At 41.1% G+C, this 120,187-nt stretch overlaps 7 protein-coding genes across 13 annotated transcripts; 4 read left to right on the top strand and 3 right to left on the bottom strand.

The window, feature by feature from the left end:
• Positions 1-6,572: 6,572 nt before the first annotated feature.
• cspg5b (chondroitin sulfate proteoglycan 5b) lies at positions 6,573-23,377 on the top strand. 4 transcript variants are annotated; one of them, XM_026156679.2, is made up of 7 exons: positions 6,573-7,272; positions 12,876-13,656; positions 14,718-14,906; positions 15,213-15,291; positions 15,683-15,745; positions 19,195-19,359; positions 22,181-23,377. In XM_026156679.2, the coding sequence occupies exons 1-7, from the start codon at positions 7,191-7,193 to the stop codon at positions 22,790-22,792; spliced, it is 1,971 nt and encodes a 656-aa protein (XP_026012464.2). In that variant the 5' UTR covers positions 6,573-7,190; the 3' UTR covers positions 22,793-23,377. The 4 variants fall into 4 exon arrangements, with proteins under 4 accessions (XP_026012464.2, XP_026012462.2, XP_026012465.2 ...); XM_026156677.2 differs by having other exon boundaries at positions 15,213-15,375; XM_026156680.2 differs by lacking the exon at positions 15,683-15,745.
• Positions 23,378-35,587: 12,210 nt separating this feature from the next.
• Positions 35,588-46,354, bottom strand: mrpl3 (mitochondrial ribosomal protein L3). The gene is made up of 10 exons (XM_026156651.2): positions 46,076-46,354; positions 42,456-42,637; positions 42,270-42,361; positions 41,229-41,327; positions 39,284-39,383; positions 39,132-39,192; positions 38,774-38,885; positions 38,579-38,656; positions 38,375-38,452; positions 35,588-35,814 (listed from the first exon to the last, which is right to left on the bottom strand). Exons 1-10 carry the CDS (start codon positions 46,150-46,152, stop codon positions 35,665-35,667), a joined length of 1,029 nt encoding a protein of 342 aa, XP_026012436.1. The 5' UTR covers positions 46,153-46,354; the 3' UTR covers positions 35,588-35,664.
• A 1,347-nt stretch (positions 46,355-47,701) lies between these two features.
• cpne4b (copine IVb) lies at positions 47,702-76,617 on the bottom strand. 2 transcript variants are annotated; one of them, XM_026156322.2, is made up of 16 exons: positions 76,367-76,617; positions 70,512-70,702; positions 64,611-64,790; positions 60,890-60,961; positions 60,512-60,586; positions 59,858-59,941; positions 59,673-59,762; positions 57,881-57,979; positions 57,505-57,591; positions 55,796-55,855; positions 55,568-55,701; positions 55,269-55,323; positions 54,983-55,034; positions 54,266-54,399; positions 53,615-53,851; positions 47,702-48,669 (listed from the first exon to the last, which is right to left on the bottom strand). In XM_026156322.2, the coding sequence occupies exons 2-16, from the start codon at positions 70,680-70,682 to the stop codon at positions 48,538-48,540; spliced, it is 1,662 nt and encodes a 553-aa protein (XP_026012107.1). In that variant the 5' UTR covers positions 70,683-70,702; positions 76,367-76,617; the 3' UTR covers positions 47,702-48,537. The 2 variants fall into 2 exon arrangements, with proteins under 2 accessions (XP_026012107.1, XP_026012106.1); XM_026156321.2 differs by having other exon boundaries at positions 76,362-76,613.
• Positions 76,618-77,686: 1,069 nt separating this feature from the next.
• On the top strand, positions 77,687-86,365 carry dync1li1 (dynein, cytoplasmic 1, light intermediate chain 1). The gene is made up of 13 exons (XM_026156876.2): positions 77,687-77,881; positions 78,141-78,214; positions 80,170-80,286; positions 80,442-80,672; positions 80,919-81,073; positions 81,267-81,360; positions 81,901-82,036; positions 82,127-82,238; positions 82,491-82,550; positions 82,691-82,735; positions 82,861-82,948; positions 83,064-83,186; positions 85,030-86,365. Exons 1-13 carry the CDS (start codon positions 77,778-77,780, stop codon positions 85,146-85,148), a joined length of 1,458 nt encoding a protein of 485 aa, XP_026012661.1. The 5' UTR covers positions 77,687-77,777; the 3' UTR covers positions 85,149-86,365.
• A 2,028-nt stretch (positions 86,366-88,393) lies between these two features.
• Positions 88,394-99,617, top strand: LOC113014539 (catenin beta-1-like). 2 transcript variants are annotated; one of them, XM_026156140.2, is made up of 17 exons: positions 88,394-88,563; positions 89,557-89,606; positions 90,350-90,559; positions 91,178-91,428; positions 91,538-91,776; positions 93,960-94,161; positions 94,275-94,419; positions 94,578-94,681; positions 94,806-94,940; positions 95,077-95,280; positions 95,391-95,549; positions 95,666-95,785; positions 96,133-96,283; positions 96,375-96,496; positions 96,641-96,701; positions 98,347-98,542; positions 98,643-99,617. In XM_026156140.2, exons 2-16 carry the CDS (start codon positions 89,594-89,596, stop codon positions 98,535-98,537), a joined length of 2,307 nt encoding a protein of 768 aa, XP_026011925.1. In that variant the 5' UTR covers positions 88,394-88,563; positions 89,557-89,593; the 3' UTR covers positions 98,538-98,542; positions 98,643-99,617. The 2 variants fall into 2 exon arrangements, with proteins under 2 accessions (XP_026011925.1, XP_080152236.1); XM_080296110.1 differs by lacking the exon at positions 88,394-88,563 and adding an exon at positions 89,210-89,421.
• A 5,843-nt stretch (positions 99,618-105,460) lies between these two features.
• Positions 105,461-107,090, bottom strand: LOC145423511 (uncharacterized). Its single transcript, XM_080296111.1, has 3 exons — positions 106,871-107,090; positions 106,327-106,422; positions 105,461-106,238 (listed from the first exon to the last, which is right to left on the bottom strand). The coding sequence occupies exons 1-3, from the start codon at positions 107,024-107,026 to the stop codon at positions 105,612-105,614; spliced, it is 879 nt and encodes a 292-aa protein (XP_080152237.1). The 5' UTR covers positions 107,027-107,090; the 3' UTR covers positions 105,461-105,611.
• Positions 107,091-109,967: 2,877 nt separating this feature from the next.
• On the top strand, positions 109,968-112,325 carry LOC113015434 (uncharacterized). 2 transcript variants are annotated; one of them, XM_026157474.2, is made up of 5 exons: positions 109,968-110,106; positions 110,231-110,338; positions 110,879-111,107; positions 111,216-111,308; positions 111,391-112,325. In XM_026157474.2, exons 3-5 carry the CDS (start codon positions 110,913-110,915, stop codon positions 112,003-112,005), a joined length of 903 nt encoding a protein of 300 aa, XP_026013259.1. In that variant the 5' UTR covers positions 109,968-110,106; positions 110,231-110,338; positions 110,879-110,912; the 3' UTR covers positions 112,006-112,325. The 2 variants fall into 2 exon arrangements, with proteins under 2 accessions (XP_026013259.1, XP_080152522.1); XM_080296396.1 differs by lacking the exon at positions 110,231-110,338 and having other exon boundaries at positions 109,979-110,106.
• Positions 112,326-120,187: the final 7,862 nt, after the last annotated feature.

Below are 120,187 nucleotides of genomic sequence, written 5' to 3'. Positions count from 1 at the left end.
GGCAGACAGGAAAGAAAACTACAGTTTAACACCTGCATCAGGTCATCACTCTATAAAATAAGAAAATAACAACTGATCAGCAAGGTATTGGCAGAGGGAGGCTGCCCTTTGACCCCATACGAGGGTCAATGAGAAAAAACAAAAACTAAACTAAATGGTTAAAAATGTGTACAGATGTAGACTCACTCTTCATGCCTTCAGTCACCTCGCAGTAACCAAGGAAGACCAGGGAGGTTATTGCTGTTACGGCCACAGCTTCAAACGTTGGAACTGTCTCACATGCTACTTCCACAGTCATGCCTCCAAAAGTAAGAGCTATAACTGTCCAAAAATGACAACATAAAAAACAACCAAAAGATAATAATAAATTCAGACTTGCAATCCCACAAGGCAGTAAAAACAAAACATTTAAAGATTTAAGACTGTGGCAGCAGGCTATTATCCACACACAGAATAGCTTCATGTCAGTAACAATAGTGACGTAAGTGACTGAACTCTCAGCTGAATTGACTGCATTATTCTGAGAAATGTTTCAGCTGCTTGGTAGATAGCTTTGGTCATGAACTAGTGACAGTTGTAGTTTTCTTACTGCTTATTAGTCTGTAAACATATGACATATCAGGTGTCCTAATTTCATTTTAGGCTACACCTGTGTTATCCCTTTAAACTAGAAACCGAGAGCAAAGTTTCAAAAAGATCGTGTTAACAAAAACCTTTCAAATCTTTCTCATGCCTTTTTTTTTAAAATAAAATTTCATTTGAATATTTTATACAGGACAAAAATTCCAATAATAGGGAACAAGTGAACTCCACCAATGAACCCAAACTGGCCACATCAACACAAATGGCAAGCTACTAAAATCAAGATGAGCAACAACACTGCAATGTTGTATAACCGAATCTTCCTAATTAAAAGCCTCAGGATGACCTTGTACATCAGTTTCATATGTAACCCATATAATGCATAGAACCACATACTTTCAAAATCATAAACATTTACACTAAAGCGAACAAATACTTTATGTATTATTAGTAAGTAAGTAAGTAAGTAAGTAAACTTTATTTATTAAGCGCTTTTCGCAGACAGGCAATCACAAAGCGCTGTACACAAATATTAAAATATTAAAATAAACAATAAAATCAATAGACATTATATACAATGTAAAAAATCAAATGTAAATAATGTAAAAAAAAATAAAATAAAATATGTAGATCAACAAAAGGCTTGTTTGAACAGAAGAGTTTTTAACTGTTTTTTAAAAGAATCCACAGAGTCAAGCAAACGTAATTGTAGTGGTAAACTGTTCCACAGCCTTGGTGCAACAGACTGAAAGGCTCTGTCCCCTTTTGTCTTCAATCGTGTACGGGGAACAACTAAGAGACTCTGAGTCTGTGAGCGGAGATGACGAGCAGCAGTGTATTTTAAAAGAAGCTTGGATAAGTAATCTGGAGCCTGGCCATTTAGTGCTCTGTATGTTAAAACAAGAATTTTAAAGCGAATTCTAAACTCTATTGGGAGCCAATGTAAAGAATATAAGATGGGAGTAATGTGAACACGCTTGGTAGAGCGAGTTAGTAATCTGGCTGCTGCGTTTTGTATTGTCTGGAGGCGAGAGAGAGATGATTTATCCAAGCTAGTAAACAGGGAATTACAGTAATCTAAGCGTGATGACACAAATGCATGAATGAGTTTTTCCAGTTCAGCTGAGGAAACCATATGTCGCAGTTTAGATATGTTTCTTAAATGATAGAAACAGGAACGAGACAAAGATTTTACATGAGAGTCAAGGCCCAGAGAAGAGTCAAATATTACTCCAAGATTTCGAATATTTGACTTGACAGATGGACAGAAAGAGGCAAGAACCTGACTGATTTTAGAATGTAGCTCAGGAGGCGCTATGATCATGGTCTCGGTCTTGTTAGTATTTAGAACAAGGTAGTTGCTTGAAAGCCAATCAGAAACCTGGGTTAAGCACTGGACTAGGGTGGACAGCCTATCCAGCTGATGAGGCTTAAAGGACATATGGAGCTGAATGTCATCAGCATAAAAATGATAAGACAGGTTGCTAAAAGATTGAATGATACTAGCTAAAGGAAGCATATAAAAAGAAAATAGTAATGGACCTAAAACTGAGCCCTGTGGGACACCACAGGTCAGGGCAGCAGTGTTAGAGGAGAACCTATCAGTCCTAACAGAGAAGGTCCTGTCTGATAAGTAGGAAGAAAACCAGTCTAGGGCAGAGCCAGATACACCAGCCAAAACCTTCAGCCTGTTAAGTAGGATTTTGTGGTCGATGGTGTCAAAGGCTGCACTAAGATCAAGCAAAATGATCACAGAACAGTTCCCTGCGTCAGATGCCATTAACAGATCATTATAGACTCTTAAGAGAGCGGTCTCTGTAGAGTGCTGCTTTTGAAAGCCAGACTGAAAAGGGTCAAGAATCTGTAATTGACATAATAGAGACCTGAACTGATTTTCAACAATTTTTTCAAGTAATTTACTGACAAATGGCAATTTTGAAATAGGTCGGTAATTACTAGCAGAGCTAGGATCGAGATTCTGTTTTTTTAACAGAGGAGTTACCTCAGCGTATTAAATTTTGTTCTTTGAATTCTTTTACTAAATCGAGAGAACACCACTCAGTTAGTGAAAATATTTATAATTATTTTATTAAATCATCTTCCGGAAGAGATAGACATGCACAGCCCAACTGCAAATCTCTACCATTAGAAACCAAAAATGGTGTTATTTTGGTCCTTTACACATCACACATAGTTTTGATAAAAACAACTTCTTCTGGCCTGAGTTGGTGTGTGTGTGTGTGTGTGTGTGTGTGTGTGTGTGTGTGTGTGTGTGTGTGTGTGTGTGTGTGTGTGTGTGTGTGTGTGTGTGTTACTTAGTTCCGCTTTTTCTCCCTGTACTGGTTTCCTGTATTTTATGAATATGCCTCTGCATCTCTGCACTAAACTTCCTGTTTCTCAGTCTGGCTGAGCACTTGGTTTGTGAGTCACAGCTGGCCTTGCTTTATACAGGCCTTTATTATTAAAATACATAAAACAATATAATCAGAAAATAAGCACAAAGAATATATATTCATTCCGTAACAGTATCAAATAGTTTCATAAACAAAAAGATGCTGACTAAAATGATGTCCAATCATCCATCCAGTTCAAAATGGCAAGGCGGCTGTGTGTCATGCATGCACCTATTGGGTCTTTTATGAATTTTTGCCACAGCATGAAAGCTTCCTAAAAAAACGTCATCTGTTAATAATCCAACCAACATACACAATGTTTAAAAATATCAGGTAGACCACATACATGGTGACACAGCCCCAGGCATCCTGCAAATCTCTGTTTTTTTTCTCCTTCTAGGGATATGGTTCAAATCTCTGTGATGTTTGAGTTAACATTTTCTCCTTTCCTGTATAAATTCATGGCATTTGAAAGCATAAAAAGAGTTAATTCAAAAAAAAAAAATGCTGTGTATTCAAAGTGCTGGGCCAAAGGCTGGAAATCTTGAAGGGCGGAGGTACAGTACTGCAAGAATTTCACCAATGACTCACAGATGCTCTCAGAATCTGTCTGCATGAATTCTTTTACTACTGACATTACTCCAGCTTCCCCGACATAAAGCTGTGTGATGTTTGGCCTCCTGAAATCAGGGCCGCTTCTAAAAGGACAACCGGGCAGAACTGGCACCTGCACTGCATCAGCGGGAAAGAGGCCTGTGTTACTAAGTATGAGCATCAGAAGTGGTTTGTATGTATATTTTTATAGATCTTGATAAATCTATAAGGTTATAGCGGTTGTACACTGTTTATGCCATGATAGAAATCATTTTTCCAATATTATTCAAACTCATCTCTAATAAATTCTTGACAACATTGTTTAAGAAGTCGTTTAAAGCCAATCATTATGCACAGAAACCAGGTCAGTGAGTGCTTTTTTATTTACTACGCCTGTTGTTACCCTTTATTATCTCTTATCCCTTCAAACAATATTCATCACACTGTGACGGTTATGCTGGGCCACAAATTATAAGCTTTGCATACTGAGCTGTAAAATGTGTAGCTTGTTCACCTCATGTTCCTATTCCCCTTACGCTCAGCACGATGCATCAGAAGAACAATTTGTTGGAGCAAAAGGAGGGGCGCTAATGAGTTCCTGGGTATGCGACGTGATTTGATTTGGCATAAGCTGTTTCTCAAGGTAGGAGAAATAAAAAATGAAAAGCAAGCCAAAATGTAAAGTCCAGGACTCCAGCTTAGCAAGAAAGCCACCCAATTAAAGGATGTCGCTGGGCAGCCTTCACTGCCCGTTCGGTGGTATTCATGAGACACGTTTCTGTATCTCTGCATTGTTATTAGTGCATTCAGGTTACAGAGCTGGGATGTTCCAAGCAAAACAAATGAGTGCCTCCTTCCTAGCCCCTGCAGAGTCAGCTGATTTTTGTACAATAAAACAAGTGAGCCTTATACAAATGCACAACGTGTGCAAAGTTCAGGTGGGAACTGTCAGATTTTACTGATTTCGCATTGAATGACTTAGCTGGCTATCCGTGTCAAGGTCAATAAACATTGGAAATGTGGTAAAAGTTAGAGCTTTCTTCTTTTTGTGATACAATTTAATGGATTATGGATGTTACAACCCTCTGAAACCCCTATTCTCTTTGCAGTGGCAGTGCAAGAGTCTGCAGGTGTTACTGGGCTAAACTGACCACACCTGGTGTGGCGTAGATAAATGCATGTCTGAGGCTGACTTTGGAGAGGCACACCAGATTTTTTCATTATGCTCTTGTCGGTACCAACAGTTTTAGCAAATTTATTATGTAATTTAAAATAAAACCTCTTCTTTGTGAAACTTCTTTGAGCCAGATCATAACATGGATGACAAAGGTGTTGGTAATATAATGAAGGTCCCAGTTTTTTTGAATAGATGAGTTTCTATAGGACAAAAACACTGCTTCACTGAAAGGACCACACACTGTTACTTACCAAGCCCAAGGCTTTATGGGTGTGGATGCAATTCAAAAAGCAGTCTTGTCTTCGCCCTGTGTAGACTGGTTGTTGCAGCATCTACAGTGACACGCAGAATATGCACTTGGAGGGTGTTTTGGACATCCTGTTCACCCCTCACTGTTCAGCCCAGGAACAGGATGGAAAAAGCAACGTGGAGCGAACGCAACATGCACGCACAGAGCTTGGCGTCGACTAAGGTGTGTTATTCTTCCATTCTGTTTCTCAGTAAGATCCATCTGTTCACCCTGCACAGTAATACACTCCTTTCCTTTTGGTCCCCAAACAGCTCTCCCTGCAAATATCCAAACAGTCGAATGAATTCAATCACCAAAGAAAGAGGGACAACTGAAAGATGACATGCATGTGCTTGTGTACATTTATTTTGATCTATCTATCTATCTATCTATCTATCTATCTATCTATCTATCTATCTATCTATCTATCTATCTATCTATCTATCTATCTGTCTGTCTGTCTGTCTGTCTGTCTGTCTGTCTGTCTGTCTGTCTGTCTGTCTGTCTGTCTGTGTGTGTGTGTGTGTGTGTGTGTGTGTGTGTGTGTGTGTGTGTGTGTGTGTGTGTGTGTTGCAGGGGCAGTAGTTGGGTGCGGAAGCAATTTTGTTCTGCTCTGTTTGGCAGTGCATCTGTGAACATTTTTCTGTTTCTCGATTTCCACCACCAAAGGTTCACCCCTTTTCTATGCACACACATCTCTGTCCAGCCCCTGAATCCTCATGTCTCTCTCTTTCTCTGTCATCCTCTTGTGTGGCTGTCCCTCCACCCTGCTAGCACCATCTCATATAAAAAAATAAATAAATAAAAATAAATAAACAAAAAAAAACCTCTACTGTTCTGTTGTCAGGAGTGTAGACTGATTGTGTTTGGACTCTTTAGATTTTAGTGTTTTTTAGGGTAATTGATAGTGAACAGCAGGAGGGAGCGCACAGTGTTGGCTGGGATCAATTCACTCCTGATTTAATGAGTAATGAGGAAAAGTGTAATTTGTTCACTAGGAACAGAGCATTTGGTCCTAATTATTTCATAATGTATTTGACATAATCCCATTTAGGAGTAGAGCAGATACTCTGCCCTCCGCAGGCCATTTCGTGAGCTGTTGGTGACTGTAGTGCAGACACAGAGATGGGAGAAGGGATTCGTGTGACAGAGCAGTGATTACACTGTTTTAGGAAGCAACTGATTTAGGAAGATAGAGGGGGAAAGCGATACAATTGGGGAGGGATTATGAAAATCATACTTTAGGAGATCCAAAGGGGGTATGTTGGCTTGGTCAGAGTGTGTGTGTGTGTTGGGGGGGGGGGGGGGGGGGGGCTGTTCACCAGCAGCTGCTATTGTCTGGAGTCTATATCTCAATATAACACTAAGAGGATTATCTAAACGCACACTCTTAAAGAAGAGCAAACCTCTCTCCTCTGTCTGTTGGCCAAAGGCATTATGTGCCCAAATAACCCGGTGACATATAAAAACCACACGGGGAGAGAGAGAGAGAGAGAGAGAGAGAGAGAGAGAGAGAGAGACTCTTGGACCGAAGCTCACACACACATTAGCTGTGGCGTAAACTGGAGCATATTGACTTCCAGTGACAGCAGACGCTGTTTAAATCCCCCACTCACCCCCATTCTGCACGAGCGACAGCAAGCTGAGACTGGACACCGGGAGCATTTGCTCGAGTGATTGTCTGTGCGCGTGCGGCCTGGCACTCTGACACCGAGGCGCACTGTGCGCGCGCGTTCTTCGCCGGTGTAACCAAAAGCTGGGAAAAGGCGTATCAGTTCGACGACCCAGTCTCATTAGAATCTAGTCTGCAGACCCTTCGCTGGTCGCGCGCATTTTACTACTACAACTCCTCGCGGTGACGCTTCAGCTGTCGACGGAGTGGCACGCGCGCAAAAGCTGTGGAGAAGAGGGCACCCGCCCGGGACAATGGAACCGAACCCTAGCCGTTAAACAGTTGACACACACGCACGCGCGCGCACACACTGCAGCTGAGAGAGAGATCAGGCGTTTGGAAGGATAAAGGCGACATGGCGAAAACAGACAAGCTCTGAAGTTTGGAGGTTCTGCTGTGAGGATTATTGTACAGTCCACGGTCTGACCGGCGAAACGAGGACCAGAGTTTGCATCACTGTATCCAAGGGAATAAGCCCACGTTATGGCGCGCGCTGACAGCCGTTTGGGGACCTGGCAGGTGCTCCTGACCATCTCAATGGTCATCCTCCCTGTGTCTGCTCACGGTAAGTCCGCGGATCTACCGTGTCCCACCCTGTGCGTGCGTGCTGCCTGTAATTATTTCTGTAAGGAAGCACGCGCACGTGCGTGAATCCAAATCACACTTGCTTTGGCATAGATTAGAAATAATGACAAATCCAATTGTCCGTGCATGCGCCATGGAAATGTAGATGCTATTTAAAATGTGGGCACTGTTGGCATTATCCATTATGATTATTAAGCCTTTCCTCGGTAATTCTGTTTTGTGAGGACACATTTTTAATGCATTGATTAGTTTGGCCATTCGCCATTAGAAATGCCCAAATGTCCACATTTTTATAGCACGAACAAAATTGGATTCTCAGTCCAACCAATCACTACATTCTGCAGATAAACCTTATATTTTTTGTCTCTCATCCTATTGGCTGCTATATGTACTGATCACTAGTGACACTTGAACCAGTGGCTGTGGGCAGGGTTCAGCCAGTATCAGGTTCATTAAGCGTGTGAAAGGCGGGTAGGAGAGGGGGGGAACCTCCCCCTGCCTGTAATTATGTTAATTCAAAGATGTAAGATCTACTACCCGGCTTTTTTTAAATGAAAAATAATGAGATGTCTGTGGACGATCACAGCGACAGACACATTTTACAGTTCAGCACTGCAGCTGCGACCCGCCGTGCCGGTGCGTTCCCCAGACAAAGGCGGGATTAGGTGCACCGTGGCCGGGCTACAGGAGGCCCATTCATGGTGCTGAAAGGACTGAATTCCTCCAGACATTGAGGAGAAGGAGGGGTGGGGGGCGAGACGACTGGACAGGCCAACCCCGCTCCCCTCTCCTCCTTCTCGTTTACTGTCCATCCCCTGGGATTTGTGGGAACACAAATCTGACACAGACGGTTCCTGCTCTGTGCGTGTGTCTGTCTGTGTATCTGTGTGGCATAGACACGCGCCCGCGTGCTCCCCCCCGAGTGGTGGAAATGTGAAAAATCCTGGAAATATAAAAAATGAGCGCTACTGCTGTCGCTGCCCAGCAACAGGGTGGGTTGTGCACGCAGAGGGTCGTTAGGGTTCACACGAGCACGCGCATCAGCTGTATTCCCCCCCCCCCATGCAGCCTTGTCTCGCGCCCTCAGTGGATAGCGAGGCGTTAACTCTATGTCATACCCAGAGGAACCCACCCGAGGGATTAATAAAGTTCTATCTAATCTAATCTAATCTAATCTACTGACCGGTAAATATATGCCTGGCATCCTGTCCCCCATGTTTAAAGCCCGCAGACCACTTGCCAGGGGATATTTGTTTAATTAAGAGTAGCAGGGGCCTACAGGGGATTCTTATTTCACTGGCTGCCTGGGGAGATGCAAATCTTTTAGATATTTTGCTTTTCACTAAACAGTAACCTGCTCATCACATAAAACGAAGAAACAAGTAAAGTGATTCACTACTGCTTTAGTATTCCTGCAGAGTCCCTTAACATGCAGCACCTGCTGTCATAACGTCATTTTCAGCTCAAATTTAATACGTTCTTTTACTCACGCAGAGAGGTTTGCTTCAGCAGACTAATGTCTTTATAATATACGTTTTTTTTTTCATGACTGGGTAATTTGACTTCATTGGTTTTTATTTATTTAGTCTATAAAATGTTCACAAGTTCAGTGCTGCCTTTAGTCAAGGTATTTTTGTCTAACGGTGATGTGGTGGTGAGTTACCATCATAAGATACAAAGTCACACCCCAAAAAAATCTGTCACTTTTACTTGATTTTAATAAATTATCAAATATAAACTGGAGATTATTCTTGCAGTCAGCTGATTGATTAATTGGCTAATCATTTTGAGCTCAAAGCTAGTCAATCCACACACACACAAACATTCCTGCGGGAATAGATTTCTCTTGTTGGCCATGCCGGTAAAACAATGTGGACTGAATCCAGAACCCCAGCGTTCCTCCATGTGAGTATGTGTGTGCTTCTGTGTATCCAGTACATAATGTGAGGTCCATCTGCCCCGTAGCCCCAGAAAGCTCATAATATGTCAGAATACATCAGATCATCAGCATCTCCTTGATTTTCTTTCCTTCGCAGAGATGGGGAGGAGGAAAAAAATCTTGAATGCCCACGGATCAATGGGCGGAGGCTGCAGGTTTTCATCATAAATGAATGTTTGATTGTAAAATAAATCAATAAGGCTCAAGTATTAATACATTCTTACATTTGGATGTTGCAGTTTTGCTCAGTAGGCACCTTTACCTGACTGCTGACTGTGAAAATAATAGCTGTAGTCAGCATCTTTTAGGTTTATATTGGTGGTCAAAGGTGGTTACAATGTACTTGTGTGCAGGGTTCCTTCCCACTGTGCCCTGATGGTAAGGCCGCTGGGAGTCTGCACTCCAACCAATCACAGTGACCTCAGGTAAAACTTGTTACCATGGTGACATGCTCCGTGTGATGCCAGAGGTTAAGAGCCGAGCGGCAGCTAAAGGCACAAATCGCACTGTTTCTAAGACTGCTAAGCAAGCTGGGGCTCGTGCATTCAATTTGATCATCTTGCCCTTGTAATCTCTTCCTGTGCCCCTTTGCTCTTGTAATCTCCACGAAGACTGCCAGCTGCTAACAGGATACGCAGCATCCGCATCTCAACAGAGAACAAATCGGCAGACTGAACCTTTAAATGAAAGCAGAATTCATTGTAATCAGATTTAGCCGGTGGAGCCTGTCTCTCCTCCAAAGTGTGAGGCATTGCAATCCTTGCCACCTGAGTTTTCCCAGAGATGGAGCTGGCATAAAACGCAGAGTGACTGCCTGGCTGATTGATCGAAAAACAAGAGAGAGCACCAACACTAGATTCTCTGTTTCCACTGCAACTCCCTCGCTCCATTCCTCCTTTCAACCTGGCACCTCTTTACATCTCACCATGGCAACTGCACTGTGTGTGTGTGTATGTGTGTGTGAGGTGAATCTCATGGTTCCTCAGCCACCGCTAGTCTCCGTGACTCGAGGCACGTTCAGATGGTTTTTGTATTAGTCCCGAATGAAGTGCCAGACACTGAAAGCAGGGATCTCATTGGACACATTGATCTCAGGGTGCTGGTGGGAGAGAAGCTGTCCAGCCCAGCCATGTTTGGCCATTTGCAGATGTACGAGCCAGTGGAAAAGTGTGAAGAAGTGGCTTCTTGAAATATAGTGAACTGTGGGAACACTGCAGCCAGTTCTTTCTTTCTTTCTTTAATGAAAGAAATACTTTGAACCACCATCTACATTAACTTTAGTTGTGTCCAACACATATAAACTTTATATACAGGATCACCAGTAAAATCTCAGGAAAACCACTTAAAAAGTTTTTTTGCTTTACATCCAGAAAAGTGTTTTTTTTTAAATTCTGTAAAAGTTATATTTCTACATCATTAATGCTGTTGCACAATCCTCTGATATGCTTCAGGATTCGTTTAGTGCTCTTTTATGTCTGTTTAAAACTTAAAAGCTAAAGCTTTTAGTTTAACTCAGAACAAAAATGATAAACATCAGCTCACCTGTTATTGTTCAGCTGCAGAAAAAATACACATTTATGAACTCTGGGAACAAATTACGGTATCTCGTTTGTTTAATTGCAGTAAAACATATGTGTAAAAACGATATGTTGTGTTTTTTTTAAGTGCTCAAACAGTTCTTGGTCAGGTGTGTTTCCAGCAGCAATCAGCAGCGCCTCCTTGTTATGTGCTAATTTGTGAATTTCACATTTGGGGAATTTTTGCGTTTAGATGTCAGGCTTGATTTCTCTCCCTGTGCCCAAATGAATGCCAAGCTGACAACGTTACAATTTAGTATAAATAATGCTTTAAAAATGTTTCAGTTTAAACAGATATCCTTAAAATTTGGCCCGAGTGTCTTCAGTGTGGGAGGGGTATCATTTGAGTCCTGGCAAGAAAGAAAATCTAAATGTATGAACACAGCATCATATGCCAGACAGGGAGTAGCTGAGCTCACTCAGGCATGTGTGCTCCTCACCCAATCAAAAAGTGAAATTTTTTCAGCCAATGGAAAAATAGCACCGTGCTGTTTCTAATTTCTTAGCAGGAGCCAGGGAATCACTTAGAAAGAAGAAGTAGTACTGGGTAGCCTGCAACCCACCTTCCACACATCCAGTGCCCACCCTATAGTTTCACTGTGTTTTAGAAAGACAGCTCTGAAGTGGACTCCACACACAGTCATACTGCACTCTAAAAATCACTCCAACTTTTATGGAATAAAACAAATTAATCTTGTAATGTCTAAATTAAGTTTTTGTGTAATAACCTTAGTCTAGTCAGACATCATGTACAAAAAACCCCCAACCCCAAACTGAATCTCACAGGCAGGAGGAGATCCCAGCAGCTGGCCTCTAATCTTCAAACTAAAAGCCTGCTTTCCTAACCTCTGAGCTATTACTACAACTACCTTCCTTTTTACCCACTTATTATTCCTAGATGCCCAAAAGTAGGAGGCTGAAACTGCCTTTGATAGTATCCTGTTATTTCCTTATCTTGCTTAAACTATTTGCCAGATTTACTGAGGTGATATAATGCTCACGCTGGCTTAAATCACAGAGACTCTGCGTTTTATAGCTGCACCATTTCACCAAGTGGAAATTTGTCAAGATATCAAGTGCATTTTTTTTGCAGTGTTACCAAATTCTTTTGGAAATACGTGTCTCCGCTTGAATTTAAAAGAGAGTTCTGTGGGTTTTAATTATGTGTGGCTGCCGAGAATGAGCATGCAGTGAGGGGCCAATTAGCAGTCTGCTGCCTGCTGGAAGATTTTAAGACTTTTCTGGTGATATCTTCGCCTTTCTGCCTATGAGTGTGCGTCTTTCTCTGTAGACTGCTAAAAGCAAGAGAAGTTTCCAGCCAGGCGGCTTCTAACCTACAACTCTAACCCCTAATCTAATCCTCACCCGGTCTCGGTCACTAGAGCACATGACTCAGGCGCTAATCCTACATCATGCAGTCTTCAGCTCTTGTTGACATTTCTTTGACAAGTAATCAGTTGGCTTTTCAAAGGGAAAGTGGAGCCAAGTTTTTAGTAACACTTTCACTCACACTGAATAGATTTTGTATTTTTTGGTTTATAATTGAATAATATTTTAAAGCTCAGAGGAGTTAATAGTCAGGGAGATGGTGAATTCTCTTAGAAAACCAGGCTAATACAACTCTAAAGCACCTCTGCACAAGGCTGTGGTGGAGACTGCAGTGGATCTACCAAAGCCATTCACACTTTATCCTTGGGCCTCAGTCTTTATCATACAAAACTAGACTCAGCACCTTCGGACTGGTTAAATCTATCTATAAAAACCTTTGTGTGTACTTTTTGTGAAGAGTAAGACCACAGCAAATAAAAGCCAAAACAATTCAGTTTTCTGTTATTCTTTGGTGTTATGATTTGTAAATATGTCAGGGTTCCTCAGTTTCACACATCAAAGTAGGTTCACCCAATAAAAGGCTTTTAAAGCAGCTGTTTAATGTCTTCTTTGGCTGCTGCGATGGCTTGGGTCTAGAGGCTACAGATTTTAATGGAAAGCATGAACTGCATGCTTCACAGTTTCCAGAGTTAAAAGGCAAAAGTTGAGCTCTTAACCCTTGTTGTGTGTGATTGACAGGGAGGCATTCAATTGGCAAACACCACCATCATCACAACCATTCATCTGTCAACAAGGAGGCCTTGAACACCAGGATGGTGCTAAGTGATGACTCAGCAGAGAGAGACCATCTGATTGGAGCAGGCCTTGTGTTTGGTGCCAAACTCCCACTCAGCTCCGCCAAACACCACCACTCACATAAACGCGTCCACTTGGATTTTGTAGAGGAGGACCCACCTGTGGCGGAGGAGCTAACCGCAGGAGGTGGGGGTCCAGATCAGCCCGGGAACCCCTTATCCGATGACGTCATCACCGTGGAGTTTCACAGTCCTGCCCCCGACGTCGTGCCCGCCGATGCTGCTCTGGGATGGGCAAAAGCCCCCAAGCCCCAAAAGCAGAAGGCAGGCGACCCTACATCATGGACCCTTTCTGATTTTTACGACTATCTATCCCCCGATGATGACGACCCCTCGGCAGTCGATACAACCCCAGAACCCGAACCCTCCCCGTCACCTCCAGCAGAAATGGAGGATGAGAATCCGCTCCTGGCTGGTTCTCCTGCTGTTCCCGACAAGGTCAAGCCTAACGTGGACAGCAGGCCACCCTTACCAGCTCCTCCCATGTCAGGGCAAGACCAGGATCAGGGGCTAGGCTTAGGAGGTGCCATGGGGGAGGGTGGCTGCAGGCTGGGCTTTGTGCAGTCTGGGCCTGGGGTGTGTGTATCTCAGTGTGACGTCAAACCCAATTTCTGCTTCAATCAAGGGGTGTGCACCGTAGTGCCAGGAATGGGAGCCTTCTGCAGGTGAGAGCTATGCAAACACAGGATCATACAGTCTTCCTTTTTCCATCATGCATAGTAATTTAAAGGCAGGATGTGACTTTTTGGTGAGCAACTGGCATTTGTGTGTGCACATTATGTGCAAGGCAGCAGGGGTGCCCGAGAGGGTCGTTGGGTGCTAAAATATTCCCCTTTTTAATTTGTCTTCTTGGGATAATTTCCAATATGCTTGTTCTCCCACACAATTGAAAAGATGTAGCATGAACACTGGAAACACAGACACACACACGCACGCACAAACACAGAAACAGAAGGCTGGCCTGATGTGTCACAAGGGTTTGTCAAGATCACAGCAGGGTCCCCAAGAGATAATCTCAGTTTTGGGTTTTGGAGGCAGGGCGTAAAAGAGGGTGTGTGTGTTGTTAGGCTGCTGGCAGCTGACAGAGACACACAGCATGCACAAATAGAAAGTACGAGAAAGATGACAATACACTGAGGTCACACAAACTCGCGCGCTCGCACACTGCTCATGCAAATGCACAAGCATTCATTCACGCCTTGATGGCACCATCTGCCCTCTCCTGCAGCCTCTCTGTAAGCCTGGAGGCAAACTGTTGCTTATCTTATCATACCTGCTGAGTAATATGCACACACACACACACACACATGCATATGGACACACACACTTACATATGCTCAAACAGCAGTGAAAAAGTTGTAAGTAGTTTGACAGAAAAAGATCAGGAATATGGAAAACGCACGCACGCACGCACGCACGCACGCACGCACGCACGCACGCACGCACACACACACACACACACACACACACACACATGTGTTCTGATCCTTTGATCTCATTAAGGGGCTAGGCTGCAGGCCAAATCCCTGCTTTGCTGGAAAGACCTCAGGACAGCATGTCAATAGCTCTGAGTACAAGTTTACACTTACACATTGTAGGCATAATTCTGGCACACAGGCACACACCTTCTTGGGCATTTGGCTTTTTTATTTTGAGGATAGAAAGAAAGACAGAAAGTTAATAATAATAAATTAATATGGTCTCTTTATATTCCTTCTTAATCCAGGTGCAATGTGCAGGACTACGTGTGGAACAAAGGTGCGCGTTGCGACTGGGCCGTCACCGAGTTCCAGGTGCTGTGCGTGGTGGTGGGCGTGTCCTCCGTGGTCCTCCTGCTGCTTTTTATGATCATCGTATTCTTTGCCAAGAGGCTGCACCACCTCAAGAACGAGAACAAGCGCCTTCGCAAACGCAGGTGTGTGCGTTTGACCGGGAAGTGAGAAAATATTTTTGAAAAGAGAGCTGTGACTCACAGTTTGGTCGGTGCAAAGCGAGGTGACAACCTTATTACAAGCACATGGCAGTCAAAGCAGAGCACATGTGAAAGGAAGTCTATAGTCAGTCTGCTAAATTATTTGGTTTTCACAGAAGTGACATGTGTTTTGTGCGAGCTGGTATACGTAGTGGAGAAAAAATGCAGCTCTTAAAGATATGAATGCAAAAAACAACCATATTACTCCAAATATTTACCACACAAATCTCTCTCTCTGCCATCCTGCAGTAAGTACCGCCCACAGAGCAGCGAGCCACAGACGGACGGCCTCTCAGTTTCCACAACAGCTGACGGCTCACAGCCAAACGTAAGGAAACTGTGTGACACCCCTCCGCCCGCTCCCCAAGCTCATACTCACAACCTGGCGTACTATGACAACATTATCTGTCAGGTATGCCCAGCTCTCCTCATGTTTGGCCCCTTTCCCCCCTTTTTCTTAGGTTTTATTTCATTTTTCTATATATTTTTCCCCCTTCCCACCTCATTGTGTTCTCTCCTGTGTTGTCTCCCTGCCAGCTTCGCTTGATGATTCAGTCTACTGTATGTTTCTGCTGCACTGTTCTTGTTATTAAACTGCCATCTGAAGTTTGCAGGCACACCAAAACACACCATAATGTTGTCCTGTTATATCAAGACATAGATGAAAATGTAGCGTATGTCTGTGTTTAATGTTTTTCACCCTGACCAATTCCCCTCAGAGGCCATCAACAGCCAGCTTTACCTGGGACTATAAACCCAGAAATTCTTATAATCAGCTCCAGGTAAGCACAAAGGAGATGCCCACATTGCCTACATTAGTCTTCCTCCCTGGCTTTGCTTTAAAGTCCCCAACTGTGAAACTGCTAGAAACTTACAGTATTGTGCAAAAATCTCGAACCACCCATTACTCCTTTATATTTTGTTTCAAGTAGCCAGACATTCCCATGTGTTTTAAAGTTTTCTTGAACAATAGTTCCTCAGGCTTTGTGAGGGTCATTCAGAGTTTTTCCATTTGGCTGCGTTTTCACCCATTTTCAGTCCAGTCCTTGGATCTGACCATTTTCAGAGGCATTCAAGTGTAAAAAAGACACCTGATTCAACACATAGACAATTAGCAAAGAACCAGTTTTAAATTGTATCTGTATGAGCACTTTGTTACTAGCAGCCTGTCACAAAACCCATCATGTTGGATCAATTGCATTTTTTGGGGGGTTCAAACCTTCATCAGCATGTACAGAGTAGGTCAGGAGAGAGGTACAACAATGTCTACAGCCATCTGTAAATCATGGTGGAGGCTCCGTCAGGGGTTGCATATTAATTTCAGCCAGTGGTGTTGGAATTGTTGTCAAAACTGATGAAATTCCAAACACAGAATTCATCATGCAAAACCACCTGGAAAGCATTAGATCGGCAACAGCTTCATTTTTTTTTTTTTTACCATGACAATGACCACACTTCCAATGCAGTAAATGCCTGAAATAGACAAACACACGGTGAAGAACTATCAGTCATGGATTGGCCTCCCTAAATAACTCTCTTCCAAAGAAAAGCTTTGAATGTCCTTCAAGAAACCTAGAGAACTATTTCTGAAGATTAGTTAAAGAAATTACAAGAACGCTTGACTAAAAGAGTTCAGGCTGTGTTGAACAATAAAGGTGGATTAAAGGTAGAATTATACAAACTCCTTTTTTTGCCTTATATGCATGAATACTTGCACATTTTAATAAATCGCCACATCTATTTCTCATTATCTCAGCAAAATATCAAGAAAAGAGATGCGGCTCAAGACTTTTGCACAGTACTGTAAATCTTTTGCACTTTATACGCTGCAAGCTGTCACTTCCACGACCTCTTCCCGCACCTGATCTCGTATCAGCTGAATTCCATGTAGCTGTAATGATTAATCACACCCTGCCAGGCGTCCTGCAGCCAGTTGTTCAGATATGTAGGCATCGCTGTGTGGAGAAACAGCGAGTTCATACATTTGCTGCCTCTCCTACCTGCGCCTCTGCAGCTTCCTGAGAAGCTCGCTGAGGAAATTGAGCCACCATTTTGTCTCAGCTGCTTGCTCTTCATGCAGCTCAAACAGCCATTTTGGGTCCCCCTGCAGCAGGTTTCCTCTTTTCTCCCCAGTACCCCTCCACAGGTTGTGCATTCTGTAGCATGCAGTAATGCATTCATTTCTGTCCACAATTCTTTTGTGTGTGTGTGTGTGTGTGTGTGCGTGTGTGTTGTGGGGGTGTTGTGTTTGCAGGAAGATGTGTTTGTTCCCCTGTTTACATCCATCAATCGCCTGCTGGGTTACTAAGGCAATAGAGAAGGTTACTGATGCATGAGTAAATTCATACTTAAAATTCAGTGTGGATTCTTGTGAATAAAGACGGATATAATAGGAGAATAACTTAAACGGCGTAGGGGGTGTAGGAGATCAACAGCAACAGCACGACTTTAAATTTTCGGAACCTGTTTTGATGTGAAAGGGCGTTCGGCGAATTGCGTACAACAGTAGCCAGTGAAACTGATCGATTGTGCCCTACTTACCGCCTGATGTGACTTTGACCTTCAGATGTTAGTGAAAAGCCAATCAATGGATAGCTTGAACAATTACGAGCCTGACACACGGACACGAAACACAATGGATTTGCATCTTACAAAAACAAGTCTCTGGGACTGACTTCACATTTGATCTGCAGAAATGAATTCTGATTCTCAGTCCATTAGCGACACTTAGCTGAACTACCTGAAGTGATCAAATTAGGATTTTTTTTTTAAAAAATAAGCTGCTGCTCTGAGAGCGGTGCTGGCATTTCAGTGTAGTGATTATAGCTACTTTTCGGTATCTTCCGGATCCTCTAAATGTCGGGTCGGGGGGTTAAAAAGCCCCTGCAGGTACATGTCCTGTATTGCAATTTCTTTTAAATGTCATAGGTCCAACAGGTTTTTTTTTTTTATGCTGCGGTATGATTAGCTGATTAGATAAAGGCCTGGATGTGAAGGTGGTGGTGGTGGTGGTTTTTCCGTGACTTTCAAGAATGATTATCTTGAGCAAGCAAGAGGGGAAGGGTTTTCTGGAAGGGTTTTTTGTGTGTTTTTTGTTTTAACCAGTTATAAATGTCATCTTTAAGTTCAGTTAGGCCAGTTACTCTGCGATATCTGTCTCTCCTAGTCTGGCAGTGTATTTCTGCCAGTTCAGATTAAGTTGTCTCTGCAAAATCGTAATGCACAGCGATGCGCCACTATATTAGATCTTTCCCCAGCACACACTAAGCAGTTTTTCCCTGTTAAATGACTGCCTGAGCAAGTGATTGCACACTCTTGCAAACAACAGTACAGTAAAAGTTCAGTTCTGTAATTAAAGGTGCAATCTTACACAAAATAGACCCCCCTGAGGATGATTATTAGACCTCAACATAACTTTACCTTCGCCAGGGGAAAAAGTGTACACATATCTATATTCCCAAGCAGTAAAAGATGCATATCTGCACAGCTAAGAGAGTAAAAAGAGTAATTTAAAAAGGAAATCTCACTATTATTATTTTACAAGAATTCTGTTTAGCTGGATTTACTGACCAAAATAGTTTTTTAAAAAATGTACTTGAGTATGTTTGTGATTTTTCAACAAAATACTGTGCACTCAAAAAAATGTATCTACATAAGACAAGTATTTCACAAGCAAATGACTCAGATAAACTTAAACAGTTTCTTAGGAGCTACCTAAAAGAGTTGTATGGAACCACTTGACATAACTTTTTTAAAAGCAAATCTTCCAAAATTGTTCAAATGTTTCACCAAATTCCCCCCAAAATAAAAAGAACTTGTAGATTTTTAAGGTTCCACTAATTACTTGATGATTTAAGTTAGATAAAACACATTTACTACATTCTGGTAAGTCTCTCTGTGCATGTCTTGCATATTAGCTGCACACTGGTGTAAAGGTTTTCTCTTACAGCAAAGAAAAAGTCTGGTTTGGAAGTTTCCAGAGGCTTTTGTTCTCACCTTGCATGCTGGATTGTCCTCCCACAGTCCAAATACATGTGCGTCAGGTTAATTGGGGATTTTAAGGTGCCTGTAGGTGCAGATGTGAGATGGATAAAGCTTTGAGTTGTAAGTTGTAAGACTGGCACCATGGAAGTGTTGTTGTATTTCCCAGAATAGTTTTGTACCTCGTCATTAAAATTTCGTTTTCTCTGCATATGAAGCATCTGTGAAGCGTAACCAACTTTCTCTGCAGGATGAGCCGCAGAAGCAGGAGAACCAAGCCAAGTCCCCGCAGCCCAAGGAGGAGGGGTCTATGAACATCCTCAACTCTCACTCCCCAAAGCACGAGAACAACCGCCCGGCCTCCGCCGTCCACGACCACGGCCTCACTCCTAACAACACGGAGGAAAAAGCCGAGGTAAACATGCTCCAGAACAACCTGGTATAAAGCTTCACCTTCTGTTAAAGTGTGCACACACACTCACACACACACACACAAACGACATAGCGCCGAGGCTAACATCGTTTACACCATGCAAAGTGCATACTGTGCATTTCTAGCAGTCTGATGAGACCTAATGTAAAAAGTAAGCACAACATGAATTAAAGATACAACTTGAAAAGCACAATAGTCTTGTTTACAAGGCTACCATGCCAACACTGATCACATAGTGGTGCCGCCTCCTCCTTCCTTTCATATCCGCCCCTTATGCTGGACTAAAACCTCTGGCTTGGACCAACTATTGACTGACTTTCCTTTCTGCTGATGCCCTGCCTTGGTCTTTGGCCAATGAAATCCTTTGCTGTCTTTTCTCACATTTCCCCAGCCCCTCCTTCCCCTTACCTCTGCTTGCCCCGCCTTACTGTCGCTCTCTGCCCGCATGCATTGGTGTTATCAATGAAAAGTGTCTGAAAACATAATATTTGCAACAAAAAATAAAATAAAAAGAAGTACGTGGAAATTAAGTGGATCTGTATTTGCGAAATATTAATGTTTGCTAATAAGTGGATATGTCTAGATTACATGAGGTCAAAGTAACTGCTCGGAGTTGATATACTATATACAATAGATATATTACACACGCTGTGTCTTGATTTTCAGTGTGATTTATAATGCTTTAATGTACCTTGCTATTCTTTTGTACTTTTTTTGGTATACATGGAGGATTGCAGTTCACGGTTGTTGGAATAAATCTTTTTAATTTACCCAGCTTGTCCCCGTGTGTTGTTGTGAGCTTTCCTCCAGACTGTATCTCTCTGTCCAGCTCTTTCTTTTTCTTTTCTTTCTTTCTTTCTTTCTCTGCATGTCTGCCTATGATGAAGCTAACTACTGCCCAGCTGCTCTCCTGCTAATAATAACTGAATGCTCGGCTGACCCTGCTTTTGTGCTACAGTAGGCTCCTCACAGATTGCACCGTCTGCACACACAATAGTGATTGCCCATTCAGAACCATGGACAGCTCCCTCAAATGAATAGAAACCGCAATAAAAGGTTCAAATGAAACATGTTTTGTTCAATATGAAGAAATTTAACGCAGGCTTTTTAACCAGACTGGCAGAGGGAAACAGGATTTCTGAGTTTTCTTTTGTTTTTTTAATTTTTGATGTAGTATGCTCCTTTATCTGTACTTTCCATGTATTAAGAAGTACACATGTTCCTGTTTGAATACCCCCCAAATTCCAACTTCCACTCTGTACTTACACTGATGAGAATGTAATTCGCCATAGTTATTTTTATTCATCTACGCTAAACACCTCTTCTGACAGCAGTGTTTTTAAGTATCATATACACTCATCTGACAGTTTTTTAGGTACACCTTGCTAGTGCCAGGTTGGAGCCCCTGCTTTAATTCTTCGTCGTATAGATTCAACGAGGTGCTGAAACATTTCTCAGAGATTTTGGTCCATATTGAAATGACAGCATCCCTAAGGTGCTCTGTTGTATTCAGATCTGGTGACTGTGGCAACTATTTGCGAACTCATGTCATGTTCAAGAAACCAGTTAGAGATGATTGAGCTTTGTGACATGGTGTGTTACACTTCAGGATAACAAGGATGGACATGGTCAGCAACCAAAAGTAAATCTCCCACACTGTTACAGCACCACCACCAGCCTCAGCTATTGATTCAAGGCAGGATAGAGCAATGCTTTCATGTTGATTACACAAAATTTTGACCCTCTAATCTGAATGTCGCACCAGAAAGACTCATCAGACAACGCTGGTCTAATCTTCTGTTGTCCAATAATGGTGAGCTCTTTGAATTGTAGCTTCAGTATCCTGTTCTTAGGTGACAGGAGTGGCACCCAGTGTGGTCTTCTGCTGACCCACCTGCTTCAAGCTTTAACATAAAGTTCAGAGATAATGGGTGGTAACGGGTGGTTATTTGAATTACTTTTATCTTCATGTAAGTTCAAAGCGGTGTCGCAATTCTCCTCCAACATCCGAGAACATCAACAAGGATGGTTGTATGTGAAAATCCCAGCAAATCATCAGTTTGTAAAAGAGTCAGACCAGTTCACCAACAAACAATGCCACATTCAAAGTCACTTAAACTTCTGTTCATCCCCATTCTGATGCTCTGTTTGAAACTCAGCAGACCTTGTCTTCATGCATAAATGCACTGAGCTGCTGCAGTGTACCTGTATAAAGTGGCCAGTGAGTATATATGTCATCATTATGAAAAAGAATATTGATATTCAGAACAGTTTAAAATAAATTCTCAACATTTATAGCCACTTAGTCCCAAATTTTATTACAGTTTAAGCTATAATCATTATATTTCTATTATGTATCTAATGGAAATTATTACCTAACTGTGCAGTTTCCCTTAACTCCACGAAGCTCAAAGCGTCTCTCAGCTCGCTGCTTAGCTAGCTAGTCTGTAACTCTTTGGAGCTACTGCCTCTTACATCCTTCTTCAGCAAACAGACACTGATCTTATTCTGGAGTTATCGAGAACAAGAGCCACAGGAGTTTGAGAGTGAATATTAATTGAATGTTGCTCTGTAGTTGCCGGACATGTAAATCAGCACAGTATTTGTTATTTGGTATTTCTCATCATTTTCCCCCAAAAGCTAATTACACCAAGAATCTAAAAATCAATACTGTAGCTTTCAGCTATCCCAGGGGCCCACTGTCACCCCTGTGCTTGTCAATGTAATTTGATTTCGTGTTTTTGCCTTCATGACTCTTCCTGCATTGTTGCAATCTTCTCCACTTACCATATTTCAACATCAGGATGGAGTGACTATTGGCCTGGAAGTGCTTCTCCCCAAAGAGGCCAAGCTTCACCCAGAGAACAACCCGCCCCTTCAGTATGATGTCTTCCTCTACAAGATTGCCAACAATGGAGACCCTACCTCTCCCAGCCAAGGCCTCACCTCTCACTCATCCAGTTCTTACCCCACCACTCATCCCATTCCCAGATCACCCAATACACCTAAGACATCCAAGGTTCCTAAGTCAAACAAATCCCCCAAACAGACCAAGGAACCGCTGAGAGGGAGGCACTCTTCACCTGGCCGGCACCGCTCACCCGGTCGCCATCCATCACCAAGTCGCCACTCAGCTCCCGGGTGTTATTCTTCCCCTATCTGCCGTATGTCTTCCCACCACTCTCCCTCTCATTTCCGGTGCATGCCCACCTGCTCACCCACTCCCCCTCAGCTACGCAGGCCCAGAGGTCGGTCTCAGGATCCGGAAGCTGAGGCCTCAGAGACTGGGCGAGAGTACTATGGAGGACACATCCGCCCATTCCCATCATCACCACATCTTACCCAGCCTCCTCCATCACCATCCAGGGGGAAGTACTGCCCGGTCAGTACCCGATCCCTGCCACCACTCTCCTGACCAGGCCTTTGCTCAGTCCAGCCCTTTAAACGCACAAACATCTGTCATGATTTACTCTGTCCAGTGATCTGTGTCCATCATGTCTCTAACTTTTTTTTTTTAAATTAGCTATTTATAGTTTTTTCATCCACCTGTCCATCTTTGCACCCTGTTTCCCCACTTTTATACCCTTAGGATAAGGAAGGCACCTAAACCTGTTCTAGGAAACTAAATAACTGGGACAACCCTGCACAGACCACATTCACTGAAATTGAAACATGGATGGACCAAAAATACACCAATAAATCACTGCATGGTTGCTGCAGCTGCATATTCACACCTCTCTGTAAAAAAAAAAGGCCCAACATCTCAAGGCTCAGGTTTCTGCTCACAGAATAAACTCTTATATGTGAACAACACTATCTTAGCATGGTGCCAACATCAGCGACAGCTGACGATATTGTCAATAAAAGGTTTCATAGCCTTAGTGTTATCAGCGGTTTATACAAATCTTTTGCTATTCGATGTGTATTTTTTCATGTTTTCATAGGTGTTTTGAGTGTCTTTTTCAGTGTTTCTAATCCTTAATAAATAGGATACAACAAATCATGCAGTACTGTTTTCTGAAGATGGAGAAACTTTCTGTGTGGTGGCTGTTCATGAAATATGAGGTACTCTGCTGCCCCCTTGTGGACAATGCAAACATTGCAACGAATGGTCTTTGGGAGTGGTTAGATAGATCCTTATACTGAGACACTGCCACATGTTTTACATAAACAACAAAAATAAAATAAAAATAAAACGAGGTTATTCAAAGAGTAAGACCGATATTGTGCATTATAATAGTGCAGTTTGCATTATTAAATAATATGCACATTATAAATGTGAGAAAAAGCTCTAAGAAGGTATAATACAGAAATATTTGTTTGAGAATTAAAATGATCCTGTCAGGGAAATCTCATGTTTTTGAATGAACCCCAGAAAAATTACAATTTCTTTGATGTATAAAAATATTTCAAATTATTTGAAATTGTTTGAAATATTCAAAATATTACTTTTTAAACATTATTTTAAATGAAACCGGGGTGAGAGAGGATATATAGTTCTCTGAAGTGGTGTGTTGGTGTCCATGCTCATAAAGAGAGCATATAACTGGAAATTTATATGACACCAGTTAAGCTTCCTGATATTTAAGGTGCTGCATGAGTAGAAAGTTAGTAGATAGTTTGCAAACCAGTACATAGCCTTAGTAGCATTTGTACCACTGGATGGTTACTGTTATCACTCTTGATATTATACATTTACATAAGGAGACTCGTGCTGTGAATAAAGTTCTGGTTGTTTTTGTTGTTTTTTAATAAAAATAATACAAACTAAAGTCAATACATATGGCAGATATAAAGGGTAATGACACTGCCTTTTTTATGCATTAAGAACAGCTTATGTCAGGATTAGGAGAAAAACATAAATGAACAGTTTGTTTAAATGACAACAAAAAAAGACAAAAGAAAAAAGATGTGTTTAACCAGAGTATTAAAATGCATCTAAATATGCATTAAAACCAGCTCATATTTGTGATTTAGACTACAGTTATGTATATAGTGAAAAAAAGCACTTAAATAGCAGTTTAAAGACTTTTATTCTGTCTATATCATTTTCAAAACAAACACAGAACGAGAGAGTGTGATGTTCCCCTTAAAATTTAGAAATTTATTTAGTATTGCACTTTTTCCGGCTGGGACAGGCTTCAGCTGTTTAAGTGAACAACCCTGTAATGTTCAGGATGCAAGCCCAATCATCTCCAGTAGCAGTACTTTTGTTTCTTCGGGTGATTCAGATTACAATTTCCCACAATGTGACCTCTTCTGCAGCAGCAGTTAACAGCTGCAGGCTGCAGCGACTCAGCTTTACTCTACTCTGATGTTTCTCAAGGATGAAGACCACCTTCTGGTTCCAGATGGAGAAGGTGAAAGAGAAGTTATTCTTCCTTCTTTTTCTATTTGTCAGAAATGGGCACAGAATGAATAATTTTCAGAAGCCTCCAAGGTGCCCACAGTGTGTCCTTTGTACGTCCTCGGTTTCCACTTTTTAATTTGCTCTTGAAGTATTTAGGATTTTCTGAGAGTTTTTCCTACAAGGACACTTAAAAGGTGAGAGTGTGAAAATACAATAAGAAGAATTTCTCTTACCAAGGAAACCTTCAATGTTTTTCTACACTAATACAAAAAAATCACATAAACCATGGACAGAAAAGCATTTTGCTATGGTGAAATACCTCAGGTGGATGGTTGAAAGTAACTGACTACATGGTCATATTCACATGTTCCTCCCTGTCTTTAATGCAGTCTTTTACTCCAAAGAGTCTGACCTCCACAAACCGCCAGACAGCTGTTATTACAAGCTGCATTTCAGCTTTAAAGTAGAGTGACCTTAACCATCCACATGTGCTTTTAAGAATATCAGCAGCTGCCCTTACATTTAGATATGATGAAAACTCTACAGAAAAATTCAAATGAACCCTTGCTGAATAGCTTTCTGTTGCGCCTAAATGCAGCTGAACTCCAGGAATAAATTAAAGCTAAAGGATGTGAAAGTGGAACTTCAAAGTAGTTCCAAACAAGGCTCGAACTGTCAGCTAGGTTTCACCTCTGCTCATTTGTGGTGTTTGGAACATTTTTAACTGAATAATTTGACAAATAATTTGCATTGCTGTGAGGTACAGATGGTCCAAGAGGTCTGTGCTGCAGTGATGGTGAGTAAAATTCTACTTTTTCACATAGCAGCTCTAATTAGCAGGCGTCTGCATCTGTGCAATGTATCCATACACTCCACATGCAGCCACATAGATGGACTTGCTCATCAAGCTTGCCAGCATTAGTTGAAAACTAGCAACCACTTGCCCAAATATGCTTACTTAAGGCTCCAAAAGTGAACAAACTGGGCCAAAATGTTAATGCTGAAGGTTCAAAGTTAGCGCCACATAAAACACCGAGTGGCTAATTCTTCATCCTTAAAAGTGAATACAGTCAGATACATTGATCTGGACCATATTTCAGAACATGGGTCATTTAAACACAGAATGAGTGAAAGAATTAAAAAACTGATATTATGGTTTTATTTGGAGTTGATAGAACTTTAAAGTTACAGTGTGTTAAATATCTAGATGTCAGTAAGTTTTGCAGACAACTGAGGTCTTTTTCCTTACCCCTTTCAATTCTAGTGCATAATCCTAGCTACAGTGGCTGTAGGAAAAACATATTTTAGTCAGCCAGGAGATATCAAAACATTAAATTTAGATAGGATATTTCTACTGCTGTTTGTGTTAAGAAAAACAACCCAGCACCCCGCCACACACACACATTATATTTTAACACATAAGTCTATCGACACTTAGCAATCAATCAGGAATAAAACACAGATCTATATCAATTAAATATTTCGGCGCATTTTATGTGTTTACCCCAGAGTCGCCTTAAAAACACCGGTCACGGGTCTGAAAAGTACTCAGATAGCAAAGTGACGGAAGTGGCCCTGGAGAGTTTTGCTATCTGTACAGACTGTCAGTCCACTGTTTATCTTAGCTGTCAATATGCCAGGTGAGAAGCATCCACCTTTATTTACTTTGAAGGAGGCTGTAAAAGACTGAAAACAGTCTGATATGAGTCGATGAGTCACTGAAGCTCACTTCTGATCGGTGACACCAATACTGAGTTGTTGAGGATATCCTAAACTTTTCTGTGGCTAAGCACTGCTGTTAGCCCCGTTAGGTGCTGTTAGCTGCTGTTTGCTAGCGTTAGTGAAATTTACTTTGAAGTGGAACTGAAATTGCTGAACTTAGTGAATAAACTCTCATATATTGTGATGTTTGATGTGATGAATGAATTCAAACTGTTTAACGGAGAGAAAGTGTGATATTTTTTAAGACATTCACGCTTAACATTAGTTACATTAGCATAATGTTAGCTTAGAAACTTTTGTTTAGCCAGTTCACTGTCAGCTGTCCAAAAATGAGATGGTCACGTCTAATGTCCTGACAATAAGTCATTCTGACAATATCAGGAAGAAATAAACATGTTTATGCACGTTTCTGTATGTTAGACCCCTGACTTAAGTTCAGGAAATAAGGGGTCGCAATGAGGAGGAAGAAGATTCAATTTCATCCAGATGCCAGTCGCGCTCTCTTTTGTTTTGACGTTTTTGCTCCCTTGGTGAAGAGGACCCCATCTCTGCTGATAAAACATGTATGATCCTTCATATCTTGAGTCTGAAGATGCAGGGAGTTCTCTTCTCCATCGCCTTTGGCGTATTATGTTTGTAATTCTAAGTTTATGAGAATGCATTAATTTATTGGAAGACGTATTTACACATTAATCAATGTGTGATTATGAGTACAATACTATTTTTTTTCTATTTAATGACTTCAAAAAACGTCTGTACCTTTGAACCTAGCACAAGCTCACAAGTTTTTGCTGACCTCTAGTGGAGACACCAGGCCTCACTGTATGGTCTGTACCGGGCATGGTCACAGTTGTGGTAGAACCCACCCAAGCACTAACAGGCTTAAACATATGAGGTCAGATAGCGCTGCGTTTCAGGTCAAGTTAACTTTCTTATTTTACTGTTATTTTCCTTAATGTTTAATTTAAGCTGCATTGCTTCTATAAGATGATTTATTAAGAAATGAGAGTTAGGGAAGTAATGACCCCAGAATCAGACACTACAGGATAATAAAGTGAAGCTATTAAAGGTACAAGTGCAGGAGACAGTCCTCCTGCCACTGTGTGAGTTATTCACACCGCAAATCTCCCACCTCAGAGGAGAATCCTGGGTTCATTTCTAATCCAGCAATACACTTAAGTATCTGGCTGGCTGCAAACACTTATTCTATTATCTTAGCAGGGTGTACAGTTGAAGGTCAGCCTGGTAATGATTTCTCTGCATGACTTGATTAGAGTGCAGGTCAAAAGAGTGATCAGAGACCTTTTTCCACTATACAGTTTTTGTCCTATTAAAAGGTCAGCTGTCAAAGCCAGATGTGGGAGCATTACAATCTGCTTGAACAGACTGAAAAGACTCCTTTAAAATAACCTCTCAAGCTTGCTCTGTGTCTTACAGAGAGGGTCCATAAAATATTTACAACAGGCCCTTCATGAGCGCTCCCCAGTTTTTCTTTTGTAACAAGCTGAGCTGAGAGTTTGATTTCATGTTTTCCGTCCACAACCTACGACTACACACACACACACACACACACACACACAAAAGAAACGTCAGCATTTCGTGTTTAGAAAAATAGCACTGGGGTTGTACTTGAGGGACCCATCTCATCTCATCTCTGTACAGTTAACTCCTCTGAGATTTTACCTTGCACAACCTCCTCAACCAGCACGCCCCACTTCTCTGCGTGCACGCAGCTCCTGCTCGATCCACCGAGCGGCAGCCTTGCCCCGCAATCCGACGCGCTCCGCCGCCACCGAAGACCCGCTGGCACTTTGAAACCGCTGATCTGCATCTCCATTTGCATTCACTCTGTGTCGAGCGAAGGAATGTGTGCTGATTCAACACGATGCTGTGATAATTGATTCTTGTTATCGTGTAGATTTTGGGGCGATATCTGATGATCTCCGGCTTTGCAAAGAGAGGAGATGAGGGCCAGGATAGTGCACAGGTGTGTGTGTGTCCGGGTGTGTGCAGGATAGGATACTTTGCAGTTAATGCTGTGCGGGGCCGATCAGTTGATATGTCAGCACACTGGGAGGGTGGATTGTGTGTTTTTGTGTGCGGGGGTGTGTGTGGGTGAACCACTTGGATGTATTGCTTTTTGGCAGCATCATCACTGCCTCTTTAAGTAGGGCTATAAAGTATTTTTGCTGACCCAAAACAGATGTAAGTCCCTCTGTCTTACTCCCACTCTGCTCATCCCTCTGCATGTAATGTACACACTCACTAACACACACACAGGTCTCCTGAGATGCCTCCACTGCAGATGAAGGTTTTTATAATTAGAGGAGTACAATGCAGTGACTGTATTTTCACAGAAAACTGACGCACATTAATAATCACAAATCTGGACAAAGACACAGAGTTATTGCATGTGTTGTCCGTCCACAACAGAAGCGGCGCACGTCTGTTTTTAAAGTTTCTAAAATGATGCCTTCTAATGTGTTAAGCTTCCACTGTATTATGAGACCCCCTACTCGCAGTCTTTCTCCCGCTCGCTTTGTGCCATTGCTTTTGTGTCCTTCGGCTTCTTGTGAGTCAGGTTAAATGGCTTTCTATTCAGGAGTAAGAAATGTCATCACTTTGTGTGCACTCGTGGGTGTGCGCGAGAGAAGAAGTGCGTACTCTCCGAGAAACGACCACATAAAGGGTAATTGCATCCAAATTGTAAAAAAATAAAAAAGTTCCCATTTAAACTATCCATGTGGTGTCCAGCCATGCAGTTCATTTGATGCTCTGAGCAACACACACACACACACACACACACACACACACACACACACACACACACACACACACACACACACACACACACACACACACACACATGAAATCCTCTTCATCTCCACACTGTTAGGGGGTGATGACAGAAATCTGAGCAGCACAAACTGCCAAATTATTTTTATTGGCACAAACTGCCAATAAAATTATGTTTTCGTGTTCTTTGCGTGAGGACAAGCCAAACACGCGCACACAGCTGATGAGTTTCATTGTTACGCTGGGTGACAGTCGTTCATTACAGTTAAATCCTGACGGCATGAAGTATCATCAAATGGATGAAAGTGACTATTAAAATATGGTGGTGCTTTTCTGGGGGGGCAGTTTTAATGCAATTTATACAACAGATAACAGGAGTTTTTGTGTGGTGAACTGTAACAAACCCTCCAAGAAGTCAGTGCTCAGTTTTGTTTTGTTTTTGTTTTCATTACTTTATGTTGGCAGTGACTCGCTAGTCTGTGTATCTGTACATGCACCACTGCAGTCTATGGATGCACACAGGTAATGCTGCATGGACTGTATATTTAAAAAAAAATGCACATAGCCAACACAGCATCCCTCATTTGTCTGTTTTTAAAGCTCTAGCTGAGCGGGTTGGCCATCGGCATCTTGATGTTTTGAAACCGCTCCTCACAAGCAGTGGAGTGGATCTGACTGATGAACTGAGAGCAGACCGTGTGGTGGTGACTTTGCAAGTCAGACCCGCACTAATGCATACCCTGTTATGTCATCTGTTTTCACTCTAATGACATCACCTTGTTTGAAATTAACACACACATCATCCATTCATTTAGAATCACTAGTTAACCTATATGCATGTCTTTGGACAAAAATGTGTATAAAACCAGGACTTTCCTGCTGTGCTAACCACCGCACCACCATATCAGTAAATTGGTAACTTAAGTCATAAATCATAGGACTTGGAACCAGAGAAAATATCCCTGCCAGCTGTTGGGAAGAATGGCTGTTTAAGGCACTTCCACCATAGCTTAAAAGGCTTTTCAGACCCCGAAGCTACATCCATCTTTTATATACAGGCTATAGTTAGCTGTTAACTTAACGCTCAACCCTCTCTCTGTGAATATGCTTACTTTTGTTTTCAGAAAAAAAACAAGATGCCAAAGGCCATGAAGCTAAAATGAAGGATTGAAAGTGTGCATCCACAGACCGACTAATGCGTGACATCACAGTAGCTACATCCACCTTTTATATACAGTCTATTATACTCACAATGTACAAAATGTTCCCAGAAAATAGTCCCCAGAGAAAATAGTCTGACATATTGCTGGGTTTGTTTGCTTTTCATGGGATAACAAAGTCGTGAGTTATCAGCAGCCTTGTCCTTTAGGGCACTTACACATCTACACACCTACACGCACAGTATAATGTCACAGATTAACCTCAAAGTCAGGAAAGAAGTTAAATTAACCTCTGAAAATCAACTTTCACTTCCTTCATCAGTCTCCGCTTCCCCTTCTCATTTTCTTTGGTTTTGCAGTGATAATTTTGCAGTAACGTCCCTCCCCCCGCTCTCAGCCCTCTCCCTCGGCTTTCATATTGATTTACTCGACATCCCGTGGTCACATTCTTGTGGCGAAGGTTTCCGGCTGAAAACCGCTGACATTTACCTCCCAGTCTCAACATGGCTCATTTAAGCCCCACAGAAGTGCACACATTTAGGGTACCTGCAGTGGCTGTGAAATGTACAGGATGATGTCAGACATTTTAACAGGGAATGGGCTAACGAACCACTTACCTATATGTGAAAAGCGAGGCAAAAGGCTGAATGCTTTGACGATAAGTCATCTCCTGTATCCGGGCAACCACTCACAGTTTGTGACCCTAATGTTGGAGTTTAGATTTTCACTTTGCTGTAAAAGGAAGAACCGGATGGGTGAAGCATAATTTTTTTCCCCCAATTGTATATTTGGACATTTGATGTTTTTTGAATGCAGCTTATATTTTTTGAATACCATGTATATAGTATAGTATAGTATAGTATAATATAGTATATAGTAGTAATATATATATAGTACTGCAGAACTGTGCAACCCCCCCCCCTTTTCTTTTCCCACATGTCTCTGTAAATCTCTTTCCTGTGATCTGTGGATATTGATGTTTCATCAAAAGTTTCCACTTAAGTTAAAACTACTGCATCTTCTTGTTCTGCGTTTATCTCAGTCCTTGAGACGCAGCAAGACATTTTGCCGTTTCAGAACTGTAGACGAGCTGTAAATGTAAATATTTATTTAATGAACACTAACAAAATCAGCATAAAGGAGAATCTAATTAATAATTAAATTCAAAGTTTTACTTTTATGTAACTGGTTTCTCAACTTAAACTTTCTTAGGATACTGCATTTTGAGTGGTCGAGCACACTGCTAAGGTTTTAACCGATGGCCCACAAAATGCTGAGGCTGTCGGCGTATTCCCTTTGCTACATGTTGACACAGAGTACCAAAATCTCTCTTCACTCTTCCCTTCTGTCTCCATCATTCCTCCATGAATCCTTAAAAAGAATTGAGGGAAACTAAGCAAGGAATGGTGAAAGGCAGTTATAACACTGCTTTGTGGGATCATAACTGCAACACACACACACACACACACACACACACGATCACATCTAAAAGCAGGATAGGAACACCTGTGAAGAGGGAAGGCGGGGATACAAAGGATGCACCCTGCTCTCACCCAGTGGTGCTGGAAGGAAGGAACCCAAATTTACCTACACGGGTGGGAATCATCACACACACACACCCCTGAGACCCAGGTGTGCACAACTGGGAGGGGCCCGCACCAGCAGGACCACCAGCAGAGCGGCTTAAAGGGATGTGCGGCGATAATTGTGCATGTGAAATTAATAGCAGGGTGCGTCTCTCTTTCCACATTTAGCCATCAATTCTTATTGGATCAAATTATAATTAACAACACATATACAAATATTTATATTTAGAAGTTCTGCACGACGCTGCCAAATGTAGGCTGAGCAACTGGTGCAGTTTTCTCTCAGTAAATGTGCCAAGGCGTCCATGATACATTGCTCAGATGATTTCCTCTGTAAAGTTCAAATGTCATTTAGATGCATGTATTTGCAGACTAGGATGGTAGCTAGACTATTAGAAAATGATTTTACTGCTCCGTTTCTGTTTAAAAGATTCATTTGTTTTATCCCTGACGCGAGAGCTTATATAAACACTTTTATAATTGCCTGCTGATACAAGCCGGTGTGAAATTGCATTAGCATTCTTTCTTTCCCCTCTTCACTTCTGTTTAGTGACTCTTCACTGCTGTCACTGTAGACTGCTGTAACTGGCTGTCTAACTGAGGCACTTAATGTGCTCAAGAGCCAGCTGTCCCTCAAATAACACACTCAATAATTCATATTGCGCGGCGCACGCCACCACACACATGCGCCTTTGTGCGTGCGTGTTGTTAAGATGCAGGTCAGACCCGGAGTTTGTGTGTAAACTCGGCAAGGAGGCAACAACATAAGTGCTGACCAGTCTAGGAGAGGGAATCTTTGCTCGCTAAGGAGGCATTAAAAGTGTGTGTTTGTGTGTGTGTTTGTGCAAAAGAGATAGTGATGGTCACTTTAGGTGTGTATACAAGGAGAGGCTGTGTGTGTATGTGCGTGTGCCCTCTTTACTAATGGAAATCAGATCTCTCATGTGTTGAGCCAGCAGAAGTAGAGCAGGAGATCCATCATGTCAGACCCGGGTCAAAGTAGCAGGCCAAACCTCTCACACACTCTCCAAGTAATTTCCCCGAAATGTTTAGATTCAGCCAAAACTCAGCTCTTTAATTAACTAATAGATTTGCATTTTGAGATCAGATTCAGGATTGTTACACAGGCAAGAAAACTGGTGAGCGTGGCTGGTCAGAGCACTTAAATATCTACATTTGCAAACTTGCGCTTTTCTCCCCAGCGATAGCTACACTCCTGTACGCTGTTTTAAGAGAGTCGTTGAATAATAAGTCTTGAATCGAGTCCAAATAAAGGCAAAAGTCCTGATTAGCAAAGTGGAATTGAGCACAATTTCTTCATTAGTCAAAGTTACATGCACGGTCAACGACTCTTTCAGAAACTATTCTGATTTGAATGAATTACTATTTTTGGTCCCAAGTGATTTTTGGTTATGCATGCCCTCTCAAAACCTAACAGTGCAACTTTCCCACAGTTTTCTGGGATGAATCAAACAAACTTGTAGAAATATCACTCGTGGAATTATTTCGCTGCAGCCCGAGGCCAATCGCATTATTTACTGACAAGTTTTCAGGGCTTGGCTGTCTTTTTTTCTGTCTTTTTTTAAGGTCACATTTTCTACTCATAAGCTAAGTCGTAGTTTAGCAGTAAATCTCAATAAATTCAGGTCCAAGTCATTTTTAAAGTGCTTTCTTGTGAGTGAGAATTCTTGAGAATGATCTATGAAAGAGAAAATACCCATCGAGTGGCAGATGCCCTCTTAATATCAGGAGTCAGAGGAGAATGGCCAGATTACCTCAAGCAGATTGGAACTAAAATAACCACTTGTTACAGCCAAAGTACGTCTCTGGATGCACAACACATCGACTTGAAGATGACAGGTTACGGCAGCAGAAGATCACACTGGGTGTCACTCCTGTCACCTTAGAACAAGAAACTGAACCTACAATACACACGGGCTCACCAGAACTTAACAGGAGACTGGAAAACCATTGTTTGGTCTGATGAGTCTCGATTTCTGCTGAAATGTTCAGATGTTAGGGTCAGAGCATGGATGAAAGCATGGATCCATCCCGCCTCGTATGACTGGTTCAGGCTGGAGTTGGTGTAATAGTGTGGATGTTATTTTTTTTGCAACACAGTCCGGGCATATTTATTGACTATTCAAAATACATAATCATATACTGGAGGTCTTTTTTAATACATAAATTCTAATATAGTTTTAATAGGGTTGCTGACTTATTGGACTGCTTACCATGTGAAAAACAGCCTGGTCTTGTTTCACAGGCAAAGCTCTGCATAAACAAGCAGTTTACAGTCCAGCACACCTCCTCAGGTGAAGGAAGAGTCTTGTGAAAGTCAGGGGAGACCGCGGCTTCCCAATCCTGGCCGGACTTCATAGTCTTCTCTTTCTGCTCTGCTGCTTTGACAGGCAAAGACCACCCCACCCTTTTTCTTTCCCTCCCCGCTCTGCTCTCCTCTTGTCCACCCCCACAAAAGCCAGATGATGTGCAGGCTCCACAGAGCAGGACTTTCAAACGATATCATTACCATTTCAAAGAACCTGCCGCTGTCTTACAGACCTACAAGCCGTGGTATGCTATAGCTATTGCCACAAACTGCGTCATCACTTTGTACTGTTTTATAGCTAAATGATGGCCAGCCCCTGCATGTTGCACATGTCAGACAGTGGGAGGGCAGTGCAGCGTTGCAATTAGGAAAAAGAAATCGATGCTGTGCGCATCCGCAATTGTTGCAGCGGATCCTGTGAAGCATCGCTGCTTCTTGTCAGTGTTTCAAACAAAAGCCTGTTTTGGTTTTTTTCTGCTGTTGTCAATTACATGGCAGATATGGAGCAGAGAAGGACTACAGGCCTCTGAAGATACACACTAAACAACAGTCAAACAGTTAGGAGGACATGATTTTCATCTGATAACTTGCTACCCACAAAAAGAGGCGTCCACACTGTGCCTAAGGAGCTCCGTTAACCCACAAACAGTCTGCCTCATTTAAATACTGCTGAACACAAACACACAAGCACAGGCTTAAGCACCCAGCAGTTCCTCCTGCAACATTAATGTCCTCATTTATCCTCTTATGCACAAATGTCAACCTTTGTTAGCCTTCATCCCTGCCTCTCCCTCTCTGCCACCTTTAGCTGCCCTCCACTCCTTCACTGGCTCATCCCCACCTAAAAAAAACAAAACAAAAATAAAACTCCTTTGTATTTGCTTCCCTGCTTTATACCCAATTCATTACTTCTCCCATACCAGCCTATTCCTTGCCTCCCGTCTGTATTCCCCTCACTGTTTCACACACTCATTTCCATCCCTCCCTCCTCCTCTGCATAGATATTGCACAGTTCTCCAGCAGGCCTGCCTCACTTCTCCCTTGTTTTTGTTTCATTGTCTTTTTTTCCTCCCCATTTCTCTTCCTCTCTCTACTTGGGGATCCTCTAGTGACATCATCACTCCTACAGTTACCATGGTTTCTGAGAGGAGAAAAAAACCAAGAGAGATGTAATAACTGTTTGGATCAGACAGACATTCTTTGTGCCAGCGCATCTCTCTCTCTCACACACACTCACACACACACACAAAGACAAGGCTGGAGAGAATACAAGGAAATACTCTTTTATTACAGGATCAAGGTACAGTTAGCAGGTTTGTGTGAAACAGTTGTGTGTGTGAGAGGTCAGGTCAGTGTTAACGATGGCTCTGTGTGAACGAACAAGTCTTCGTCGTACAGGTCTTCGTCCAGGTCACCGTCCTCTTCTGTGAAGTAGGTCGGAAAAGGAGGGTTGAGCAGGGTGGACCTTCTGCTCGGTAGCACAGTGTCTCTTACCTGGAACACATAGAAACACCGCTACTTAATTTTCTTAGTGACTAAAAACTTATTTATGAAGCAAAAATATAAATATATATAAAAAAGCAAAAGTCAGGCTACTGAAGATAACGTTACACGTGCAGTGAGGTGTTTTGTTTTGTGAGCGATCGAGCAGCTTTTTAGTGTGATGGACGAGCTGCACGACGGTATCTGATACGTGATTTAGAGTCTCTTATCTTCTCCTCCAGCCTCCTGAAACCGTGCAAAGACAGACTGGACAAATGCCTCGCGTGGGCTGTCTGCTCCTTGATCTTTAACTGAAACCAACATGGCAGCTTCTCCCGAAACTTTCAAAACTAGTCCCGTAAAATGAAAGCATTTGAGGAGAGTAATAAGCCATGTAGTTATCGAATGGGTCTCCATTCTAGATCAATAATCGCTAGTTTCAAAGTCTCTTCCTCGTTTTTAAAGATGGCCAGTTATTTTGTATCCTCCTGGTTTTTTTTACTTTATGCAAGTAAACACCACGCTACCAGAATGCACGAGCTTTCACAGATGATCATCGAAACATCAGTAACTCATACACAAACGCCATCATCTCAGCTCATGGCAGTGTCCTTCCATGCTTTTTTACTCTGAAAATATCGGGGCGAATGTATTACTAGCTTTAAATTCATTGTTGTTCCTCAGAACATAACTTTTCTCCCCTGGCTCTTCAACCTTTTTTTTTTTTAATTTCACCTAGACTGGAGCTAATACACCGCCGTACAAATTACCTCCTTTAGTCATTTATAATTGGCGGTCGGTCGTGTACTCTGCTTGAAAACAATTTGCTCCACGAGGAGCATTAAATAAATCACGCTTGGAATTATTTCTGACTGACTAGTTGTTCTATTTAGTGTTTACCATCAGTCTCACTGAACCCTGAAACACAGTGTGTATACAGATGTACGAATTGCAATCACAGACTTCGGCACCTGTGCCCATAAAAATCAAAAACTATGCCTTGATCTCCCCTTTAAGATCACGTCATTGTGCACCTTCACATCACTTCTAGTCGCATTCCAACTGCATCCATCCATCAAGAAACCCACTCTTCCTCCGTCACCTCTTCCATCTCATCTGGTGGTACAGTGAGTGATTTCCAAGCCAGCTGAGAAATAAAATCTCTCCAGTGTGTCCTGCGTTTGCCACAAAACTCCCTCCCTGTAGTACAAGCCCGAAATACCTCGTTTAGGAGGCATTCAGGAAGTATTCTAGTAAGATCCCTGAATCACCTCCACTGGCTCAATATCGGCTCTTCAAAGCAACCCTTTGAAGGAAACTTGTTTTTATCGCTTGTATTCGTGATCTCATTCTTTCTGTCACTAACTAGAGGTCACGGCGTTTGGTGAGAGTGGAGACACAGACTGACCGGTAAATCACAGCTTCACTTTTGAGCTCAGCTGTCTTCACCACCACAGACCAGCAGACATTTGCATCACAGCTGGCGATGCACCAAAACATTTGTCAGTCTCCTACTCCACATTCACCTGTGCATGGTTTTTACACACTGGATCTCCCTTAAGTGTGTTACATAAAAGTTTCACTTTAAAACTGTTTTGGTAAAAAGGACAATCATGGGGATCCAGATCTACAAAGTACAGTAGGTGGTGAGCACTGATTGTGCAGATGTGGACAAAAACTTTTCAATGCAATGTGAATGGGCAGATGTTGTCCTCACACACCCCAGCTTGGAAGTCTGCATTGATAGTCTGGCCGCAGATGAACTCATGCAGGTGGTCAGAACGGGATTTCCTCGGAGTGAACAGGAATGCTGAAATGCTCACAGCACTTTGCAGTTGCCAAAATTTAAAATTTCCTGCAGCCACAAAACCTTTTGACAGCACCTTTCCATCCCTCCACCCCCTACTCTCCTGACCCCAACATAGAAACCAGTGTCCTAAGTGATTAATCAAACAGTCAGCACTGAAACCAATAATAAAAATTATCATTAATTGCAGCCAGATTTAATTTAAATTAATAAACCATGACTGGTCCTCATGTACAAAGGGACATTAGGGCCCCTCTGAATGATTAAAAAAAAACAATGAACAAGCATTAATAACCTGCATGTGTGTCCTTTGGGGCTGTATAATCTATAATGAATCCAGGCGTGTGTTTGTGTTGCACACAGCTGAGCTGGGTGAAATGCAACACGCATTTGTATTCATTATCGCTTGTCTGCAAAACAAATAATAGCCTGCATCTATGTTTCAGCAATACACACACACACAAAGCACAACATGCTGAGTATGGAGATGGATGCTTTGGGTAATCCTAACATCGTTAAGGAGCATGCTCCCATTCCCCCACAACACACACACACACACACACACACACACACACACACACACACACACACACACACACACACACAGCTGATCCAGCACTGCGTCGATGAAGACTGATCACACCGTCTTGCAGGTGTGACGGTGTTTTACAGGTGCAAGGTCACTTGTCTCTGTATGAACACTAAGCATGCTGGGGTTGACCTTCGACTTCACACTCCACTTTGACTGTGTATGATTATATTTACCTTCAGTAAGCAGTTCTTGTGCCCGGGGACAGAGCCGTTAACGTACAGCACATTGTACTTGGTATTGACCCTCCATATCTGGAAGCGGGATAGAGAAGAGGCAGATGAAAGAATATTGAGCTGAAATTGCAGGCAAGGACAACCAAGTTTAAAACTAAGGCTCTTTAAGTTTATGTGTGCGCGCGTGTGTGTGTGTGTGTGTACCTTCAGTCCATAAGCAGTGATGTAGCTGTTGCCCATTTGGCCGGGCATCTTCTTCCCTTTGAAAACTTTAGCTGGATCCTGGAAGCAGACGATGAATATCACACATGTTCATATTAATGGATTTTGGGGAACCAAATGTTCACGTTTGGCATGGATGAACATCGTAACAAGCGTGTGTGTGTGTGTTTGTCTAACCCCTCCTGGTCCAGAAGCTCCCGGTCTGCGATGAGTTTTGGTTTGGCCGTGGGTGGCTGGTTGACCTTTAAATCCCCATCTCTTCATTACACCTTGAAAACCCTTACCGATTCTACAAACAAACACGCACCACAAAGTTTATTTACACACGCTCAGATTTCCAGATTACTTTTATGTTGACATGTTTCTCCAGAAGGTAACAATATTTAAAAAAGGAAAGAAAAAAGGACAGACATGGAATTTCTTGTAAAGTCAAAAACTGAACTCTCTTCAAAACGTGACGCTGGGAAAGGGTAAGAAGCAGGAACAGGAGCCAAGCAGAGGAGCGCCAATGAGGAGCTGGCAGAACATAACTTACGATTTGCCCGTGACGTCCACATACTGGCCAGGACGGAAATGTGCTGCATACAGAGGAGTGCCTGAACATGCAACAAACAAGCCTGCATTACCAATCACGCACAAAAACCTAATAAGTGATCTTTCTTTGCAAAATTCAATGTCATTTCATACCTGGCTTGATGATGGCACTGTCGGAGACTTTAAAGGCAGTGACTTTCTGCTTTGGAGGCACTCCTGCGTTCCTGAATACCTCCATTTGTTTTTCAGACCTCTGTCAGGCATAGTGACGGAGTGCAAGAGAAAAATAAGAAGCAAGGAAATAAGGTGTTAAAAGAAGTAAATGCAGTAAGAAGCAGCTGGACTTTAGCGTTTTCAAATTAACCACGGGCCTGTTATGACTGTATGGGAGCCAAACACACTCGCACACAAAACGCACTCTAACAAGCGTACGCACACACACTTGGCACTGAGAGTCTTTGACATTTGCTTTCACTCGGCTCGCTCTCATCTTAGCGCCTCCAGTCACTCTAAACTCTCTCTCTCTCCCCCCTTCTGTTGACTGAAAATCCGTCTGCCAAAGCCTCTCACTCCAACAAACTCTGCTTCTGAATAAAGAGTGATGTGGCTGTGTGAAAAGGATTCAAAAACAACTTCACGCTGGACAAGTGAAATCCTGACACCGGCCCATTGAGCATGTACTGAGGCCCAGAAAAATAAATGACACCCTAATGTATTCGCACTTGTTCCTTTGTTTTTCATTTAAAAGAAGGAACATTTCGAGCATTTTAAAGCCAAAATCCTCCTTAAGAGGAGATTCTTTTTAAACCTGTTTTGTAGGAGGCAGTATATGTTTATCAGCCAGTGATGCTGTCTTGCTTTTCAATTAATCGTATTATTGACTTCTGAGAGCAGTCATGGGGCCTTAAAGTTTATTACACTAGTTGTTACCAGACATAATTGTCATTTAATTTAATTGTTAACAGTTTAATTGATGTTATGCAGCCATCTTCAACCACATGTAGCTGCAGCCCCGACATCATTGTTGAAAACTGTCTGATATAGAGTGAAGAGTGCAGTTATTTAGGAGGAACTCAAGTATAGCTGCTCCTCCACATCGAAAGGAGGCAGGTCCTATGGGGAGAAGGCCACACGGTAGACCCAGGACACACTGGAGTAACTAGGGGGCATTGGTGTTACCCCGGATAAGCTGGAAGATGTGGCTGGGGAGATGGAGGTCTGGGCTCTCTGTTTAGGTTGCTGCCACGGGATAAGCGGAAGAAATTATGGATGGAAGATTTTAACTTCGATTGAGATGGCTGTCATGAATCGTAAAACAATGCGTCATTTGTAATGCGTCATACTTTTCAGCGTTTCTTACCTTTAAACTAGTCTGTTAGTCTACATGTTTCCTTGTTTAGTCGACTAAGAAATGAATCACCATGAAAATCCCTGCTGTGTGTCCTCTTTATGCCATGATGGCAACACATCCGGAAGTGTCAACACACAGTCTAAAGCAAAGTTTAGCGTTCTCTCCCCAGCAGAACACTGCATAGTAATGAGGTGAGTGATGTCACTCATTTACACCCATCTTGTTTATTAATAATGTGTTTGATGGGTGCAAAATACAATCATTGATTGTTAACTGGAATTTCCATATGAAATTACCAATTCATTTCCATTTGGGGGGGAAGGAGATGACAAAGTTATGCATCCATAAAGCTGTCGCACTGATAAAATATAGCGAGAACTAACAAATACGCGTTAGGTCTGTACAGTATGGCTGAGCGATGTTTTCAACTCGTGAGTCAGCTGCATGTGGCACACATCGTTCAGTCGTGGACACTCAACACTTTGACAGGATAAAGTGTTTGGCAGCAGAGGCTGGTGTTGCAATTCAGTACAAACTCAACACTTTATCACCAGCTCAGGCCTCGTGTGAACACTCACCACAGCTTGACAGAATGAAAAAAATATGCTTTGTGAAAAGTACGAAACACTTAACATGAATTGCCGTTTTTAAAGGCCAGTGGCCACCTTTGCAGGATTGTTCTCCGAAAGCATAACCAGCGTGAAGCGCTGTCAAATGCACAAATTCAACCACACTTCTTCTACTTACGTGGAATGGGGACACATTTTTTCCTCCTACAATGAGAGCAGCAGAGTGTCCATCGTATTCTTCTTTGGAGAGGTACTTTATTATGTGACAATCCTGCACCTGGAGAAAACAGATGCTGCATTATCAATCAGGTAGACAGCGCTGCCGCTGTACTTAATCTAATAAGAGCCAGGGCCACAGTCGTGATGAACGATGATAGAAATAGATGGTGGAAGAGTCTGGTGCAATATAATAATAACAATCAGCAAAGAGATAAATTCATCAAGATACATTACTGTAACAACAACTTTGCATCATTATGCACATTGTACAGTGTGTGCGATATCTGCACAACTGATGAAGGACATACACCACGTTAAAGTTTCATAACTTCTTTTAAAACCCACCATTTTAACCTGCCCTCCTGCTCTCGTTCCATTTGTTATGACGAGCCTTCAGCTTCAGTTCAGATAAAAACATGAACCCAAAAGCTAAAGTGGTGGGAGTAATTTCAATATTCAACTTGTCATCTTCTCTTTTTTTGTGTAGACCATTAACATTTCAGCTGAAGAGAAAATGACTAACTGTGACTGAAGTGAGTCAGCAGATGGGGATATGAGTTTCTTGATTGCCTTGAATCTCATATTAAAGAGAGGCGATGACAAAATTCAAATATCTGTCCAACTGTTACCACTGACATTTCACTGAAAGTAAAATGCAAGTCGTGATCAATAAAGAGCAAAATGAGCACAAGCAGCCAGTGGTCGCTTTAATGACAGATAAATCGATGGGAATAAAACGTGGTCTGAATAAAGCAAACATTTAGTATCTGCTCCTCACATCTTGCTGTAAAAGAGGACGAGCTTAAATGTAACATCAAAGTCTGAAGGTGAGATTTTGAGTCCTAACTTTGCTATTCTTTCTCTCCACTATATTGAATAATCCAATTCATTAAGTTCACACATACATAATAAACATAAATGCCCGTTATCACTCCTGAACACCTGAAGACTATCTGCAGCTATTATGGATCAAAGCTAAGCCACAGCGGAAGTGTGATACCTGTAACATGGTGACTACATGTCTTTCGCCTGTTTTCGTCCAGACAGGCACCATCCCCAACTTCACAGCAACTAACCCGACTCTTCGGCTCCCTGGTGAGAGAACAGAGGAAAACGTGCTGAAGTTGCCAAGTGGATGGAAACGAGAACCATAACGAACACGGCTCTAACTAATGGTTGCACCCACCTTCTGTCCACTCATCACGAGGCCACGGCTCGTCTTTGAGTGGGTTGAGCTTTTCAGCCGTTTGCCGTCTGTATTCCTCTGCCATGCTCTTCCTCATGTACTCCTGGTTGTCCTCTGTTAGGTTTTCCTCAAACCATGTTGTGGTTTTCACTGTCCTGATACAACCAACCAGCAGGGCAGGACTGAAAGAGAAAACAAGCCATGTAACGCCCACAGTTAGAACAACAATGGTCAGACACACTTGCTTCCTAACAACATTACCACAGCCAAATATTTTAAAATAGCAAGAAAATAATCATTTTAATACTGTTATGTTGGTGTATGCTCATATTAAGCAGTAACTGTATTAAGCTTTAAATGACAAGATCTACAAGTAATCCTCTTCCTTCTAGCGTTTGTCCCGCATGGCAGGGTCCGCTTTGCGGCAAATCCGTCTCCATTTGGCACGACCGAGGGCGTCTTCCTTTATTCTATCCATCCACCAGTTCTTCGGCCTGCCACGGGGTCGCTGGCCACCGGGCTCAAGCCTCATTGCAGTTTTTGCCACTGAGCTGTCGCCTGAGCGTAATACGTGTCCGTACCACCGTAGCTGTGCCTTGTGCATTTTCTCCGTGATTGGTGCGATGCCGAGCCGCTTTCTGACGTCTTCATTCATGACTTGGTCCCAATGCGCGAGGCCTTGACACCATCCATACAGGGCAACTGGGCAGACTACAGTCTTGTAAATCTTCACCTTGAGATGGTCTGGCATTCGACGGTTGCATAGCACATCCGTCGCTTGACGCCACTTCATCCATGCGGCATTGACCCCAGCTTGCACGTCTGGAAGAATATCCCCGTCGCCACTGATCATCGATCCCAAGTACTTGAATCGGTCGGCCTTCTTCAGGTCTTCCCCGTCGATGTTAATGGTGCCATCAGTTTGGGGACAAGCTTCCATGTACTTGATCTTCTTGACGTTGAGTCTCAAACCATGATCGGCCAGGTGCATCTCATGGTTTGAGACTCAACATCCATGAGTCTCAAACCATGAGACGCGACAAGATATACAAGTAATCCCTGTAAGGAAAAAAGACCCTCAGGCTTCAGATTGCCCTAAACACTCAATTTTCCCCACACTTGGCCCTGTACGATTTCAGCAATAGCACATATCCCTAATAAAGTAATCTCAGGCAATCAGCACTAACTCTGAGCATAAACGTCCCACCCTATGCCACTGAAAAATCATTTTAAGTTTCAGTTTAATTTCTGAATCACTATCTCAAAATTTCAACTTGATAACTCAAGATTTCAAGTTATTTCCTCAGAGGTTTGCATTAATAAGCTGAAATTTTTGGAAAACCCCAAACTCTGACTTATGAATGCTAAAAAAAAATAAAAAACTTTTAGTGGCAGAAAAAAAATGTCCACCTGTCTTCTGCTCAGACTTTCTGTTTATGAGCTGCAGCCAACAAGAAGAAAGCTGGTTTAAGGAAAAAAGAACTAAATGACTTGCTTCTGACAATGGATGAACTGGGACAGCACCAAAGCCCAGTACATACAAAACAATGATTCATTCAAAGCTTCTCTGATAGAAATAGGTCCACAATAGATCCACATTAATGCACTGAATCATTAATACTAAATCCCCATTTGCACTATTTGCCTATTTTGCACCACTATGCCTTCTTACTTGAATATTGTATATTGTATATTGCATAGCTTTTTTTTTTGTTATACGTAAAATTGTATTGTATTTATTTAAATTTATTTAAATTTTTACTTTTTAATTATTTTATTTGCATTTTTCTAATCACTAGGGTTTGAGAGTAACGCAATTTCTATTCTGTGTATGTCCTGTACATGTGGCAGAATTGACAAATAAAGTTGACTTGACTTGACTTGAAAATCCTTAAAGCACCACTGGATAATCTACACTGAAATTTGCCTCACTGCTTCAGATCTCAAACTACTCATCAATTTTAGTTTACTTAGCTAAAAAAACACAACAAAAAACACTCATCAGTCTGCTGCTGCAGTGAGTCGGGTCATTGCAGTGTCCTTGCTGATGCATTAACAAACAGGTCCGGACATTTACATAGACAGTTTGAGAATATCAAGTGTCACATGGGACTGAGTGAAGCCTGGTGGCTCGTTGTTAGTTCAAAGTATTCTTGCCTGCCTGCAGAGGGACATCAATATTCCTGATCTGCAGTGTTACAGGTTAATGTGCAACTGTAATGATGAAATCTGTCTCTAACAGTCATAAAAGACTTTTGTTCCCAAATTCAGCAATCACATAACATAGCTATTAATCAAAAAAGGTATATTTTTACAGAAGGTCTTCTTGAAACCTGCACTTTCATAGGAAAAAAGGACAAAAGCAAAATGAAGAGGCTTATAGCATCATACAGAATAAAGGAAATGTTGATATTTCCTTAAACTTTGCTTTTTGGTATTAAATATAATATTTCAAACAAAGGTTGGTATCAGACATCTTTGTTAACCACTGCTAAATAACCAGACTCTTGATATTTATCTATAAATAAGATTACTTTATTCCTCTGGCACATAAGGAGGAACGAATACCAAGATATCACAAAAAAACAAAAACAAACAAACAAACAGTACAATAGCTGTATTACCTAGAAATTCCCTGCTCTGTAAAGTAGGCAGGTGTCTCTATTGACATGTTTCTGTTTATTGGGGTTTAATTTCAGGTGATGGCAGTTATGGCAGTTGTGGCAGAGGTGGTGAGGAGGTCCTTAAGTATGGATGTCATACATATTCTACGTTGTGTGTGTGTGTGTGTGTGTGTGTGTGTGTGTGTGTGTGTGTGTGTGTGTGTGTGTTAGAAAAAATCGCTGTCTGAATGCTTGTGTGACTGGGTGAATATTATTTGTAATATGAAACACATTGAGTGCTCAACATGAGCAAAAAGGCGCTACAGGAGCATCACAAAAGTAAAATACTGAGGATATTAATACTTTAACTTCATACAGAGAGTGAATTTAGTGTTTTTACAACTACAAAACTAACATTTTAACTACTGATTTTATCTATTGTTCTGATTTTATCTGTTTTGATTTTATATACTGTTTTGTTTGTTTGTTTGTTTGTTTGTTTGTTAATTAGTTAGTTAGTTAGCTTGTTTTAATCAATTTTAAATCATGCTTTTTATTTGTTTTTGTTTCTAATGTCTCCGTAAAACACTTTGAATCACCTTGTTGCTGAATTGTGCTATACAAATAAACTTGCCTTGCCTTACAATGTTGATGAATATGTTACTGTACTGGCTGGGACTGTGGAGTAATTTTATGCTCTCTATAACAACCGCTCATTATCAAGCATGTCATGTAGAGCATTAAAGATGGGAAAAGACTACTTTATAAACCATTAAGTGAAAGTCAAACAGTATGTTAGATCAAACGGGGGAATCTCAGAAACGACAGGAGATGATAAATCTCATTCCTCTACTAGGAACAGAGGCGGTTTATTACGTTACTATTTTAAAGAGACAAACTCGAGATATTAAGCTTAAAGCTTATGAAATTGCAAAATTAAACAGCAATGTCACCCTGTGGTGTCCAAGCTTCAAACTGCAGCTTATGTTAGCATGGGTAGCCCGTTAGCATCCTTACCGTTCTGCTGTTGCACGAGGAGGGATGACACGAGTACCCCGCAGAAGAAAAAGAAACCGGCAGGTCGACGCGGCCATTGCGCTCTCTAAACTACACACTTATACATATAAAATTAAACCTACAGAAGGATGACAAGCCTTCAATGAGGACTCTCATACACGCCTTAGTTTTCTGTGTAAATGTCACCCTGCATACTTCCGGTGCTCAATCATAACAGCTCCGTAGAACCGGTGCTCAGGGCAAAGGTTCCGCTCATGGCAGCCATCCTAACGGGATAACACAATAAACAGGGGCGTATCCAGATTAATTGTTATTTATTTATTTTATTTGGGTGGCAAGTGGAAAAAACAAGTATTCAGGCTTCAAGTAAAATTAAAAGTTATGTTAAAGTAGCTAAAGTAACCATACAGTGCCATTTATATACTGTATTTATTATTGGATCATAATTATTTATCCTTGACTAACTGTCCAGAGTGTAGCCCGCCTCTCGCAGTCTGACAGCTGAGATAGGCTTGAAGTTGATAGTCATGAAACCAAAACCAAACCAATGTGTGCTATAGATGAGGACTATGAAGGAAATGAATGGATGGATAATTACTGATTCACTGATATGTGGATATCTCTTTAATATCCCACCTGTTGAAGAATGAACATGAACACAGGACAAAATAATAATAATAAAGATAATTTTTTTTTAAATGCTAAATTTCACTTTCACCTTACATAGTTGTTCAGTTATGCTAGCAGGTTTTTTCTAGTTTTCATTTAAATGTTGATGTTCAGTGAAGTGCAAAAATATCAAATAATAATAATAATAATAATAATAATTATTATTATTATTATTATTATTATTATTATTATAATTATTATTATTATTAGTAGTAGTAGTAGCAGTATTGCTACTTGTTATAATTCAGGTCAGCTAAAGTACTAGACTAGACATTTTTAAGTGGTTACTTTCAGAAGCCAATACCACAGTTGTTGTTGATTGTCCATGGCTGCAGACTCCCTGGTTAAGAGCGGAGCTGAACCGCTGCTGTTTGTCATTCCCGTGCTGTCTTTTCCAGATTTCCTGTCTTACTTCACTGGAAGTCTAACAGACAGGCAAAATGCCAAGGAAAAAAGAAGTTTTTATGTGACTCCTATGCTGTGAAGCTGATATTTCTGGTCTCTTCTGATGGGGCTTATCTATGATAGGGAAAGAGATATTAAAGGTTCATGAGCTGAATACAGATCCGACTACCAGAGCCCGAGGCACGCTTGGAGTGTCCTCTTAGGACAGCCCAACTTTGGCTCGCATTAATTAAACTGTATGGAGATTAGTGAAATAATTTATTCTAGCATTTTAATGTCTGTCTAGGAACGAGTGAAGGAAAGGCAGGCATGTCAGTGTAGGTGTCTGTGGGCTGATGGTTTTTAGCAGTGTGTGAAAAGTGTGTGGCATTTGGAGCTGTTGTGGAGTACGAGCTAATTTAATAACACGGCTGGCCATGTGGATTTTATTATAAATCCAGATCTTTGGCAGGGGTTATCAGAACTGTTACATAGTATTTGACATTTACACAATATGTTCTTGTTTTTTGTCACTATAAGGAAGACATCCCGTCATAAAAGATCACACTAAAATGAGAAAACCAAAGGGTCTTTATTATAATCAACATGCAGAATACAGAAGAAAAAAACATTTTCAGCTCACAGATGAGTATCTACCACACAAGCGTTTCTATCCTCCCAAAACTCTTTACAATGTAAGAAGGTTATTAAGAAATTATTACAATTATTCAGTTGTTCATTCCATTTAGCAAAATGTCAAACAAATCTGTAGAAAAGAACCCCAAACACCAAAGACAACCCCAAATCTCACACAAATGACAAGATACTTTATTTCATAACTAGCAAGCAACTACTAGAAAAGGGGAATTAACAGGAGCTGAATAATGCATGCATTTATGCAGTACACAAACAGAAATGCTATCAATCCTATAAATAACATTTGCAATGCTAATTCTAAGCATTTCGGGTTATGCATCTCACATATTAGGTTCTATGCTGACAGATAGTTTGGTCTATGCACTTGCTAGTTATCTAAATAAGGTAAGAGTGTCATTCTTTCCCCCAGTGAGCTAAGGTCTGCATATGCATGCTGTTTCAGAAGACTGTTCTTATTTCTATAAATACCTTTTTTAATGTACAGTAGATAATACAGCAGTTAATTTCCCAGGTGATGCCACTGTGGCCAAACATGCAATAGTCACCAATAGAGTAGTTCAATTTGTATCACCAGAACGAGCTAATTCTCTGAGCTAGTCTACTGTATGTAGTATTGTTTTGTGTACATGTTTGTTTGCGTATGTGTGTGCTTGTGCTTTTGGACATGTATACGTTTTATACAGTACTTAAATGTAGATATAGGATTCATACATGTATATGTAATTGTATGTATGTGTGCACTCAGTCCATTGTCAGGGGCTGAAGGTTCTTGTGGACTCATAATCTGACATGCACTTGGGTTTAATTCCTTTCGCGTTGTAGTAATCTACCACCTGGTTAGGGACTTCTGCCAAAACACTCTTAGCGAGGGCAGCAGGGGAGGCCTGGAAAAACAAACAGAGACACAAGAGGAGACAGGTCACTAATACACCAGTAACACCACGCATGCCTGAGTCGAGGATGCTGCTGAGTTTGATGCTGACAAAGGTTTAGACCAGTGAGACTGATGTGACCAGACGAGCTCATCTGAAAACCTCAAAACATCCCTTCTCACCTTTATGTTCCGTTACACCCTGGCCTGGTTTATATTTTCTGCATCCATGCTGTAAAACGCCTAAGAGGCAAGTACATCACATCCTGTACAAAAGCACTCAGTAGGCTGCAACAATAAGCAACTATTTGCATTAGACCTTGCTAAGTACACCAGTGGAAAACAGTCCAGTTGTTCCAATGTTGTGATTTAATTACTTCTTTTTAAAATTTGGGTCGGCTGACAAAAGTCTGTGGCAACTTCCTGAGAAGCACTTTAAAAATATGAGTGGAAATACATTTTCAAACAAAGCCAAATTCACTTACTTGACATTATTAAATTAATGTGAGCTGTGAAGATGCCTGCTGTAAAAGTCATAAAAGTCAAACCGTGACTGTCATCATCTTATTTTCTCCAAATTCAAAGTGGGGATTAGATGGTTATACGAAGGGATTTGGTGAGTAGTTCATGACATGTCAGCTACTGACAGCGCTTTTAAATCTCTATTTGACCTTTTTACTTACTGCTCAACATATACACTCTTAATTCCACTTCATTAGGTACATTGTGCTAGTACTGGGTTGAAACCCCATTTTTCCTTCAGAATTGTCTTAATTCTCAATGGCGTGGCCTCAACAAGGTGCTGAAAACATTCTTCAGACATTTTGGTCTGTATTGACATGAAACAGTTACTGCAGATTTGTGGGTTATACATCCATGATACAAATATCCTGTTGCACCACATCCCAAAGGTGCTCTACTGGAGACCAGGCAGGCTTCGGTATTTAAATGGTGCACAGTCGGTATTATGCATTTAATGTCAAGGAAAATAAGACGCTTTGTAAACCGTGTGGAGCAACTTTCACAGCAACAGCATGACAAACTTTTACACTTTATATTTTAGTCAACTGAATCCACTTTAGAGTTAGTCTACAATAACCATATGATATTTAGTTGACTAAAACTAGACTAAGACTATAAGAAAAATAAACTAAATTATGACTCAAACTAAATAGCTTAATACTCAAAAGAATATGAATAAAACTAAATCAAAATGAACACCGTTCTTCTGCAGATCTGTTCTGTAACAAGTGCTTATTTAAGTTACGTTCATCTCGGCTCGAAGCATTGTGGCCGTTCTGAATATTTTCTCTTTTTCAGACTATTCTCTGTAAACCCTAGAGATCGCTGTGCAAGTAAACCCCAGAAGATGAGCAGTTTCCAAAATACTCAGACCAGCCTGTCTGGCACCAACAACCTTGCCAGGTTCAAAGTCACCTTTTTTCCCCACATTCTGATGCTCAGTTTGAACTTCAGCAAGCTGTCTTGACCATGTTTACATGCGTAAATGCATTGGGTTGCTGCTATGTGATTGGCCGATTAGATATTCGTGTTAACCAACAGTTACATGGTTGTGTCTAATTAAGTGAATCCCTAAATTAAAAAGATTAAGAAGATGCTTAATAAAGAATGACAAGAATAGATAGTTGACTAAGTCTTTTAAAAATGTGTAAAATATACAATAGTCGTGTATATTACTGAAGAAAGAATGAAAAGAAATCCTTATCCTTTCCTCCAGCACATGTATTAACACACATTGTTACACACGGGCACACACACATACTGCCACAGCACTCACACTTCAGAATCCTCAAAGTCAGAGAGTCTGTCGTACTCCGTCTCACATAATTCCCCGAGACAATGCATCATCAAAGTGCTCCCACCCCAACCTCCTCACCCTTCCTCCTCCTCCTCCTCTCATTTCCACCCTGCCTCATGCTTTCTCCTCTCTGCTCCTATCTACCTGTTATCCCCCACTCTGCCTGTCACCCAGCAGCTCCGTCCTGCTAATCCCCTCTGAAAAGAAACGACAGAGCAGAAAATCACCTCTCCACCTCTGTCACACACTCCCTCGCTCCCTTTTGTCTTTAGCTCCGGTCTCCTGCTGACCTCCTTCCAACACCAGCACCACCACCCATGGGCTGTCTCACATCCTCCACCCATCATCACCCTTCCTTCTCCTCTCAGTATGTCTCTGTCTGTCTTCATACGCGTCCATGCGGCATGTTCCTACTCCTTCCTCCCTTTCTATTACTGCGTAATTGTTTAATTTCCTGACTTGTCATAGATCAAGCTCACCATAACGAACCCAGCCAAACACATCTGGTCAAAGGCAGGCAAAATTAATGCCAAGACAGAGACACACACAAACACGCACATAAAAACACACAGAGAGGGCCGATAGCCAATAGTTGATGAATTCTGACGAGCAAACCGAGCACGTTACGCCCACACAGTCACACTTTCAATCCCCTGAATACTGTAATCATATCCCCCACACACAAGACAGAAATTCAGAGTACAAATAAAATCCCAACACCTAACACTGAAATTGGTGTTCACAAATATATACACAACATTTGTGTTCTTCTGATTGTGTTTTTGTTTTGTTTAGTCTTAAATTACATTTTATTATTGTGCGATTTTGTTACTTGTCGTACTTTCTCAGTTTGCACTTGCCTTTGCATATTATACTACATAAAATATAATTTAATATGAGAATTTTATATCCCCTCGCTTTTTTAAACCACATAAAGTGGGAGAGACGTCTGATTTTATTTGAAAGTTACTGTTGCAATCTGCATGCTATTTGAGATTAATTGCCATTTACCGTATATTTGTTTGAATACAGCAATATAACAGAACTATGAATTGAATTCATTTTCATTGGAATGAAGTGGAAATGTTTATTAACTATAATTTATTCAGAAGGAGGCACAGCTGCTGAGGTTCTGAAGCTTGTCTTCATGTGGGGATAATTAGTGATATCCCAAACAGTTTTTTTTTATTGCCATGATCCAAATCTTTTAGTATTAATGTGTCTTGAGACCAATTCAGTACTTATATCTACTTTAAAAACATGCATATGTAGGTCAGTGACGTGACATGCATATTTCAGTATATATATGTATATATATATATATATATATATATATATATATATATATACATATATATACACACTCTTAATATGTTTAAATAAAATTTATAGAATTTATAACAATAAATTAATTAAATGTATTAACTAATAAAATAAAAATAAGTGACATTTCTTTCTGTTCGATCCTGTGTTCGATGAAATATGCCAGACTGTGCGAACCCTGGGATTTGAGAACAATAAAACTGGATGGTCAAAACAGTTTTACTTGTCTCATCAGCAAACTTTTGGTACCGGTAATTACGTATGCTAAGTGGCACTGTAGTGCAGAGGTTAACACATTTATCTAACACCCAGAGGAGGTACACATCCCTTGGAGGGTTAGGAAGAGAGGAAGGGCATCCAGTGTAAAAATGTGCCACATCAAATATGCGCATATTCAGTAGAAGATATTTATGTATTTGATTATTTCAACAGCTAAAAAGAAAATTCTGCCAGAGTTTAAACAACATTTTTTAAATCTTCTTAAAAGACTTAATTTTGAGTTTTAGATAGCATATTATATATATTATATTATATATTATTTAAATGCACTGGAAATGTATTGAACCCTAGACTCCCTGGATGGAATCTAGGGGCTGTAGTCTGTCATCGGGTGAGAGGGGTGTACTTCCTGGACAGGTAGCACAGTCTGTTGCAGCACAGTCAGAGACAAACAACCTACAGCCAGTTTAGAATCACCAATTAGCCTAACCCCAAGCATGTCTTTGAACTGTGGGAGGAAACCCATGCTGATGTGAGGAGAACATGTCTACAATCCACACAAAGGCCCCAGGATTCCAGGCCAGGACCTTCTTGCTGTGAGGTGAGCGGTAAACCGCTAAACATCGACGTGCCACCACTGAAATGTGTTTAAACTTAAAAGCTTTTATAGAATAAACTGTTACAAGTCATTAATTTAATACTGCATGTGACTTGACTGACCCGTATACCTCGCAATGTACAAAACAAAAACAAAAACAAATTAAAAAAAACATCAGTGCTTTAAATAGGTTCTCGTCAAAGCAACCGTTTTGACTTGAAATAGTCGGGATACACAGGTGTTACTAATCACATTAAGGCTCTGTGCCCAAATACAACAAAACTACCATTAATCTCATTAGTGCTTCCCTGCTGTTTCTTTTTCTAAATGTCTGCTGTAAAACAGCCCTATCATAATTAAGATCTTTTAGACACGAGGCATGAAATTGAATGGGACTTGTGGATAACTGAATGTTGGAGTAGTACAGCTGGATGAGCTGAGTGATAGTTATAGCCTTTTTAGTAGTGATCAAAACATCTTCCCTCCATGTCAGTAACCTCCTTAAATTTCCAGTGCTTTAATGTTGCTGAGAAAGCTTTAATGTGCTAAATCAGGGGCGTCAAACTCCAGTCCTCGAGGTTCGTTGTCCTCAAACTTTTACACGTGTCCCTGCTGCAACACACCTGAATAAAATTAGCAGTTCATTAGCAAGACTGTAGAACTTGACTGCATGCTGAGGTGGCAATTCAGCAATTTCATTCATGTTACATCAGCTCATGAGTGAATGAACATGGTGCAATAAAAATCCTTTTAGCAGTACAATTTTCCAAACACTTACATTTATACATGTATTTGAATTTACTTGACTAGGGTTGACTGCATGCCACCTCAGCATGGAGTCAAGTTGCCAATGACCTACTAATTTTATTCAGGAGTGCTGCAGCAGGGACACATGTAAAGGTTTGAGGACTCCGGTCCTCGAGGACTGGAGTTTGACACCTGTGTACTAAATTAACCAGTCAGAGCTTTTTGACCAAAACCCTCTCAACCACCACCTACATGCTTAAAGTCCTTGAAAGGGACAAACTGGACGATGTCGCGGAGGACAGGCTCGCCCTTGGGCGAACGCAGAATCCCGTCGTCGCCGTCCAGGATCTGCATGTCTGTGAAGTCTGCGTTGCCCACACCAACAATGATGACAGACATGGGCAGGTGAGAGGCGTGCACGATGGCCTCTCGCGTGTCGGCCATGTCAGTGATGACGCCGTCCGTCAGGATCAGCAGGATGAAGTATTCCTGGTGAGACATAGGTAAAGGGGGTGAGGGGAAGGAGGGGTATTTGTGGGTGGAAGGGGGAGAAATGAAGAATACATGTTCAATTAAATTTGTGTTTTAAAAATGGCTTCTTGTCAGGGGCTAATTTGAATAAAACTCATTTTAATCCACCAGAGAGAAGCAGTAGGCATTAAGTCAGAGACGAATTTCTGCTCTAAAATTTATGACCAGAATTAAATTAATATCAATCGCTCCAAGTTCTTTTCAATTCATCTTTTTTTTCTTTTTTGATTCATCCTTTAATTTCTTTTTGTCTTTTTATTACTATTTGTCTTTTGCTTCTCTCCATGTGTGCCAGTGCAAACATCAACAGACACAATAACAAGACCAAATGAGTTTGGTTTTTTTCTCCATCTTTCTCTTTCTCTCGCTCACCATGGCTTCTTTGGTGTGCATTTCCTCTGAGGCAGAGGAGGCCACTTTCTGAATGATTGGAGCGATGTTGGTGGGCCCGTACAGCTGGATCTTAGGGAGGCAATTTTGATAGGCCTCCACCACACCTTGGATCCCTGCAACACACACACACACGTGGGTTGTTTTTGCTGCCATTTTTCTGTTTATTGCCTGACCCTGGAGAGCCAAAAGTTCTCATACTTGTAAAAGCATCTGCTAAGATGAATCAGAGTCTGTGTATGTGACCGCACTGTGAGGTGACCGAGCATTTTGTGCAAAATATTCCCGTATTATCCTCACACACACACGCCGTCACGGCGGGAACGTCAGCTATGTGAAGAGAGGAGCACAGAAGCCCATTTCACACATACAGATTAGTGTTGTTTTTCTCTGTGTACACGAGCCTGAAATACTTCCAGCAGCATAGTGACAAACCTCCCAGCTGCGTGTGCGTCCGTGCGTGTTCGAACGCGTGCGTATGTCTGTGCATATTTGTGAGGAGCAAAAACAGGGTAAAAAAAAATCAGGGAAAAATATAAAGGGTGGAATATGGGACCGACAGCAAGGGAGATATGAGAGGCATGCAGGGGACTGCTTTGGTTGTGCATGCGAATGTTTGCGCGAGCCTGAGTAAGCGAAGTAGTGTGTGTATGTCTCTGTGTCCGTGTTTGGGGGAGGGGAAGGGTGTGGGTAGCTCACCTGCACATTCAGGATTGTCCTCATCAAAGTTCACAGCAAAATCGTGTGAAACCTTCAGGCAGGGCAGAAAAGACAAGGCCTTTTTACTGCCACAACACACCACTCACACTCAGCACGATGCATTCAGTCCAATTTACAGGTTGACAGATGTATTCCCCTTTCATGTTGATCAAAAGCAAGCTGAGCCTCCAAAAAGATCTCAAATCTAAATATAAATTCTCCAGACCCACCCCACCCACTCTGCCCTTTGCTTTTGCACACATGTGCATGCTCCCAAATGTCCTACCTTGAAGTCAGGGGGTATCAGAGCTCCAAATCCAAATGCAGGGAACATCTTATCACTGGAGAAAAAGAGACAGACATATTTCATTGGGAAAAAGAAATAAATATAAGGAAAAAAGAGAAGGGTAAAAATAATGGACAAAAGCTTTGTAAGGCTCATAAAGCAAAGGAAGAGGTTTTTTTCATGCTGACTTTTGTGGAAGGATTTGATTCTCAGAGGGAAAATCCAGAGTGTGTCTGTGTTTGGATGTGTGCCCTTGTGTCAGCATTAGGTGGAACGATGATTGATGGAGTGGATTCTACCTGTCATAGTCTTGGCATATCTCTCCTACAGCCACCAGTGCTTTGAGGTACTCATTGGGCTGGTAGGGGTGGATGTAGTGGAGGGAGCAGCTGTTTCTAGGATCTCCATTGGATGCTGTAAAATCTATCGCCACCTGAGATGGAAACATGTACGCTCACACAGCATGGACGGACACAAACAGGCACATTGATGTAAACATTAAAGAGATTACATTTGAGGGAACTTACTGTGAACTGAATCTGGCAGCCTCCCATGATGTAATCCAGGAAGGAATACATTTTAATAATCTGTCAGGAAAAAAAGAACCCATAATATTATTGATTACTAGTTTACTAATACTATTTATTTACTTTTCTAGTAATTTCTCCATTGGATTTACCCATTTTTATTTATTCATTTATTTATTTTCCATTTTTCCCACCCATTTTCCAGTTATTTCTTTTGTTTGTTTGTTTGTTTTTATTTATATTGAACTAGAAGCTTCTTATTAAAAATATGTAATGGGCCCTTTCCCTATATTAATGAACTGACAGCCCGATTATGACAGAAAGTGCTACCTACAGTCAGGTGATCGCTACAGAAATTATTGGACATAATGCAGTCAGTGCTGTTAAATGGGAAAATAATTTAAAAAAAATAAACAAATACATTTTATATACAAATATAGCAATTTCGATGACATTTGTCTGTATAGTTACAGTACTGTGCAAAAGTCAAAACCTGTCATGTCTATATATTTTGTTACAAGTAGCCAGATTTTCTTATGTGTTTCTCTCACACTTCTCCAGGCTTTTCAAAGAGGCATTAAAATCTGCATATGAACAGTAGCTAAAATTATTGTCTTTAAAAAGTATGAAAAAAATCCAGCAAAGACCTGACCCAGGACCCAAGAAATGCATCTGGCCCTGTGGTTGATCCATCTAATGTTCACTTAGACCTCATCAGAAATGGTCTAAGTGGAAGGATCACTGCCAAGAAGCCAAACTTAAGGAAGCGAAATAGGGTGAAAAGGCTGAGTTATGCCAAATTACAAAAGAAGTAGATTGAAAATCAGTGGCAACAGGTTCAAGTGATGAATTCAGATTGGAAGGTTTTAGTTCAAGTAATCAAGCCAGGTGAGAGGTACAACAGTGAGTGTTTACAACCCTCTGTAAAACATGGAGGAGGCTCTTTCATGGCTCAAAATCCAAGGAATTATGAACACAGAAGAGTGCCATCAAAACATTTGATTGGTAACAGTTTTATTTTTCAGCATGACAATGATCCAAAACACACTGCTAATGCAGTAAAGGATACAAGGGTAGAAACACACAATAAAGCACCATCAGTTATGAACTGGCCTCCAGTGCCCAGACCTCAACATTACTGAAGCAGTGTGGGATCATCTTGACAGAGAACGGAATAAAAGGCAGTCAACATCCAAAGAAGAGCTTTGAAATGCCCTTCAAGAAGAAGAAGAAGAGCTATTCCTGAAGACTACTTAAAGAAATTACAAGAAAGCTTGTCTAAGAGAGTTCAGGCTGTGTTAAAGGAAAAAAAGATGGTCAAATATTGAATAGCACAAACTCTGCTTTTGCTTTATATGTGCATTTCCACGTAAATTTGCAAATTTCAATAAATTGCTCCTCACTTTTCCCGTTTTCCTAGCAAAATAAAATGTATTTATAGTCAGAAACACAATGATAATAAGGTTTGTGCATTTATCGTTCTTTTCTCTGTTTAATATAATTATAAAAAATAGTGTATTTAGGTCTATGAATATTAATGGGACAAAAGTAGCAATTAGAAGGCACGTCTTTTTTTCCACTGTTATCTCATGCTTTAAAAGTCAAACAATTAATCCCCCAAACAGTCAGTTGAGATTTAAATTAACAATGAAAATAACCATTTGTTGCACAAAAAAGAAGGAACGCAGACAGAAAAAGCTTTACCTTACCTTACAGTGGTTGAGAATGACAACACCAGAGTTTCTGTAATTCTTCTTCTTCATCTGATATTTAGGGTTGATGCATTCCCATTGGATCTAGGCGCACAGATACACACAATTAATGCAGATGGTATCAAGGGAGCACAGAAGGAATTTGCTTGACTCGTTATGTATTTGCTACATAATGATGCGAAGCTATTAAAAAGGAGCTCTGCTTTTATTTAAATGAGGATTATTTTGGATATGTGAATAAAAGCACTGACAGAGATGCAAATGGGCTCACAGTGCATAAATGGATTTATGGCCCTGAGTCAGTGAGTAAACATTACTTGTTTTATTCCTCTCGTGTGAGCATGTGCAGGAGCTCGAGCGCGCATTTTCTCACCTGTTTGCCCTCCTGCTCTACCCTCATCTCCTTAAACGTGGTATGAAACTCCCCGATGAAGTCATGTTTTCCATTGGAGTCCCAGTCCCAAACTGTGCACTGGAAGAGACACACACACGTTCACTCATTTAGAGCACAGCTGCAACACCGTTACCTAAACGAACACACACAGGCACTCGCAGGCATGCAGGGAAATGCCATGCTGAATGATTGATAAGGCGGTGTTGGTGGGGGGGGGGCAACGGAGCGGTGAAATATTAATCTGAGGATGCTGAGAGGTACGCGGCTTAAGCGACAGCTTTACGCTTGTGTGTGTGTTTTTCGACATAATAGTTTGACTCGCTCTTGGGAGCTAGTAAGCAAGACAAATTGCCTCAATCAAGTGAGGGTCAGCGGGGCAAAGCTAAGCACATCATAAAGACTCAGTCCTTTCATTTCAAAGGATGGCACAAGGCTCTCATGTGTAGGCTGTCCTGCAAAGTCACTGCAATCAATGATATTCAAAAAGGTTTGTCAATAGACACATGTTAACACGGACTGAAAAAACTCGGGTCTTTTGTGAAGCTCTAATGCCTGTGAACGAGTCCTTCAGCGGTGCAGTTTTGCATTATAACCTCCTTGCATGAGGTCACCCCAGCAACTAGCGATCAGAAGCAATCCAGCAATGCTTGATTAAAAACAATGACTCACTGTAATCCCCTAATTTCCTGTCTCCCACTTAAGCTGTTCACAGTCCGCACCTAAAGCGTGCGTGCATGTTTGTGTGTGATCGTTTGCGGGCCGCATGCATGTTTGTGTTTGTGAAAGTAATTTGTGCGCGCGCGAGGTAGCGAGCGCTCGCTTTTGCAGCCTTGCTTCCACTTCAAACTGCTGAGAGCTGTGCTAGAGAGTAATGAAAACATTAAGAAGCTCTGTTCCATTCACTGAATACTAACTGTTTGACAAAGAGAGAGAGAGAGAGAGACCAGCGAAAGGACAGAAAGAAAAGTAAAGAGGTGGAGAAATGGGCTCCTTGCCGATTGCAAGTACAAAGGAAGAGACGGCGAGACACTGCAGAGGAGGGTTATGCATTTATGCATTGGTCAGTTAAGAGTCTGGTGAAAAGAAAGCACTTGTCTGAATAGAAATCTCTGCCCTGCCATTTCTCACTAAAGCTCTGACTGTTCGAAACAGGTAGCCCTGGAAACCATAGCCGACGGCGTGCGTGCGCGTGCGAGCCCTTTCTCCCGCTGTCAGGAGCCACGCAGAGTTAAGATACCTCTGAATATTTAATGAACAATCTCATGTTTATTCATGCCAAAGAATAACTGTTCTCTGCGAACGTGGCGGCCACTGCTTCCAAAAAGGCGAAGAGATCTCCTCTGACAAGTAAAGGCGAGAGTTTAAGATAACCACTGAGCTCCTTAACGCCCATCTGACTTTTTAAATAGCACAATGATATCATAAAAACGCCTGACCTGAACTTAACTCCTGGAACTGAAAAGAGAAAGGGACAAAGGCTTTTTGTACGTGCCGCTGTCCTTTGCATTAATGTCATGTTTTGTATGTAGGTGAAAAAGGGTAAAACTACTTTATTTATTGTCATTTTAAGTTTTTGTCCGCATTTATTGAATGAATGGCATTTCTTTTTTTATGTTTTAAATAAATAAAATGCAGGCTGGTGATGATGCTGTGCAAGCACTCGGGTGCTGCTTGACTTCGGCCCTCTTAATGAGTCTTGCATTTTACTGGAGGAACTTAAATAGTTGCATTGCCACTATGATTGTTGCAGAAAAAATATTCCCAGACTCACCTTAAGCTCCCTGTCGTGGTCTCCACTGCAGAGTGTGTTTAAGGAAACTTTGAAGGATTTCCAAACTGGGCTCAGGTTGTTCATGACCGTCTGTGCACAATAAATACAAAGACAGTTCACGCTTGTTGTTTATTTCCAAACTAAAACAGCTGCCTACATCTCCACGGATGTGCGAGCGCAGTTACCTCGGTTCTGTGCACAAGCGACTCAGTGCCGTCATCATTTATTCTAAAAATCTCCAGGAAAGGGTCTGACTTGCTGAAGAAATCCTTCAGAGAGAAAACACGCATGTGAGGCATTCCCTCAGAACTCCCTTTGATCACCATAAATCATTCGAACACTAACAGAATCATTATTTCGCCCCTTTAAACTCCTTTTCTTCTTTGTTTCTTCCACCTGTCCCTTTCCTGTCCTCTCCAATTTATCCACCACTCCCATGCTTTCTTCCATCTTTTCCCCAGGGCACTACTTGTTTGGATTAGTCATCCATGTCTGTGTGTGTGTGTGTGTGTGTGTGTGTGTGTGTGTGTGTGTGTGTGTGTGTGTGTGTGTGTGCGCGCGCGCACATGTGCCGGCTGGAAAATTAATACAGTTATCGGTGTGTGTGGTTGGGGTGGTGAGATAAAAGAGGGTTATTGGGAAAGGGGGTGCCCACCTATCTCAGCAGGCCTCCTTTAATCAAGTCCCACAGCTCTGCCCACATACTTCTCCAAGCACACGCACACACAAACACACCAACCAGGCAGCATGCACACACAGACCCACATCTTCAGTATTAATTACCCTCATATCTTAAGGAAAACTTCAACATTTCTGAGTATTTTTGAAAGTGCACAAACCTTATCGTCCAGCTTACGTGCACTGAATGAGAGTTCAACGTAATCGTCATTTCCAGACAATTCCTCAGCTGTCACCTATACAGCGGGGCAGAGAGTGAAGGTGGAGAGGGAAGGTTGGGAGGCGAAAGGAGACAGACAGAGAGAGCGAGAGAGATTGACACGGAGATGTAAGAAGGAGGTGGGAGAAAATGAGATGGAAATGAGCTACAGCACAGATTGAACAGGCAACATCATCAAATTAATTATCTTCAGGGTGTCTGAGTGCACAGAGGTGGTGTGTGTGTGTGTGTGTGCGTGTCTAAGTGTGTGTGTGATTTTTGCATGTGTAGGAGTGTTTAACGTGGTTCGGTTGACTTTGGAACCCGTGCCATACCGTACCGTGATAGAAGACTTTCCAGCAGTGTTTCCCTGTTTGAGAAGCGCTTTAGTCAGTTTCCTCTGTGAAACAATCTGAAACAAAAAGAAAGAAAAAATCACCTCAGATGTTCCAGCCTCCACTTAGAGTTTGCATCTGTCTGGAGAACGCAAGTCAAATATTCACTCTACTCTACACTGACTTTAGTCTCTAAAAACTGAAACATCTGACTTTTTATCTGGCTGGCATTTATATTCTGCCTTTCCACTCGCTTTACACTATAACCCACATGTTCCAGTTTTCACACACACCCATACAGTTTGATTTATTACACATACGCACTCAGACGCCAGTGAATGTACCAGGGGCAATTTGGGACGCATCCACATGGAGACTAGAGGAGCTGGGGATTAAGCCAGCAAGCTTCTGATTATTGGATGACTTTCTCTACCGCCTGAACCACAGCTGCCCCATTTGGCACTAATATTATTAAACTGTCGATGTATTGTACATTAACTATTTTTTTTTGTTCATAGGCTTCACAAGGTTGTGCCACCATGTTGCTCCCCTTAAACCATAGTTATCAACTTAATCTGGCTATTTCATATAAATTTAGCCCTAAAAAATAACTTCACTGCTCAGGATCTCAGAGTATTTAAGAACAGGAGCAAAGTGACATCGAGCAAACCTCCAGGGTGTGGGGATGATTCACAACAGGACCAGCATCTGGTGCAATAAATGAAAATGTTTAAAAAATTAAACGAAGTAACAAGATGAAAGGATTAAACTATGGTAATATGAATAGTATTCATGATTAAAATATTACAAGGTGGCAAAAGACATACTGTCGACCTGGGGTGACTGACTTTGCCAGCCAGTTCTGGAGCCTCCTGGGTGGTGCTCTGTCGCCGCTTCACTGCAAGTGGCAGTGATTGCTGCTTGCACTCTCCCAGACCAATTTATCCTTATTGTTATTTGCTGTGGTGAAGATGGCGATGATGGTGGTCGTAATACCAGCAGAAAATCTTATAGTAGTGTTATTTTGTCAAGGACTTTCAAAGGTACCACAATTTCTCCCTTTTTCTACTTCAGCTGCACTTCATAGTCTCTTTCATAGCCTGACAACGTGCTACACAGGCAGACAAGTGCATGCACACTCACGATGATGTGTCAAACACACCAACCGACTAACACACAGCCTCTTCCTGCTACAGCTAAGGCATTTGTACACGTACATACAAGCACATTAAAAACATCTACATCCCCAACTTAGAATTTCCTTTGTATCAAGAAAGCTTATTGTGTGTTCCCAATGCAAGTAGACCATGTAGTCTGTCTGTGTTGCTGACAAAGAAGATTCACATAGATCCTGGAAGATCCTATCTCCATGTCAGGGGTAACAGATGATTATAAGTAATCACTGACGTGACCGATCTGGTGCCGGGATGAAGCTGTTAATAAACTCAGAGGAAAGACTGCTTCGCAGCTGGAAACAACAAACAAAACTTCAGCTCGTGTTTTTGTCAAACCCCAGACTTCCTCTGAATTGTTGATAAAAAGTAAATTATATTTTAGGCACGCAGGTGATTACTGCACCTAATATACTAGGCGCTGCACTTACATCAAATACCCTGATGCACGGATACACACAGGCACTGTTGTAGATATTAATGGAGGTGCAGCGTGTACAGACGTATAGACATATAGACTGGTATGAAATATAATGCATTAAATCAGGTGGACAACCTACTGCAATCACACTGTCACTGCATGCTAATGCCACAACTAAAGAAACCATCCACGCCTGTGTGACACCTACACGGCATTTATGTGCAATGCCGGTGTGTCCATTGTGAGTCTACTGAAAATTATTGGCATGCACTCGGACGTTTGGTCTGATCCTTAGACACCATTAACTGGCACTACTGAGGCATTTAGTAATTAGAATCTCATTCATTGTCCTTATTTATTCATTGTTTCCGTTTCCCTACAATGTGCTGTCACGGTTTCTTTTTTTGGGTTTTGTTTTTTTGTTCTGCCAATAAAGCAGAAAAAAACAACAACATTGATTATAACAGAATTAAGTCTTACAGCAGGTATAAATGCTTACATGCAACATGTCAATATCTGTTACAATATCACTGATGCAATGCGTCTGCAACAAGCGTTTCCTCTAGCAACTATTCAGGGCTTCTATCGTACACAGAAAAAGGAAAATGATCACACTATTGCTTCAAATGATATGATGGAAGATAAACATAACCTCTATTTTTTCAAATACAGTTATTAACAGAGTTATAATATGATTATATAAACAATAGCTTCCAAACAACCTCTCCAAGAAGCTTTCACACCCTTAAGTCAGTGTTATACATCCACCAGCTCTGTGCTGTCTCTGATGAGTAGTAAAAAGTAAACACTTCCTTTAACTGCAGACCTGACATTAAAGATAAGGGAAACACTGGGCTGCGCGTCCTATTTCCTTTCATTCAATATTACATTAGATAGCAATTCCCTCAAATGCACTTATTCAAATTGTTAATGAGTAGTAGTGCAATAACAATTTTCTTTTAAATGCTCTTGGATATTGAGTGAAAAATGCAAATAAACCAAATCTTTAAATATTGATTAAAACTTCTTCATTAAAGAGGCACAAATCCATTAAGTGAATAACAAGGGTATACAGTTTAGCACAAGCACATATAAAGGCTTTGAAAACAGTTCAGGCACCCTCAGGGCTTTTTATCAGAAGCACTCATGGACGGAGAAAGCATGTTAATGCAGACAGTGCATCAACTGAACTCAGGCTGAAAGCTGACATCCTTCCACAACTGAAGTTGTTTTTTAGTCATTGAAACCTAATACTGTGTAGGTCTCCCTCATGCCTCCAAAACAGCTGCCACTCTTTGTGGCATGCATACAGGACCTGTGAGGATGGCCTGCGGCATCTGGTGCCAAAGTGTAGCGTCATGCAGGTTGTGTGCTGAGTTTGACCTCCATATGTATGGCATGGTTGCCCAATTGGATTGGGATCTGGGGAGTTTTGGATGCCAGGTCAATGTCTAAGGCTCTTTGTTTTGTTCCTTTAACCGTTTCTAAGCAGGTTTTGTGGTGCGTTTGGGGCAATTATCCTCTGGGGGGAAGAAGTGCTGCCGACACTGTGGGCGTCCTTGGTCTAAAATAATAATCTTATTTAGTTACACTCACATAAATGCCAAGGCCTGAGGTTTCCTGAGAAAAAATAGCCTTATTACGATATCATCAGTATTATTTACTTCACCTGCCGTGGTTTTAACGAAGTAGCTGACTGAGCATACTGAAGTAGACGATTCTTATCCCAACAGCATGCTGCTCTGAGGAAGATTTGTATGCTTTTTTACTGCACCTACTGTTTGCAATGCACAAGGTGAATCCAGTTCGGAGGTTACAAGTGCATTTCTGTCATGCTTTCGCCTCCAGAAACACTCACATCACACACATTTCTGATTGTTTCTGAACTCCTCTCACATTCACTGACCTACCTCACACTCTTTAATTTTCAGTTAATTTAAGCTTGACTTATAGGAGCTATGTGTTATTTTTTTAACTTCCGTGGGGGTGAGAGTAGGAATAACAGTTTGTAAAGTATTGTGACTGTTTCACTTATGTTTGCACTCATCAGTCACACCGATTTCCCAATCGACCTGCTTGCTTCGTGCATGCTCTTCCTTTAGAGTGCACAATCCAATCAAGAGACTCACTGACCTGTCCTAGGGTACACTCCATGGCTCCCAAGAAGTCAGCATCACGGAGGCCATTGTTGCCGGAGCTGATATCGTGAAGTTCAAAGCGGAGCCTCTGGACCTCCTCAAAGTAATAATCCACCAAGAAAATCTTGGAGAAAACCGGGCTGCTGCTGCTGCGGATGACCTCTGTGCGGTCCACCTGCAAACAGACACAAACAGCTTCACAACGCTACGTTTAAAGTATCTGTGGCACCTAAAAGAACAAAGCTTAAGGTAGAGAAAGAAACACTGACTTCTACTTCTGGTGGTTCCAAATTTCTTTAAAACAGAAAACTTGGTAATTCAGTTGGTTTCAGAAACATCATCATGGACTGCAATGATTCCTGTAAAAATCACTGCAGCCCACCAGAGTGATTATTGTAAAACCACACAGATGCTTGGCAAATGTTTGCCACAGCAAGAACCCAGAGGGCTGCATAAATTAAAAAAAGAGCTGATAAAGAGAAAAGGTAAGACAAAATAGAAAAATACTTCCCCTGTTTAAAAATTTTTTTTATTAATGATCATTTTATTAGGTTATCATTATCTGTACAAGTATTTTTATCACGATAAACAATAAATAGCAACTCTGTAACCACTATTTACTGATTTTTATATTTGTTGTACCCCTTTTTACAGATTCAGTTATATAAGTACTTATTTATTCAAACCGCAGAATCTGAATTGATGAACTCTTCGTAAACTTTAGCAATATCACTGAGATCTTTTATGTGCGTTGGTGAAAAAAGAAATCCAATATCAAGACGTTTGGCAAAACCTGATTATTCTTCTTCACGTGGACACTGGATTCAAGTTTTCACGAAATTTCATTAAAGAACATCATTTATGGTTCTTCTGAAAAAGCAGTTTCATAACACTGTGCCTTTTACTACAGGCAGTCTGACTTTAAATGGATTTTTTATGCTCTTTCCAAAGTGAACTAAAGTATGAAAATTGTACATCAGAAACATTGCCGCTGAGCATTGATTGCGAACCTCAACAGACTTTTCAGAATTGCGGCAATAACCACAAATAGCCATTACCACATTGTTTACACTTATCAACTTGAGAACTGCGGCTATTGATTTTTCGTGATGACTAAAAATCACCCGAGCTGTTTGATTGCACAGAGATCTGACTGCAGCTGTAACATTGATCTCACATTTTAAGCCCTCTGACTGCTCAAAGGATTAGGAAGCAAAAAGAAAAGTATGTTGCGACGTTGTCAACAAAACCTATCTAACACTAGCAGCAATGACTGGCTCCCTTTTATGGCTGATAACCCTCTGGCACACGAACGCACGCAAACACAGACAAAAGTGAAGAGCGCACCAGCAGGCTCGACAGACACACAAATGCTGGCCTTATCCTGATGCTTTTCTCAATAGGCTGGCAACTCATTAAAGCATCGAGAGACATGAATACATAAACACACACTAGCCAAGCGGCCTAAACACGCTCTCTCGCAACAATTATCCAATTAAGACACTCTGGATCTGATGGGCAATGATACCCCCGGCCCATTCCCACACTTCTGCAAAAGGGGCTTACTGTAACGCATACACTCACTCATGAAGACACAGACACGCAGACATGACACAAAAAACGCAGCACTGTGTCGTACAAAAGCTTTTTGTGGCGTCTCCAAAGGAGGAATAATGCTGCACTACTTTCAGAGCGCTCGATCTTGAGCCCCTGTGGAAATGGAAAGTGGTGTATATGTGTGTGTGTGTGGGAGTGCAGCTTCCGTGTCGCTGACAGTTTGTGCAAACGAGTTACACGTGTGGATTTACATACGTAAACGTACATCTGCTGAGTGGGACAGTGTAGCACTAAATGTGGAAGGATCTGCACGGATGTGTGGGTGTGCGTAGCTACATTTTTAAAAGGAACACTGTTCACTCCATATACTGTATGTCTGTCCATCCCAAAGGCAGAGGAAAGAAAACTAAAAATAACCAAAGATCCTCTTTTTTGCAACATCGCCCTGATTCCTCATTCTCAACGCTGATGCCGCCGCTTGCGAGTCTTCAGCATGTCTTTGGCTTCAGTAGAAGTGCTTTGTGTGCGAGTATGAGATGGCATTTGAAAGGCTTGAAAAGCATCTGAGTCGTGAGGGGGGAAAAGAAAAAACACTTTAAAGCATAAAGTTAAACAATCCTTTTTTTTTCTTATTGTAAAAGAGACAAGCAAAACTGCCCATAACTTCAGGAACGGGTAGTCCTTCGGGATGGCACATACATGTATGCCAGGTTTCCTGCATTTCCCGGCACAATCTCAAGAGAGTGGAAGCGATAACAGGAGACAGACCATTGCAAGAGGAGTGCTGAAAAGGGCTGTCCAGCAGCACAGTGCTGGGCTGAGAGCACAGTTCCCACAAAAAAGTAGTCTGTTTCTGACAGTTTGGTCAGAAACATCCATGAGTACCTGACTGGAGGTCATTTTGTAGGGCTCTGGCAGTGCTCCTCATGGTCCTCCGTGCACAAAGGTTAGATTTATGCCCTTGTACAGCCCTGGCCAGCTCTCCACATGTAACAGCCTGTCTCCCGCCATCGCCTCCTCACTCTTGAGACTGTGCTGAGGGATGAACTTAAATGTGCCATCCTAGAGGAGATGGACTTAAAACTAGTCAAAGGAGCTTGCAAAGAAAAAAAAACTAGACTTAAAACTAGCTAAAAATCAGTCAGGAAGAATAAAAAGGGAGCAATAGTCTGTGGCTACCTCCTGCTACATTTAATGGTCTTCTTGTTGTGTCTCCAACAGGTGCAAACCTGTTGTCACTTTCATTTGCACTGAAGCATGTTAAATGGTTTTAATGTTTTAATGGTTTATGGTTCCCAGAATTGTCTTGTACTTCAATAATAGAGAGTTGCATTAATTTTTTTTTAGCAGTACACAAATAGTACACTATTTGTTCTACAGTTTGATCAAATTGTATGATTGTAAAAGTCATTACATGCAGAATTGTTTATTTAATTGGCAAGACTTGCTGAGACTTAAAGACAGTTTACATGTTTTAATCTGTGCAGCTTTGTGTAAATGTTCATTTTTTCCGTTACTGTCATCATAGTTTGTCTCATTTTTGTACACTTCACTCCAATCATATGTGTATAGGGCCAAATCACAACAGCAGTTGCCTCAAGGTGCTTTTATATTGTAAGATAAAGACCCTACATTAATACAACATATGTTTCCTCTCACATTACATGTATTTTACAATGAACGTAAAACCTGTGCTCTTGTCATCTGCATTCATTTTGTCAACAAGAAATCAGTTATTCTCAGAAAAATAAAAGTTTCTATCAGTGGCCCTTCAACGTCAAGATATGTGAAAATATTTTTAAAAAGTCAGGCAGTTAGGAAATGTGAAGGTGAGAAAAAGACACCTCTTAAGGCCACTGTCATCCTGACAAAATATCTAAACTTCTCACCGCCTTGCTGTCCACATTATCAAAAGAACTTTTTTATTTTGGTAGCGATGACTCATTCACTGACACAAAAGCCTCATTTTGACACATGTATTAAAGGCTGTGGGTGAGTTACGGTGTCATGGTCCTCCAGTCCTCCTCTGCGTCTCCACTGTTTCTCCCCTTTGTTCTCTCTCTCTGTCTGCGTGCTTGCTCCTCTGTGTGTGAGTGTGTTTACCTGCCTTACAGGATCCTCCTGGATCATCTAGCAATCAGCTGTTTGCTATTTACAGTTTTTCTCAGTCGCTTTGGTGCGTTTCTCAGAACAATTAGTGCAAACTGCAAAACCTAGTGGATAGCCTGCAAAAGCACGTCACATGCACAGAATTGATTATCCATACCTCAAAAGCAAGTATCCATGTCAATGAAACTGTCAGTGCCATCAAAATGAAAAGTCTTGACACCATCTTTATGAACAAGATAGTCAAATGGCATTGTCATGTTTCCACTATGACAGTTTATAATTTCAGTGTTTCCCATTGCAAAAACAATTGGTGACACCTGAAAATGCTGACAACAGCACTATGGCCTACCTGTACAGCCATCTGAAATGTGCAGTAAAGTCACTGTAGATGTTATGGGAGTCTTGGGAGTAACTAAGACACTGAATACGTACGTTTCACATTTCCATTGTGTAGAAGTGTTTGTAATCCTACAGAATTGTGCAAAAGAAAAATATGCTACAGTCACTTGTTCACTGTAGAATACATGTAAACATAAAATCACCAATTTGGTAGAGCCTCCTCATGAGTGACAGCTGTAATTCACCTGAGATCAATTGTTCAATTTCGGAGACATTTCCAAGAACAATGATACAGAAAGGTATAGGATTTGCTTGACAGATGGCCAATATTTGGCATGTGATAACTAGTTCAACAATTTTGTGTGTGATGACTTAAGCAATGGATGTATGACTATTAGTTTTATTGGGAATGACTATTCAGCATCCATAGGTATGATTACTTTTGACTGACATGACATAAGCAAATGGAAATGTCAGAAAGCAGCAGGGAAATGTATGGAAGCAACTGATTCATGTCCAAAATCATTTGCAGTTTGTTCAGAGAGAGGAGAAATTGCTACTATGATGTGCACAAATGACTGAGTGTTGTGGAGGTTGAACTAATAGTTATGAGAATTTCAATTCTGATCTGAGAAACACACCAAAGCGACTGAGAAAAACTGTAAGCTGTGACCTGACAATCAGTCTTCGCCTGAGCGTTATAAAGGCAGTAGCTTCCATGTGGCCTTGCTGTAAGTCTCTGTTTCACTTTACTTGCCAAAGCTTTCTAATGTGTCTCTTCTTAGGATGGCCTTGGATTCACGGAAACCTTCTTCCATTTGATTTTTTACGTATTGGACTTTTGAACTGAGCACTTCAAACAGACTTTGTATGTAACATTAGATGCACCAAAACTGGAAATAAACTCAATGAACTTTCATTCCTGAGTCCTACGTTTGAGGCCGGCCAGACAAACCATGACATACGGCCTTTTAAAGGTTAATTACGTTGCTCCATGTATGAGCTGTTTTGGGAAATGCTGCAAAAATTATGCTTTAAGATCATGCTTTCAATTCCTAGATGACAGAAATATTTGGATAGATAAATAAACTCTTTAGCCCAGCCGACAATAGTCATGCTTTCTGGTGACCTCTTTGACGATTAACATCCATAATTTATAAGAACCAAACATAACTCTCAGTTTAGTAGGAGGAAGGTTAGCGACACAATCACAGCTCTGCACGATAGCTCGGGTTCTTGATTACACGCAATCATTTAGTCAAACATGAATTCAATTACGTGCTTGAGTAATTTCAAGTGCTGTCTGCGGAGAAATTCACAAGGAATTGTTTGCCATAGAACCTGAAGAGATGATGAATGCACTTGAGCCCCACAGTCACACACATCAGGTCATGGGCAAATTGCGTAGAGTGTGCCATGGCTTTTACTGAAAATGAAAAATGTGTCAAGTGTATATTAGAAGCAAAAGAAAATTATACAGAGACCAAAGTTAAAGTATTTGTGAAAGTGTTCAAAGCCCAAATATAGAGGTCACAATGTTATATTACTAGGTGAATAACATTGGGCTGTTCAATCATCTCTGTGGACCCCCACAACAAGAGTAAAAGGAAAATAATCCACCAAAGCAATAGTTGAAATAGCGATCTAATTTATAACAGAACAACAATGAGATATGAAACTGCGCCCACGTACAGACTCGTACAGACTCTTGGACACCTGCAGCTCTTACCAGAGTGTCTTACCCTGGGTAGAATCAGCATCACGAGAGAGGACACTTCAGAATAATAAACACTCCACAGATGGCTCCGCCCGACCATTAAACCTCTATTTTCTGGCTATCAAACATTTACACGCCGTACCTCTCACCCCTCCTCCCATCCAATTACTGTACCTCAAACCACTGGCCGTGTGACTGCATCTTCAACACCACACACGGGTCGGGTTTGGAAAGGGCGTCACGATCCGAGATGCCCCGGCAGGCCACTCTCAGCTCCACTTTGGTCAGGCACGGAGAGCTGATGAAGCCCAGCGTGGCCTCTGCAGACTCATAGATGTTACTCATGCTGAACGCGCAATCACACACTGAAATGAAAGAGAAGAAAAGATGGGGTTGATTTGTACTTTGTAACAAGATCTAGATAGATAGATAGATAGATAGATAGATAGATAGATAGATAGATAGATAGATAGATAGATAGATAGATAGATAGATAGATAGATAGATAGATAGATAGATAGATAGATAGATAGATAGATAGATAGATAGATAGATAGATAGATAGATAGATGGATGGATGGGGAAAAAAATCACGTGCACTGCAGAGCATTATCCCTGTTGTTTTGCCTTGACATGAGCAGATGCAGTGGCCCTGACTAAGCAAACAGCTCTCAAACTGTTCAAGGTCAGGGACTCTAAACCTCTGAATTACAGGCAAGGTCCACAAATGTACACAAATGCACATTTATTGTGTAGCATTAACACACATTTGCACGGAAGTCCATTTACAAATGTTAATGAAAACGTTATGTATGTATGTATGTATGCATAATGTTGAGGAACACAAGGAAGCACATGCATGCAAACAAACCGGTGTGCACGCTCACAGGAATACAGTGAGCTATGCTGAGTAACCAGAATATATTGCCGGGTTTCTCCTCAGGTTTCCGCCGCGTGTATAATGTTCACATCCCTAAATAGAATATTGTCAAGTATCTAATTACTGTGACACAGAGATTTTTTTAAACTTTTTTTGCCATAGTCATGTGAAACGAACCATTCATAATGAATCACGTCTTATAGTTACACTCTGCAAGAATGTGACACATCATTACACCAAAAAAAGAAATAAATAAAAAATGCCCAAATATATCTGCCACCTTCCATTTAGTCAAGGTGAGTTATTCTATTCCAACACCAGCAATGATCTGAATAAAATTTAACATGTTCAAAGGGATAACTCTACGCATCAATCAACCACCCACATAAGTGTTTTGTTTAAAGTTACTCTCAGGACTGTGTGGGTTCTGCAGGTCAATCTTAGCAGGTCAATCTTAGCTTAGCAATGAAGCAATGAAGCTCCCATTATATCATCTTTAATAAGCCCACGCAATATATAGGGATATACAGTAGGAGGGCAACTTTTTTAAGAAAAGTGTTTCTGAAAATCTTCAATCATTCTTGATATACATATATACATATATATACAGAATAGCAAGCATATTGAAAATACAAAGCAGCAATATAAGCTCTTTATTCAAAGGTTACAGCAGCTGATGTTGGTTGTAAAGCTAACACTTATTTATAATAAGCTTTAGATTTATGACTGCTATATTGGAAACACTGCATCACATGCATAATTAATCTCATGAAACTGTATGGATCCAGCTTCGCAGCTTGTAATGTGCATAAAGCTTTAGGGCGAACCGTTGGGCAGCCTCGGTCCACTTAGTCCAAACTAAAGGATAACCACAGGTCTGATACGGTAGATGATACAAACGGCATATTAATGGAGTGGTCTAGTGTCGTCCTTGGGGAGTGAAGCTGTTGGAATTGGGTCTGACTCTGACCTGAATGTCTCTCTCTCTTTCCTTCGTTTCTTCCATAATTCATGTTCCATGTGTGTGGTGCTGATTATTTTTAGCTGAGTGCAGCGAATGGGCTGTACACAGACAAATGGACGGAGGAGGGAGCCAAAGGGCAGGTGTGTGACTTACAACAGACCCGTGAGTGAGTGGCATGTAGTCAGCTGTACGTGCCCGCGTGCACTGGCATACATTTGTGTATGTATAACCGGCTGATAGTGTGTGTGTGTGTGTGTGTGTGTGTGTGTGTGTGTGTGTGTGTGTGTGTGTGTGTGTGTGTGTGTGTGGGAGGGGGAAAGAGCAGATGTCTCTCTGTTCCAGTTGACAGCAGATGACACTGATAGTGAAGTGTGGATGTGGAAGACTTCTTCAGCAAGATCCACTGTATGAGGGCGGCGTGCAGAATCTGCCTCACTTGTCACATGCGTTGCACATATCCAGAGGTGACAGCAAATTTTCATATCACACCTCAAGATTTTTCAGTACCATCTCACTCCTATTGAAGCCAAATAAGGATCCATTAGAGTGTTCATCATATCGTCCTATATCACTCTTAAATGTAGATTTAAAAATACTGTCAAAAACACTTGCTCTCAGGCTAGAGCAATATCTACCATTGTTAATTTCTCCAGATCAGACAGGTTTCGTGAAGGGTAGGCATGGTTTTTTCAACCTGCGCAGGTTTTTAAACATATTACACACCAAGTCAACTACAACCCCTGAAATTGCCTTATTACTCGATGCTGAGAAGGCATTTGACCGGGTGGAGTGGGATTATCTGTTTTATACTCTGCATAAATTTGGATTTGGCCCTAATTTCATTTCATGGATTCAGTTACTTTACTCCTTACCTATGGCACGTGTTAGAACAAATTCGTTATTCTCTTCTTATTTCCCACTTCTCCGTGGTACGAGACAAGGTTGTCCCTTATCCCCTCTTCTTTTTGCATTATCAATTGAACCACTGGCGATTAAACTGCGAGCTGACAGTTGCATTAAGGGCATCTTCAGAGGTGACCAGGAGCACAAAATATCCTTATATGCTGACGACCTCCTGCTGTATATGTCAGAGCCTTTATGCTCTCTTCCCCGTGCTCTTGCCATTTTTGAATGTTTTGGTAATATTTCAGGTTACAAGTTGAATCTGCATAAAAGTGAACTTCTCTGTGTCAACTCTATAGCCAGGAAGATTTCATTTTCAGGTTTTCAATTTAACGTTAAATCAGGGTATGTGACCTATCTGGGGGTTAAGGTTACCCACTCATACAAAGATCTTTATGAAAGAAACTTTGTCCCGCTGCTTAAAAATACTGAGACAGATCTTCAGAGGTGGAACAATTTACCACTGTCATTAATTGGCCGCATTAATTCTATCAAAATGAACATACTTCCCAAGTTCCTTTACTTATTTCAATGTATCCCATGCTACTTACCCAATAAGTATTTTATAACACTGAATAAGCATATCTCTGCATTTATTTGGAATGGCAAAAGTCCACGAATTCGTAAAGATTTCATGCAGAGGACTAGGCCAATGGGTGGATTAGCCTTGCCAAACTTTCAGTCTTATTATTGGGCAGCAAATATTCGTAATATGCTGTACTGGATGAGTAATGTTACTACAGAGACTCCAGCTTGGCTCCAAATTGAGTCATCCAATTGTGGCAAAATTTGCCTATCAGCTTTGTTGAGTTCAGCTCTCCCATTAGAACTATACACCTATAAACGTAACCCTTTGTTGTATGACTCGCTCAGAATCTGGGTGCAATGTAGGAAAAGGTTGGGGTTACACTTAATGTCAATTAAAGCACCTATCTGCTCAAACCATATGTTCCCACCCTCCATGATGGACTCTGCCTTTAAAATATGGGAAAGTAATGGCCTTAGAAATATCAAAGACCTTTTTGTAGATGGGATTTTTGCCTCATTCACGCAGCTCCTGAAGCAGTTTAATGTTCCTCGGCAACATTTTTTCCGCTATTTACAAATTCGTCACTTTGTAAAGAGTCGATTTCCTTCATTTCCGGAACTACCTGAGGAAACTTCTTTGGATAAAATTATTAATATAAACGTTCATAAGAGAGGGGCGATTAAAGAAATCTATGCTATACTATTAGATCTTCAATCTCCTTCTCTCTTCATCCTTAAAGCACAGTGGGAGAAAGACCTTGGGATGACTATAACAGATGAGCTCTGGCAATCTTTTCTCCAGAGGGTACACTCTTCTTCCTTCAATTTAAGGTCCTACACCGATTACATATCTCCAAGGAAAAGTTAGCCAAGTTCTATCCAGGAGCTGACCCTCTGTGTAACAGATGTAAAGCAGAAACAGGTTCGCTCCTTCATACCTTTTGGACATGCCCCAATCTTCATATCTATTGGGTGTCTATATTTAACACTCTGTCAGAGATGTATAACGTTAAATATGATCCTTCTGCTCTAACGGCTATCTTTGGGGTGATACCTCAAGACATCACTTTGCCAAAATGCTATTCGAATTCTATTGCCTTTGCTTCACTTATCGCAAGGCGCCTTATACTTTTAAGATGGAAGCAGGAAGCTCCTCCCACACATGAACAGTGGCTTGCGGAGCTCATGAGGTTTTTACATTTAGAAAAGATGAGATATACACTGGCAGGTTCAACCACCAAATTTCTTAGGGCATGGCAGCCATTCTTGATGTACATGGAAACATTTAAAATGACCACCTTATCATGACCAGATACCATATCTCTATATCGCTATCATAGCTAACTGTACGCTGAATGTCCCTTATACATTTTATTTTTCTATTTGTTTGTTGTTGTTTGTTTGTTTTTTGTTGTTTTGTAGGGGTTTCTTTGGTTTGTTTGTTTGTTTTTTCCTTCTCTATTTCTGTTATCTTTTGGGGTATTGTAAATACTGAACAGCAAACTACTGTATGTTCAATGTTTTGTTGTTAACATGCTGCTGTGACTGAAAATAAAATTTATAAAAAAAAAATTAAAAAAAAAAGATTTTTCAGTATGGCTTGGATGATTTGCCATCTTTTTTTTACAGCGATATTAAGGTAACACAGAGTGATACAAATGTTTTTGTCAAGGTTTATGTGTTACGGAGCCCACTTTGAATACAGTAATATTTTTTCATGTTTGTTCAAATAAAGAATTTGAAACTTGTTTCAAATATTTAACAGAAAGCACATGAGCAAAAATGACCTAACTTATAGCAGCCTTGAACTCCGAGCTCTTTTTCTGCATGTACAGTAACATCGTTAGAGCTTGCGCCTTGATGACTCTTGACTCTGTGCATGTAGCTGCTCACCACAAATGCACATGTGTACAGTGACTGTGACTGATGTGGCATCAATGATTCAGTCACATAAAGGTCCCTGACACTCAAGTGCTGTAATTGCTCCGTTACGTATCGATTATCAAGCAAAGGGAGTAACAGCCACTGCACAAGCAACACAACCTAAAGAGGCATGTGGCATGTTATGCAACCAATTAAAGACCATCGGCCATTGGAGGTGAAGGGGACATTTTCAACTAAAAGCTCGCTGGGACTGGGAAAAGCTATAGTCTAGTGAAGATTTCTGGTGCTGCAAACTTGCAGTGTTATTAGAGCCGGCAGAGAAGGAGGACTAGGGAGAGTGAGGGAGACGGAGGTTGTGAGAAGGGGGGAGGATTATAGGGAAATAACTATGGTGAGGCAGGCAAGTGAGGAAGAATGAAGCAGAGGGGAGAGAGGAAAATTGAGAGGGACCGGGGAATGAGATGGATCTTTTCCTCTCACAGAGGTTATCTTCTCATATAGCACACCAGGAGAATACAATTAAAGCAGAGGCTTATAAGTGAAGCCTGCACCGTGGTTTCCACTATTTCAAAGAGAGAATACCCCAACTCCCTTTTTCAGAATAACAATTTTGTTAAAAAATTAATAGGATTTGTAGGTTTATTAGTTTCTCCCTGGTTGTTTCATTCTTCAGAACAAATTCATGCACCCACAAAGTCCCGCAAGCTGTTCATTTTCTCCTCTTTCTATAACACCAACACATGCATCGTATATGTCACTTGCAGGACAATACAGAAAATTATTCGGGGGCGGATATTTGTAACACACACCACCCGTGAGTGAGACATTAACCACCCGGGTGCTCCGGCAGAGAGAGAAAACTCACCTCACCTGAAGGAAAGATCCGTGCGGAGCAGGACAACTTCACCGCCGTTTACTTGACAATCACGAATACCTCACAGCCTCCGGACCCATCTCACTGTCTTTGTCTATAATGTTCTCCTCCTCACACCACCTCCTTCTCTATCCCCCTACACTGCAGAGCTCGAGCTCGCTGACAGTCAACGCTGATTCCCAGTTCCCACAGTTCGAGCTCGGTAAGGAGGCGCTCCGTCCGCCTGGCTTTACTCTAGGTGAAAGATGGGGAGGAGGTGGACGGTGCGCCACTTAACAGGAGTTTGTAATCCGTTGGCTCCATCGGGGGCCACTGAGAGAGCGCCGTGCCCGGGGATCTGCGGCTTTCCACCGCAGTGTGTCAGCGCCATCTTGCGGTGGCTGTGATGAACTGCAGCACTCGTGAACTGCATGCGCTGTTCTCAGCTCTGATGCGCCTCGCTGGTTTTGTTGTGGCGGTGACCACACACCTGATACAGCTTGGCAGTCGAAGATTCACTCTGAGCCCAGCAGAGAGACGTTCAATCTGCGTGAGCCCTATTTGGCTGCTAATAATCACATTTTATATTCAGGCCACTATTGCTTCTCCCTGCTGGGAATTGCACGCAGAAATCCTCACGATTACTTTAGCTTTTAAATGTTATTTTATTTACGAAATTACAAATGCATAAAGATTTAACTCCTTGCAGCGTTTTCAGGTGGAAGTTCACTTATATAATGTGGTATAACACACCTTTTCTTCGAGCCGATTCGTGTGTTATATGTAAATTAAATTAAATGCCGTAATAAACGTGTGGAATTTAATTTAAAAAGAAATTTTTAAATAATAAGCTCTAAGTCGTTTTAACTTAGTTTAGTTTAGTTTAGCTCATTTTTGTGCTGTACAGCTTTTAAAGGCCTGAACTGTCGATTTGAAGTCCATCCAATTCCTACACGGAATTATCGCTTTATCTCCTTATAGACTTAGGCCTGATGCCCCAATATTCACAAATCAAGGCACTGATTCTGGATGCAGCACATTTAAGAGGATATTTTGTCTAAAAGACGGGGTTTTTTTTAGCTTCTTTTGGAAACACGATTATTTATTTGGAACAAAATGACGAGAAAAAGAAACCCAGTTATTTCCGTACAGTCCATACTTGTATTATTATTATTATTATTATTATTATTATTATTATTATTATTATTATGTGTGTTGTTGGTTTTACACAGATTTATTTTGAATAATGCAGAAACACTGCATGTGGACTTTGCCTGGGGTTGTGTCACACTGCCCTGTGGCTGAGATCATTTCATGTCTGGAGCAGGGACAGCAGCTTTGTGCGGGCGGACCACGCCCCGGGCCGGGCTAGGTTAGCGCTCTGCTGCTACATCCGGGCGCTCCGTTCGGTTTCCAAGCCCTGCGAAGATGGCGACTTCAGGGAGGAGTGCACTATTATCCTCCAATTCAACTGGACCTAGGAGCACACTGGAGAACTCCAATCCAGAAGAGGATGATGGGCAGAACTTATGGTGGGCGATGGCTGATTAGAGCTGGTTTATTGGGAGCAGAATTTGGGGGCGCGGAGAGTCCACTGTGCTGGAATAAGGATGGTTTGACAGCTAGCCTGCTAACGAGGCTAGCTAGCATCAGCACCAGACTGGGCACTGGTGACACAGCAGCAGCAGCATTACTACTAGCTTGTTTTAGCTTCTCGCTGTCAGTCGTTTGTTTGTGAATGAATGAACAAGCATGTTTGGGCGTGTTGTAACGTGGATGCTCTGTGTGCAGGTCCACAATCCTGAGCGAAGTGTCAACCCATTCAAGATCAAAGCTACCGTCTGGGAAAAATGTCCTGGTCATGGGTGGGTATCTGTGTTTGTCTGCACTCTCCTGGCTAACCAGTAGGCACCGTTAGCTCCAACAGCCAAGGAGCTGGTGATCACCTCATCCGAGCAGTTAGACTTAATTTTCCTGCTAAGCTAGCATCTCTTTGGACTGATGAGGCTTTGTTGTTGATGCGTGGGCTAGCTGAGGAGAGATGGAGACAGGTGTATTTTGTGAGCGCCTGCACTGGCGCGCGGTCATGTACGCGCGCGCGCACACACACACACACACACACACACACACACTCACACGATGATATGTAAGCTAATACAGCCGCTTTGAAAGCCTGCAAGTCATTCTAGCAGTCAGCGATGCTAGCAGCAGCTAGGCAGAGATGATTGTGAGTGGACGGGACAGACCAGCGGACTGTGTTGTTGTTGTTTTATTGTGCAGGACCACAGAGCTCCGCGTGGGTGAAGCGGACAGGGTGCCTCCCTGTCTCGCTCCGTTCTCGTGCCACGACACAAAACACACTGTCGGCACATCCGTCCGGGATAATCCGCAGCCCGCACACCCATTCCAGCTAATCAGACAGCTATACCCGTGTACAATGACGGCGAGAGGCCATTTGACTATAATGCTACCTGTGACAACATCATCAGCACTGCTTTATGATGCGTTGAGTCCCCCTGTCGGTGTAAGTTAATATGGCAGCGAGCAGGAATGGATGCAGCTCTGACCTAATCACATACAATAACAATGCTTTTGTGTCAGCTAAGAGGATAGCAGGAACTGCTTAAATGTCTCCACATATGCACAGCATATTGTATCGTCCTTAGATCGCTCTTTAAAACAATAACCTCTGTGACATAAGCAAAAAATACATATATATTAACCATAGACAGTTTTTTTTTTGTTTCAGTTCAGAGTTTTCTAAATGTAGTTTCAATGGAATCTTATTTGTGCCATTGAGTTTTTATGCATTTATTTATTTACCAGACAAAACGTAGTGAAAATGTATGACAAAAAAAGACTAATTTGATGAAGGTAATAGCTAATGCCATTTCATGTCTGTTATTGTTAAATTACATTTTAAACGCTAAAAAAAGGATTTAATTTTTTACAGTATATTTTTTTAAAAACACAGTTTCATAGTTCTTCACAATTTGCATAAAACACACATTAAATATAAGTGTATATATCGTGATATAAAGGACACAAATTTAATCATATATCATTCATACCTGTTTATATGCAGTGATCCTTTCAATAAGACATCGTTGGGATCATAGTCAAAAGTGAGGGGCACATTCGAGGAATAAACTAAAACTAGTAGTAAACATGCAGAAAAGAACCATAAAACACATAATCTATATAATGTGTTCTAATCAGGCTGATGCGTTTTGTCTTTTCTGTAACATCTATCCATTCATTTTCTTCCACCTATTAGAGTCAGGGTTGCAGGGGGCTGGAGCCTATCCCAGCTGTCATAGGGCGAGAGGCAAGGTATGCCCTGGGCAGCCTGCCAGTCTGTCACAGGGCTAACATAGACACAGACACACCGGTGAGTCTAAACTCCACACAGAAAGGCCCTAGAATCCAGGAGCTTCTTGCTGTGAGGAGACTGTGCTAACCACCCTGTCGCCTGTCTTATTAATAATACATTTGAAGTTTGCTGGTTAGGCAAAGAAAGCAATTTTTGTGGCACACCTTCCCTATAGGAAAATGCTTCCTATATATTAATATTATAGGTATTACCTTTGAATTATGTGCAGCTCATAACACCAGATGGAGGTTAATTATCAAATTGTATACCTGAAACAGGCCTGTAGTGTATTGGTAGACCTCAGTTTTCATGCCACTTAAAATGCTTTTTCCAAATTTATTTATTTATTTTCTGTTCTTGTGTTGTTGTATCTGATTGGGGGGGTGCATATTGTGTTTGACTGGTTATATTTACTGTATGTTATGTACTGACTTTATGTGTGTTTAGGTGAGGTGGGCTCGGGAAAGACCACTTTGGTTGCAAAGCTACAAGGGGTTGAAGAGTACATGAAAGGCCGTGGCCTGGAATATCTCTACTTCAGTGTTCACGACGATGACATTGATGGTAACCTGCAAACGCCTGCTGTTCACAAAACAAATTACAGAGTCTTACTGTGCTTCTGTTTTTGTGACTGCAGAGTAAACTCGAGCGCTGAATATATCAGGAGGCTGTATCGGAATGTTTACTTGAACCTGCTTTGTGTGTGTTTGTGTATTTAGACCACACTAGATGTAATGCTTGGGTGTTAGACGGAGACCTTTACCATAAGGGTCTACAGGGAGTAGCTGTACCGGTGGACTCTATCGACAACACGTTGCTCCTGATAACGGTTGACATGTCGCGGCCTTGGAACGCCCTGGACTCTCTCCAGAAGTGGGCCGCCGTTGCTAGGGAACACATTGACAAACTCCGAGTCCCCCCAGAAAAGCTGCGGGAGCTGGAGCACAGACGTGAGTCATACTGACAGCAGTCAGACTTAGAAGTAGATAAATCATAATTTCTTCACAAAAATTGATCTTAGAAATATTAAATGTTACTCAGAGAAGTGGCATCTTTGTAAAAGACTTAAATGGGTTTGTCTAAAGAGGTTCATTAGAAGAATTCTAACAGGTTTTTAAAAACTGACCTCTTCAAGGTCCCAATAATTGCTTATCTGTCTGTGCACCATAACGGTGTTTGCTTGCATTTGCACGCAGTGGTAAAGCAGTTCCAGGAGTACACAGAGCCGGGTACCGGGGAGGATGGAGCACCGCAGAGGAGGAGTGAAGAAGAAGAGAGCGTGCTGCTGCCCTTAGGAGACAACACACTTACACACAACCTGGGAATACCAGTAGTGGTGGTCTGCACAAAGGTACACATAACACTGTTTTTCCTCCACACGCTGCAAAACTTGTAGCATGTGTAATTTTAAGATGGAGTTTTGGGTCTATTGTTTGTTTTGGGGTTTTTTAGCAGGAAAGGTTTCATGTCATAGCAACACAGTGCTTATTTTTTGCATCTCTGTACAAGCATTCAACTCTGGCATCTGTTTATCCGTTCCTCAGTGCGATGCTATCAGCACACTGGAAAAAGAGCACGACTACAGAGACGAACACCTGGATTTCATCCAGTTCCACATCAGACGTTTCTGTCTGCAGTGTATCCTTCCTTAACAAACTCATGGCTAGCGCAACCTGTAACGCAAAAGTCGTACTGTTGTAGAGAACATAATAAAAATGTGGTGCATATGCAGTGTCTTTACATGGCTGTGGAGCTTTACATTTTGTCTGTTGCCTTCTATGAGGTGTTTTGTCCATAGGATTTCCCTGGCAGTGTAAGCTGTTAAAAGTTGAACTGTTGACGGTGTTTTCATTTATTTTTGCAGACCGAGTTCAGTCATTGTCAGAGTTCACCCAGTATTGCTTCAAGTTGTTTGTTTCTCTGCATAATTTCACTCAGTCAATAGTGAGTGAAAGCAGGATTTCATTTTTCATGTTTATTGTGTTTAAAAACGAGCACAAAGACTAAAATAATTGCACGCTGCCTCAGTTCTTTTGTGCCCCTGTAGCAATTATAAGCCAGAATTGGGTTTTTCAGTTGTGTCACTGTTATTAAAAGAATTTTGTTTTTGTTAGTGTTTATCATTGTTTCTGGCTCTAGATATTGGAGTGTTGAAAACATCCTTGACAGCTGTGTCAGACGGCGCCTCTCTGCTTTACACATCAGTGAAGGAAATGAAGAACCTGGACATCCTGTATAAATACCTGGTCCACAGACTCTATGGCTTTCCATTCCACTGCCCTGCGCAAGTGGTGGAAAGAGATGCAGTCTTTATGTAAGCAGGGTTTTGCGCACATGTGCATATTTAAAGTGCTGTGGGCACCACCTGTATCTGGTTTGTAACCAAGTCTCCCCCCTCCACCAGTCCATCAGGTTGGGACAACGAGAAAAAGATCGCCATACTTCATGAGAACTTCCAGACAATAAAAGCAGAGGACAGCTTCGAGGATGTAATAGTTAAGCCACCAGTCAGAAAGGTACATGCTGAAACATCCTCTTATGCCAGTTAATCCCACCAAGTCACACTTAGATTACTATTATAATATCATATGCTACCACAAGCCATCATTTTTACAGTTCATAGCGGTTGCACTAACCTTTAATGTCCCTGCAGAGGGTCACAATCATTTTTGGTCAAATCCAGTTGCTTTTGAGCTACAAAGAAGCAAAAAAACATTGATACATTTATATGTTGTGTTTTGTTTTTTTTTTCTCTTTACTTTCATTAGATTGTACACGAAAAGGAGATTCAGGCAGAAGACGACCAAGTGTTTCTGGTAAAGCTGCAGGTCAGAAAACATTTCACCGGTGTCGATGCTATTTGGGTTTTACTGCTTGCAGGTGCTCAAATTAACTCACACTTGAGGGTTTTAATATGTTAATGAAGGGCTAATTCGAGTGCGTGTGCATGTTGTGCTCTAATTTACAGTCGCTGCTCGCCAAACAGCCCGCTGTGACAGCAGGACGACCAGTGGTGAGCGGTCCATTTTATTTATTTATTTTTTCCTCCCAAGTTTTGGCTCACATGATAACAGAAAGCTCCCTCCAGTGTCCTTATGTATGAAACTTGGTTTTTTTTTTCTTTTCTCCCTAATATAGGACACCACAAGCAGGGCACCCACGGGCTCTCCGAGGACGAGTAATCGCTCTGCAGCGGCCAACGTAGCAAATGCTATGCCACAGTCCGGTATGTCAGGCATTTCGTCCTTGCGCACAGACGCGCGTGTCGGTTTCTCTCTAAGTGCGCTTCTGTTTGTACGTCTGTGCGCGTGTTTTTTAACTCGAGTCTCATTATGCTGCAGGTCAGACTAGTGAGGGTGTGCTAGCCAATTTCTTCAACAGTCTACTGACAAAGAAAGCGGGGACGGCAGGGCCCGGCACACCAGGTGGTGGCAACAATACACCGGGAACTGTACGGAAGTCAGGTGAGAACGCGCTGAGGCGTTGGAAGCGCTCTGCTTTTGTACCCCTGAATAGAAGTGACCTGTTATTCAGCTGTCTTTGAAGACATCGCATATTTATTCAGTACTCATCACCTGAGCTTCTGTTTGTTTTTGTCACCTGTTTGCCATCCTTCCTCTTGACTCTCATCCTCACACTCCAGACGTAAACACAACCCTTAATAAAGACAGTCATTAAAGGGCCTGTGTGCATCTACAAGTTGCACAAACCTACACCCATCACCGTCGTCTCTGTCTGTTTGTAGCTCCGTGTGAACGTCTTGTCCTTCTTAACTAACCCTCACCATCTTGTGTGCAGTCTCACTGTTAACGCCATTCATAATGTGTGTGTGTGTTTGTGTGTGTATGCACTAGTCAGAGGATGCTGGCCACGTTAAGGTGTGTGTGAGCAAGATATTTCTCATCATTATTGCTTGTGTATGACACCGAGAGCACCCATTTATTCTTTTGACACGCCTTCTCCAGCATCCAAAGCAGGAGTATTGCTGGGATCAGTCCTCCTGTATCACTATTTACTTCTCGTATAAAGACAGAGACTGGGCTGCGGGCTTTCTGTTTATGTTAATTTATTTACTCATGATCTATCCTTTCAATAGGGAGGTTATGTCTATATATAAGTTTCCCCAAGCTGAGAACTAAAGTAGGGGTCCAGGAGATGATCCCATGGCTATTTAATTACTTCTCCGCCATATGCCTAAATTTTGCCTTCAGAGATTAGTCTCAATGATCGAATATGTAATAGAATAAATGTGCTGATTTTTGTGGCTAGGAGCACATCTACAAAATGTGAAGATTACCAGCAGTAAACCAGGAAGACAAGGATGAATGGATTTTAATGACAGTCGCATCCCATTTATTTTCCCTTTTCCCTAATACCCCTGTCTTCTTGTTACTCTCTCACTTTAAATAATTTGAATGATTTGTTTGCATGTTGCATTGCATTTCACTAACATCTGCCAAAGTCAGTGCACATGATTCTGAGTAAGGCTGGGTTATATGAAGGAAATACGCTTAAAAACACGATAGCTGTAAACAGCTTACTTTGTATAGCCAGCATACATGCAGGTGTTTTCAGCCGTCATGCACACACTGTGGAAACTTTCATATTCAAATGAAAGCTTTATATTAATATAAAAATTGTATATTTATATAAAAATCTTTATATTCTAATATATTGCCTTTTGCTGTGTAATTTAGATAACAAGTGCAAGAAGAGCCAACGGCAGTTGAATACAGTACTTTGATGCCTTTTAAAATAGGATTGATATGATCACACAGTTATTGCACAAATGTGTAAACCTGGACAGAAGTAAATGATCTCTTTCTATATGTAGATAGGAATGGCACTAATAAAGACTTTGAAAAACATATTTTACCACTTTGCATCGTTGGCTTGGCTCCCTCTGTTGAATTTATAAGCCTATTGTCATTATCCTGAGGAGCAGCAGAAGCGCTGCGGTTCCTCATGCAAATGAGTTGAGACAGAATGAGACCACTGAAACCAGTGCAGTCGTCTGCTTGTATTATAGATGAAAAGTATCCATTAACAGTACTAAAATCATGTTACTTTTCATAACTGTCTATGATGAATGATCAGCTTCTTACCCAGCTCTTATTTTAACCATGTGCACTTAGCTTTTTTTTTTTTTACTCTCTCTCTCTCCCTCTTTCTCTCTCTATTGCATTGTTAACCACTCAGTGCTGTGAAAACGCACTGCTATTTGCTGCATTGGCTAAGCGGCTTGTTTATTTGATCGTGTACTCTGTGACATAGCACCGATTTGTACGTCCCTGCTAACATTTGTAGGTTCAAAGCTGGGCCTCAGCGACGTCCAGGCAGAGCTGGACCGCATAGCCAGCCGAGAGACTGACTCTGACTTGTCCAATGCCAACGACACCCCTGCCACCGATGGGCAGGACACATGAAGACCAGCACCCTGCTCTCCTTCCCTCCATCCCCTGCACTTCACTCACCGCCCGCCTCCCTTCTTCCCTCCACTCTCACTCTCCACCTCGTCATAAAGATGCAGGGAAAAGGGAACGGGTGGACATACCAGTCCCCCCCCTCCCCCCCCCTTCCCCATTCTCCTTCACTTTCTCCTAAAGGAGACGAACTCGCCCTTTACCCACACTTTGTTCCCGCTCACTCCCTGTTTTCTTCCCAGCTGTTACACCAAGGACAAGTATTTGTCTCTTTTAAATACAAGAGGGTCTGTTACATGAGAAGTATATGGTTAGTGGGAGGGGGGCAATGGGGGTGTAAAGGCTGGGATGAGAGTTGGTTGGATTGCAAGAACGACAACAATGGTGTTTTATCCATCCACTGATTGTGATGGTACAGGTGGTGTTTTTACTGTAGGAAATGCTGAGGGCGCATGATGATGAAACTGCACTTAGGTAATAACATAGGGATGAATGTGTGTGTGTGTGTGTTCATGGGTTTAATGTATGTCTGGTAAGTCACACTTGGCCAGAGGAAGACGTGTAGAAGAAGGAAAAAGAAAAATGCCTGACATAAAAACTGCAAGAAGTTTTTTATGATGAAGGGGAAAAACATATTAGTTTTGTGTGTGTGTGTGTGTGTGTGTGTGTGTGTGTGTGTGTGTGTGTGTGTGTGTGTGTGTGTGTGTGTGTGTGAGTGAATGAATGAGAGTGAGGCAAATAGAAATGTTTCGTCGAGAGATTTTTTTGGCTGTTTGCATTTCAACCAAATGACAAAACAAAACAAAAACATTACTATGCTCTTACACTAGAAACTCTTAAAACAGTGCAAACTCTAATTGCAGCAACAGAGCCTGCATTACTACACAAACCAAACAACAGACCTGACACTCAAGCTCTTCTGTCATGGTACCCGACGATTGGCCAAACTGCCCCTCGAGGTACAGACCAGACTGTGCACTGAAAAAAGGGAAGGTTTCAGAGGGTAGGTGTGTAGCTGAGCTTTAGTTGTTCAGAAACACTAGCAATTAAGTTCCATAGTTACTGCTGGCAAGGGGAATGGCTTTTGGGGGGGGGGGTCACAACAAGAATGTACAGTCATTGTCTCGCTGATCGGTCCCGTTATTTCAGATCTCTGTGTTGACGTTTGTATAATCAGATCTGTCAATCAGTTAAATAAAAGTTGTATTTATTCGGATTCATCCACCTGGCTTCCGTTTTGTTTTTTGACAGACAAAATCTGCAGTCTCTTAAGTTAGGTACCTGAAGGTTGAGCCCACCCGCTTCAGTGACCTGCAAGTGACCTTGGATTATCCTTTGTTTTGAAGAATGAAAAATATCAGTTGTGGCCTTTGGTGCACATGACTTGCAAGTGGATGAAACATAAGTGTTTTCAGACACTGTTTTGAGTGCAGTGCTTGTCCTAAGACTCAAACAAAAGAGTACAATATTAAATACCATTGGGATCATGAAGCAACAATCATATTAAAAGCTCTTATTGTGTTTCTAGTGGTTTACTTTTTACCTTGACCACCATGAATATACACTATACAATATATAGTATTTATAAAGACTCTGAGGAACAGCAAATGAATAAACCCTTACACAAAAGTGTTGGTTTAACACATCACATTATTAGAATCGGTGCATTGGTCAGCACTGTTACCACATAGCAACCGGGTCTTGGGCTTAAATCCACTGACTTGTTGTAGAGCTTGCATGTCCTTCCCATTCTTACATTCCCCCCATGATTAACATGAAATGCTAGGTTTCATGTCTTTAATAAACTCTTAAACCTGCTTACATAAGAGACTGGAAGGAATATGAACATCACATTATGTCAGATAAATTCATGCAAAGGGTGTGGATTTCTGTTTGACACACAATGCTACAGGAGACGCCTGGTTCACATTCTAATCTGCAGATGATAACTTGCAGTGTGTATTATTATTATTATTATTATTGTTGTTACTTTGATGCATGCCTGAGCTGGTTTCTTGATTTTAGCTCCACATGCTGAGACAATAAAGCTCAAAATGATGGAAATGCAGTCTCATGTATTCATTTGGTCTGGCTGCATCACTGAGAATCATTACACCTACATGCAAATTCATGTTTTTATTGCCATACTACAAACTAACATCATTTTCATCATCAAATAAATTACAGGAATATAAAACTTTTCATTGTAGTATCGTACCTGTCAGTCACTATAGTAACAGTAGTAACAACAGTAGGTATATGCTTCTCAATAGCACTTTGGACTTTGACCTTTTCTGGCTTGAGGCATGCATGGCGCACATGATCATGCACAAATAGTCCGCATTGCTCTGTGCTTTGCATGTGTTCATTTCATATCAACAGCCTCTCTCATTTTATGACTCTTAAATGGGGGAAATTGAGCTCTGCAGTCGATTAACTGTAATTCTTTTGATGCTTGTGTGTATGCAATCCTAAGAAGCTTAAGCACAGGCAGGAATGTATTAAAAGCATAAGTGAATGTTTGACTATTAGACTGATACACTGCCTGTGCATACCAAATACATATACAGCTGCCCAGAGTAAAAAGCACATATTAGCAATGTTCCGATAATTTCAAAATAATCAAAATATTAAATGATCCTAAGACTTGTAAACCTCATGTATCAGTTCAAGATCACTTAATGCCTCCTGGAAAGTACAATGTGGTCGATTTAATTATGTAATTATTATAGGAATTTTATATAGCGTGTAGCTGACTCTGTCCCTCCATCCCCTCTCCTATCCACCCTCCTCTTCTTCCATTAACTACTGCAGTCAAGCATTTGCAAAATCCCTCTTTAACTGTATACAGGTGTAGAAAGTGCTCGGACCATGCTTGCCAAAACTGCGACTTAATTCACTCATTAAGTAAATGAACGTAGAGTCCTATTAGCGGAAATGTTTGTGCCTTTTTCATTTGCTGCATGTTAATCAAAGCGCTCTGTCATATTAGCACCCGCTGAATCTCATTCCTGTCTAATGAAGGCACCTCGCCTTCCCCTCCACTACCCCACCGCCGCTTCCCACATGAAAAACTCTCATTACCTTGCTATAAGACCTAAGAGCCAACACAGCCCTTGTTCTTAAAACAAAAAGACACCACTACCTGGCTATTACGGTAAAACTGTGATTTTTGATGCTACAACTTTGTTTAAATCCGAGGCCCTAGTTTTCCAAGTGCGGAAGAATACTGTATTTCTCCGTTCGCCATCTTGATGTTTGATTGCACTGGCGGAAGCAACATCTTCGGCGGCGCAGCAGCGGGTGTGGTTCGGACTTCTACGGGTGGTTCACCTAGCAGCCCTTCTCCTATTTTCAGCTAAGAGAAAGGGGATTTCTTTTCTCCTGACAAGAACCACGGAGGTGCCGCTCGATTCTGGTAAATATGCTACGCTTATTACCACTTTTATACAATATCGTACAGTGCGTCAGGTTATGGTTTAGCAAAGAAAATCGTCTTTGGCTAGGGAGGGGGCTCCGGTGGGGTTTTCTGATTTGGCTGGCAGCACAGCAGGTTTTGTACGGTGGCGCTTGGAACTACTTTTCATACGTCCTGGCTAGCTGTGCTTATCAAATCAGAAATTTAAAAATGGGAGCGTGCTTGAAAGTCGGGATTGTACTAATGGATTTGTTTGTGAAAAATAACGGCTATCAATATTGGTTGCTTCTCAGGACGGCTCATGCGCATTTTTAGACAGTGGTCAAATTCCTAAACAGTGTTTGTTTATGTTAGCTAACTAGCGGATAGGTTAGCTGCGCACGTTAGGCTAGCATAACGAGCTTTCAAGGTAAGCTAGCCAACCTGTTAGCTAATAGGGGTGGCTAATACACGCTAGTCCTTGAATTGTGTGCAAATAAAATATATTTGGTGATTGGTGAGACCATCCATTTAGGGTTTTTTTTTTTCTCGATTAGTTGTGATTAGCCAGCTTGTTACGCTTGTAGTTGGACCCACCATGAGAGGAGGAGTCATTGAAGTGATTGCGGGGCGGAGGGAGGGGAGGGGGGGGGGGTAGTTTCTCTCATTGGAAACCCAAGCTGCGAGGTCGGAACTTGGCCGTGGTAGGGGGAGGGGGAGAAATATGCCTTTGATGTTCTTTGCCGCTGAATGGTGAATTGTGTTCGTGCTGGCCTGGAAATACCCACCGCTTTACTCACTCGTTTGGAGGTGGAGGCTCGGCATTTCCCCTCAAAGCTAAGATAGCAAACCAAACAAGCATCTCGATCACTTATACAGGTAGAGCAGTAGACTGTGACTTTAATATTGAGTGGTCGCTGGAGAAACCCAGAGCTTGACGGTTTGGTTTTGCCAGAAATGAAGTTGAGTTTGAGTTGGTAGTTTTTCCTGAGTGTGCGAAACATTTTTTTACAGGTATATCTGCTGTGCGGGCTGAGGGCAGGCAAGAACAATGGCTACCCAGTGTAAGTATGGAGAACTGATCATTTTCAAGACTTTTGTTTTAAGATCTCAGTATAAAGCTCATTTGAGAAAAGGAGAAGCATGACCAGATTTCACGGTATCTTAAATAATTTGTTTTTAGGTTTTTCTTTCATCTAGTTTTGTCTTTCAGTAAACTAAATGTGTGTGTGTGTGTGTGTGTGTGTGTGTGTGTGTGTGTGTGTGTACACACATATTTTAATTTGTAAAATATGTGTACACACACGTAGAAAAATATTTGGTATACACATCCAGAAATGCATATACTATTATATATTGTACATATATTTATTAGTTTCAGATGTAGCCATTCTTGTATTTTGCTTGTTTACATTATTGTATTTTGCACAACTCTGTTGCTTGTGAAGCTCGCACACAAGAATTTCACTCACATGTGCTGTACCAATGTACCTGCACATGTGATGTGACAATAAAAGTGATTTGATTTGATTTAAATGCATCTTAAGTTGGTATGACGAGAAATGTTAAAATTACCAGCAAAGTACCCTAGAGTATCACATGTAGAGAGAGATATTTCTTTTTGGTTTCAGTTAAACAAATGTATACTTGTCAATTTAATTTTCCCGCTCTTTATTTTCCTACAACAAACTTCCATAAATAAGGTTGGTGAAAGATCTTATTTGAAAACTATGCTTAAAGTTGGTGAAGTAAATATTTTTTCTCATGTATTCCTTCTTGTGTCTCACTTTGTCCTTTTTTTGCACAGCTGATTTGATGGAGTTGGACATGGCAATAGGTGACAGCAAGGTTGTTGTAAGTCAGTGGCAGCAGCAGTCCTATCTGGACTCAGGCATTCAGTCTGGCGTCACAACCACAGCACCATCCCTGAGCGGTAAAGGGAACCCAGATGCTGAAGAGGATGATCCAACTCTTTATGACTGGGAGTTCAACCAGCCTTTCACTCCAGAGGCTACAGGTATGAGATACTAATGTAGGCACAGGAGCCAAAATATTATATCCACTCAAATGTTCACTCATTTGTACTCAGGAAATATGTTAGTCAATATGGTGAATGTAAGATAAAATGGAAACATAAAGACAAACAATTTTGAGAAGAGTCAAATGATGCTAAGACGGCTGTAGTGATCCTGAGTCATAAAGGCTTATCCTGTAGTGAGTACCAACAGACAATGATTCGAGGAAGGACCAACTACAAGCTCACGCTGTGGCAAGTCTGATTCATGCCAACTACAACTTGGAAATTACAGGACTTAAAGGATTATGAACTGTCTTGGTATCAGATATCAAAGGACACCTTCAGAGGTCTTTTGGTGTCCATGCCTGAGGCTCTGAGCTGGTTTGGTTATGTGGCATGTACTGTTAGGCACTGATTGGGTTTCGCGTGGTGCTTTTACTCTTGTGTATTGTGAAATTACTACTCTTTTAAAAAATTGATCAGGAATAAATTAATTTAATAAAAATTCATTTAAAATAAAAACGGCAGGCTTGATTGTACATGATTGAAATGCTAAAAGAAAAACTGTTCTTTATATTTCTGTAGCGTAATTGTATTGTAATTTTCCATTTCTGTCAGACATTGAGGGCTATGCCATGACCCGGGCCCAGCGTGTACGCGCTGCCATGTTCCCTGAGACTTTGGAGGAGGGCATCCAGATCCCACCTACTCAGCTGGATGCAACCCATCCAACTGCTGTGCAGCGTCTTGCAGAGCCATCGCAAATGCTAAAGCATGCTGTAGTTAACCTCATTAACTATCAAGATGATGCTGAGCTGGCCACTCGTGCGATCCCTGAGCTCACTAAACTGCTTAATGATGAGGACCAGGTATGCTTAACATGTTAATAAAATCAGATGCCGACAAGGTAACTTCTGATATCGTTGTAGTTGGTAGCAATACAGCTGGCATCACTAACAAACATATTCTTTGTCCTAGGTTGTTGTGAATAAAGCAGCTGTAATGGTGCATCAGTTGTCAAAGAAAGAGGCATCTCGCCATGCCCTTATGCGTTCACCACAAATGGTTTCAGCAGTTGTTCGCGCCATGCAAAATAGTGGTGATGTGGAGACTGCTCGTTGTTCTGCTGGCACCTTACACAACCTTTCCCACCATCGAGAGGGTCTCCTTGCTATCTTCAAATCTGGAGGCATCCCTGCCCTGGTCAAGATGCTGAGGTAAGAAATGGGATTTTAGTGACAAAATCAAAATTGTAATATGTGCTGCAGCCAGCCCCTTCAACCTTTAGTACAGATTATGTAATGGAGAATGTCAATGAGACATTTGGTGACTAGAATACAGAACACCTGACTGAAGCAATTTCCACACTTGGCACTGCAGTCCTGAACTTTACAGACATTTACAGGTTGAGGTGCATGTGTGAATGCAAATGTAGTGGCATCAGATGTTAGGTCGTTAATCTACTATCTCCCTTGGACTTATTCTGTGCAATGTCCAGTTGTGCAAATGTGAGATTGGTAGAGGCTAGCTAATAGTTTAACAATGAGGTTTTCCAATTGTCAAATTAAGTACAGAGCATTTTTCTGTACTTTTATTCCTCTTGAAATTGAGTAAATGTTCAATTCACAGCTAGTAGGTTGTCTTTATACTTTTCTTACTTCTTACTTTTCTGCTTGATGTGTCCAACTTGCCTAATTTGATGTTTCTGGTCGCGTTTGCTATATGTGAGAAAAGACACTCTAGGATGGTGTTCCAGTGCCCAGTCCAGGATGTTCAGCATTGTATAGAACATTTCTTTAAATCTTTGGTTGCCCTTTATTATAATTTCCTGCTATTAAGGTATTGGCAAGTGCTTAATTCATCATTTATATAACATTACTCCTACTTAACATGGCATTTATAAATATACATATATTATGACTGATTAATAGCAGCGATTGCTGTATAGTGTACATTAACAGATGGGTAGTACTTGTATGTATCAGTACAATTACATCTGTATTTATAAATTACATTCTAAGGAGATGTAGTGATATATAAATGATGGATTTAGTGATCCCTAATACCTTACTAATGCTTAGTAGTGAGACATTACAAAGTGCTACCCAATGTGCTATGTAGTGCTGCTTTATAGCTTGTAATGTCTGCTTGGTATAGTTTTAGATGATTACTTCAGTCCTGTACGACTAAAGTTATTTGCAGAATATCTTTATTTTAAGATCATCTGTTCTCAGATGCTTGAGCTTTCCACAGTCTGCTGTGCAAGTCTGTACAATGCAACAGTGTGTTCTGCTGTAAGTCTTATCAATTATGACCAAGCAAATACACTGAAAATGTTGACACTATTATAATTTTCCATAACTATGTACAGTTTAGCACGCGTACTTTGATGTGGGCTAAACAGATTGACAAATGTTGGTTGTGTTACAATATAGCCAATCCAGACATTCACAACCAGACAAATTTCAAAAGAAAAGGTCCTGCAACTCAGTTGAAATGTCTGCCCTCCTTCCTTTCTTTTAGTGTTTGCGTTTCTTCATGAAAAGCCTAAACACACAGCCAAAACAGTTGGATCTCTGGCAAGTTACAGCCTGTTGGATGGCGCACATGTGTTTGAATTTGTTCCTGGAATCATATTACTAATGGTTTAAGTGAAAGATGGAGCAGTACATCAAGAAGAAAGGAACTGCCACCTTTTTGTAAAACTGCTGAATAAACTTGCATATAGGTACCATTTTAAAGTTTTTAGGGCTTTAATGGTTTGACCGTGAGGTTTTTATCCATTTTGCAGTGAGCATTTCTCTGTACTGCTTTTATTGCTCTTGAAATTATGTAAATGTTGCCTTGAGATTGGATGAGAGATGAGAACAGAAAGGGAAAAGTGATGTACTGGTTCAGTTCTCTTAAGTATCAGCATTAATTTGCAAATGGCTTTACAGTAGATGTGAGTCCTGGTAAAATAATGTTGTTGTTTTTTTTGTTGGTTTTTTTTTTTTTTTTTTGTGCTGAGTCATTTCCAATTGCTAAACTTAACTGGACAATTAATAGGCTTTGGAGACTTAATAAAACTGCTGTTGAATTGCACTATTAATGGTTGTATAATCTTTGGAAGTTATAGTTAAAACAATTTTGATTATTCATAAAATGTGGTCTTGCATCTGTTGCTTATGCAAACAACTCAAAATGTGTAATGGCACTTGGTGTATCTTATTTTTTTCTTTTAATTTTTTTGTTTTTATTGGCATCTAAGCCGAGTCATAATGCCCTGTGTATGACAAACTTGCACTCTGTGTGTGTGAATGTGTGGCATGCTTGTTTGCATTTTACTGTTACGTAGATTCTTTAAAGATGAGTCAACTTTTCCATAACTACTTTTCCTTTATTTTCCCCTCCCCTTTAGTTCACCGGTGGACAGCGTTTTGTTCTATGCTATCACCACACTCCACAACCTGTTGTTGCATCAGGAAGGGGCAAAAATGGCAGTGCGCCTAGCTGGAGGATTGCAGAAGATGGTGGCACTGTTGTCCAACACTAATGTCAAGTTTCTGGCCATCACTACTGACTGCCTGCAGATCTTGGCATATGGCAATCAGGAAAGCAAGGTATTGGAGCTCTGACTAATTTATCAACTTGAGTACATTGTCTTCGTACTTGTCTGCTAAAACAACCAGCAGTTTGTATGCCAGTATAAACATAAACTTGTCTTTATTCTTAGCTGATCATTCTGGCCAGCGGTGGACCCCAGGCTCTGGTCAACATCATGAGGACTTTCACATATGAGAAACTGCTGTGGACCACAAGCAGGGTGCTCAAGGTTCTCTCAGTCTGCTCAAGCAACAAGCCTGCCATTGTAGAGGCTGGTATGTAAAAAATAAATACAAATTAAAAATGTATGCTGTATTTAAATCATTGCAGTACAACTGTGGGCATTATTACAGGTCTCGCTTGTTTACTGTTATGCTTTTCTTCAGTGCAGAAGGGCTTCTAATAGTAAAATGTTGTCTGACCTTGTTTGTAGGAGGCATGCAGGCTTTGGGACTTCATCTGACAGACCCCAGCCAGCGTCTGGTCCAGAACTGCCTCTGGACTCTGAGGAATCTTTCAGATGCTGCCACTAAACAGGTAAACATACAAGGGTCGCCTCCTTAAAAGAATCCCACTTAATGTAACTTCTTGAATAAAACTCATAAATTCTGATAGTCTACTTTATTTAGATGTCTTTTCTGTCCTGTCCTCTGCTCTCTAGGAGGGGATGGAAGGTCTCTTGGGCACTCTAGTCCAGCTGCTGGGCAGTGATGACATCAATGTCGTAACATGTGCCGCAGGCATCCTCTCCAACCTAACCTGCAACAATTATAGTAACAAACTCATGGTCTGTCAGGTAAGTAAACGCACAGCTTCTTAGAAAATATAAAAATGCTGTGGTGTGGAAATGAATTTAAAAAAGAAAAAATCTTTATCTGGCACTAACCCCCCCCCCCCCCCCCCCCCCCCCCCCCCCCCCCCCCTTATGTTAGGTTGGTGGCATTGAGGCTTTAGTGCGAACAGTACTTCGAGCTGGTGACAGAGAGGACATCACAGAGCCTGCGGTCTGTGCACTTCGTCACCTGACTTCCCGCCATCAGGATGCTGAGATGGCCCAGAATGCTGTTCGCCTTCACTATGGCCTGCCTGTGGTGGTCAAATTGCTGCACCCTCCATCCCACTGGCCTTTAATCAAGGTCGTTATTCCTTTACTTTTACATATTTCCAGATGACTGGTAAAATCACTCTCAGAATTCATGAAGATATATTCCAACTCTAAATATGCCAAATATTCCTTCCCTTATAGGCCACAGTTGGTCTGATTCGCAACCTGGCTCTCTGCCCAGCCAACCACAGTGCTTTGCGGGAGCAAGGCGCTATCCCTCGACTGGTACAGCTGCTTGTCAGAGCTCATCAGGACACCCAGAGGCGCACTAGCATGGGAGGCAACCAGCAGCAGTTTGTGGTGTGTAACAAGCTAGATGTTTTCTTTATCTGAACATCAAGAATGTGTTTTTTTTTTTTTTTGTTTTTTTTTTCTCCCTTTCTCCCTTTCATCTCATGAAAACTTGAATCATACAGGAGGGTGTGCGCATGGAGGAAATAGTGGAAGGTTGCACAGGAGCTCTGCACATCTTGGCCCGAGATGTGCACAACAGAATCGTCATCAGAGGGCTCAACACCATTCCACTTTTTGTCCAGGTGAGGATAAAACCCCAACTTCCAGTTCCACGCCCAGTGTTTTGTTTTGTTTTTAAAAATCAATCTTAAGTTTGTTTGTGACACTTAAAAATTTCCAAAATACTTATTTTGAACCTGATGCCAGATTTAATTTTTTTTTAATTAAAAAAAAAAAAGAGGGAAAAAAAAAAGAAGCTGGGACAGGGGTTTTTTGTTGTTTGTTTTTTAACACTTATCATTGCTATAATCCCTTATTTCTGTCCCTATAGTCTCATTAGTTTGTTTGTTTTTTTGTTTTTTGCACCATTTGTCCACTACTTACACTAATTGTATTAACTATGTTGTTCATTGTCTGCTTTTGTTTTCAGTTGCTTTATTCTCCAGTGGAGAATATCCAGCGTGTGGCAGCAGGTGTGCTGTGTGAACTGGCCCAGGATAAAGAAGCTGCTGAGGCAATCGAAGCTGAAGGAGCCACTGCACCTCTCACTGAGCTGCTGCACTCCCGTAATGAGGGAGTTGGTGAGTGTGCAAGGAACAAAATACAAACTGTACACATTTTTGCTAGTGGTAGCTTGAAATCTCTGACTGTTGCTGTGCATTCTTCTTGTAGCAACCTATGCTGCAGCTGTCCTGTTCCGCATGTCTGAGGATAAGCCCCAGGACTACAAGAAACGCCTTTCTGTGGAGCTGACCAGCTCTTTGTTCAGAACTGAGCCTATGGCCTGGAATGATGTACGTGCACATTAATATCTTTAACTTTTGCATTTTTCCCCATTGAAACAAGAAAATGAGGCAATTTATGATCAATTTGCCTTAATCTATTTTGCTGGTTTACCTCAAATTGTACAACTCACTCAATTCTTAATCTTTCTATAGACCGGAGACCTGGGATTGGATATAGGTGCACAGGGAGACCCTCTTGCTTATAGGCAGGATGGTGAGTACTTCATTTTTGTTCATTTATGTGTTTATTTCTTATGTGCAGCTCTGTAAGTTGACTTAAAAAATTAATTGCACAACTTGCTGTGATAGCAATTTTTTTTCTTCCAAAACTTAATCTTATAATTGCAGCATGCATGTGCATATTGAAATTCTACTTGTACTATTTGCTTAACTAAAAATGTAATTGTTATTTCTAACCATTGGTTATTTCTAGAAATGCTTACCCAGTATTAGTGGCACTCAAACCTGGACTAAGAAAATAGTTTTTGTTCTTTGTTTGTTTTTTGTAAACGGACCAAAAGCAATAAGATTGCATAATAACTGTTCTTGTAAACGATCAAAAATGATTTGACCCCCCCGTTTCTGTTTTTTGCTTTTGTGCAATGCATATATGCTTGAGGTGTGTCAGTAAAATTTGAAGGGCAGAAAAGATAAAGTGCTTTGACAGAAGTTCAAAACAAGATTATTTAAATGCACAATTTAACAAGTGACACATGACAAAAAAAGCTGATAAGAAACAAGGTGGCCTTAAAGTAGCATGAGATTTATCACACATACCCATGCTAGAGTTTTGTTTGGACTGCTCATGCTGTTTGCAAATGATACTTAATCTCACTGAGAATTTTAAATAAAAAAAAAAGGTGTGTGTATATAATCCCCTTGATAGGTGGTTGCCCAGCAGGTTGATGGCATCACATCTGGGGAATAAATCAGATGTTATTTTGTATCTACAAAATAAAAATAAATTGCTTTTATAAGGTGTTACTGGTGCATAAATGCTTAAATTGGTCATTTTATCCCATTGCAGGGTCCTTGCTGGGCAGCATGATGCTGTAATATTTGATAGTTATAACTTGCGTTTGCTCAGCTCCTGATCTAACAAGAGTTGGTGGACAAAGAAATAAATACATTTTTAATGTATTATAAGATTTGCTTATGTCCCACAGTGCCATTTAACCACATCTACCAAATCGTGTTAAATAAGTTGTATAAAAGAGGGACGTGACCTCTGTGATGTCAGCCGCTGGTTTGTTAAGCCCCACTCTGCAGTAACTGAGTATTTATACAATTGCCAGGTGATAATTGAGGGTTATATCTGACTAAAGCTGCACGGTCTGCATATTCCAGACCAGGGAGCAACATAGTATTATAGGACCTATCTGTGGTTAAATCGCCTTATAGCTAAATAGTGTAACACAAACCTTAAATTAGTGTTTCACGTTTTAGCCGTTAAAATCTGCTTTGACGTGAGTGGGGAAACGAGGGGCTACCTTTAATTTGAGCCCTCTGTGACTAGTAAGTGTGCCTGGCACTGATCAGTCTTCAAAGTAAACAAGACATTATCAAGAACTTAATTGTTACTGCACTAATATTTAGATTTTTGGTTTGCAGACACTGCATAAAGGCTTTTATTAATTTGAAGTGTGACTATACACTACAACCCACAATTTTTTATTTTTATTTATTTTTAATGATCAAAATGATTTGTGCATCACTTCATCATTTGTTCAAGATCACATGCTGATATTTACCACTGTTGGCTGTTCATTTTGCTGTTTAAGAGTAAAACGACTAAACTGCAGTGTGTTTATACTTTGGACCCGTTATCACTTACTGTACTTTTCTCTTTTGCTTTTCAGATGCAGCCTACCGGGCCTACCCACCAGCTTACGGTCAGGATACCCTGTTAGACCCTATGATGGAAGGTGCTGACTACCATGCTGACACTCTGCCCGACCTGGGTCACCACACTGATCCATTGCCAGACCTCGGCCACACCCAGGACCTAATGGACAGCAACCAGCTGGCCTGGTTTGACACAGACCTGTAGAATTGGTAAGTTGGACTTGATTATCAGTTAGCAGTAAAGCTTCTTCTTATATCACCAGGACGATATTAATATATCATCTTTGTCCTATGCTTCTTTTTTTTGCAGTTGTATTCTGATAGAACCTGCATTGTGATTGGCCTGTATTTTCTGAAGCAGCATTATGATTGGCCGTGTGTTAAAGGTAAAGAGAGGAGTAAGGGGTATTAGAAAGTGCCTGACACAAGAAAACTAAGATGGTTGCCACAGGAATGTTTAAGCAAGTTGAAAGTGTGTGTGTGTGTGTGTGGGGGGGTGGAGAAGGGTTAAAGGATCAGATGTGGAATCACTCATTGGAGGTCTTGGAGCAGGTTACCATTATGGATGAGTGCAACAGAGATGGATTTTAAAGTTTGAAACACAATTGTTTTAGCCTTGCCTGTATTATCAGTTTTTTTTTTTTGTTTTTTTTTTTTAATTTTGTTTCTATTTTTCTTATACATTTTTTATTTCTTCTTTGTATTACTCATTCTGTTATGGTACTGACCCAGCTTGCCTTCACTAGCCATGTTCATTTCCTTTTCAATGCTAATCATTTGTAATTTTTTTTTTTTTTTAAACGTATATTACATGTAGTGTTAAGTTATAGTGATATTATACAATGTTCCTTTGGTTTATGGTCGAATGTGTAGAACACTAATAATCAGTTGAATTGTACTCTGACTTAAAGTGTAACATTGTGTAGTTTTTTTTATAAGCTCGAAAATGGAGAATTATGCATTCTTTATGTGCTTGTTTAAGCATAAAATATGTCGGTGTCACAAATGTTCTAAAGAGGGATGCGGGTGAAATTGAGGGTGGGTTGGGGATAAATTTAGAGACAAGTGTTTTATATACAGTATCACTGGTAGGTTAACAACTATTTTGTATGCTATCATTGGTTGTCTGATAGAAAAGTTTAACGCTATCGTTGGTGGTCTTATAAAACCTGGTTTTATGTGCTATCAAAGGTAGCTAGGTTGATGAACAGTTGTAGTCCTGCTGTGCTTATTTTGGAGACGAGGTTGTGACACGGCTGAACAATAAAATTACATTTTATTTCAACTGGTGTCTGTTCAGTTTCTTTACTTAAAGTTTAGAGCATGTTTTTTGTCAATTGTTAAGACTACCATCGTCAAATGATGTCCGTTGGATAATCACAGTAATCAGCACTTATTTGCAAATGTGGTTTTTTTTTTAATTTTTAAATTTTTTTTAGATGCAGATGTGCTAACGTCTGGCCCACATTGAATTTAAAGGTGCACTATGTTATAAGCAGTACTATAGATTATCAAAAATCCCTTTTGAATGCACATTCATGAGAATTGAGGCTATTACCCTACTGTAGTATTAGCGGTTGCTAATATTGTTGGTTAAAGATGGTCCCTTTTTCATTAAAAGAGCTGAAATGAAGTTTGTTTTTTTTTTTGTTTTTTTTCTCTCTCCCCCCTCTTGTGCGTTTCACTTGTTAGTTGGTATATAACACAATTGATGAGCTCATGTTGTCAGCCTGTAAAAGCAGCCCTCGCATATATTAAACGGCAAAGGTAGGACAGTTATCACAATAGAAACTATCTTTTCACATGCAGCCAACAATTTTGTAAGAGCACTGATGAGTTGAAAAGCAAAGAAAACCAAAGTATCAATATAAACTGGTCACAGAGTAAGACATGACAAAGCCCTGCTCAGTGAGCAGTTTAAGGTGGATTATGGAGGAAAGATGTTTGAAGTTCACTTCTCAATAGGAAGGGTAATGCTTTCTGTGAGCTTTTGACACTGAAGAAAACTAACAAAGGAGCGACTTAATGGTCTGCTTTAGTGGTTTGAACATAGTTGTTAAAGAATAATGCACTGTGCTTTTTATACTCTGACTAAAGTCAGTGTTTTTTAAGTCTGTCTTTACGAACCCTGAAGTAGCCAAACGTTGAATTGAAATTGTATTGTAATGTGTATTCCATGTTAATGGAAATGTACTGATAGTGAGAACGTCTGAATCCTTGGGTGGGGTCATCTACATAATCAAAGGCTTAACTTCTGAAGTGGCAGCTGTGCTAAAGCTCCAACGCCCAAAAACAGGAAGAACCCAATCTACATATCAAATGTGCCCCTAGACAAAGCATGTATATACTGACTGCATCACCTAAAACTGGACAGATTATAAAGTTCCACTATATGTTTAATTCATAGTTCTCTCTTGTGAACGCTTAACTTTATTTATGTAGTGCATGTTTTCCTTATGAATTACATTTCAGCTGCAAAAATGTTCTCTATTATGTTACATTCCACTGATTAAAAAATGACAGTGGGCATCTTTTTAAATCATGAACACCAAGATAGCTCACTTGTACTTCCTGACCCTGCTGTGATTTGTGGAAACTGTGGGAACCTGTTGACATCAACTACAAAACACTTTATCAGCAAGATGAGTATACTGCCTGGACTGTGGATCTAAGCAGTGCTGCCAGTGACTTTGCAGAGCAAAGGCCAGAAATGTGAAGCTCTGACGGCTTTTGTCTTTGCTTTTCTAAAGGATTGAAACATCGTTAAATTTATATGTTGAAAATACGCACTCGTACTGTAATATGCGTGTGATATATGTAGACCCTGGCCCACTGAAAACGATTGATGAGTGAGCTTGTTATACGGCGACCACGTTAATTATTCCTATACAATGTTATTTTTTGCACTTACACACTGTGTGTGTCTGCATGTTTGTGTGACAGGGAGAGAGAAAATGTAACATAGCGTGTTTGCTCAGGTACTATGTGGCAGTAACAACCCAAAAAATCAGCCATGGGGTTTATTGCAGAGTTGTTAACCCTGTGACAATAATAGATCTAGTCAAGTGGCTCATAATGGCTTTGTCACTTGTTTTGTTTATGTTAAATGTTGATGCATTTTTTTAAACCACCACACTGGCTTTTTCCAACGTGCATATTAAGTAAATATAAAATATGAACAGAACAGAGACTTGTTCTTTTATAATTAATGGAGGTGGAACTCCAATCACATCATTTCTATTTACAAGTAACTTAAATTGACAAAAAAAAAACATGGGAATGTTGAGCTGTCTCCAAGCTTTAATATCCCCCTGTTGTTCCAAAGGACATACGCACGGTTTACTGCGTAAGGTCCACATCAGCACACTGAGCAAGGTTGTAATTGCAGTACTCTGTGGAATTACACTCTTCAAGAAACATGATGCAGATAAGGAAGTTTGGAGCTCTGGTGTATCAGCTAAGTCTGCTCAGAGAGAGCACCCCCCCCACCTGGAAGCCTTCCAAAATGCTGCAGGCTCGATGCAAACTTTAACTCTGGTGGGAGTTAAAAGAAACTTTTAATTATCTCAGTTATCTTTAAGAACTATTTCAAGGCTTTCATTTTCAGTCTGGTATTTTGTAGTAGACAAGATGAAGCTGCTAATCTCTGATAATGCGTCTTAGAGTCTCTATCTGTTTATCTATTTTTTTATACTATATTAACTCTTATTTAAACTGCTTAAAAAACAACAACAAAACCAAGACCTGGTTGTATTAGCTGAAGTATACTGGATCTCCCCCCCACCCCCCAGGTATAGTGCTCCCAAAAATCACTGGAGAGAGCTGTGGGAAACTTGACTCCAGTCACTCCTAGTCAGATCACAGCAAAGATCACAGCATTGTTACTTCAAAGCAAGCTCTGTTCGAGGCCCACACACAGACAAGTCGGGGCAGCGTGGCGCTTCATCTGGGACTCTGAGGAGCCTCTGCTCCTTCAAACTTCAGCCGGGAAAGTTTGCTGAGGGAATAAGTGAACCTTATTCCCTCAGCAGATGGAAGGACACAACAAGGAACCCATTGCTGTGAAGCTGTGGAGCCCACCAAGGGGACGCCTGTGCCCGGACCCTTCCCCCTCCATTGCCCTCTGCATTTCTCCAACCCACACACAGCAGTTACCTCTGAAAATTTGCTAAAAGTAATAAGTAGCTCTCTGATTATATAAGTCAGTTTCATCCAGTGTAATACAACAAGTTAACACTTTCATCTATTCCTAAAAGATACCTCAATTTTTCTCCACAATTTGACAATCATCCTTGTGGCCTTCAGGAGTCCAAAGTCAATTCAGTCATTCAGACTAGAGTGTTTTTGCACCACAAACCGGTTTATGTCCGACAATACTTTCAGGGACCGGCCTTTAAGGTGTCGCGGATAAATACAACAAAATAAAACCAGTACTGGTGATACCAAGATAGATAAAACCTGTCTTTGGATCAATAAATATTTCTTCTTTATTAAAAAATAGTATGGTTATTTCATTTTGTTAGTTAGTTTTGGGCTTAAAAAGTGTGAGTTTACCAGCGTTATCCAACTTCAAACACACACAGAAGGTCCTTTTTTAATTATTGAGTACCAAAAAGAATTAAAAAATAATAATTAAATAAATATTTAGATATGTTATTGATGAATAGAATTGGAAATAAGTTCTCAAATATTGTAAAAATGAAATTAATTCATATTTAATCATTTCTATATTTAATTAGTTATTTTCAATTTTAATTTATTAATGGCACATTTAGTATTTAATGATGTATTTATTTATATTCTTTTGGCACTTGTGGCCCTCCATACTGTTCACGCCTGCACTCAGCCCACTTTGATGGACCAACTCTGAGCCGCTAATCAGCCAGTCTGTCATCATTGGACTAATGCCTGGTACCTGCTGTGTCTCCTCTCTTGAGTCTTGTAATCAGTCTAAATCCTTGTGATGTCTGTTTTCAAAAAAATAAAATTTGGGGGTGGGGTGCATGTTGTCACTCTGTCAGCAAAATAAAAGGATTTATATGCTGAGAAGCCTAAGATATTGTGTATTTTTTTCCTGCATTTTAAAGTGTAGTCATAAGCACACCTTCCAGGTATCCGTGATGCAGAGAGTCAAGGTCAAAGGGATAACTTTAGGAGGAAGTATGTGAATTGTGCATGCTGTATAGAGAAGCTGAAGTATGTAATAATGATAAAGAGTGAGGGAATTGCAGACATAAACACTAAAGAGACTAAAGCATCCTGGGTAATTGTTAGTACAGAGTTGTATAGCTGCTGTGTGGATTGGTGAAATAAGGGGCGCGGGCTCTGGGGAAGACACTGGGCTCAGGGTACACAGGTATCCTCTTGAGACTCTGGATTAGCTGAACCCCTGCTGTGTAGACTAAGGTTTTCCACTTATAGTCTGCAGGAGGAAGGGCCAGGAGACTTCCCTTTGTTGGGACCTGTGTGTAGGATGCATAAGGCTGCTGCTCCACTCTGAGGGGAACACTGGAGCGAAGACAAGCTCTGGTGTCCTGAGCAGAGTCGTTGGAGAAAAGGACCACTGAACTGAACAGATAGCTCTGGGAGTCCAGAGAGCTTAGTGGTGCTGCAATGGTTGGCAGAAGAATGATGCATGTGTGGCCCTGCCAAGAGGTGACTTCTTTTTTGAAATTAAGACAAACACTGCATTTGGAAATCTACAGTTGCTGTTACAAGCAGCTTTATTAACTATGCAAAAAAATATCAATGAATTTTTTTTTTTAAAAACAAAAAACAAAAACCCCCAACAAAAAAAAACAGGTTGGTTCGACTAAAAAGTTCAGTTAAGAAACAAGGAGACAGACAGAGGTTGCAGCACAGTGTGGAGCACTATTCAGTTACTACACTCTAATTCTGTGATCCCACTCTACTGCACACAATTCAGCTACTTCATTTACTTCAGTACTACTCCCAGAGAAGCTCCCAGGTAACCTACAAGGGACAGCATGACCAGGGTTAAAATATCACTGGCACAATCACTAAAATAACACAGAAAAAAAGGAAAAAGAAACAGTTAAAAAAAATTCCAGTGGAAAATATTCGACACTTGACTGGAATTTCAAAAGAAACAACAGTTAGAATCATGCACAGCATTAACACAACAAACATGGAAAAAAAAATTGAATTTGAATTGCATTAATGCATCAAACATGTTCAATAATTAACAAACTCCCCATAGTTCAGGCAGCTACAGGTCAAGACTCCCGAGTGCTTTAACATTGATCTGTATAAATACAAACACAATGGTACGTTACTGACACTAGTTTGTCTTGTTTTTTTTCCTTAAAGTTTATGACATACCTTCAAGAAAATCATACAGCCCCCAAGTTATCAGTTAATCACCTATAGTGACTCATGTAGCCTTAGAAGAGACATTTACTGCACATAGCTTAGAGGACTGTGTTGAATCAACCCGTACGCTGAGCAAGACAAAAGCCTGCTACACCTGGTGGATGGCCTTTTGTTACCCAAGCACCTTCCCTTTAATACGCCCACTATTCTCAATCACTATTCTCCATAGGACATTCTAGGGAGCTGGGCATTCCCGTACACTACACATGCCATGTTCAAAACAATGGTTTACAATTCCCCTAATAATTATACTTTGTAACTTGTACAGTGAAGAACAAAAAAATATAGTAACACAACATAGTATTTACAATACGGTAAAATATGCCCGCTACCACAATGTCCAGCTAGCTTATCCTGCCTTTTCCTGAGAATTGTACCCACAATCCTCTGCATCAGGTACACATACATCAAGAGAGGCAGAGTTCAGGGCACAATCTTGAGAATGTAATGATTTCATAAGGGCAGAAAGATCTAAACACAGACTGGAGCAGTTCAAAGGATTTTTTACAACATGGAAATTTGGCAAAGGGGTTACCTTCAGAGCTACAAGGCTCACGGATGACGGGGCTGGCAGGGAAGAAATCCAAGGTTTCTGAATCAAAGTCGAATTAAGTCGAAGTGGGTACTGGGTAAATCCTACTGAGCAGACAACACACCAGGAGCTTCCTGGAGACGAGAAGTTGCCTGTTTTCTGTCCCTGTCCTAGCTTCAAACGTGACCGCTAGAGAGGGCAGAACAACCTAGTGAAAATCAAGGGGAGAAACTGTTTCTTAAATATTCCAGGTGAGTGGTTTGCTGGTAACCGCAAATCCAGAGGCATCTACAAATGACTGAGCACAGAAGAGGAGAGATGTAGGGAGGGAGAAACAGAGGGTGGGGAGAAGGATTACAACCAAAAACCTCGAGCATCATGCATGAATGCTGGTACAGATGTTGCATAACTGCCATGTGGGGTGGCGTAATAAGAGGCACTGGGTCTGGGGAAGGCTGTGGGCTCGGGATAAGTAGGCATCGTCTTGATGGGGTGAACAGCTCCACATCCAAAATAACCTCTGCCATCAGCTAAGTAGATGGGGGAAGTTACAGCTGCAGTTTTTAGGGCGAGAGACTCCCGAGAGTCGCAGCTGAAGCTTCTCTTTGTTCCAGCTTGTTTGGACGGTGTATAATAAGGCGGCTGTTCCACTCTGAGAGGAACACCAGAGAGAGGAGAAGCTCCGGGGTTCTGAGCAGAGTGTTCATCAGTTTTTAGGAGGGAATCAATGGAGAAAGGACCTCTGAACTTCACCTCACGCTGGATACGAGCAGATCTGCGAGCTTCAAGTTCATGGGAGCTGGGAGTTGCGCAATGCTGCGATTGTTTGCTCAGGTTCTCCTTTTGCATCTTGCAGGCCAGATCGGGGAAGAGCTGCAGGATGCCTCTAAAGTGCCGGCGCATCATCTTCGCTGTGATCTGAGTCAAGTCCAACTTCCAGTAGTTTCTCTTACTATTGAGTGAATATGGCACAATTGGAACCTGAAAAAAATATCTCAGTCAACTGAACAGAAACTTGCTTCTCGAAGTAGTTCTTACAACATCATTTATTAAATATGTAAAATCTTACCTTGACAAAACATTTGTTTGTTGATAAACAAACTCTGACGTTGTTCTCAATAGATTTTTGATCCTCAGAGAAGAACAGGGTCAGCTTGTCCATCAGCTGCACATACATCACAATGCAGGTTAGTGCTTGACATGTGAAAGACATTACTGTTGAGCATAGCAATTTCAAATCCCCACTATCTTATGTTTTTAGATTCTCCTCATGAGGTATTTAGAAAAAAAATGACCTTTCCTGTCTGACTGATTGGGAGGGAAAAAAAGCCAATCCACGACCTCTCGTCTGTTTTATTTACATGCAGCTTTATTGCTACTCTTTGCCTATTTCCAGTTCTACTTTCATTTTGAAGCAAACAAATTTCTGGTCTAGTTTCTTGCCATTGCACTCTCTTTTTTATAGCATTTCCTACTGCTGGTTGCAAGCAACCACCCTTCTGTTTCCTGCTTACATCAGCACACACAGGCCGTGTACAGCAGCAATCAACATGATAGCGAAGAAAAAAAGGGTGCAGAGTGCAAATAGCTTTGTAATTCTGAATCTTTGTTACCTGAGTAAAGGTGAGCATCTTGTCTGGAGCATCATGAAGAACAATGGCAATCTTAGCCAGGTAGGTGGTGGTGTTGCTGAGCAGAGCCTTCTGAGCACTGCTGGCCGGATCCGAGAGAGACAACGGACTGCCCAAGTTCCCTGTCTGGTTCTCCATCTCGTTTGCTGGAGAGTAAAGCTCTGCACAGGAGAGTGTTGTCGCAGTCCTCACTTGGTGATGATGTGTCCCTGAAGTGGTCAGCCCAGGCTATATGTCTTGCTGGAACAATTCATTAGGGTGTTCCTGACGATCGCCTTTTCATGTGAAGATGAGTCGTTAATGTTGGAGGAGCAGCCACTGCGGTAATCCTAAATGTGAATAAGGCCATCAGGTTGTCCATGTTCACGCTTTAGGAGATTTCTTAATTTTCTTACTGATTTGAGGCCTTCTTGTTCAAGACATCAAGTAGAGACCGTCTATGATGGATGTTTGAATCAAAGTTTGCTGAAGGCTACATCTTTAGAGGCTTAAACAACCCTCCTCGTTAACAAATATAAAAATCACTGGAAGACCGAGGCTGTGTGGGTGAGGTGATATCGCTGTCACTGCTATTCATTAGTTAAAATGGCTCACTATCACAAACAGTGTGTCTAATTTGAATGTGACTAGAAAGAGTATAAAGTTACATTCCAGCGGTTTACGACTCGGGTGGGAAGAAAGTCTGGGCCTCTGACACATTTAGGTCAGTGCACTCAAAAGATTTCTTCAGCACTAACAGTTTTTATTTCTACATGAATTCATGTTAGATGACAAAGATTATGTTAACGCTATTAAATAACTTTTCTTAATACTAATAATTATAACAGTCATCTGCTTATCCCTATTGTCACTGTGTGAGAGGGGTGCTACTTCCAGGGCAGTTTCCATACCTTTACAGAGCCGAGACAAGGAGACAGACAACATTTCACACTATTTTTCACAAATCTTGAATTAACAAATAACCTATTATACATGTCAACACAACACAGACTGCCTTAAGGTTTTAACCTGGAACCTTCCCAACATGTGGCAACAGTGCTAAATGGTGCACTGCTGTGCAATCCATTCAATTTATTATCTTTGACATTTAGAATATTATCTAATATAATATTTCTCTCTCCTCCTGTCATTGTCCCCAAACCTCATCACCATAGAGACTACACCATAGAAACAAAAGTTAAAACAAATTAAACATTCAAAATTCACAAAGAAAGACTCATAATACCCCGAACTACACCTAAATAAATTAAAGGTGGAGTATTAAAAATTATGTTACAGTCAGTAGATGCAGACTGTGTGGAGTGGAGAATAGAGGACGCAAATACAGACAAAACAAAGTGTAGAAACAAACTTAAAATTAACTGAAAGCAAGCCATTTATTAAAGGCTGGTTTTAGCTGCATGAAACAAGTTGCAAAGGCAAAACTAAACACTTAGTTCACCCAGTTTAGGTTAAGGCTAAACATAAAAAACCATGAACATGGAAATCCTGACAGGAAAAACCTGAAATGTGACGACTTAGCATGAATACATGAAAACCCTGGAGAGCATGGCAGAATAGCAGGACAAACAGACAAGGACTAAATACACACATTTAGGTGATCAGGGGAAGTGGAAAGACACGGTGGAAAAAGCTGATTAGCTTGAACATAATGATGCCACAGTGGAAGTGAAACTAGAAACTGAACATGGAAACACCAGATTCTTCACAATAAAACAGGAAACATAATGAGAGGCAGACAACATGGAACACGCAGACATGAAACACATGGCAGACTAAAACATGCACTATAAACACACAGAGGAAACAACGGTACTGGAGATGAGACAGACATACAGTAACCAAAACAGAACATAGCTGCGGAAAAACACACATGACGGGCGGAAAGGAGGACGAGGGAAAACATGTAAACAAGAGGAGAAGATGGGAGACAACGACATTACTGAAACACATGAAGGGCACGGAAGACATAAACACAAGGGGTGAAGACACAAGGAGAATCTAATAGATAATAAAGTATAACAGGGCAAGGAAGGCAAAATAGAAATGAGCTTAGATTACTAAATGAGACTTATACATAAACAATGAATATCAAAATATAAGAAAACGTAATACACTGGGTCAAATGACCCAGGACCGTGACACAGTCTAAGTTTGTGTTAATATGATTTAATAATTGATCAACACAGTGATTTACTTGGCCTTTCAGAGACCTTGTAATAGCTGGATGAATATATGTTAGTTGAAATTAATCAACACCCCAGAAACAGCACTAATAAAGGTTACAAATTATATTCCTATGGGCTTTAACAGTGGACTCAACTTTGTGCTTGTCCTGTTAGACCTCAGTGCAGCACTTGATTCCACCAATCACAAAGATTTGGTGCAGCGATTAGGAGACACTGTGGGTGTTAAAAGAAATGTGGTAGTCACAAAGTTCCCCAGAGTTTTGTCCTTTTTAGCTTCTTTCTGTTATTGCTATAATAAATAAAGCTACATTTAATTGAATATGGTAAAAGTAGCTCCTGGATAAACATTTTCACCTAAATTCAGATCTAAATTCAGTGTATATTTATTCAAATTAACCACAATCAGCACCTTGGCTGGGTTGTGTGGACAAGGATGTATGACTATGAAATACCTGAAACAATGACCTCAGGTTATACCAGTGAAGATGAGTCTGTCTTAAAAACCTTCTTTGTTATTAATAAAGGAATAACTCTAAGAAATGTCATGAATTAGTCAGCTGAGAATTTGCACTTTGTATTAGTAGAAACCCTTTTTTATTGCTCTTTCACAACAGAAGGACATATTTTATTGCCTCTTATTGTTTCCCCCAATGCTTCAGTCCCTCTCTGAATAACTGTATCAGAATTGGTCTGTGTATGATGCTGTATGATGTGTAAGCTTGTTTTCTCCAAATTATCTTTTTTATCTTTTCTAAAATACATGTGGAAATCTTGAGGGTCAGCAGGGTTTTACAGATCCCTTGGTGAGTCTGTTCCTTGGACCAGACCCCAGAGCAGCTGAATAGCACACCTTTAATCAGAGACAAGTGAAAACACATGGGTCAGGGTTGCAGCCTTACAACCATCCACCAGAGTAAAGCTGTAATCCTGCTTTCAGTGCAGGTTATGGGTGGAGGAATCTGAAAAGGGGTCGTTGATTTAAATAACGACTGTGGAGCAAAAGGCTGCTGGTTTGACTTTAAATGAGAGGTGCAGTAAATTGTACTGTTAGCATGTGAATAGATTGCTTATTGGTTTGACAACTTTACTCGATTATGTATTCTGTGTAATTGAACCACCAGCGTGCATGTGGTGTGTCTCAAATCAACTTTAGAAACTAAACTAAGTGTAAGGAGAAACGACTATAGGTGAGGGGAAGATTTTCTGAAATTAACCTTCAGCTGCTGGAAGGCTGTTCCTCTACGTTGAAACAACTTTCAAAGTGAGTTCTGTGCTGCTAGGTTTGTATTTAATTAAAAGGTTGGCTACTTCTGAGGCGACGCAACGTGGCGAAGACAAAAAGAGTGTTACAATCTAACCAGAGCATTTCAATGCAGTTTCTGTTCACAATTTAATTTACTCAACACATTTTTGCCAGGTTTTAAGTTCATGTTACTGGACACTTAAGTCATAGCAAAATTAAACATTCCTCAAAACAAGACAAATTACTTCAAGTTAGTTTTTTCTTATCAAGAAGAATTTGAGTTATTTGCACAATTTCAGTGCTACACTAATGGCAAAAAATTGTGTTTTCCTTTTAGTCTAATTTTGCTGATTTGGTTGAGGTCTGAAGTTTTAACAGTTCTGTAAATGAAAAGTTTAATATTAAATGTTTATGAATGTTTCAATGAAGTTTAATAAACTTCATTGAAACATTCAGCATGGAGCCAGACTCCAGCACTTGTGGACCTGGTTTATCATCTTATAAAAACATGCTCATTTGCCTGAAGTTGTCCACCCTGAAATCCCCTTTTTGTTCCAGAGCTGACCGCTTCAGGTGCAAACTGGTAAAGTTTATGACGACACTGAAAGGGACTCGACTTGACTCTCCAAAGAAGATGCAGGACAAAGATGAGAAGTCTGGAGATGACAAATCTCTGACTGATCTATCTAACCCTCTGAGTGCGTTCTGTAGCAAAAATACCACTTACCTGGCTAAGCTTGCCATCCTTCTCCAGTATTCTCCACATAAGATGCTGACTTTTACTCAGGTAAGAAATAAGTGTGGTGTTTATTGTTGCTGCTGTTATGATAAATGCAAACACCCAATATGAAACACAAGTTTCCATTTTAAAGCCTTCCACTTGATGTTCTTATAGATGAAAAACAAGATTTCAGTGATTGATAAGGATGAAAGGAATGCTTACAACAACATCAGTTGGTATTTAACAGGTTACAAATGTTTCGTCAAGGTAAGCATCTTTTCCAAAATTTATTTAAATCAAACACACAAAGGGCTGTAAATATAACTCATGTGTACTGTTTGCTTTTCAGATTCTAGTTCCGGGCACAATGAATCGTGAGCTTGTGTACTGGATGCTGGACTGCAGGGAGATAACAACAGAGATGGTGCATGAACACTTCTTGGAAATTCTCCATCTCTTCCCTGTTCTGGTCTCCAGACTGGAGACCAAGAACCTGAGCTGTCCGCCTAGGCCTCTCCACTCTCTAGAGCCCGCACCACGCAGTACTGCTCAGATCAAACCTGAGGTGAAGTTTAATGGCCCTTTCTCTATTGACTCAATCCTGAAGAGAGACTTCACCTCTGCTCAAGCCTACACTCCCACACTCAGTCTGCCAGTCCGGGTGGAGCACTTTACTCAGCCTACACAGCGACGAACTGGGACAAAAAGGTGCTTCGGCTGGGACACAGATCAGCATCTCATCCTACAAGCTTCAGCTGGATGTTCTCCTGTCTGCACGGGAGGGGGCAGCACACACCACTGGGCCACTGCTGATGGAACTACTACACCCGTCAAACGGATACCTGTGTATTCTGTTCCCTCGCTCCAGGTTCACCCGGGAGCTGTCCCTTTGTTTACCAGCCCGCAGAGCAGTGGCCTCACTTACGCCCTTCCAGCACTTACCCCCGGTGTTCCCCGTTTTTGATAGTTAAAAAAAATCTTCCTATTAAAATACACTTTCATGTTTTGAAGGGGATATGCTAGTTTTATTGGAAAAAACAGAAATATGGCTTTATATCAAAGTGGGCATGTAGTTTAATGTCGAGTGTTTGTAATATGTCTTTATTTTTGGCTGTAGACTTTTTAGTTGTAGATAATTGATGGTTTAGGGAAAATACTGATGTTTCCTGGAGTTAAAAAAAAAAAATATTGTGGCTTATCACGGTTTTTTGTGATTGCGGCCACTACGTTTTATACATGTCTGAAGTCACTACAGACTGACCACAAGGGGGCAGTAGAGTTTTACTTTGAACTCCCAAACGCACTACCTTGTATTAAAATCAACACAATTAAGTGGGGTTTTTTTTTTTTTTATACCTATATATTTGTCCATTTTGTGGTGTTTAATGCAGTTTTGCTGACCATTACAACAGTCTTTATTACACTACAGAAGATATTCTAACAGAATGCATAGACAATGCTTTGTTAGGTTGTGAAAAATTTAATGTCTGTAAGTGGGGAAAAATCTAGATACAATTAATCATGCAAGATATCAGGTCTTTCATTTGTTCCCAGAGGTTGCAGAGTTGGTTGAGTTGGGCAAATATGCAGCGCATGAAATCTGTTTGCTTTTCTATTTTCAGCACACATGACCTGCACCTTGCTGAACCATAACCTAGCTGGCAATGTGATTAGCATGGTTAACACTGGAGGTTGCTAGAGTAGTATGCTTTGAAATGTTTTTGTTTTTTTATTTTTTTTAAGAGAGGGAAAAAGACCATAACGTGAAAGCATGTGCCCTGTGCAGTCATGTCAGTAGCCAGCAATCAGGTCACTGAGGTCTGGGACTGAGAAGCTCTCCTTTAGCCGAGCGCATGCTTAGGTCAGTTTGGACTTGTGAATTAGCGTCCACGTCAGGCAAGAGTTCTGGAATGGGCCAAAAGGGCAGGTGCAGCCCCTTGCATCTGCACTCTGAAAATGCATTACATTGCAGCAGGTGTCCATGTGTCAGATGTCAAGCTTTCTACCTTTTAATGGAGGGAACTTGAGAAAAACAGTGTTTCGGTCACAAATCACCGAAACATAATTAATGCATACAACATGATGCAAGCAGCTTGCATACTTTTCAGTGCGGTAAGGAAAGAGATCCACCCTTTGCCATTATTCACCCTGACCCTGCAGCTTCAAACAGGCTGTGGGCTGCAGAGTGGATTTTAGTTCAGACATGTACAATAGAACATAAAAAGCAAAGAATCAGGGATTATGAGTGTCCTACTCTACATTGTTTTGACACAAACCGTGCAGTACAAATGCTCAAGGGTACACAATCCTTGTACTAGTGATTGAAACTGAAGGTCAAGCAGGACAGTATTTCAGTCTCCACCACCATGTCCTACTGTAAGGACACCAAGTCGTGCAGATTATGCAAGTCATGAGCCCAGGCAGGACGGGTGCTGCGTGACCCTCTCAAACGCGATGCTTCCAAACAGCTTTTTTTGGGAACAGGTGAAGCGTGACTGTAAAAGGATGTGCAAGCAGTTGAGATTGCCAGAAATGTTTTGAGTTTTAACTGAAGAAAGCCCACATGGAACCATGAAGGTAGTGAAGGTGGTGTTTTTATTTCGACATTTAGGTTTTTGCTGTAAACTATGACGGAACACAAGAATTGTGCAGATTCCTGACACAGCAAACATTTAATATCAGGTCAACAATAAAAAACTGCATCCTCTTCAAATGAAGAACATTTACGACATAGCCTTTAAAGTAAAACAGTAAACAAGTATTTGTCCTCTTCCTGATTTTGATTTAGTTTTTTGCATATTTGTCACAATTTTAAAATGAAAAAAGCAATCCAAACCTAACTGGCCCTGTGTTAAAAAGTACTGTCCCCCTGTTAAACGATGAATGATGAAATGATGATTAATCACATTTCTTGGAATGCAAGAAACCGATTTCACTGGAAAACACGCAGTCTTGATTACTGCCAAATCTGATAGAACCTGTCTGACAAAGCATGACAAAAGATCTCAAAAAGCAACACATCAAACTTGATCTAAACAAACTCAATCATTGACATCTATGAAAAGGGTTATAAAGCCTTTGGAACTCCAGTGAACCAGAGTGAGAGCCATTATTCACCAATGGAAAAAACTTGGAATGGTGGTGAATCTTCCTGGGATTAGCCGGCCTGCTAAATTACTCCAAGAGCACATTGAATACTCATCCATGAGGTCACAAAAGAAGCCAGGACAACACCTCAGTTAAGGTCAGTGCTCATGATTCATCAATAAGAAACAGACTGGGCAAAAAATAACAATAATGGGAGAATTCCATTATTTGTTTGCCAAAAAACATCTTGATGAACACCAAGACTCTTTACTTTGTGGAGAGACAAAAGCTGAACCTTTTGGAAGGTTTGAGTCTCGTTACATCTGAAATAAAACTAACACAGCATTTCATGAAAAGAACATCACGGTGGTCGTGTGAGGGTCTGGAGCTGCTTTGCTGCTTCAGGATGACTTGCAGTAATTGATGGTACCATGAATATCTGGCTATGGATTCATACCCCGAATGCCAATAGCACCTTGGTCATGCAGCAGGAAAGTGATCTGAAACGCACCAGCAAGTCCACCTCTCAAGGGCTCAGCGCTAACAAAACAAAGGTTTTGGAGTGGCCTAGTCAAAGGCCAGATTTAAAAGCAATCAAAATGCTTTAATATGACCTTAAACAGATGTTCATGCACCAAACCCTGCAATGTAGCTGCAAAGAAGAGTGGACCAGAATTCCTCCACAGCGATGTGAAACATCGGTGTCAGTCATCACAGATGTTGGATTGCAGTTCTTGCTGCCAAGGCTGGCACAACCAGTTATTACTCTTCGGGTTCAATAAGTTAATGAAAGCATCATTTCAAAATTGCATTTTTTATTACTAAGGTTGCCTTTGTCTAATTTTTAAATGGGTATGTTGATATGAAACTTGAGAAATATTAAATAAAATACTAATCAGGAAGGGCATTATGTACTTTTTCACACCTTTGTATCTCCATCCTGAATCATCAGCTTGGCAAGAACTCTGTTTTAGGGCTTACGCAGCACTTTTGAATTACAAACTTATCAGATGGACTGAATGATCAACTAATACCCCCTACTTGGGGAATTTCTAGCAGATATCATCGGAGCATGTGAGTCGAGGGCAAACTGAGGGAGGTCTGTCATGAGACAAGAATTTAGCGAACAGAGGCACAAGGAAGAGGAGTTGGCTGAGCTCAGCATTTGGCAGTGAATGCCCACAACAGAACCTCCACCCTGTGGGATTACTAGTGGACGACCTAGATTGCGACACAGTCCTCCATCTTTTTTTTTTTGCCCTCGCTCCCTCCTCTGACTGGTCAACAGAGATTACACTCAGAGAATGAGCCTGGCAGTCAGACAGAATCACTAAGCATGTGACTGAGTGACACACAGAGGGACGGGAGACAAAACAGCATTTCTCTTTCTTCACTGCCTCACATCTCTTCCCTAATTTATGCTTCATTTTGTGCACTTTGTGTTTTTAAGCTCCGGATTTTACAACAACAGACAAAGTTTCATATGAATATCAAACAAAAAAAACAAAACAAAATACAAAAGGAGTGGCAAGATTTGTTATAAGTGCACAGTGAGAGGAAACTGGAGCTCGTCAGCTCGTCGACTGTGAAAGATTAACTTGCAGGTTTCTGTTTACTGATTGAGTAAACTGGTTCAAGCTTTAATCCCCTGAACGCTATATCGTGCAGAGAATCCTCACCGGCATATTAAACTAGTACTGATACGTTGATCCCTGGGTGTCGAGGACTTCCTTACTTTACACTAATGTAACATATCGGATCACACACACATACCAATCCCACCAAGCTGTGAAGATTTGTTTCACTAACAAAACCAAACTGCATGTCTGTGTGTGTGAGGATGCACCGGATTAATCTCCACACGGTTTTTCTGCTGCTTGTTTACAAGTAGGCCAGGACACATGGCCGCTCCACTAGGGGAAAATGAGCTAATATTAGCCCTCATACATCCACATCCTCTCATAAGACTGCCTGCCTCTAGTGTATTACACAAATATTTTACTGTCATTATTGCTTAATGCCTTAGTTTTTCCATTAAAGACTACTAAACCTACTTAACTGGGCAGATCAGTCACGCCATTCAAATGGCTCTGTAATAGTCAGCTGTTTGTTTTTATTTTGGGGTTTTTCACTGGTTTGTCTGTAATAGTGTGTCAAACTAATTTTTCACTGTGGGCCAACTACAACCCAAGCAGGTCGGACCAATTCATTTCACTTCAGCTCACTTTATTTCATTTATATAGCAACAAATCACAACTGTAACCTCAAAGCCAGCAAAACCCCCCTTTCTGTAAGTTTAAAGACACTAACTAATTGCTGAGTTAATATTATTTTTTATTAGTTAATACTAGTTTCTCTAGATAATAAAGAAATGCTTCTTTAGTAAATGAAAGACATGTACCAGCACTATAGTGTTGTGAGAAATAATTAAAAAAAAATACAGAAATGTTATTGTTTTCTGTTACTTATTACTTCAGTGTAGTATCAATGTAGCAAAAGCTGTAAAAGAAAATACAGTGCAATGCAATGCAAAGGGGCCAGACTGGAGTTTTTGCAGGGTTGATTCTGGACCCTGGGCCTTATTTTTGACACCCATGGTTTATAATAATAAATCATATAGCATCTTTACATGAGATAGGCTGTTTCAAAGTTGAGGTTAGGTGAGGCTACATTACACCCCTGTCACTATCACTGATTTCACACGTGTGGGACTAAAAAATCCTCGAGGTTTGCGTCGCCTTTTCCTGGAGCTTCGCCCCTTTTCGAACCTCTCTGAAGTTTAGCAGAGAGCAGCTAATGAGTCCTCTGAACCTGCTCGTCGTCCCGACTAAGCAGCTACTGAGGTTTCCTGAAGGTGTGTCACTCTGACGTAAGAGGATAAATATGCACAACGTAGACATCCTTTCACAGCGCTGGGCAGTCACGTCGCACTCGTCTTCCTCGTCTGGGGTCACGCCTAGCCCCGCCCACAGCAGCTGGCGTCACCCTCGAAGCACTTTGTCATCCTGTCGGATCAGCCCGCGGAGATGCGCTGCAGACAGGGTAGAAAACAAAACAAAACACCCATATGCGGATATTTTGGTCATGCCCCTGTTTAACCTGTGACTGTTTGTTTATGTTGTGCACTGATTCTTGTGAAAGTGAAGCAAGCACAAGCTTTGTTTGTATGGACTACACAGAATTACGCAGACGTTTAAAAAGATGTAAACAATAGGCCTTAACCTACATTTTATTAAAATAAATATTCCTAATCTTTCATTTTTCTGTGTGAATTGTGTGAAAAGCGGTGACCAAATGCAGTGTTTAGCACTACAGGAAGTTGTGAAAGTCTTGAGTAGTGCTTTATTTCTTGTCTTGAGCAATAGTTCTTCAGGATTTCTGAAGGTCTTTCAAAGTTTTTTATTTCGACATTGGCTGCTTTTCAGTCCCGTCCTTGTACCTGACCATTTCAGAGGTATGTTGTTTTTGTTTGGTAAGCCAATCGACCCTGACCTTTGAACCATTCAAGCATGAAAAGGGCACCCAACTCAAGGAACCAACCAGCATTGTGATACACACGACAACATAACAAGCAAAAGACAAGTTTTAAACTGTATTTTCAGAAACGTTTTTCTACTAATCTGTTTTTTTGTTGACAAAAATGAGAAATATATTGTTTAAGAGGCATAAAATAGTATTTTTGCAACCAGCAAGATGATCCTTAAAGAGCTGTTAGCCAAAAACAACAACAACATAAAAAAAACCCCCAAACTTGGCATGATGTGGAGTTTGTGCTTAAATAATGAGGAAACTAGACAGGTGGAGGACAAAAGAAGAATTGTTAGGCCTGAAAAACTACCTACAACAGATGAACAGTATCTGAAAGTCATGTCCTTAAGAAAGTGGGAAAAAAATCCAACAAACATCTGACATGGGACCTAAGAAATGCCGTTCACATGAGCCAACTGCTGTTCACTGAAGCCCCATTTCTTAGGGTCTTTGACCTACAATAAAAGTGCCCACTGTGGTTGTGATTTTGAGCTACATAAATAAAATGGTCTCAGTGGACGGCTGTAAAGATGCCATTCTTGAGGAAGGGAAACAGGGAATAAAGGCAGAGGTATTCCACATTATACAAGAACTGGACTGAAAATCAGTGGCAACAGATCTGATTGGGTGATGAATCCAAATTTGACATTTTTCCTTGAAATCATTACATGCATAACTTCATGGCTTCATGAGTGTGGTAAAAAAAAAAGTTACAGCATTATGTTGTTCAAACACAAGTTCCTTTTATTCATGTTAATGATTTTCATGTCTTCAGTCAGACTTGCACACAGCAGCAGTGGAGAGTGCCACGGTGGGTGGGCAAGTGGGTCAAGTCACATATTATGTGATTTCAAAGTTTTCTCATGAACACATGGGGGACGTGCTATACGGACACGTTTGTGTTAGTGTTACTGCTTTTCAGGACTTTTCTCCTCTTTACTTTTTCAGTTTCAGTTTAGTCGTTGAGGCCTGACTTTACAGTTTGGTGGATCCAGTGCAGAAGTAAAGCATGACTCCATGGGTCTTTGTTTTTAAAAAAATTTGACTTATCAGAGAAAAGGCTCTGGGGAGGACACCTGTTGCAAGGGGCCTATTAGCAGAAAAACCAATGTCCCCATTGTCTCAGGAGCTTGGAAAGAAAGTCCAACTGGTGCCAGCTGGTGGAGAGCTCTCCACCAGTTGCTCTTAGAACTGAAGAAGCTTCTCGGATGAGAGGTGAAATGTCTTCAAGAAACTTAAAGAAGTCCAGACGCTTTTCTTTCCAATCTCCTTAAACTACAGTGACCTGGATAACCGAGAACCTTCAGACAAAGTCCCCATTCCATGTGCTAATTGCACGTTCAAGTCCTTTGCACCTCATAGTACTTTTAAAATAACTTTTATCAACAGTACTGAGCATAGCACTGACCTTTGATTTACAGCGGTCATATTTTGGCAATACATGACATGCTTTTTTCAAGGGCGGTGTTTGTTTATCCTCACCGTGTGCCTAACAAGGGATCATTAACATCTGGGCTATTTGGGTCACCTCCTCATTCTCCTTGGTTTACCCACTCCAGAACTGACAATCATTGATCTCAAAACATGGCAGACAATTTTCTCCTTCAAGTAGTCATGTGTAATTTAGCCAGCGCCGAGTTAATCAATTGTAAATTTTCCATTACGCGTGAGGGCACGTGCTTAACCAAAACAACCTTCAGACACAGAGCCATGCAAGAGTCTCCTTTTAAAGGTTTGCCATCAACTTTTAAGTACCCTGTAAAGCTGTTTGGCTAGTTGGGAAATATATTCTTTGTTTTCATGCCGCAAGATGGGTGAGAGTGTCATTGCATCTCTTGTAGATGTTTTTTTAAATATATATCAAAGCAGCCAGACATTTCGCCCGGCTTTGTCAGAAGATAACAAAATCCCCGCATGTTTCTTAAAGAGGAGTCGAAATTTCCTGCAATTGCCACTGGTTGCCTGACAAGACTAGACTAGCCTTAAAGGTGTGAGTTGGAAGACCACTTTGGGTTTAGCTTTTACATCCTATACAGCCTTGCACTCTGTTTATATATAAACACAGTTTTCCTGTTGCGCATCAACTTTTCCTGTGTGAAGGGCAAGTTAGAGCTGAAACCCACCCGCAACACAGCAGGGGCTGTTATCACAGTCTCCCCTCAGTATGCCACAGACCACAGACCCTCCCATTAAAAGATATTACTCCAGCCATTACCTCCAACAATACTTGCAAACTTACTAAGTAATTAAATTGTGCAGTGGAATGAATATCTGCCCAACAGTCCGCATGCATCCCTTTAGTGGGGTGCAGTCTTGCCTGCCAGCTAATATCCTGGCATTCTGACCTCACATATTTTACTCAGGAACCAAAACACAGGCTGGTTAAGGTGCAGTTTCCACTTTAGCGAGCGGTCCAACTTTGTCAGTCGAGGCTGATCTGTGGCTGTTGCTGGAATGTGATGCTGCTGCCAAGATTCACTGTAAAAAAAAAAAATAGAAGAAGAATTAGGTGGGATTTCCACATTCCTGAA

Source organism: Astatotilapia calliptera, chromosome 22 (genome assembly GCF_964374335.1).
Source record: "Astatotilapia calliptera chromosome 22, fAstCal68.1, whole genome shotgun sequence".
Classification (NCBI taxonomy): Eukaryota; Metazoa; Chordata; class Actinopteri; order Cichliformes; family Cichlidae; genus Astatotilapia; species Astatotilapia calliptera.
The sequence above is the reverse complement of the archived record's forward strand: the minus strand, read 5'-3'. Positions and strand labels throughout refer to the sequence as shown.

Coding starts and splice junctions, on each gene's coding strand:
- LOC145423511 (XM_080296111.1), bottom strand. CDS start 107,026: ATGGAGAACCAGACAGGGAACTTGGGCAGTCCGTTGTCTCTCTCGGAT. Junction 106,423..106,870: donor AGATGCTCACCTTTACTCAG/GTAACAAAGATT, acceptor ATGTATGTGCAG/CTGATGGACAAGCTGACCCT. Junction 106,239..106,326: donor CAAACAAATGTTTTGTCAAG/GTAAGATTTTAC, acceptor TATTTTTTTCAG/GTTCCAATTGTGCCATATTC.
- dync1li1 (XM_026156876.2), top strand. CDS start 77,778: ATGGCGACTTCAGGGAGGAGTGCACTATTATCCTCCAATTCAACTGGA. Junction 77,882..78,140: donor GATGATGGGCAGAACTTATG/GTGGGCGATGGC, acceptor CTCTGTGTGCAG/GTCCACAATCCTGAGCGAAG. Junction 81,074..81,266: donor TAGTGGTGGTCTGCACAAAG/GTACACATAACA, acceptor TCCGTTCCTCAG/TGCGATGCTATCAGCACACT.
- cpne4b (XM_026156322.2), bottom strand. CDS start 70,682: ATGAGTAACATCTATGAGTCTGCAGAGGCCACGCTGGGCTTCATCAGC. Junction 64,791..70,511: donor CACACGGCCAGTGGTTTGAG/GTACAGTAATTG, acceptor GTCTGTTTGCAG/GTGGACCGCACAGAGGTCAT. Junction 55,324..55,567: donor ATATGCCAAGACTATGACAG/GTAGAATCCACT, acceptor CTTTTTCTCCAG/TGATAAGATGTTCCCTGCAT.
- mrpl3 (XM_026156651.2), bottom strand. CDS start 46,152: ATGGCCGCGTCGACCTGCCGGTTTCTTTTTCTTCTGCGGGGTACTCGT. Junction 42,638..46,075: donor CCTCGTGCAACAGCAGAACG/GTAAGGATGCTA, acceptor TTTCTCTTTCAG/TCCTGCCCTGCTGGTTGGTT. Junction 35,815..38,374: donor ACAAGAACTGCTTACTGAAG/GTAAATATAATC, acceptor TATGTGTTCCAG/GTAAGAGACACTGTGCTACC.
- cspg5b (XM_026156677.2), top strand. CDS start 7,191: ATGGCGCGCGCTGACAGCCGTTTGGGGACCTGGCAGGTGCTCCTGACC. Junction 7,273..12,875: donor CCTCCCTGTGTCTGCTCACG/GTAAGTCCGCGG, acceptor TGTGATTGACAG/GGAGGCATTCAATTGGCAAA. Junction 15,746..19,194: donor ATTCTTATAATCAGCTCCAG/GTAAGCACAAAG, acceptor CTTTCTCTGCAG/GATGAGCCGCAGAAGCAGGA.
- LOC113015434 (XM_026157474.2), top strand. CDS start 110,913: ATGACGACACTGAAAGGGACTCGACTTGACTCTCCAAAGAAGATGCAG. Junction 111,108..111,215: donor AGATGCTGACTTTTACTCAG/GTAAGAAATAAG, acceptor ATGTTCTTATAG/ATGAAAAACAAGATTTCAGT. Junction 111,309..111,390: donor GTTACAAATGTTTCGTCAAG/GTAAGCATCTTT, acceptor TTTGCTTTTCAG/ATTCTAGTTCCGGGCACAAT.
- LOC113014539 (XM_026156140.2), top strand. Junction 91,777..93,959: donor GCCCTGGTCAAGATGCTGAG/GTAAGAAATGGG, acceptor CCTCCCCTTTAG/TTCACCGGTGGACAGCGTTT. Junction 94,941..95,076: donor ACAAACTCATGGTCTGTCAG/GTAAGTAAACGC, acceptor CCCTTATGTTAG/GTTGGTGGCATTGAGGCTTT.